Below are 139,484 nucleotides of genomic sequence, written 5' to 3'. Positions count from 1 at the left end.
TGAGATTGCGCCACTGCACTCCAGTCTGGGCAACAGAGTGAGACTTCGTCTTAAAAACAAAAACCAAAAACCAATAATAGCTGCTATTGACTGGTGCTAGCCAGACCTGGCCGGGCCCTAGGCTGTGTGTTTTACAGGCATTCTCTCTTATGCTAACCCTGTTTACAGAGTGGGAAATGGAGGTCTAGAGAGGCTAAGTCAGTTTCTCCAGTTCTTACAGCCAGGAAGGGTGGAGCAGGGAATGGAGTGTAGGCCACACCAGCCCCGGCGACTCACCTTTGGTTCTGCTGAAGCTTTTCGGTTCTAATGTACCAACCACGGAAATTGCCTGCAGGTTGGGGAGCAAAGGGTTAGAACACGCCAACACTGGAGGACCCTCCCCATCTTCAGCAACCCAGCCCTCCAAGCACTTACCCAGAGTCTCCAGGGGTCGCTGGGTGGGACCAGTAGGGGGTGCTGGCTCATAAATGTTGATGCCTGAAATGGACAGGTGAGTGGAGCCTCTGGGCAGCCCCTCCACCTTCCACTGCCTCATCCCTCCCTACCCGCAAGGCTACACACTGGAAGGGCAGGAATCTGTGCCAGGTCAGGGAAGCCCGGCAGGGATGAGTGAGTCAGGGCTCCGGGGAGAGGGCGATGCCGGGGGGTAAGCGGGGTGTGGTGAGACAGAGACAGAGGGACAGAGAGAAGAATCCAGAGAAACAGACAGCCCAAGAGTTTGAAACCAGCCCAGGCTGGCCAACATGGCAAAACCCTGACTCTACTGAAAATACAAAAATTACCCAGGCATGGTGGTGCATGCCTGTAATCCCAGCTACTCGGGAGACTGAGGCAGGAGAATTGCTTGAGCCTGGGAGGCAGAGGTTGCAGTGAGCCGAGATTGCACCACTGCACTCCAGCCTGGGCGACAGCAAGACTCCGTCTCAAGAGACAGAAACATAGGCAGAGGGGGAGAGAGAGAGGAAGAGAGAAAGAGAGAGAGAGAGGTGTGAGGGAGAGGTGTGAGAGAGGTAGGTGAGAGACACGACAGAGAGACAGGGGCAAAACGGAGAGGCACAATGACAGAAAAGGAGACAGAGGGATGCAGAGAAATGCAGAGACAGTGAGAGACAAAGAGCCAGAGAGATAAGGAAACAGAGAGGAAAAGAGGAAGAGACAGACGGTCAGGGTGGTGCCTCCCGGCTGCTCGGGGCCCTGCGCACCTTCGGGATTGGGCGAGCGCAGCAGGTTGCGGTAGAGCGGCCGCCGTAGCAGGAGCAGCTTCCAGGTGAGGCGAGGGGGCAGCTCCAGGCCCCCGCTCAGCGGTCCCCACTCCTCCAGCAGCAGCTGCCGGGCGTGAACTTCGGACGGCTGCTCCGGCTCGGGGAGCTCGGGGGCCTCCGGGGCCGCGGGCGATGGCAGCGACGGCGGTGAGGGCAGTGGTGGGGGCGACGGCGGCGGTGACGGCGACCGTGGCGAGGGAGGCAGCTCCTGCGGGCTCGCGGGCCCATCGGCTTCCATCCCGCCACCGAGCGCGTGTCCCTCACGCACCTCCTCCATCCCTCGAGGCTGCACGACTGTCCCTGTTTCGCAGGGCTGGGGTTAACTGGGAGCGGGAAGGGGCAGGGCACCCCGGCTGGCATTTAAGAGAGGGGCGTGTCGGGGGAGGATCTTGTCCCTCGGACCCTCCTCCCTCAGACCCAGGAGTCCAGGTCCCCAGCCCCTCCTCCCTCAGACCCAGGAGTCCAGGTCCCCAGCCCCTCCTCCCTCAGACCCAGGAGTCCAGGCTCCCAGCCCCTCCTCCCTCAGACCCAGGAGTCCAGGCTCCCAGCCCCTCCTCCCTCAGACCCAGGAGTCCAGGTCTCCAGCCCCTCCTCCCTCAGACCCAGGAGTCCAGGCTCCCAGCCCCTCCTCCCTCAGACCCAGGAGTCCAGGTCTCCAGCCCCTCCTCCCTCAGACCCAGGAGTCCAGGCTCCCAGCCCCTCCTCCCTCAGACCCAGGAGTCCAGGTCCAGCCCCTCCTCCCTCAGACCCAGGAGTCCAGGCTCCCAGTCCCTCCTCCCTCAGACCCAGGAGTCCAGGTCCCCAGCCCCTCCTCCCTCAGACCCAGGAGTCCAGGCCCCCAGCCCCTCCTCCCTCAGACCCAGGAGTCCAGGCTCCCAGCCCCTCCTCCCTCAGACCCAGGAGTCCAGGTCTCCAGCCCCTCCTCCCTCAGACCCAGGAGTCCAGGCTCCCAGCCCCTCTTCCCTCAGACCCAGGAGTCCAGGTCCCCAGCCCCTCCTCCCTCAGACCCAGGAGTCCAGGCCCCCAGCCCCTCCTCCCTCAGACCCAGGAGTCCAGATCCCCAGCCTCTCCTCCCTCAGACCCAGGAGTCCAGATCCCCAGCCCCTCCTCCCTCAGACCCAGGAGTCCAGGTCTCCAGCCCCTCCTCCCTCAGACCCAGGAGTCCAGGTCTCCAGCCCCTCCTCCCTCAGACCCAGGAGTCCAGGTCCCCAGCCCCTCCTCCCTCAGACCCAGGGGTCGGGTTCCCCAGTCCCTCCCCCTTCAGACCCAGGAGTCCAGGCACCAGCCCCTCTTCCCTCAGACCCAGGGGTCCAGATCCCCAGCCCCTCCTCCTTCAGACCCAGGGGTCCAGATCCCCAGCCCCTCCTCCTTCAGACCCAGGGGTCTAGGTCTCCAATTCCTCTTCCCTCAGACCCTGGAGTCCAGGCACCAGACCCTCCTCCCTCAGACCCAGGAGTCCAGGCACCAGCCCCCTTCTTAGGTCCCCAGACTTCCTGCCCCAATTTTCCCAGGGCCAGCTGAGGACCCAGCGTGGGCCTGACAGAGCATGTGACAAATGCGCTAATGCCAGGGCTCCGGACTGTCTAATGGGGCCCGTGCACCTCATTAAGATCTAGCATGGCAGGATTAAGAGGCTAATTAACGAAGACGCCCCCTCCTCCCCCTTCCCACTCTGCAGAGGGGGAGCGGATGGATGAGCTGGGGTGCAAAGGGGAGGTCCTGCCTCTGCCACTTCCTTCTCTGTCCTTACCTGGGACACCCCCTTGGGGCCCTGACATGTTCTGTCCAGAAAACCAAGGTGGGGAGAGCAGAGAGACACCCAAAACCAGAGATGAGGAGCCTCAGAGATGGGGGACCCCAGGGAGGAACAAAGATGGCAGCAAGAGGGAAGCAGTGATCCCAACTGGGGGTTCTGGGGGCCTGCACCCCTGCTTGGGACTGGGGTGGGTGGCTGCAGAAGCCTCCTCCATCAGAGGTCACGAGGAGGTGGGAGCAAGGGATGGGGCTCAGGTGGGGACAGGAGGTCAGGTGTGGAGGAAGTGGGGTGGCAGAGGAACCTGTAGAGCCAGATGCCCACAGGCATTTCCTGCCCATGGCCACATCCCTCTACCTGGCCCAGGTAAGCTCAGCACTGAGCTGATGATCAGTATCATTCACCAGTGAGCGCTTTCTTTCTCTTTCTTTCTCTTTTTCTTTCTTTCTTTCTCTTTCTTTCTCTCTTCTTTCTCCTTCCTTCCTTCCTTCCTTCCTTTCTTTCTTTCTTTCTTTCTTTCTTTCTTTTTCTTTATTTCTTTCTTTCCCTCCCTCCCTCCCTCCCTCCTTCCCTCCCTCCCTCCCTCCCTCCCTTCCTTCCTTTCTTCCTTCCTTTTTCTTTCTTCCTTTTTTTTGTTTTTGAAATGGAGTCTCACTCTGTCACCCAGGCTGGAGTGCAGTGGTGTGATCTCAGCTCACTGCAACTGCCACCTCCCAGGTTCAAGTGATTCTCCTGCCTCAGCCTCCCGAGTAGCTGGGATTACAGGCGCCCGCCACCACGCCCAGCTAATTTTGTATTTTTAGTAGAGACGGGGGGTTCACTCTGTTGGTCAGACTGGTTTCAAACTCCTGACCTCAAGTGATCCACCTGCCTCAGCCTCCCAAAGTGCTGGGATTACTTGCGTGAGCCACCGAACGGTGAGCGCTTTCTACTGAGTGCTTCTAAGTTCATTTCATTCTCCTACAAAGACAAGACAAGATGGGTGCTACTATGATCGGCATTTTATAGGTAAAGGAAAAGTAACAGCAAACGTGTGTGTGCAGCTGTGTGCTGGCAGATGTCCTCTGGGACAGGTCTTTCCACTACAACCACCCTGTGAGGGATGCTATCATTATTCCCATTTTACAGATGAGGAAACAGAGGCCGCCTTCCCAGGCCGGGTGCCATAGAGTCCCAGATAACTCCACATGCTTCCACAGGCACTTCCTGCCCCACGTGCTCAGACACTCACAGACACTTGGGGGGTGGGAGACATAAGTCATGCCCCAGTGATGATGATCATGTAATTGAGGCTGCCCGCATGCCAGGCATTGCACTAAGTCCATTATGTGCAATGGACTTAGGTAATTAATTAGGCAATTAATTCAGTCTCCACATCCACCCTAGGAAGCAGACATGACTAGGAAGTCATGCCCATTTTGTGATGAAGAAACAAGGCACAGAGAGGTCTAGTAACTCACCCAAGGTTGCACAGCTGGTATACAACGAGTTAGACAGACTGGCATACAGAAGCTTAGAGAACATACACAGAGACACAGATTCAAATTGTCCCCAAGGGCTGGGTGAGGTAGCTCACATCTGTAATCTAACAGTTTGGGAGGCCGAGGCGGGAGGATCACTTGAGCCCACGAGTTTGAAACCAGCTGGGGCAGCATGGAAAGACCCCATCTCTACCAAAAAATTAATAAATTATCTTGGTGTGGTGGAACACACTTGTGGTCCCAGCTACTTGGGAGGCTGAGGTGGGAGGATCGCTTGAGCCCAAGAGCTCAAAGTTGCAGTGAGCTGAGATCGAGACACTGCATTCTAGCCTGGGTGACAGAATGAGACCCTGTCTCAAAGAAACAAAAAACAAAAACAGGCCACGCGCAGTGGCTCACACCTGTAATCTTAGCACTTTGGGAGGCTGAGGCAGGTGGATCACTTGAGGTCAGGAGTTCAAGACCAGCCTGGCCAACATGGTGAAACCCCGTCTCTACTAAAAAAAAAAAAAAAAAAAAAAATTAGCCAGGTGCAGTGGCAGGCGCCTGTAGTCCCAGCTACTTGGGAGGCTGAGGCAGGAGAATTGCTTGAACCCGGGAGGCAGAGGTTGCAGTGAGCTGAGATCGTGATACTGTACTCCAGTCTGGGCAACAGAGCAAGACTCCATCTCAAAAACAAACAAACAAAAAAACAAACAAAAAAAAATCGCCCCTGGGAAGAAACAGTCTCACACAGAAGCAAGCAGGAGATGATGATTACATTTATTGAGTCTTGGACTCTTTGAACCTCACAACCCAGCAGAGGTGGGAACTGGTAATTGTATCTCTACTGACAGATCAGGGAACTGAGGCAACAGAGGTGAAGTGACTGCCCTGGAAAGTTGGGAATTAACCAGTACCTGGGGGTGGGGAAAAACCAGGGGAGGGAGCAGATCAACAAATACTGCACCTGGAAGTTCCCCAGCAGATTCCCAGGCAAACACTGGCAGAGCCCACTACACTCGCACAACCAGACACTCCCCCAACCACCACATGCACACAAACCCACGCCCTCGTCCTGGCTGCCCGCCCACCCTGCCTGAGAACCATCATTGCCATGGGGGAGGAGGAGGAGAAGGAGGGGTATCTGGTGAGTGGAGTCAGAGCTGTGCTCAGGTCAGACACCAAGGCGGGGAGTTGCTGGGAGCTGGAGGCAACTAAGGCAGAAGGGCAGCCAGGAGTCTGTAGAGTGGCTGGATGCAGTAGCTTGTGCCTGTAATCCCAGCACTTTGGGAAGCCAAGGTAGGCAGATCACTTGAGCCTAGGAGTTGGTTACCAGCCTGGGCAACATGGTGAGACTGCATTAGCCGGGGTGGTGGCACATGCCTGTAGTCCCAGCTACTTGGGAAACTGAGGCAGGAGGAGTGTTTGAGCCCGGGAGGTAGAAGTCATAGTGATCTGAGATGGCGCTGTCACTGCACTGCAGCCTGGGTGATGCAGCGAGACCCTATCTCAAAAAACAATAATAATACGCCAGGCTTGGTGGCTCACACCTGTAATCCCAGAACTTTTGGGAGGCTGAGGCAGGCAGATCACTTGAGGTCAGGAGTTTGAGACCAGCCTGGCCAACATGGTGAAACCCCATCTCTACTAAAAATACAAAAAAATTAACCAGGCGTGGTGGTGCATGCCTGTAATCCCAGCTACTGAGGAGAATCACTTGAACTGGGGAGGTGGAGGTTGCAGTGAACCAACATGGCACCATTGCACTCCAGCCTGGGCAACAGAGCGAGACTGTCTCAAAAAAAAAAAAAAAAAAAAAAAAAAAAAAAGCCGGGCGCGGTGGCTCAAGCCTGTAATCCCAGCACTTTGGGAGGCCGAGGCGGGTGAATCACGAGGTCAGGAGATCGAGACTATCCTGGCTAACATGGTGAAACCCCGTCTCTACTAAAAATACAAAAAACTAGCCGGGCGTGGTGGCGGGCGCCTGTAGTCTCAGCTACTTGGGAGGCTGAGGCGGGAGAATGGCGTGAACCTGGGAGGCGGAGCTTGCAGTGAGCCGAGATCACGCCACTGCACTCCAGCCTGGGAGACACAGCGAGACTCCGTCTCCAAAAAAAAAAAAAAAAAAGAAAAAAAGAATTGAAAAAATAATAATAAATAAAAATAAAGAAAACTGGAGTCTACAGAGATTGACATCCCTTCCTGCCTACCCCTAGCCTGGCTGTGGTTTTCACATGATCTTCTTTCTGGGTGCCTTGCCCACATCTGTTCCACACACACCGATACACATGACAGCCACAGGGGTTGGACTAAAGCCTGAAATGCGTCACTCCCCCACTTAAGCCCTCCATGACTCCCCAGTGCCCTCAGGAGAAAATTCCAGCTCTTTGGCCAGCATCCAAGGTCCTGGGTTACTGGTCTCTGCCTCCAGGACCTGTTCTCTTGCATCTTAGGGCTTTTGTGGTTCCCAAACTCAGCGGTTCCTAAACTTTAGGGCAGGTCCTATCAGATTCACCCAAGGAGCCTCTGAAAAATGCGTGTTTCCAAGGAGTCTGCTTCAGTCATTGTGATGGGCCCCAGAATCCATGAGAAACCCTTTTACTCCAATCCGAGGGATCCAGGGCCACAGCGGGGCCCTGCAAAGCCAGGTGCATTGTTATTATTATTTTTTGAGACAGGATCTTTCTCTGTTGCCCAGGCCGGAGTGCAGTGATGCTGATCACAGCTCACTGCAGCCTCGGCATTCCGAAGTGCTGGAATGACACGCGTGAACCACACTGCACAGGGCCTCCAAGTGCATTCTAACAGTGAGTCCCAAACTTCCCCCTCTCTCCACCAGGGGGGCGGTAAATGTCCTAATATGGGGGCTCAGCCCCTCACACGGTATTTCCCAAATACGGCAAGACCTGGGTGACCAACACAGGCCCTCTTCCCCAAAGCCAGGTCTCGTGTATCATGAATTGCAGAAAGCACGAGCAGTGGTGTGACCACTTAGGAAAAGGATTGAACAATTTTTTTTCTTTTTTTTTTTTCCTTTTTTTTTAAGATGGAGTCTCACTCTGTCACCCAGGCTGGCGTGCAGTGGCGTGATCTTGGCTCACTGCAACTTCCGCCTCCCGGGTTCAAGCGATTCTCTTGCCTCAGCCTCCTGAGTAGCTGAGATTACAGGTGTGCGCCGCCACATCCAGCTAATTTTTTTTTGTATTTTTAGTAGAGAGGGGGTTTCACCGTGTTAGCCAGGATGGTCTCGAACTCCTGACCTTGTGATCCACCTGCCTCGGCCTCCCAAAGTGTTGGGATTACAGGCATGAGCCCCCCTGCTCTGCCAACAATTTCTTATGAAACCAAACACACTCACACCCTACGACCCGGTGACCCTGCTCTGAAGTATTTAGCCGAGAGAAATGAAACATCATCCACACAGAGACCTGGTCATGGTACTTTTTCATAATAGCTGCAAGCTGAGGGGGACCTACGTGCCCAGCAATGGGTAGGTGCATAAGCAAACCGGAATGACCACAATGGAGCACCCCTCACTCAACAAAGAGAGGAGTGACCTATTTTTTATTTTTTTATTTTATTTTTTTTGAGACGGGGTCTGGCTCTGTCTCCCAGGCTGAAGTCCAGGGGCACAATCTAGGCTCACTGCAACCTCCATCTCCTGGGCTCAAGCGATCCTCCTGCTTCAGCCTCCCAAGTAGCTGGGACCACAGACACACACCACCAAGCCCAACTAATTTGTGTATTTTTTGGGTAGAGACAGGGGTCTCCTCATGTTGCCCAGGCTGGCCTCGAACTCCTGAGCTCAAGCAATCCTCCCTCCTCGGCCTACCAAAGTGTTAGATTACAGGTGTGAGCCACCACACCTGGCCCAGGGAAGATCTATGGGTACACACAAAACACCAATGACTCTCAAACACATTTTGATGAATGAAAGAAGCCAGGCAATACAACGATACATTTTATTTATTTATTTATTTTACAATTTTTAAATTTTTTGTAGTGATGGGGGTCTCACTGTGTTCCCATGCTGGTCTCACACTCCCCGGCTCAAGAGATACTCCTGCCTCGACTTCCCAAAGTGCTGGGATTATAGGTGTGAGCCACTAGGCCTGGCCAGCGATAGATTTTAGAGCATAAAGAAAAAAGAAAGCCGGGTGCAGTGGCTCACGCCTGTAATCCCAACACTCTGGGAGGCCGAGGAGGGTGGATCACCTGAGCTCAGGAGTTTGAGACCAGTCAGGCCAACATGGTGAAACCCCGTCTCTACTAACAATACAAAAATTAGCCGGGCGTTGGTGCACGCCTGTAATCTCAGCCACCCGGGAGCTGAGGCACGAGAAGCACTTGAACTTGGGAGGCGGAGGTTTCTGTGAGCCTAAATTGCGCCACTGTACTCCAGTCTGGGCAACAGAGTGAAACTCTGATTCGAAGTAAATAAATGAATAAAAGAAAAATAAAGAAAAACGAAAGAAAGAAGCGAGACATAAAAGTACCGACTATGTGATTCCAGTTACATAAAGTTCTGGAAAAAGCAAAACTAATCTAGAATCAAAGATAGCAGGTCTGTAATTTCAGGAGGCTGGTGGGGCTTAACTGCAAAAAGGCGCAAGAGTGAATGCTGTGGGCTGATGAGACAGTTCCATTTTAATTGCAGTTGTCATTATATGGGTGTATACATTTGTCAAAACTCAGCAAACTGTAGAGTTAAAATGGGCGTATTTTATTGTATGTAAATTATACCTCAGTAAGAAACAAAACAAAAACAGTATGGCAATTCTCTCTATGTTGCTGATAAAGAAATATCTACAAGGCAGTTATTAAGTAGAAAAGCAAGATATAGCCAGGCGCGGTGGCTCACGCCTGTAATCCCAGCACTTTGGGAGGCCGAGGTGGGCGGATCATGAGGTCAGGAGATCGAGACCATCCCTGCTAACACGGTGAAACCCGTATCTACTAAAAATACAAAAAATTAGCCGGGCATGGTGGTGGGCGCCTGTAGTCCTAGCTACTCAGGAGGCTGAGGCAGGAGAATGGCGTGAACCTGGGAGGAGGAGCTTGCAGTGAGCGGAGATCGCACCACTGCACTGCAGACTGGGCGACAGAGCGAGACTCTGTCTCAAAAAAAAAAAAAAAAAGAAAAGAAAAGCAAGATATGGAACAGTGGGTCTTATGCTTCAAAATGGATGCTGAAGAAGAAGAAAATACATATATATATATATATATACACACACATATATATATATATACACACACATAAAAAATGAGGATTTGTCAGATCTCTTCCAGAAGGAGACTCTGGGGGTGAGATCTGGTGGTGGCTGAGACAGGCAAGGGGGGGGCAATGACTTTGTACTCTATGTCCTTTGAACCTTTTGGATTTGGTATCACTTACGTGTATTACTTCTTTTAAGTATTACACTTCCCCCCCGGCCCCGAGTTGGAGTCTTGCTCCGTCTCCCAGACTGGAGTGCAGTGGAGTGACCTTGGCTCACTGCAACCTCCACCTCTCGGGTTTGAGTGATTCTCCATCTCAGCCTCCCAAGTAGCTGGGATTACAGGCACCTGTCACCACACCCAGCTAATTTTTGTATTTTTAGTAGAGATGGGGTTTCACCATGTTGGCCAGGCTGGTCTCAAACTCCTGACCTCAAGCGATCTGCTCACCTCAGCCTACCAAAGTGCTGAGATTACAGGCATAAGCCACCGCACCCAGCCTAAGTATTACACTTTTAAGTGTAATTTTTTTTTTTTTTTTAGATGGCGTCTTGCTCTGTTGCCCAGGCTGGAGTGCAGTGGTGCAATCTCGGCTCACTACAACCTCCGCCTCTTAAGTTCAAGCCATTCTCCTGCCTCAGCCTCCCCAGTAACTGGGATTAGGATTACAGGCATGCGACACCACATCCAGATAATTTATTATGTATTTTTACTAGAGACGAGGTTTCACCATGTTGCCCAGGCTGGTCTCAACTCCTGATCTCAGGTGATCCACCTGCCGTGGCCTCCCAAAGTGCTGGGATTACAGGCATTAGGCACTGCACCCCGCCTAAGTGTAATTTTTTTTTTTTTTTTTTTTTTTGAGACAGGGTTTCTCTCTGTCACCTAGGCTGGAGTGCAGTGGCTCCATCATAGCTCACTGTAACCTCAACCTCCTGGGCTCAAGTGATTCTCCCACCTCAGGCTGGGATCACTGGCACACACCACCATGCCCAGTTAATTTTTAAATGTTTTGTAGAGATGGGGGTCTCGCTATGCTGCCCAGGCTGGTAAAAAGTATAATTTTTATAACGCAAACAATGGCCGGAGCCTCTCATTCCCCTTCCTACAACCTGTTCTTTCAACAGATGTTTATGAGATGCTTTCAGTGGTCAAGCCCTATGCACTGGGGTGTAATGTGGTGAAAGAACAGATGCCATTCCTGTCACAGGGCTTGCAGCCTTGTAGGGAAAGGGATGTCAATCAGTTACAAGTCAACAAGTAACTAGTTAATTGACAAACAGCACTAAGTGCCTTGAAGGTGAAGAATGGGCTGTCAGGGCAGAGAAGAGCAGGTAGAAGCCTTGCCTAGTTGGGGTGGTCAGGGAGGGCTTCTCGGAGGAGGTGATATTTGAGCAGAGACCTGAAGAAGGGGAAGGAACTGGCTGCACAAAGGCCTGGGAGAGGAGCATTCTGGGAGAGGAAACGGTCAGTGCAAAGGCCTTGAGGTGGGACGGAGCTTGGTGGGTTGGGGAATTGCAGGGAGGCCAGTGTGGGGTGAAGGGAATGAAGGGGAGATGAGGTCAGACAGAGAATGAGGCAGCTCTTTGAGGGGGTTCTTGGGAAATCAAGTACTCCATGCATATATGTGAAGAACGAGGTATCCACAGGGGCGATGCCAGGACAACTGGATGTACGGGCTGGAGTTGAGAGAGGGGTCGGGGCTGAGATGAAAATCTGGGAAGTATCACCTTGTCGATAACCAGGGAACTGGATGAAATAAAAACCAGCCGATGGCCTGGCGCCATGGCTCACACCTGTAATCCTGGCACTTTGGGAGGGTGAGGCAGGTGGATCACTGGAGGTCAGGAGTTCAAGACCAGCCTGGCCAACATGGCGAAACCCCGTTTCTACCAAAAACACAAAAATTAGCCAGGTGTGGTGGTGCGTGCCTGTAATACCAGCTACTCAGGAGGCTGAGGCAGGAGAATCGTTTGAGTCTGTGAGGCAGGGGTTGCAGTGAGCTGAGACTGCACTACTGCACTCCAGCCTGGGTGACAGAGTGAGACTCCGTCTCAACAAAACAAAACAAAACAAAAAAAAACAGCCTGGCTCAGTGCCTGCAATTACAGCACTTTCGGAGGCTGAGGTGGGAGGATGGCTTGAGCTCAGGAGTTTGAGACCAGCCTGGGCAACACAGCAAAATCCCTGTCTCTACCAAAAAAAAATTGCCAGGCATGGTGGGACGTGCCTGTGGTTCCACCTACTTGGGAGGCTGAGGTGGGAGGATCGCTTGAACCTGGGAGGTCGAGGCTACAGTGAGCCAAGATCGCGCCACTGCACTCCAGCCTGGGTGACAGAGACTGTCTCAACAAAACAAAATGAAACAAGTCATCTTGTCATAAGGCACACGCCCTTCTTGCTTTTTCCTGCCTAACAAGATGGCTTGATGATTGTTCTCTACTGGTACAAAGAAAGAGAGCTGGGCCGTCCCCAGGCCAGGAAAATTCCCCTCCCCTGCTATTCCCTATCACACCCCGTTGGTCCTTTCTTGCATTCAGCATGCTTTGTAAACACATCTGCGCCTGTGGCTGTGTTCACTGGGTCACAATCTCTCACCCTGCCCGAATGTCATCCTCACCAGGGCAGGGCCTTGGGCAGGTCTGTTTGTCCCCAGCTCAGGGCTGACATGACGTTGCTCTGCTTGCTGGGCAGGGAGGGCAGGAAGGCCCAGCTGGGCGGCAGGAGGAAGAGGCTCTGACCCAGCCGAGGCACCGCTTCCAACCTGCCCGAGCCTAGCTCCCACCACACCTGCTGCAAAACCCGTCACCCCCAGGAGTCAGCGTGTCCCGTGGCCAAGCCTGCTGGTAGAGGGGAAGGGCAGGGGTCCTGGAGGGTGGGCACCTGGGGCTGGGGTAGCAGATCCTGGGCTCTGCATCAGGGCTGTGGAGGGTCGGAAAGCGCAGCCAGGTTGGGAGGGGGCAGGGGTAGGAGAAAGGTGAGCTGGGGTGGGTGCTGCCTGCCCCAGATACAAATCAGAGGTGTGTGAGGTGGAGGGGCAGTGAGCCCGCTTCACCCTGCAGGGGGCGACAGAGAGGCAGGACTGAGGTTGGGTGGGAGGAGGGAAGAGTGTGGACAGGGAGAGGCAGAGAGAGCAAAAAGATACACAAAGAGCCAGAAAACAGGAAGAGAGGGCCCCTGGAATCCCAACACTTTGGGAGGCCAAGACGGGAGGATCACTTGAGCTCAAGAGTTCCAGAAAGGCCTGGGCAACATGGTGAAACCCCATCTCTACAAGAAATTAAAAAATTGGCCAGGCACGGTGTCTCACACCTGTAATCCCAGCACTTTGAGAGGCTGAGGCCGATGGATCACGAGGTCAGGAGATCAAGACCATCCTGGCTAACATGGTGAAACCCCGTCTCTAGTAAAAATACAAAAAATTAGCCGGGCATGGTAGCAGGTGCCTGTAGTCCCAGCTACTTGGGAGGCTGAGGCAGGAGAATGGCATGAACCTGGGAGGCGGAGCTTGCAGTGAGCTGAGATCGTGCCACTGCACTCCAGCCTGGGCGACAGAGCGAGACTCCGTCTCAAAAAAATAAATAAAAATAAAATAAAATAAAAAAATTAATCAGGCATGGTGGCGCACACCGGTAATCCCAGCTACTTGAGAGGCTGAGGTGGAAGAATCACTTGAGCCCAGGAGGCGGAAGTTGCAGTGAGCTGAGATTGTGCCACTGCACTCCAGCCTGGGCGACAGTGAGTGAGACCTTGTCTCAAAATAAAATAAAAAACAAAATAAAATAAAAAACACCAAACAACTCCAAGCCCCCTAAATGTCCAGTGACAGTGGCTGTTCCCATGATTCATGGTTCCTCTGTTCAGTGGAATATTACACAGCCACTAACAGGATCAAAATTGCTTTTTACGTACCAGCAGGGAATAACCACCAAGATACATTGTTAAGTAGGAAAAAGTAAGGGGCAAAGGGATGTGTCCATTATACCAACATTCAGCTTTTTTTTTTTTTTTAGACAGAGTCTTGCTCTGTTGCCCAGGCTGGAGTGCAATGGCGCAATCTTGGCTCACTGCAAGCTCCGCCTCCTGGGTTCAAGTGATTCTCCTCCTCAGCCTCCCAAGTAGCTGGGATTACAGGCACAAGCCACCATGCCCGGCTAATTTTTGTACTTTTAGTAGAGACGGGGTTTTATCATGTTGGTCAGGCTGGTCTTGAACTCCTGACTCCAGGTGATTCACCTGCCTCAGCCTCCCAAAATGCTGGGAGTATAGGCGTGAGCCACCATGCCTGGCCCATTATGCTAACATCTGTATGAAGGAAAATACACATCTGTATATGCATGTAAGTATTTCCTGGTACATGCAGACATTTCTGGAAGGAAGCACAAGAAACTTGTTATCAGTGGCTGCCTCTGAGGAGCGGAACTGAGAGGCTGGGGATGGGGAGGGAAGTAAGGTGGGAGGGAGGCTGATTTTCCCATTTATTCCCTTTGGGATCTTTTAAATTTTGTACCATGGGCTTGGGCCACCTGTTCAAATAATGAAAAAGACTAAGCAGAAGAATGAAAGAGAGAGAGACAAAGGAAGGCAGAGATAAAGATGCAGGAAGAGGCTGGGTGCGGTGGCTCACGCCTGTAATCCCACCACTTTGGAGGCTGAGGCGGGCAGATCACTTGAGGTCAGGAGTTCGAAACCAGCCTGGCCAACATGATGAAACCTCGTCTCTACTAAAAATACAAAAATTAGCCAGGCATGGTGGCTCGTGCCTGTAATCCCAGCTACTCAGGAGGCTGAGGCAGGAGAATTGCTTGAACCCAGGAGGCAGAGGTTGCGGTGAGCCAAGGTCTTGCCACTGCACTCCAGCCTGGGTGACAGAGCGAGACTCCCATTTGAAAGGAAGGAAGGGAGGGAGGGAGGTCCAGGGAGAGGAGGGAACAGAGAATTCACTTTCATATAATCCAGCAGTCCCCAAGCGTGGCTCTGAGCTACCCCCATGTCCCCCAAGCGCAGTCCAGGACCCTGCTTACTGCCCCATCTCATCTCCTAGTCAACACCTCTCCACCCCAAGTCTCCTCGGATCACACCAGGGCAACAGCCTCCCTTTCGGAGTCTGCGGCTTGGGACCTGCCCTCCTTCCATGACCAGCCACCTGGAAAGACACAGGCCCTTTTCTGTTCATAACTGTGGTCCCATGAGTCGGGTAGTGAAGGCAGCCTTGACCCACTTCTCAGTGTGGCATGGTGAGGATGTGCAGGAATTCCCAGGCCCGATGCCAGGATTCTAATCCTGCCTCTATCGCTTTCTGGCTCTGTGACCTCAGGCTGACATCTTTGTTCCTGTCTCTCATCTGTCAAACAGGCCAAGGAAGGTGCAGTAGTTCCGCAGAAGGCGGCTACGAGGGTCGTGTTTCCCGGGTTGTGATCACAAATTCCCAATGCGGTGGCTTGAAATAGCACACATGTATTCTCTCAGTTCTGTGTTGTTGTTTTTTTGTTTTTTTTTTTTTTTTTGAGAACGAGTCTTGCTCTGTTACCCCAGGCTGGAGTGCAGTGGCGCGATCTCAGCTCACTGCAATCTCTGCCTCCCAGGTTCAAGCGATTCTCCTGCCTCAGCCTCCTGAGTAGCTGGGATTACAGGTGCCCACAACCACGCCCGGCTAATTTTTGTGTTTTTAGTAGGGGCGGGTTTTCACCATGTTGGCCAGGCTGGTTTCGAACTCCTGGCCTCAAGTGATCCACCTGCATTGGCCTCCCAAAGTGCTGGGATTACAGGCGTGAGCCTCCATGCCTGACCGTATTCTCTCAGTTCTGGAAGCCGAAGTCTGAATTGCAAGTGTGGACAGGGCTGTCCTCCCTCTGAAGCCTTCAGAATGCTTCCTGGCCCCTTCTGGCTTCTCCTGGAAGGCCCCTGGCGTTCCTGACTCCAGGCTGCATCAATACTCTAACCCGTGATGGGCTGCTTCTCCGTGTGCCCCAAACCTCCCTCTGCATTTCTCTAAGGGACACTTTTCAGCAGATTAGGGCCCACCCAGATACACCAGGGTGACCTCATTTCCAGATCCTTAACTCAGGACACATCTGCAGAGACCCTTTTTCCAAAAAAGGCCACACTCACAGATTCTCCATGGACCTATCTTTTCTGGGGGTGGGGGTAACCTTTTTTTTTTTGTGGAGGGGGAACATTTTCCTTGGGGGGGCGGTAACCACTACAGGGGTTAAATGGGGCAAAACTAGGAGCTCAGCGAAGCCCCTGAACACAGCCAGACTTTGATCAATGTTTTTTTGTCTGAGATGGAGTTTCGCTCTTGTTGCCCAGGCTGGAGTGCAATGGCATGATCTCGGCTCACTGCAATCTTCACCTCCCGGGTTCAAGTGATTCTCCTGCCTCAGCCTCCTGAGTCGCTGGGATTACAAGCACCCGTCACCACGCCTGGCTAATTTTTGTATTTTAAGTAGAGACGGGGTTTCACCACATTGGCCAGGCTGGTCTGGAACTCCTGAACTCAGGTGATCCACCCACCTTGGCCTCCCAAAGTGCTGGGATTAGAGGCGTGAGCCACCGCGCCTGGCCCATTCTCCCATTCTCAATCCTGGCTGCATGTTAGGATCACCTGGGTAATTTTTATCTTAAACACCTGTGACCAGGCCCCAAGCCACACAAAAGGGAGTTCCCTTTTGCTTAGAGAACCAAGCCTCAGTGTGGCCTTCAAGGCCTTCATTTCTCCCAAGATCTGTGGTTCATTCATTCGTCGCCCGTTTCCTTCCCCAGTGGCAGCCATGCTAATATGCAAATGAGTCTCCTAATTTGGTCTTGCAAAATGAGGACCACTGTTTTATGTCCATACTTTACAATGTATACACCCAGCCTTGTATTATAAATCTTATTATTGTTTTTCTTACCTGCTGGCTGCACAGGAATTTTGGGGGTGCACTCCTGCTGTTTAGCCACCCACCACCCTAGGGTGGATATGCCGCCGCCTCCAGCCCCCACCCCACAAATAATGCTGCAGTGAACGTCCTCGTTGACTCTCCCTCAGGTCCAGAGAGTTTCTTTGGGAAGTCACCCAGGTATGACTATTGGAATCATTGGGAGATACATATACGCAACACTTGACTAAGCCGCATCTGTTTTTATCAGACTCATGGTGTAAAATGCCATGGCACAGTTTGAATGTGCACGTCTCTGATGACTAATGACTCTGAGCGGCTACATACACCCTTACTGGCCTTTGAGTTCTTTCTTCTCTAAATTGCCTGTTCATATCCTTTGCCCATTGTCCTGTTATGGCTGGTCTCTTTTTCTTGTTAAGAAGATATCTTAAGTGTTAGACTTTGCAAATATTTTCCCCCATTCTGATACCTGTCTATTACAAATGAAAATTATTATTATTTTTTGAGGTGGAATTTTGCTCTTGTTGCCCAGGCTGGAGTGCAGTGGCGCGATCTCATCTCACTGCAATCTCTGACTCCTGGGTTCAAGCGATTCTCCTGCCTCAGCCTCCCAAATAGCTGGGATTACAGGCACCCACCACACACCCAGTTAATTTTTTTGTATTTTTAGTAGAGATGGGGTTTCACTATGGTGCCCAGGCTGGTCTTGAACTCCTGACCTCAGGTGATCCGCCCGCCTCAGCCTCACAAAGTGCTGGGATTACAGGTGTAAACCACCGTGCCTGGCTTTTTTTTTTTTGAGACAGAAACTCACTCTGTCATCCAGGCTGGAGTGCAGTGATGCGATCTCGGCCCACTGAAACCTCCGCCTCCTGGGTTCAAGTGATTCTCATGCCTCAGCCTCCCGAGTAGCTGGGATTACAGGCACCCACCACCATGTCCGGCTAATTTTTGTATTTTTAGTAGAGACAGGGTCTCGCTTTGTTGCCCAGGCTGGTCTCAAACTCCTGACCTCAAGTGATCTGTCTGCCTTGGCCCCCCCCAGTGCTGGGATTACAGGCACGAGCCACCGACCGCACCCGGCCCCCAGCATGCTTATTAAATCTCCTTGTCGTATATGAAGCTCCTGTACACACCTGGGTCTGCCTCTGGGTTCTCTGTGCTGTCACTAAATCAGAATTACCAGGGTGAAGCCCAGCAAATCTAATGAACAACAAGGGTGGAGAATCCTGACTGCATGGTAATAGAATTTGTGTCAGACACACACACAAACACTACATTTCCCAACCTCCCTTGCCTCTGGGTGTGGCTGCGTGACTAAGCTCTGGCCAATGAAGCAATGGCAAAACCTCTGGGTCAGTCCTTCAAGAGGAGTGCCCTCCTCTCTCTGTGCCCCCTTCAGAGCATAAGGAATCCTCTAATACCACATGGGAGAGGCAGGTGTCCCAGGAGGAAGGAAAAAGATGGAAGGACCGACTCGGAGTCCCACAGAAGTAGGCCTTTTACATGGAAGAGCAGTCGTGGATGGCAGGGGTTCCCAAACGTGAGCGGGCACCAGCATCCCCCGGAAGGTGTGTTAAATACAGATCACTGGGCCTCACCAGCATCTGATGCACCTGGGGTGGCGCACACGGATTTATTTGCGTGTCTAGTAAGTTCCCAGTGATGCTGCTGGTCTGGGAACCACACTGTGAGAACAGCTGGTCTGACCTGGCTGCATCGTTTATTTTGGGTCTCTGTAGACGCACCTCCAGTTCTAGGTGGACAAATCCATCCCCGTGCCCCTCCTGGGCCTCCGGGTCTGACCCTCACCCATGGCACCTGTCCAGCCGAGTGTCATTCATTCCCGTGGAGCGCCTCAGCTGGTCAATTAAATGTGGGCAGAGGGACTCCTCTGGCGCCACCTTGTCCTAAGCGCTCCCCTGTTCTGCTCCAGGCGGACGCCTGAAACATGCATCTGTAGACCCCCTGGGCCAGTGGGGTCGGGAAGGGTCTGCCGGTAGGAGGCTCCTGGGTGAGAGTCCAGGGCAGGAAGCTGGACGAAGCCACTCTGCTCTGGCCGGGCAGAGGCGAGAGTGACCACCTGGGATTTGGGGAATGCCATCGGCCCCTTCTGTTCCTCCAGCCACACAGATGGCAGCAGCCTCCTGTCTTTAATGATCGCTGGGCACCTGGCCCTCTGTGGCTCCTCCAGCCTTCTCAAAGCTTTGTCATGATCCAACCACCTTTACCACATCCCGCCATGTGAAACAAGTCTGGCTGGGGTCTGTTTACCCGACTGGCTCCCGCAGGAGGAAGCCACGTGGGGAGGAACGGGACCTCGGGCAGCTTTCACCCTGCGCCACCCAAAGCTGTGCCTTCAAACTGCAGTTGAGTGGGCCGGGCGTGGTGGCTCACGCCTGTAATCCCAGCACTTTGGAGGGCCAAGGAGGGAGGATCGCTTGAGGCCAGGAGTTCGAAACCAGCCTAGGCAACTTAGTAACATGTCTCTCAAACCACCCCCCCAAACCAAGCCAAACAAAAAGAAACAAACCTGCAGTGAGTGACTGAAGGCACCAAAACCAGCAGTCACCGGGGGTCACAGATGTGACTGGGTACAGGAGCTCCCGTCTCTGAGCCTGTGGTTTCTTCAGCAGGAGCGTGGGCAGCTCCTAGAGCTAGCTGTTCTCAGTGCCTGTGGGGTCGCCGAGCACCCTGGCTGAGCCTTGTGTTTCTGAGATGCTCTGTTCTTCTCAGTCCTTATCTGGGTCTGGAACTACAGTCACAGCGGCCTCCTGAACTGCTATTCTCTTTTCTGGAACAACTTGTTCACGAGGTAGAAGGAATTACCTGCTCTTTCAAAGTCTGGTAAATCTCATTTGAGGCCAGGCACAGTGGCTCACGCCTGTAATCCCAGCACTTTGGGAGGCCAAGGCGGGTGGATCACTTGAGGCCAGGAGTTCGAAACCAGCCTGGCTAAGATGGCAAAACCCAGTCTCTACTAAAAATACAAAAAATTAGCCGGGCGCGGTGGCAGGAGCCTGTAATCCCAGCTACTCAAGAGGCTGAGGCAGGAGAATCGCTTGAACCCAGGAGGCAGAGGTTGCAGCCGGGGCGACAGAGTGAGACTCTGTCTCAAAAAAAAAAAAAAAATCTCATTTGAAAGCGCATTCGAGCCCGAAGTGTTTTATTTATTCTGGAGTGTGTGTGCAGTGAGGAGACAGTTATTTTGGTCTTGTTTTCTATTTCTTCTTTTGCCAATGTTAGCATTTTTTTTTTTTTTTTTTTTTCCAGAAAGGCATCCACCTCACCTAAGCCTCACCTAAGCCTCCAACACACTGCAAAGAGCACAGCTGCTTGCACCACTGGGTTTCACTCTGTGATGACCCATCTAGGCTGTGTTTGCACTTGGCACAGGCCCTGCCACACACAGAGTGCCCTGATTCTTGGGGTCAGGACCTGTGGAGGGCGGGAGGCGTGCACTAACCTGGAATCTCTGCCCTGGCCACTCACTTCCCAAGAGGACCAGGCTGAGATCTCTGGTGCTGATGACGCCTGGCTGGCTTTGGGGATGGAGGCTCACTCCTGGCTCTCCCCCTGCCCCACTGCCTCCCTGGGTGCCGGGGAGGATGCAGAAAGTGGAGCCCAACAGGGCCTGAGGCACGAAGTGCCAGAATGCAGCAGCAGTAGGGATGGCGGCATGGCCACCTCCATGCCAGTCAGATGCCCCCCAGCGTGGGCTCAGCTCCGGGCTCCCGCGTGGAGGGACGCACTTCACAGGGGGTCTCTCCAAAGCCAGCAGCTCCAGGCCAGTCGGCCTTAGTCAGTCTTCCAAAAGTCCATCTGCCCACTGACCAATCTGCCAAATGGCCTTAAATTTACCAACATCGGGTTAGCTCCTACCCACCAAACATGCTCAAGATAAACAGCCTTTAAAAGCTTCCAGGAAATTGCAGATTTGGCAAACTGGGATCAGTCTGCACAGGGACCGTGGCAAACTGGCTGCTTCCAGGGGTGGGGACAACCCTGTCCCATTCTGGGGACTGGCGGGTTCGGGGGGCTTACTGGCTGCTTTGAGCTGAACTCCCCACTCCCCACCCCACCCTTGCCCTGCCCTGGCTGGAACCGTGGTTTGCTCCCAGATCCAGACCCTCTCCCTGCAAATTCCCACCCAAGACAGTCGGGCAGGGCCCCCAAACACACCACACACACAAAACAAGACAATGTTTTAATTGTAAAACTAACTCGAGGCAGGGGTCGGGGGGCCGGGGCTGCACTGACCGGGCAGGAACCTGGGTCTCCAGGCAGTGGTTCTGCCCGCGCCACCCCGCAGGACAGGGACCATCTGTCCCCCAATAGGGGCAGGGGCTAGAGTGTTATAAAACGACAATATAAATAGACTTCTAGAAAAGAGGAGGCTGTCCAGGTGCAGTAGTCATTTGCTGCAGGGGCTGGAGAGGGTGGGGGGCCCTGACCCTGTCTTCCCATCCAGCCACAGAAAGGGGGTGCAGGGCTACGGGAAAAGGCCACTCTTCGGACATTCATGATCGACCCCCACAATGGCTCAGGGGGAGAGGGGGCTGGGTGTCAGGCAAGGCGCCAGATACCCCGTTGCAGGCTGGAGGACGGGGTGGCTGGATCTTTGCACACACGCACATGCACACTCGCACGCGTGCACACTCACACACACGTTCACCTCTCTTAGTGTTCTCTCCACCCCCAGCAACCCCCACTGCAGACTTCCAGTGATGGGAGGGCCGCTGTCCTCCTGGAGACAAGAACACGGGGGAGGGCCTGTCCCAGAGGGTGAGGGTCCTGGGAGCCTCACTTGCTCCCACGAGTCCCTGTGTTTTTCTAAAAGTCACGAGATCAAAACCGGAGTTCAGTAGTAGGGTCCCATCTACCCCCGGCAAGGAGGGCGGTGCCACATGGAGCATCTCCCGGGCTGGGAGGAGTGGGAGGCCTGGCCCCCTACTGGCCTCGGTGGGGCGGGGGTGACCCGGGGGGCTCTTTGGTCAAGGGGAAGGGCGCTGGGTCTCATCTGGTGCGGTTCTGGCGCATGAGGGGCACGATGCTGGCGGGCGGCCCCGCCTTGGCCAGGAATGGGTGCTTCAGCAGCTCAGCTGCTGTGGCCCGATGGGCAGGGTCCCGCACCAGCAGGCGGTCCAGGAAGCCCTTCAGGGATGGTGACACCTGTCGAGGAGGAGCGGAGGGTCAGGGGGTGAGGGCCTCACTGATGGTGTGCTGTGGGGCCGCAGTTTCCGCCTCTGCCAAGTCGGCTGGCGGCACGTACTGTGCAGGAAGGAAGCCGGCAGAGGTCATGGGTGTCTAGAGCTTGGGGTGTAGACGGGACAGGGACAGTGATGGTGCCCGCGATGGCGCTTACTGTGTGGCCCCAGAGGAAGCGACAAACTCTGGGGGCTCATGTACTCCCTATTTCCATGGCTTAGCAAGGAGCTGGAAGCAACTGGGCCCCAGAGGTGCCCCTTTCTCTCCTGGCGAGTCCTCCACTAGGAAGGTCCCGGCCCCGTCCTCCACTTCTAAATGTGCGAATCTCTCTAGGGCCGCCGGGCAGAGCCCAGGGCAACAGTGAGGGTGCAGGGGGCCTGGGGCTCTGCTGCCTCTGTCGCCCAGGCCCCACAGACGGGGTCTGCACAGACACATGAGGCCTGGGGGTGCGGGGCCCAGCACACAGTAAGCACCATCCCAGGCGCCATCACCGTCCCCATCCCGTCTACACCTCCTGCTCCGGCTGGTGCAGTTTCCCGGCCAGGGAGGGGTCTACCTTGTGCAGGTTCTTCAGTCGGGGCGGCAGGTTGTCCCGAATCATCTTCATGGCTTTGAGGGGTGGCTCGTTGAAGTAGGGGGGCTCTCCGTCCACCATCTCAATCACCATTATCCCCAGTGACCAGATGTCCACCTGGGGCAGGGGAAGGGACAGCAGGCCTGAGCTGTTGGGGGATGGTGGGTCCTGGGGAGGCCTCAGGGAGGGACCGCCCGAACGCTGTCTCTGCCTCTGGCTCCTGGAGTCCTTGGCCCAGAACTCCCTCTTGGACACCCAGCCAGCAGTCCATGTGCCAGGGAGCCCCTGAAGAGAGCTGCCCACCCCGCACCCACCCCTCTTCTTTCTGTCAACTGCCCCCAGGTCCCCTCCCTCCCTCAGTCCAGGTGGCATCCAGTGGTGGTTCAGGACCCAGGTAGCCTCATCACCACAGTGGAGACACAGTGATTGGTTCAGAAACAGGCACAGGACCCAGCCTGGGTCAATTAGAGCCAACCTGGGGACTTTACCCAAAACACCCAAGGAAAGAGGGGAGCCCGCAGGCAGGAGACACTTCCCAGAGCTGCCGGGGCCAGCTCTGCTCCCACAAGGGGAAAGCCAGCCTGTGAAGACAACGCTCAGAAATCAGAGCCAAGGCCGGGCGAGGTGGCTCACACCTGTAATCTCAGCACTTTGGGAGGCCAAGGTGGGCAGATCACCTGAGGTCAGGAGTTCGAGACCAGCCTGGTCAACATTGTGAAACCTCATCTCTACTAATACAAAAATTAGCTGGGCATGGTGGCCGGCACCTGTAATCCCAGCTTCTCAGGAGGCTGAGGCAGGAGAATCGCTTGAAGCCGGGAGGCGGAGGTTGCAGTGAGCTGAGATTGCGCCACTGCACTCCAGCCTGTGCGACAGAGTAAGACGCCATTTCAAATAAACAAACAAAAAAAGAATGAATGAATACATGTATGCCTGCAGTACCTCCTCATCCAGAGCACCATTCCTGGCAATCACTCCCAGACTGGGCCCCACCTCCCGCCAGCGCTGCAGCTGGAAAATGGCAGTGTATGCTGTCCACAGCGGGACAGCCTAACCACCCTGGGGCTCACCTCTGGCCCGTAGGGAAGGCGGGAGATGAGCTCTGGGGCCATCCAGTAGGGCGTGCCGACCAGCGACTTCCTTCGGGGCACTTCCTTGCTCACCTGGGCACAGAACCCGAAGTCTGACAGCTTCACCTGGGGCGGGCAGAGGCAGTGGGGTCAGAGGAGCTGGCACTACAGGAAGGCGAGCAGGGGGGTCCACCTGCCTCATTCCTTGGCTTCAGACACGATGTGCCGCCCAGAGGACAGAGCTGGTGTCCAGAGCCAGACCAACAGGAAGCTCCACCACCTCCTGGTGGGGGCCCTGGGGCGAGTCACCTCCCCCAGGATCCCCTCATTTCCCTTCCTGACAGCCTCTGGGGCTTTTGGGGGCACTGGCCTGAGTACTGCAGATAGCAGAGGCCGGGCTGGAGCTGGGAACAGGGGTGGCCCAAAAAGCCTGTGCCCTGGGGCCCTGCTGCCCTCCAGCAAGTCTTTAGTTCGGTTGGAGAGGAAGGCAGCCCCGCACTGGGGCCCGTGAGGGGACACAGCCTGCCTTTGCCACAACCAGGCCCCTCACACCTCAGGAACTGTGGGCCCCTGTCCGACTTCTCAGGATCTCTATGGGTCTTCCTGCCTCCAGAAAACATCCCCACAACCGTGTGTGGACAATCTCGGGTGGCCCACAGATGTCGCCAAAACACATCTGTAGACATCCGGAGGTTTTCACAGACCGTCAGCGACACAGCGCTCTCTGCCTCTGCCTGGACTGACTGGTGGGGCTTAATCTTCCCTGGGGGAAGGGACGGAGTCATCCACTTCTGCAAGCATTTCATTCAAGTCAAGGGCCCCCTCTCCCAGAAAATCATGTCCACCCGGCGTTATAATTGCCACGGCCTCAGATTCGGAACCTCAGTCCAAAGTATGGAAGACAGGGCTGGGGTCCACGGCCCGCCCCGGGTGCTGGGCAGGGAGCGGCTTTTCAGTGGAGGGAGAAGCCTGTGGTGGGGGCTGCACTGTCTGCCCAGATCCCTGCCCCTGGGCCCAGCGTCCTGTGCTGATGGCACAGCCTCCGCCAGCCTCTGCCCTCCCACTGCATACAGTCCCCACCGAGCTGGAGCCTGACTCTGTGCTGCTCCACGACGGAGAGAGAACTTCCCGGCTCCTCAAGACACAGACCTGGGGGTCGGAGCTCACCTACCCTCAAAGGGCATGGGGAGAGGCGGGGAAGCCCCGCAGCCGGAACCCCACCACCCCTGCACCCCGCCGCCCGTCCCCTCACCCTGCCGTCATGGGTCAGCAGGATCGAGTCGCTCTTGATGTCCCGGTGGATGACGCCCTGGGCGTGGAGCACCGACAAGGCCTGCAGCACTGCCAGGCACACGGCCGCGATCTGCTCCTCGTTCATCCTGTGGGGTGGGGTGGGGGTGAGCAGCCGGGTGGACAGCACCCCGGGGGCCGAGGGGGATGCAGCCCTGCCTTGGGATGGGAGGACTCTGAGACCACTCGGCCCCACTCTGGAACGGGAGGAATGGAAGACAAGGCCCTATCCCGAAGGCCCGAAGCACAGCTGGTTTGGAGATGTGGCCCCACCCCAAGCGGTCTGGAGGGGACTTGGTTGTGTCACAGGAGGAGTCTGAGGCCCCCGCAGTACCTGGTGTGGGTGACGATGTCGGTGAGGGCGCCTCCTTCCAGGAACTCCATGACCACCCAGAGCTCGTCCCCCACCAGGTAGCTGTTGTACATCTCCACCACATTCTCGTGCTGGTAGTCCCTCATGATCACCACCTGTGCAGGGGCTGCATCAGTGGTGGGGGGGAGGCGGGAGGGCTGCCAGCCCTGCCTCAGACCCAGCCAGCGCCACCCCCGTGGTTCCTCCTGCAGTTCCACATCGAGCTTGTGCTCACTGGGGTCACCTGGACTGCCCTCCCCTACTGCCACAGCCACGTGGGCCTCAGAGCCAGCTTGAAGCCCATGCCTCCCTTACAGGGGTGCACCCCCCTGGGCACACGCTCGTCTCAGGTCAGTCCTGGGCTGGTGCTAGTGGGGAAGTGGGAAGACAGCGTTCAAGCACAGAGCTGAGACCCAGACAAGCAGGTATGGGGCAAGGATGAGAGAAGAGGCGTGCATCTGGGGGTGGAGGAGGAACTTAGGCGAGGAGCTCCTGGTGCAGCCAGGCGCTGTGGTGCGCAATGGGGCCAAGAGGGGCCTCACACACCCGGCAAAGGGGCCTGGGCTTCCTATTGTCAGGGCACTGAAGGGTGCTACCAGGGTCTCTAAGGAGGGATGGGGATGGGGTGGCCTGAACGTGAAACATCCTCTTGGTCGTTGTGTGGGCTGTGCTGAGGGGATGCCCAGGAGCTGAGGCCGGGGCGGGGCACAGGGAACCCAGAAGGGGCAGGTCTGGAGGACACTGTAGTCTGGAGCCCGGGTGGGCTTCAGTGGGTGCAAAGGGCCTGGAAGACACGGGGTGAGGGGTCAGTGGGCCGAGGAACCCTGGGTCTGGGGCTCAGGGACAGAGATGTGGGTGAGGGTGCTGCGAAGACAGAGGCAGGGACCCAGCTGGGGCGGAGGAGATGGCCTGGGGAGGGAGAGGAGTGAGGGGAGGAGAGGAGGCTGGCCCAGCACGGAGGAGTGCAGGGAGAGGAGGGATGGCAGGGCGGGAGGACCGGCAGGGTGGCAGGGCGGCAGGGTGGCAGGGCAGCAGTGCCCGCACCTCGTTGAAGAGCAGCTCGCGCCTCTGCTGCTTGCGCAGGTCCATCTTCTTGACGGCCACAAGCTTGCCCGAGCTGCGCACGGTGGCGATGCACACAATGCCCGTGGAGCCCTCGCCAATCTTGATGAAGTTGTCCAGGTAGGAGCGGGGGTCACCTGGGTCCACCACCAGCTGCAGGGCAGCCCGGAACTGCTCATGGGATACTCGCTGCGGCTCCCGCTGTGGCGAGCGGGGGCCAGGGGGCCCGGGCACGGCAGGGGCGGCAGGGGCAGCAGGGGCGGCTGGGGCGGCTGGGGTGTGGGCTGGAGGGGCCAGCTGGGGCTCCGAGGCGTGGGGGCCCAGCACTCCAGGGCTGGGGGCACCTCGGGCTCGGGTGGGAGGCCGGGAGGAGGAGGAGGAGGACTGGAGGACGGCCAGGCCCCCCGCTGATGGCCCGTTGGGGGCCACGTCATGAGGCTCCCCCTGAAACAGAAGAGAGAGGCAGCTGTCAGTGATGGGTTTCAGGGGCCAACTCTGCTCCCTAAGCAGGAGAGAGACCCAGCGATGGGACAGACACATGGGTGGTCAGGATGAGATGCATGGTGGCAGGGTGGGGCTGGAAGGTGGGGACGGAGGAGCAACGGGCAGGGGACAGCGGGGCCCTGGGGCGGGGGATGGGTTACCTGGGCACCCCGGGATGGGTGGTCCGTGTCAGCCCTCGGGTAGGTGTTAAAGGGCCGGCCAGCTGCCAATTTCGCCCCACTGGCCAGACCAGCAGGCTGGGGGGTGCCGACGTCAGGCCCGGAGAGGGGGCGTTTGTCCCGGGAGGGCTCCTGGGGCCCCCCTGAGCCCTCCCTGGAAGACTTGGGCCTCTTCTCTGGCCCCACCCGTCGCCTGTCACCACTGCCGCCACCCGCCTCGCTGTGACTGGCGATCCGGCCTTGGCTGCCTGCCTTCCCCGGGCCCCCTCTGGCCGTGGTGGCCGGCTCCTCCGGCATCCCATTTTCCTGGCGGGCACGGGCGGGCGGCGGCGGGCTGTCTCTCCGCAGGGAGTTGGAGCGTGTCACCGACATGTTCTCAAACTCATCCAGCAGCAGCGTGAGTGCCCCATCCTTGGCACCTTTGCTGCCCCGCACGATGGTCTGGGGTCCCAGTCAATGGTGGGTGGGGGCCCAGCAAGGAGTGGGGCACACAGGACGTGCATCCGACACGCGGGGACGGGACAGCACGACACACACAGAGACAAGACGGAGACGCAATGAAGAGATGCCATGGAGTGACAATGGCATGGGTGGTACGGCCCCTCCCCTCCCTGGGGACGCGGCTGCAGAGACCGGAGGAGTGATCCCCATGGCCAGGCTGCTGCCCCCTGGGCTGGGTGGGACCCTGGGGAGGCACCCTTTGTTCTTCTCCTGTTCCCCACACTGGCAGAATAGTCCTGCCCTGTGGGGTTGGGGGAGGGAGGGCAGAAGCCAACCCATCCCCATCCCATAATCGGCCCCGAGGACTGCAAATGACAGGGAGCTGGGGCCTGGCCTGGCCTGGCACTTCCTCCCCTGTGGGCGCCAGTGCTCCTTAGCCCCAAAACCACACTCTGCTCCCATGAACAACAAGGGGTGGGGGACAGGGAGGGTCAGAAAGGCCTGGTCCCAAAGTACAGGGCAAGGGGGTCCCAGGAGCCGGGTGGCAAATACAAACGCAGGTGGGGACCAGGCAGAGCGTCCAGTGCGTCCCAAGTCACCCTGTCCCCACCCTCCGTGGTCTGAGTCGTGTCCTGCAGGGCCCCTCTGTCCCCGCCCCATTTCCAGGCACACGGGTGTCTCCCCACCACACCCCCGCCCAGGGCCTCTGCTGGCTGCTCTCTCTGCCCGGAACATCAGCTCTCAGGGTCACCGTGGCTCCCTCCCTCCACTCCTTCAGGTCTTCACTCAAAACTCAGCTTCTCAATGAGGCTTCCGCTGGCCACCCATCATCTAAAATGCCAGCCCCTGCCCTGCCTGCATTCTACCCAGAGCGCCTGACAGCAGCTGATATAGGGCACACAGGCATCTGTCTGCTCCCGGCTCTGCCCAGTGCAGGCTCTGGGCAGGGATGGTTTTTTCCTGTCTGCTTCAGGTCCTGCTACATCTCAGCACCTAGACCAGCATCTGGCACACAGCAGGGGCTCCGTGAACTTTTGCTAAACCGCGGAGTCAGTGAGGCGGCTGTGCAGAGGCCACGGTGAGCTGAGAACGTGGGCCCTGCTGACAGGGACCCTGCCCGGGGTTCAGATATCCTCCAGCCGGAGGCCTGCCTCTAATGTGCAGAAAACACTGACGCCACAAACCCGTGGTCTGCCGCTGCCCTGCCTCTCCTGGCCGTGGCTGTCTGCCTGAAGCCGGGCCTTGCCCAGGGGCCCCAGGAAAGCAAGGTGGACACTAGGCCAGTCTTTGCTTTTAGAACCGGGAATTGAGGCTAGGAGCGGTGGCTCACGCCTATAATCCCAGCACCTGGAGACCAAGGATCACCTGAGGTCAGGAGTTTGAGACGAGCCTGGCCAACATGGCGAAAACCCATCTCTACAGAAAAGACAAAAACTAGCTGGGCATGGTGGTGGGCAGCTGTAATCCCAGCTACTTGGGAGGAAAATCACTTGAGGCAGGAAAGTCACTTGAACCCAGGAGGTGGAGGTTGCAGCTAGCCAAGATGGCGCCATTGCACTCCAGCCGGGGAGACAGCAGGAATGTGTCTCAAAAAAAAAACAACAAAAACAAAAACAAAGAAACAAACAAAAAAACACAGGGGGTTGAGAGGGCCCTGGAAGGCCTGAGGTCCAGACAAGGGCAGCAAACACAAGCGCCCATGGGGCCCCAGGACAGTGCCGGCCACGAGGCCCTGTGTGTGAATTCAGGTGTCCTGCCTCCTGGTGGGACCGCCACAGGCAGGCCTCACATCTGGCGAGCCAGGCAGGAGCTGGGTTTTTGGAGACACCTTGATGTGGGTCAAAGCCTACATGCAACTGGCCACAGAGCCAGGCAGGGCGTGGAGCTGAGGCGGGTTGGGTGTGGCCTGCGGCCCAGAAGAGCCAGTACCCGGCCTGCAGAGGCCACTGCCACTCGGCTCCAGCTGGTCTGTCACCAGATGCCAGAAACGGCCTCGGAAGTGGTCTGTCACTTTTTCAGTGGTGGCAAAGAAGTCAAAGCATTCAAAAGCGTCCTGTGTGGGCCACATGGAACCCTCAGTGGGCCACCACACTGAGCTGCACTTGTGTCTACGGCCAACTTGTGGGCCCTTGGGGCTCCTCCCCGCCAGGCCGGGCTGGGCACCCGGAAGGGTGAGTCCCCAGGCACACCCATCTCCACCCGCTGGAAGCAAACCTGGCCGAGCTCCCCCTGGCCTGCGGCCCCTCCCGGTCCCCACTGACCACGGGAGAGAGTCCAGGCTCCAAGGCTGGCTTCTGAGGCTCAGCAGGGGCTCAGGCCAGGCCAGCCTCGTGCAAGGCCACACCCAGACACCGGCTCCACAACTCTCACCATTTCACATGGAGGCAGGAGAGGGGGTAAGGGCATGGGCCTTGGAAACAGACATTGGTTCAAATCCCAATCTTGCCATTTTGCTCTAGATGGCAGGAAAAAAAAACCCAAAATCAAAAAGCCTGTGTTTCACAGGCGTGATTTCCCCCACTAAAGCCCGGCTTCCCCAGCGCCTGCTGGAACTCCTCCTCCTCCTCCTCAGCTCTGGGCTCCGCCTTGCTGTCCCCTCCTCCCAGAAGCTCGCCTGGAGCCCTGGTCTGGGTCAGGTGCCTCCTCCGGGCTTCCCCATCCAAGCCCTGACCACTCGGGGCTGTCACCCTCTGGGAATGGGTCTGTCTCCCACTGCCACGAGCTCTGGAAAGGCTCAAGAATGTGATGGGAGTGTGGTCTGGGGCACAGCAGCATGGCCCCCGGGGTAGGGGTGGCCGGGAGACAGCAGAGCTTGGAGGCTGGTGTGGGGGCTGCCAGATGGGCCATGGGGGCTCAGGTTGGGGTGGCATGGGTTCTCAGAACTTGGAGCCAGTGGGTGGAGGGTGAAAGGCCAGCGCTGGGCCCAGGATCAGGGTTGAAGGCTGGGGTGTGTCTGTTTCCATGTCAGTGAGGAGGTGTCAGTCATAGGGTCGAGTGTGGGGTTGAGGGCTGGGGTCACTCAGGGGTGGGGGTGGGCTGGGGGAGGTAGTGGTGGCTGCCGCATACCTTGGGGGCCCCGGGCTGGATGGAGGTGATGCAGGCGGGGTCGATGAGGGGCTTTGGCCGGCGAGCCGACTCCTCGATCAGGCTCTGCCACTGGCGGGGCAGCCCCGTGAACTTCTGCTCATGCTGGTCGAAGCCCGTGTGCACGCGGTGCTCGAAGTTGGACGGCGCGGAGATCTCCACCCGCTTCTTCCTCTTCCCAAACATGATTCCGGGCGGCTCGGTGCGGCCTGCGGGAGGGAATCGTGGTGGGTGGGTGAGAGCCTGCCTGTGTCTCTTCCTCCTCTGCCCCTGCCCTGTCCCTTCCAATCTCATCTTCCACCGGAACCAACAGGAGGCAGGTGCCTCCTTCGGGGTCTCCCTGCTCAGCCCCTGCCCCCATCTGTGTGGCACACGCAGCCAGAGGGCACCCGTGAGCACCTGAGCCGCCATGTCCCTCTGCTCAGAACTTTCCTGCCGCTATGTCTCCCGCGGGCCCACAAGCCCCCATCACCTCTCTGTTCTCACCCCCTGGATATCTCAGGGCCTTTGCACAGGCTGGCCCCCCTGCCAGGAGCTCACTTCCAGTGTCCGCACGGGCTCCCCGTCTCCTCCTTCAGTTCTCAGAGCAGCAGTGACTCTTTCCCTGACCACCCCAAGGCAAGCAGCCTCGTGTCCCGCCGTCCCCGCTCTACATCACCGTCACAGCCCAGAAATCCTGTCTGTTGTTCCGTCTTAGGTTGCCGAGGGCAGCATCCACACCACTCGCTAGAATGTCAGTGCTGCCTTCTGGCCAGGTCTCATCTGCCCCGCTTCCCCACATCCCCCGCTATGCCTGGTACACGGTGTGTACTCAATGGACGGTCACTGCTGGCCTGGCCACAGCCACCGCCGCTGGTCCAGCCCTGAGTCTGGGCTGGGGACGCACACACCGTTGGATATTGACTCAGCACAGGGTTACTGAGCCCCTGGGGTAAGAGGGCACCCAGGTAGCCTTGCCACGACACTCCCCTATCTTCAGGATCTGTGGTCTTCAGTCCGGCCCTTGCCATAGTACCAAGCACAGAGCAAACGCTCGACCAAAGCCACTTTAAAAAACAAAGGGGCTGAGGCGGAGACATGCTGATGGCGGCATCTCATAGACAGCCCGGAGAAAGATGGGAAGAGGAGCCAGGCGGCCAGAGTTTGACTCTCCACCACATGCTGCCGTGACCTTGGGCAAGTGACAACCTCTGTGTGCCGTGGATGAACCCCCACAGGGCTGCTGCGAGGGGCCATGGGTGACTGGGAGCCAAGAGCTTGGTGCAGGGCTGGGCAAACGCGGGGGGCCTGTCGGTGGGGGCCACTGTGATGGCCGGGGCGGCTCCCACAGTGTCTCTGGGAGGAGGGGCCCAATTCCTGCTCCCCCGGAAGGCCCCACCCCAGCTGTCCCAGGCCTGGGCCCTGGAGTTGCACACACCTGGTCTGATGCTGGTGGGACAGAAGTGCCCTCAGGCGGGTGACCACTCCTCTAGAGGCTTCGGGTTACTCATCTGTAAAATGAGAGGAATGCATCCGTTCACTCATTCTCTCATTCACTCATTCACTCATTCACTGAGGAATAACTCAGCAATGGGCCTCCTCTGCGGCCACCGCAGCGGCCCGGACAGCCTCTGACCTCATGGGAAGTTCGTGTGGGGCAGACAGACCTGTCCCCGCGCAGCAGCAGCCCAGGTGCAGGGCTGGGGGACGGGAGCACGGGACCCAGCCTGGAAGGACAGTGGGGTGGGCAGTAGGGAGGCTTCCCGGAAGAGGGGAACAGTTGAGACCAGAGGACGGGGGGACACACAGGTGGAGTTTCTCTTCTGTCTTGTTCCCAGCTGGCTCCCCAGAGCCTGGCACAGTGCGCAGCCCAGAGAGTCCTGTGGTCCTAGTGAGAGGACAGAGGATCCGCAGATGCATGCGGCCCCTCCACACCTGCTTCTCCGCCCAGCTCAGGCTGCCTTCATGGGAGCAGCCAGGAAAGGTGAGGCCCTGGCCAGAGCTAGGACCATCGATGGGAGCCAGCCAGGGGAACCGGTTTGGCAGCGGGAACCCCGTGGGAGGCGGGTGGGGACCCGGCAGTCAACCTGTCTCAACTGGTCCCAAGAGGCCAGCGGGTGGTCAGAGCCGGCCTGGCCAAGGCTCCTAGGGTTGGCCCAGTTTCCCTGCTTGCCCTGGGGCCCAGGATGCAGGGCGGGCAGGGGGCCTCCTTTGTGTCTGCCCAGCCCCTTCTCCGAGCCCAATGCTGGTGCCCTGAGTGCTGCCCAGCCCTCCCTCGTGGCCTTCCAGCCCGGCCCATCCCTGGTGGCCCTGACCTACTCTCTCGCTGCTTTCTAGGCCCAGTTCCTAGGGTCATCCACATACCCCAACAGTCCCCATCTCCCCACTCTGCCTGCTGTCACTCCAGAGCTGTGTCCCATGTCCTCTGGCTTCTCTATCCTCCCAGATGTCCCTCCACCCCCTTTGGCCCCATGCCCAGCCCGTGACTCTTCATCGTGAACCTGTCACCCCGCCCATCCCGCTCCCTCCCCACTGCGGGGCACTAGGCTGTTCCCACAGTCACAGGAACAGGATCAGCCATGTGACCCTCACTAAGCCCAGAGGGCGGAGAGCAGGGCAGACCCGGAGGTGGCGGACGCCTGGGGACAGGGCAGGAGAAGCCTGGAAGGCCGGCAGCTGACCCAGCTAGCAGCACGGGGTCTGGGGTATGTCCTCCGAAGCCTGGCCTCCTGCCCTCCCACCCATAAACCCCCAAGGGAAGGGGGCAGGGGGCACGCCTCCGGATATTTGCCTGGGGCCACCCCTTTCCTCTGGGCACTGCAAAGAGGGCAGGACAAACAGAGGAACTGAACATGTTTATAATGACTAGGCAGGGGCCCCACCCTGGGCCCTCCTGGGCAGCTCCAAGCCCTGCTGGCTTCCCCAGCAGGCGCTCCCTTCCCAACATAAGCTCCTGATCTCGCGGGGGCCACAGAGGCCGTGCCAGGCCTGGGAAGAGGGAGAAGAGCTAGGCAGAAAGGCTGGGCTTGCCCAGGTGCAGGGAAGGAAGGGTGGGGGCTGGGCTCCCGGGCCAGCTCCGAGCTTGGCAGTCAGGCTGCCCAGGGCTCCAAACCCCAGCAGGGCTGCTATGACCTGCCCTGTGTGACTTCACTTTCTGTGTCTGTGAATTGGGGATCTAACCCAACCTGGGGACCTCAATATGTGGTCCCGAGTGAGCAACTCAGCCATGCTGTGCCTCAGTTTCCTCCTCTGTTCAAAGATGGCGATGACAGTAGCTGCTTCCTGGAGTATTTATTTATTTTTTTTTTAAATGGAGTCTCGCTCTGTTGCCCAGGCTGGAGTGCAGTGGCGTGATCTCAGCTCACTGCAACCTCTGCCTCCCGGGTTCACGCAATTCTCCTGCCTCAGCCTCCCGAGTAGCTGAGATTAACAGTTGCCTGCCAGCACGCCCAGCTAATTTTTGTACTTTTAGTAGAGATGGGGTTTCACCATGTTGGCCAGGCTGGTCTCGAACTCCTGACGTCTAGTGATCTGCCCTCCTCGGCATCCCAAAGTGCTGGGATTACAGGGGTGAGCCCCCGCGCCTGGCCTTACTGGAGTTTTTACAAGGAATTACGGAGAACACAGAGCACGGAGGGCCTGGCCCAGAGACAGCGGTTGGGATCAGAGCCAAGGCAAATCACACACAATAAGTGCCGGTCACCATTCCAGTAGCAGCCAGTACTTACGGAGTAGCTACTGTGTACCAGCCCTCTTCCAGGCACTTTACCTGGGTCCCACATCTGGCCCTGGAGGGAGGGGCCATTATAAGCCCCAGATTACAAACAGGGAAAACAAGGCACAGAGGGGGACCTCATTAACCCAAGTGACCCAGCTAGGGTGGCAGAGTGGACACCAGACTCCAGGCCTGTCTGCAGAGATTCACGGGTTCCGGCCCTGCTGTGTCTAATCCCGCTCCATCCTCACAAGCATCCTCATCCCAATTCACAAATGGGGAAACTGAGGCCCAGAGAAGGGAAGGCCCTTGTCCAGGGCATGGACAGGAGAAGCAGCCAGTGAGAAGCAGCCAGGATTTGAACCTGGGCGGTTGTATGTGGAAGGCACTGAAGGCTGGGCTCTTACCTGCCTGTCCTGCTGCCCTGGAGGACTGAGGTGACGCTGTTGGTTTTATTATTATATTATTATTATTATTACCATCATCCTCTCAAGGCTGGTCCTGGCCTCCCCTCTCCCTCCCTCCCTCCCCATTCTTTCTGTCTACACCCAGACCTTGCCTTTCCTCTCCTGGCCGAGTCTCTGCTGAGGGTCCCTCCCTCCTGTGTGACCCGTCCTGAACACCACAGGCAGTGGGAGGAAGCACAAAGTGGGCCCCCAGGCCCCCGCCTCCTCCATGGCTGTTCACCAGCCTTTCCCATGGGCCTTTGCAGCAGGAAAGATGCTTAAAACCAACCCTTCCCACCAAGTGTGGCCTGAGGCTCAGCTCGGTACTCCCACCACCACACGGGACCCATGGCCAGAAGAGGCTGAAGCTGAGCTCACAGGCACCCCCAGCCGCGGTGGTAAAATCTCTCACTAAACTCACCAAGCAGAGCTGGGCCTGGAAGCCAGTCCTGCCCACTCCAGAGTCCACAGCCTTAAACCCTTCGCTGGCCCCCAAAATGCCTCCTTGTGGCCTGAGAGTCCCCACAGGGCATGCCCATCACCACACTGCCCTCCTCTCCTCCCAAGCACCCCTGTACTCACTGTGCCCTGGCCACACAGGTCCCCCTGCTGTTCCTCAAATCCTAGACACGGTCCCACCTCAGCGCCTTTGCATGGGTGAGTGCCCCACCTGGAACTCTCCTCTCACTGCCCTCCCTCCTCCCCTGACTTCCCAGGCCCGCCTGTGCTCACAAGCCCTGCTCCTGTCCTGTCACCCTCTACGCCCATCTCTGCTGCTTTATCTTTCCTTAGGGCTCTTACCACATATACGGGGGGTGTGTGTGTGTGTGTGTAATTATTTTTTTTTTTTTTAGACAGAGTTTCACTCTTGTTGCCCAGGCTGGAGTGCAATGGCATGATCTTGGCTCACTGCAACCTCCGCCTAGTGGGTTCATATGATTCTCCTGCCTCAGCCTCCCGAGAAGCTGGGATTACAAGCGTCCACCACCACACCCAGCTAATTTTTGTATTCTTAGTAGAGATGGGGTTTCACCATGTTGGCCAGGCTGGTCTTGAACTCCTCACCTCAGGTGATCCACCTGCCTCAGCCTCCCAAAGTGTTGGGATTACAGGCGTGAGCCACTGGGCCCAGCCGTGTGTGTAATTCTTTAGCGTCTGCCTCTCCCCTAGAATGTGTCAGCTCCACAGGGCAGGGACGGTCCTCTGTCTTGCCCTCTCACAGCCCAGGGCAGTACACGGTAGGGACTCCGTGGAATGACTGTCCCTGCCCACTGCACTATTCCCCTGCTCAGAGGCCTTGGACAAGGTCCGGCAGCACCTGGAAAATCTTTCAGATAAGCAGCTGGGACCTGGGGGCAGTAGCCCCAGAGCAGCAGGGAGATGCAGCCTTCTGCCCCAGCCAGGGCACAGACGCCTCTGAAGTCCAGTATTCGATCGCAAAAATGCAGGCATACTTTGTATCCTACTCTAAAACGTTTATTTCCAGTTTTAAAAAATCTTTTGAATTCTTTAACACGTGGGACAGGCAGCGTTGACCTGGCCGAGCAGACGCTTCCGATTTTCCAGTCACCCCCTGCATCCTCTGACCTTTTATGGCAGGAAAAGGGTACCACCACCCCCATTCTCCCCTACAAGGTTAATTGGCCCAAATGGAAAAGCAAGATCCACCGTGCGACAAAGCTGTCGGTGTGAGCAGGTGCACGTGCAAAACCCCTTACCTCCTGCCCCGCCCCCTCCAGGCTCTGCTCAAAGCTGCTGCCGCCGGAAGGGAGGGGGCTGACCCGGGGCAGAGCAGGGGAGGTGGCCAGGACCACAGGCATCCTTTCATCATCACTAAAATGAAACCCGAATCAGGAAGGGGACCCACAGGGGTCACTGCCTCCAGCCTGCACTCAGGCTTCTACCATGGGTCGCACTCACCACCCTGCCACAATCTTCACCTACCAGCTCTGGGAAGACCCCTCCCTGCCTCAGTTTACCCCCTACCTTCTGGGGATGTGCTCTGATGGCAGAGGCGCTGGGAGTCTGGCTTGCTGTCCCAGCACAGCAGGCTCCTTGCTGTCCCGAGTCCCCCACGCCATTCCTGCCTCCAAACCTTGGCTCAGCTCTTGCCCCCATCCTGCACAGCCCCCGACCCTCCTCTATCCATCTCTCTCCTCAGGCTTCCCACACTGAGCCTCGCTCCTCCAAGGAGTCCTCAGGTTTGGGACTGACACATCCCAGGGTCCTCCTTAGCAAACACCTACTCCACCCACAAGCGACCCCATCGCACCCACCCACGCGTCGACCCATGCACCTGTCCGTATCTACTGAAGGCTGACTCTGCTGGGCCTGGGGCCCACAGCAGTGCACCCAACAGTCAGAAACATCCCTGTCCTTGCAGCACTCACATTCTAGAAGGAAGGAGGCAGTCAATGTATGAGATAAATCAGAAAAGTATCTACTAAGTCCAGTGAGAAATGCTGAGATAGAAAATAACGCAGCAATCAGAAAGGAGCTGAGGGGAGGGGAGGCTGGAATTCTCAATAAAGTGGTCAAGGCTGGGCACGGTGGTTCACGCCTGTAACCCCAGCACTTTGGGAGGCCAAGGAGGGAGGATCACTTGAGCCCAGGAATTCAAGACCAGCTTGGGCAACCTAGTGAGACCCTGTCTCTACCCCAAAAAATAAAAAATAAATTAAAAATTAGCTGGGCGTGGTGGTGTGCGCCTGTGGTCCCAGCTACTGGGGAGGCTGAGGCGGGAGAATCATCTGAGCCTGGGAGGTCAAGGCTGCAGTGAGTGATCATGCCACTGCACTCCAGCCTAGGTGACAGGGCAAGACCTTGTCTCAAAAACAAGAATAACAGGCTGGGCGTAGTGGCTTATGCCTGTAATCCCAGCACTTTTTGGAGGCCAAGGCAGGTGGATCACTTGAGGTCAGAAGTTGGAGACCAGCCTGGCCAATATGGTGATATCCTGTCTGCACTCAAAATACAAAAAATTAGCCGGGCGTGGTGGCAGGTGCCTGTAGTCCCAGCTACTTGGGAGGCTGAGGCAGCAGAACTGCTTGAACCTGGGAGGTGGAGGTTGCAGTGAGCCGAGATTGCGCCGCTGCACTCCAGCCTGGGCGAGAGAGTGAGACTCCATCTCAAATAATAGTAGTAATAATAATAATAAAATAAAGTGGTCAGGCAGGCCTTGCCGAGAAGGGGACACGTGAGCAGGGACCTGCGTGAGGAGGGCAGAGGGAGCCATTTGGGGCCCTGGAGGAAGGGCAGCCAGGGTGGTGGGAATTTGCTTGACATGGTCAAGGGGCAGCAAGGAGGCCGTGGGGCTGGAGCAGGGTGGGCGAGGGGGTGAGTGGACGGACAGGCCAAGGAGGTAATGGGGCAGATCGTGTGGGGCTTTGGGGGCCACAGGGAGGGCCCAGTCCTTCCCTGAGTGAGATGGAGTTGCAGGGGTCTCTGAGCCCAGGAGGGCCACTGCCTGACTCAGGAGTTCACAGGCTCCCACTGGCTGGGAACAGTCTGTGGGGGCAGAATGGAAAGGGGGACCAGGGAGGAGGAAGCTGTGATGGTCCAGTGGAAATCAAGAGGACAGGACCCCGTGGGGACTGCAGAGGGAGCAGCATGAGCAGGTTCCAGGCACGCTATAAAGGTGGAGGTGGCAGGACTGGTCAAAGGCTGCAGCATGAGCTCACAGGCAGGCGCTCGGTCTGCTCTGGCTCCATGTGGCACCCCCAGCACCTGGCCCAGAGCCTGGTCAGCCGGGGTCCATTCCCTCCAGGGCCCTCAGTGTTGCCTCACACGTTACAGCTGTTTGCCGGTCTGTGGCCGTCGTCCTCGCTAAGTCAGTGGCTCATGTGGACAGGTACCATGTTTTGGTTCACAATGGCTGCATCTCAGTGCCTAGAGCAGGGCGTGGACTCACGGGGCCCCCTTCGTGGCTGTGGACTCGCCCAGGCCATGCCAGGCACGCAGACCAGGCCACATGGAGCCCTCTAAACAGTTCTGGGTGCTGGGTGGGGAGTCCTCTTCCTTCCTGTTCCTCACACCAGGAAACTGAGGCCCAGAGGGGGAAGTCACTGCCCAGGGCTATCCAGTGCCAGGTCACAAAAGCAGCCACTCTGTCCCACAGAGAAGGCAAGTCAACATCCCCCAGCCTCCTGTTCCCCGGTGGCCCCGGCTCCAGCCAAGGCCTCCACTCTAGAGAAAGGACCCTGGAGGTTTACGGGACAAAAACAGGGAGGGACAATGTCCCTGACAATGACCAGACCAAAACCAGAAAAGCCACCTTGGTTAGAAGGGAATCTGAAGACATTACACCAACGCACACACAGTTCTACACGGCTTCCCACTTTGGCTCAAACACTGACTCAACACGGCCCTTGACTAGGAGGGCCCTGCCAACCTCGCAAACTTCATTTCCTCCCCTCGCTTCTCTCCAGCCGCGCTGGCCACCTCCGTGTATGTCTTGGACTCATCACAGCTGTTCCAGCCTCCGGGCCTCTGCACCTAGCTTCCCTCTGCCAGAACTGCACTGCTCAGCCTTTCTTGATATTCAGGTCTTAGCGCAAATAAAACCTCCTCCGAGAGGCTGCCCCGACCCCCTAACAAAATGTGCACCCCGCTTTTTATGTCTCTGTGGCACCACCCCCTGGCATCCTACACCTACTGACTGGTGGTGCCCCCAGCGGAATGTCAGCCCCCTGAGGGCAGGGCCCTCTCTGTCTGTCTGGTTCTTGCTGGCATCTAGAGTAGTGGCTGGAACACAGTAGGTGCTCGAGACGTATCTGTGGAACAAATGAGTGATGCCATTACTGAAGTAATGAGCCTGGTCCCTGAGGAGGTGCAGGGCACAGGGATCGCAGGGCACGGGGATGGGGCCGAGGCAGACACAAGTCCCTGGGCCTCGTTCACTCACTGCCTGGAAGTCTGGCCTTGATGCCTGGGGAGAAAGTGGGTCTTCAGAGACTGAATCTGGCTGTTCTGCAAGTAAGCTGGTGTGTGTCCCAACACCACAAAACGTCCCCCCGCTGTGAGCACCCAGGCCCTCCCCACTGCAGGGGGCCCACCCAGCCACATGGCCTAGGCTGGGAATCTTGGGAAGTGACAGAGTATCCTGGCAAGAGCCAAATCACATGGGGGATGCCTCTGGAAATCCATGAGTCCCCACAATGGGTAAAAGCCTGTGAAGATGCAGATCGGGGTCGGGGGGCCTCTGGATTCAGCAGCATCTGTGGAGGGTGGAGGAGGCAGCCCTGCTCTCCTTTGTTCCTCCAGGTACAGCACAGCACTGCCCCTGCCCCCAGGCCTCTGCACGGACTGTGCCCTTAGCCTGGGTCCTGAAGAGTCCCCTGACCCCTCAACCTTCACCTTGTTATCTCTTCCTCTTCCTTCAAACTGCAGGTCCACGGCCAGGCACGGTGGCTCATGCCTGTAATCCCAGCACTTTGGGAGGCTGAGGCAGGTGGATCACCTGATGTCAGGAGTTCAAGACCAGCCTGGCCAACATGGCAAAACCCCATCCCTACTAAAAATACAAAAATTAGCCGGGTGTGGTGGCATGTGCCTGTAGTCCCAGCTGCTTGGGAGGCTGAGGCACGAGAATCACTTGAACCCAGGAGGCAGAGGTTACAGTGAGCCAAGATCACGCCATTGCCCTCCAGCCTGGGTGACGGAGTGAGACTCCATCTAAAAAAAACACTGCATGTCCCGTGCCTTCCCCTTGACAGCATCTGTCACAGCTGTAATTTTACGTTTGTCTCTATGGTCCTTACTTAGTATGTCTCCTGCAATGAACGGACAGTGTGCCATGAGGACAGGGCCTGTCTGTCCTGGCCACTGCTTTGTCCTCAGCACAGGCCTGGCGCAGTACAGGGGCTCAGCAGGCAGCTGGTAGTTAAGAGCCGACTGCCCAGTCCCAGGTACTGGCTCTATGACTCTAAGCTGTGTGCCCCTGGACAAGTTACTCAACCTCTCTGGGCCTCAGTGTTCTCATCTGCAAACTGGGGGTAGTGATAGTCTCTACATCCCGGGAATGATGAACAAGCGAATAAGACAACGCGTGTAAAACATTTACAACAGTGACTGGTGCCGAGTGGGGCCTCACTGCAGGCTCGATGCTGTTATCAGTACTGCCAATCTTGCTGCTGCTGATGAATGAATGAATGAACAAATAAACTACAGAGGATGCCGGGCATGGTCCCTTCTGCAAATATGCTAGCCTTACTTTCTCCAGGGTTGGGCGGGGGAAGCCTGACGGACTGTTACTGTCTGATAACAGGTCTGCCTCTTCCACTGGACTGGGAGACCCAGGAGGGCAGGGCCTGGGGCCCCATCTTAGCCACCCTGTGTCCCCAGGCTTGCCCAGCACAAGGTAAGGTACAGCAAAAAGAGTGTGGCTGAATGAAGAGATGATGCTTCCTTTATCCAGCCAGGCCCAGGCTGGAGCTCAGAGCCCCAGTGATGCCAGGGCTGGCAGTCTCAGGCCAAGCCCCCCTGCCCCGAATCTGGCCCAGCACAAAAAGGCACAGACATAAAGGGCACTGCTGGTGCCCTTCACCCCTCAGAGGTACCCAGGGTAGGGATGGACACCACAACAGAGAGTGTGCAGGAGCCCATACAGCCTGGGAAATCGGAGCAGAGTCATTTATTCCTCCCCTGAGGCTGGGCAGGGGGAAGGGGGCGATGTGGCAGGAAAGAGGCTCTGCCCCTCTCAGGCCCCAGCACCCAAGCCCTCTCACTGTCCACTTCCCCTGCTGTGCAACACACAAGGCTGCGCACAGACACCAGGAGACACACATGGCCTCTCCTCACAGACCCAACACACAGCAACGAGCGAAGCCATCCCACAACCCATGCATGCTCACACATGCACGCTCACACACATGCGCACACACGCACGCACACACATGCATGCTCACAAACATGCACACACAAGCACGTTCACACACGCACACTCACACGTGCACACACACGCACCCACATGCATGCTCACAAACATGCACACACATGCATGCTCACACACGCACACTCACAAATGCATGGTCACATACATGCACACATGCACACTCACACGCATGCATACACACACACGATCCCTAGACACAGATGCATGTGAGGACACACCAGAGTGTGCAGGACATCTGCAGCTGACACTATACAGAGCCAAGCCCTAAGACCATCACACAGACATGCAGATACACACCCAGCCACACAAACCACAGGCCTCCAGCCACATGCACTGGTCACATGGAAAGCTCCCTGGCCATTCTTCTCCAATATTTATCTTAGGGGAAAAAAAGAAAACTTCCCGGCTAGCCGGCAACAGCAGCAATCCACCCTCAACCCACAACATCCCGAGCACCCGGCGGCGGCCCGTACAGGAGCATGGGCTTAGGAGGCTGGTGACCAGGGGTCAGTGCTGTGCTTGCCGCGGGGCAGAGGAAAAGGACATTTACCAAGAGCCTCTGTTCCTGTCTCTAGAATATGGGGCGCCAGCAGAGCGTGCCCCAGAGGGAGCTTCTGAGGCTTCAGTGGGAGAAGGTGGGGGAGCGGCTCTTAAAGCCAGCCTGGCTCAGTCAGCCCACACCTGGGCCCCAGAAGAGCCATGGATGGACCGTGGACTTTCACACACGCTGCGAAGACTCGTGCACCCAGAGATGCAGACACTCCCAGAGACCCACACACAGAAACACAGGGACATGTGTGTACACGCACAACGCCGCAGACACTCCATGACTTCGAGGGAAAGCCATGCCGCACCCCAAGACGCACACACACATAGGAATAACCCCCAAGATACAAAGCTACACCAGGGGGCCCCCCAACCCCAAAACCACACACAGCAGGCAAGGAGACCTCCATGGACCCAGGCGCACCCAGTCACCTCCAGGGTCACCCAGAGTAAGTGAGGCACAGTCTCACAGAAACTTCTGCCCCCATGCAAGCCAGACCCCAGGAGTGAGCTCGCACAGAGAGGCTCAGGGACCTACGCTCAGCCGCCTGCAAGTCCCCAGCAGACAGGCACCTGCCGTCACGCACACGTTTAAACACGGTGACCCCGCCCCAACCCCAGAAAGGTGCAGCCTTCGCACATGCTCACACTGGCTCCAGTGGCCAGACAGCAGACCCTCCTTCCCCCGCAGCCAGCCTAGCCCTCCCCTCTCCCCTCCCTCCCGAGGCCTGGCCAGCTCACCTCCACCACGATCCTTCCCACTTCCTAGGCCACCCTCAATGGGGCGGGCCTGTGGAAAAACAGGCTTCCAGCTGGAAAGCAGAGTAGATCCAGGGCTCCCCAGGCCCTCGACGTGGGCACCCACTGAGGAGGGCTGGCTGGGCTCTACGCTCCAGCCTCCAGGGCAGCGGTGGTGACGCGGCCAGGCTGGCCAGGAGTTGAGCCTCGGCTGTGGCTTCCACCCACGGAGGGCGGGAGGGAGGCGGGGCTGAGCCTGGAGCTGGGGTGGGTGGGCCTGGGCCACGTGGCCCATAGCTGCCTGGATAGACGGCAGGGCTGGGCGGGGACCCCAACCACAGCCTTTGCTTCGGCAGGGTCAGCCTCCCACCCACAGGCACACCCCGCCTTGCCCCCCCATGCCAGTCTAGGTGCCAGGGGCTGGAAGGGGTGACTACACAGCAAGGCTGAGTGCCTGCAAGCGGCTGGCCAGGCAGCTAAGGGGCAGCCAGGTTTGAAACAAGGGACCGGGGTATGTACATGGGGGCGGCTGGGGAGTGACAGGGGCTGCTAGGTACAGGATAGAGCCCCGGGGAGAGGGGTGGGTGGACTCTCTGATATGGAGGCAGAACTGGAGAGCTGGAACTTGCTTCTCCTCCACCCTGACCAGGCTGGGATTCTAGCAAGTGCCCAGCATGGGCTGGAGGAAAGGGCCACTCTGCACCCCCCACCCATGAGGAGGAATCTGAGACAGCCTGACGGGGGGAGGGGCGAGGTCAGGGGAGACCACGGTGAAGCCCCCATATCGCCATCCCAAGGTGTGAGAATGGGGCTGGGAGGCGTGGATGGCAGGAAAGGGAGGAGGGAGAGGAGGCCGGGAGGTGGAACGCCATGCTGGCGCCGCCTCACCAGGATGAAACTAACCTTGCTGAAAATAGGCAGCTCAACATGACAAGGCCTTATTCTGGGCCAGGCCCTGCTCTTGGCATAGGCGTGGGCTCAGGGCTTTGCCTCACTGCTGCCCTAAATGGGACAGGTCCTTCCGTAGGCCCCTTTCACCATGGAGGAAACTGAGGCCCGGAGAGGCAGAATGACTTGACGCCTGGGGGAGGTCAGGCACTGGGCCTCCCAGGCTGGGTGTCTGTCCTGGTGTCTGCGCCCTTAACCAGCTGCTCCGAGTATGAGGCTGGTGTGATCAGAACCCCTGTTCAGGAACAGAAGAAAAAGACGCTCCGCCGCACTCCTCCCTCCCCTTCAAATCCCACCTCCCGTGCAAAGGCTGGCCCGAGACCGAGCTCGCAGGTATAACTGTTTCTACTGTGAACACTGTCTGTTCCCCTCCACCCCAGCAGGCTGCGGAGGGCTGCCTGGTTCATCCCTTCTCACCCTCTGGCCCCACCTGAGGCACCTGCTCCTCCGAGAAGCCCTTCCTGCCACCCCAGGCTGGGTCAGGTATCCTCCGGGCTCCAGCCCTGCGCACTCCGCCCTGCACCTCCCCATGCCAGCCCTGACCACCCAGGCTGTGGCTGTCTGCAGCCTACCCGCCTCTGATTCATTCACTGAGCTCCAGGCACATACCAGGCACGCCTGTGGGAGGCCCTGAGACTTCAGCACCGAACAAAGTCCACAAAACTTCCTGCCCGGAGGAGCTGACATCCTAAGGGGGCTCCATCAGGGACTCCAGTCCGGTAGGCGGTAGGGACCAAGGTTGCTGGGTGCCCGGGCCCTGGATGGGTACCCAGGCCACGGTGAATCCAGGGACAACAGTGAGCAAGTGCCCGGGCACACGGCAGACAGAAGCCCCTGGGTTCTTCCCACTGCCCTGCTCTGCACACCCCTGCCCCCGCAGCCAACTCCTCCAGGGCAGATGTTATCTCCACACAGAGAACGTGGGCTGGGAGCCCAGCGCTAGCTCTCGGGGCCTGGAACTCCCACCGCCACCTCCATCCACCCCCTGCCCACAGTGAGGAGGAAGTCCAAGGAGGGGCTGGGCCGGGCTCTGGACCACAGCAGGGCAGGTCTGGGGGTCCCAGAAGTCCCAGATCTCAGGCCACTGCCTCCCCGTGGGGTGGGGGTGGGGCATCTGTGGAGTAACCACCCGGAGAGGAGGAGCCAGGTGGGGCAGCTCTGCAAACCAGACGGGCAGGTTTGGGCTCTGGCGGGGGAGTGGGTGGGGACTGGACAGCTCTGGACAGCCGCAGGAAACGAGGTCTCCAGGGGACGGAGAGGGAGCTGCACTGGGCGATTCTCAGTGATTCCCACTTTACCACACTTATGCTTATCTACCCCTTTTCCTTTTCCTTCTCTCTGTCTTGATAATACAGGCACACGGTTCAAAAGCCAAAAGGCACCAAAGGGTAAACTGTGACAGGATGTCCTCCTCCCACCCTGGCCCAGCTCAGCCCTGGAGGCAACCCCTACTAAACTTCGGGTTGTTTTTTTTTTTTTTCCTTTCTGAGAGATCCTACGTGTGTGTACGGGTACACACGATTACCCACTTTTTAAAAAACAACAGAAATGGCAGCCACACGACACACAATATTCTGTACTTTGCTCTTCTCGAAAACATTCCGTGGCTCTCCCACGCTGCTGGCACTTGGGAGGAGCTTAGCAGCATCCAGCGGAAGCGGGGACACACGCTCGACCTAGCAAGAGCTCTCCTGGATACACACTCCAGCTAACGCAGGCCCATGGGGCAGGAAGCACACGCAAGAAGGGACTGGAAACAAGACAAATGCTCGTTCCCAGGAGGTGGCGAATGAAGGGTGACCTACTGGCTCCATGGCACTGCACACGACAGGGAGAATGAATGAATGACTACAGCTACATGTGGATGAGCATCAAAGAAGAGGCCACATAAAAGAGGCAAAAACATCGAACGGTACTCCGTCCTCGGACCAAGGTTCAAAACCAGGCAAAAGGAAACTGCTTCAGGCTGCATACAGAGGTGGCAAACGGAGAGGAAAGCAAGCACATGAGGGCCTCAAAAGTCAGGAGAGTTGGACTGGGCGCAGTAGATCATGCCTGTAAACCCAGCACTCTGGGAGGCCGAGGCGGGAGGATTACTTGAGGCCAGGAGTTCGAGACCAGCCTGGCCAACATTATGAAACCCGCTCTCTACGTTTTTAGAGAATTAAAATTAAGGCCAGGTGGGGTGGGTCACACCTGTAATCCCTGCACTTTGAGAGGCCAAGGTGAGCAGATCACCTGGGGTCAGGAGATTAAGACCAGCCTGACCAACGTGGTGAAATCCCATCTCTACTAAAAATACCAAAATTGGTAGGGTGTGGTGGTGGGCACCTGTAATCCCTGCTACTTGGGAGGCTGAGGCAGGAGAATCACTTGAACCTGGGAGGCGGAGGTTGCAGTGAGCCGAGATGACGCCACTGCACTCCAGCCTGGGCGACAGAGACTCTGTTTCAAAAAAATAAAACAACAACAACAAAACACAAAAAATTAGCCGGGTGTGGTGGCACATGCCTGTAATTCCAGCTACTCGGGAGGCTGAGGTATGAGAATTGCTTGAACCCAGAAGGTGGAGGTTGCAGTGAGCTGAGATTGTGCCACTGCACTTCAGCCTGGGTGATGGACTCTGTCTCAAAAAAAAATTAAAATTATAAAGAGTGGATGCTTCTGCAGGAAGGGAGAGACTGGGAGGGGTAGGGGGAGGCTGGCACCATCTGTTTCTTCACCTGGAGGGGTGACTACATAGATTTTTCCCTTTATAGTAATCAGTTTTATAAAACATAAACATTTACATTTTATGCAGTTTTCACTGCGTATCCTAACAATTTGTAATTATGATTTTAAAGAAAAATATTTATATATTTACACAATTACACCCTGGTAGCTGAGGGAGCCGGGGGTACCACATCCAGGGATGCTCGTCCCTCAGTCGGCCCTCCATAACCGCGGAGGGAAAAGATGGCCCTCCACAGTAAATTTTCAGACCTTGGTTGGTTGGATGAATGGGTGGGTACAGAACCCGTGATCCTGAGGGTCCATGATACCGAGGGCCGACTATATACAAGGTAGTTCCCCTTACCTGCGGGGCGTATGTTTCAAGACCCCCAATGGGTGCCCAAAACTGTAGATAACACCGACCCCGACTGCCATCAGTTGGAACACGTTTCTGTTCCTGTTTTCTACTCCCCAAATGTAATGCCTTTTCCATCTTAACCGAACACTTATGCCCTGTGGCTGTAACTTTTGCAGTTTGAGGTGTGACAGTAAACCTAGCCACAAATTCTTTCCCTTCTTCACAATTTCATGGATGGAAGGCTCGTTCTTACTGTAGAGTTTAGTAATCTTAGCATACAATGTTTTTTCTTTTCCTTATTAGGTTAAATACATTCCCCATTTTCACTTAAAGGAAGCACTTTACAGCTTCTCTTTGGCATATCCAAATTGCCAGCATCACTACTCTTGCACTTTGGGGACGATGTTAAGTACAGTAAGGGTTACCCGAACATAAGCACTGTGGTACCACAACAGAAGATGCGATAACCGGGAGAGCTACGGAGTAGTCACAGATGGGTAGCACATACACCATGGATATGTGGAATAAGAAAGGTGATTCATGTTCCAGGCAGAACGGAGTGGGATGGCTCCAGATTTCATCCTGAGGCTGTGCGGTGGCTCCTGCCTGTAATCTCAGCACTTTGGGAGACGGTAGCAGGAGGATCGTTTGAGCCCAGGAGTTTGAGACCAGCTGAGCAATATAGGGAAACCTCGTCTCCACAAAAAAAAAAAAAAAAAAAAAATCACAACTCAGCATGGCGTGCAATTTAAAATGCATAAGCTGTTGGGCCGGCGCAGTGGCTCACGCCTGTAATCCCAGCACTTTGGGAGGCCGAAGCAGACGGATTCTTTGAAGTCAGGAGTTCCAGACCAGCCTGGCCAACACGGTGAAACCCCATCTTTACTAAAAATACAAAAATTAGCTAGGCGTGGTGGTGCATGCCTGTAATCCCAGCTACTCGGGAGGCTGAGGTGGGAAGAATCGCTTGAAACCAGGAGGCGGAGGTTGCAGTGAACTGAGATGGTGCCACTGCACTCTGGCCTGGGTGACAGAGTGAGAGTCCGTCTCAAAAAAAATAAATAAAACGAATGAATTGGTTATTTCTGGAATTTTCCATGTACTTTTGGGCCATGGTTGGTGGCGGGTAACTGAAACCACAGACACACTGCATAGATATGTGTGTCTTGGTGACCTTTCCCTGCCTTGATCTTGGCAGAGCGCCGCCTTGCTGCTTTGGCAGCTGTGTGGAAGGACTGCGAGGTCTGGAGCCCGTCCCCATGGGGCCAGCGTGGTGGTTTCCTGTCTTTTGCTCTTATAAATGGTGCAGTAGCGCTCATTGCGTGCGGCTCTCATTTCACAGGTGTGCAAGTTTGTCTGTGGGTAAATGCCCAGCAAAGCTCACCACTGCCAAGTGGCCCTGCGTGAGGCCTGTCCCCCACTCACAGCCCCCCGGTGGTGCCAGGGCCTATCCCCTCGGCCTTGCAGCACGGGGCGGGGCCAGTCTCTCTGATCTCTGCTGATATGTGAGATCTGGTCCCCCTCAGCCTAGTTTTCATTTGTATTTTTCTACTTAGTAGGGTTGAGTATCTTTCACATTTATAAAAGCCATTAGAATGTCCCCTTCCGCTAAGTGTCTATTCAAAGCCCTTGCCTTTTTCTGCTAGGTCAGGGAGACCTTTGTAAATCTAATCTGATTGTATCCTCTCCTGCTAAAAACCTACTCAGGCCTGCAGAGCTAAAGCCGTCTCCTCACCAGGGTCACGCCCACCTCTCTGTCCTCATTTTTGCACACTTTCCGCCCCCAATCACCTGCTACAGCCACACGCAACCTCCTTCCCACGTTCATGGACTCCACCAACAGAAATCCAATGCGCGTCTATCACGTGCCGCCTGCGCGGGGGCAGAAGCGCAGTGTGGGCCCTACCCCATCAGGCTTAGAGTCAAGCACCACACACAAAAAATGTTGAAGTCCAGCTGACACACCCTGGCTGGAGGGAAAGGTGGGCAGCAGGCCTGAAGGGGGACAGACGGTGTGGTGGAGGAAGGCCTGAAGGGGGACGGACGGTGTGGTGGAGGCAGATCGTGAGAGAGCAAGGGGAGACAAGGTGGGTGCCAAGGACAGGCCTGGGTTTTTGTATTTTTTAAATTTTTATTTATTTATTTTTTTAGAGACAAGGTCTCACTACGTTGTCCATGCTGGTCTTGAACTCCTGAGCTCAAGCCACCTGCCTACCTCAGCCTCCCCCAGTGCTGGAATTACAGATGGGAGCCACTCTACCTGGTCCCGGCCTGGGTTTTGCAGATGTAACTTTGGCTGCCCTGTGAAGGATGGGATCAAGGGGCCTGAGTGGGTGTGAGGATGAGTAACAAGGAGGCAGCGCTCTCTGGGCAACTGATGAGGCAGCCAGGACAGCAGCGGTGGAGAGAGAGGGTCAGATCTGGGCTATGTCTACCAAGAAAAGGCAATGCTCGCTGACGACTCAGAAACTGGGGCTGAGGAGGAGGTAGTGTCAAGGATGACTCCGAACCTGGGCCCAACACAGTGCCATCTTCTACACGGGGAACCCTAGAGGAGCTCCAAAATGCCAGGTTCCAGAGCTCTTTTTTCAAGAGCTCCATCTTGAAAAAGAAAAAAAAAAAAAAGAGAGAGAGAAAGCCAAAGGAATCCCTCTCCCCACACTTAAGGCCTGCTGCAGCGAGTAACCCAGATGGGGTGGGACGGTCACCGCAACAGAGCAGCAGAACAGGACAGAGAACCCAGAAATAGACCCACACCAACATACCCAGCTGGTTTCAAAAATGTATTTGTATGATGGTAAAATATACAGCATATTTATCATTGTTAACCATCTGTAAGTATACAATTCAGTGGCATTAAATACATCCACCAAGTTGTATAACCACCACCACCATCTACATCCAAACATGTTTATCATTCCAACAACAACTATGTACCCATTAAACAACAGCTGCCCGTTTCCCTCAACCCTGATAACCTCTCTTCTACTTTCTTTCTCTCTATATATACATAAACATATATTTTATTATTCATTTATTTATTTAAAGACACACTCTCTCTTTGTCGTCGGGACTGGAGTGCAACGGGGTGATCTCAGCTCACTGCAACCTCCACCTCCCAGGTTCAAGACATTCTCGTGCCTCAGCCTCCCAAGTAGCTGGGATTACAGGCGCCCACCACCACGCTTGGCTAATTTTTGTATTTTTAGTAGAGACGGGGTTTCACCATGTAGGCCAGGCTGGTCTTGAACTCCTGACCTCAGGTGATCCGCCTGCCTCAGCCTCCCAAAGTGCTGGGATTACAGGTGTTAGCCACCAAGCCTGGCCCTATATATACATTTCTTTTAAAAGAGACCGGGTCTCACTATGTTGTCTAGGCTGGACTCAACCTCCTGGGCTCAGGGGATCCTCCTGTCCCCAGAATAGCTGGGACTCTACGCATGCTTTCTGTCTCTTTGTATTTGCCTACTCTAGGTCCCTCACAAGTGGAATCATAGAGGATTTCTCCTTCTGTGTCTGGCTGATTTCACTAAGCATAATGTTTTCAAGACCATCCATGTGACAGCTTCTACTCAAAATTTCATTCCTTTTTATGGCTGAATAATATTCCATGATGTATACCATCTTTTGTTCCTCCATTCATCCACTGATGGACATGGGGCTGTGTCTACCTTTTGGCTCTTGTGAATAAGGCTGGGATGAGCCTGGGTGTACAAATATCTGTTCGAGTCTCGGCTTTCAATTCTTTTGGACGTACAGCTGGGAGGAGAATTGCTGGCTCATGAGGTAATTCTATGTCGAACAGCAGCAGCACCATTTTACATTCTCACAAGCAATGCATGGGGCTCCAATTTCCCCACATCCTCCCAACACTTGTTATTTTTGTTTTTTTGACAGCAGCCATCCTGGTAGGTGTGATGTAGTATCTCATCGTGGTAACTGATTCTTGTGAAAGAAGCCTAAGCAATTCAACAGAGGAAAGACAGCATTTTCAACAAATGCTGCTGGAACAACAGGACATCCATATGCCAAAGGGAAAAAAAAGAACTTTAATCCAAAACTTATACTTTGCACAAAAATTAACTCATAATGGATCACAGACTTAAATGTAAAACTATGAAACTTTTATGGGAAAAAAAAAAAAAAAGCAGGCCGGGTGTGGTGGCTCACGCCTGTAATCCCAGCACTTTGGGAGGCCAAGGCGGGCGGATCACGACGTCAGGAGTTCAAGACCAGCTTGGCCAATATGGTGAAATCCTGTGCCTACTAAAAATACAAAAATTAGCCAGGCGTGGTGGTGGGCGCCTTTAGTCCTAGCTACTTGGGAGGCTGAGGCAGAAGAATCGCTTGAATCCAGGAGGCAGAGGCTGCAGTGAGCCTACTCCAGCATGGGCAACAGAGCAAGACTCTCTCTCAAAAAAAGAAAAAAGAAAATTCTTTGGTACCTAAGACAGGGCACAGGGTTCTGAGACTTGACAGCAAATGCGCAATCCATAAAAGAAAAAAGTTAATACAAAACTAAAAACTTTTGCTCTGCAAAAGTCCATATGAAAAGTATTAAAAGACATGCTACAAACTAGGGGAGAATATTTGCAAACCACATATCTGACAAAAGACTAGTATGTAGAATAAAGATCTTGCCAGGTACCGTGGCTTATGCCTGTAATCCCAGCACTTTGGGAGGCCAAGGCGGGTGGATCACTTGAGGTCAGGAGTTCAAGACCAGCCTGGCCAACATGGTGAAACCCCATCTCTACTAAACATACAAAAATTAGCTGGGGCGTGGTGGCACATGCCTGTAATCCCAGCTACTCGGGAGGCTGAGGCAGAAAAATCACTTGAACCTGGGAGGCGGAGGCCGCAGTGAACCGAGATGGCGCCACTGTACTCCAGAGTAAGACTGTCTCAATTAAAAAAAAAAAGAGAATAGATAAAGATCTCATATGAGAACCTGGTCGGGCTAAGAAAAAAGAGAACAACGGTGAAAACTCAAAACTCAACAGCCAAAAAAAAAAAAAAAACAACCAAAAACAAATAATCCAATAAGAAAATGAGCAGAAGCCATGCGAAACCTTTCACGCGAAGAGGATACACAGATGGCAGGGCAGCACAGGAAAAGCTAATCAACATCATCACCGTTAGAGAAATGCAAATTAAAGCCACAATGAGTTATCACTGCACACTTATTAGAAGAGCTAAAATAAAAAATAGTGACAACACCAAATGCTGGTGAGGATGCGGGGAACCTGCCGCTGGTGATATAACATGGTACAGCCACTCTAGAAAACGGTTTGATGGTTTCCTTAAAACATGGAACCACCACACTGCCCAGCAATTGTACCTCTGAGTATTGGTCCCAGAAAAACAAAAATTGACATTCACACGAAACCCTGTTTGTCAAGGTTTATAGAGGCTTTGTTTGTAACAGCCAAAAAATTACAAAAACCCAAATGTCCTCCAACAGGAAACTGTTAAACAGTGGGGCATCCAGACCATGGAATACTACTCAGTAGTCACTATCACACAGCAATCTGGATGCACCCCCAGAGAATCATGCTGAGGGGATAAAGTCAATGCAAAAAGGGTACATACTGGGTGGCTCCACTTACATAACATTCTTGAATTGACAAAATCATAACAATGGGGGAACAGACAGATGAGCGGTTGCCAGAAGTTAGGGATGGGTAGGAGAAGGGTGTAGCTATGAGAAGGTATTATGAGGGATCCTTGTGATTGAACAGATGCTCTGTATCTGAACGGTATGAATGTCAATCGACACTCTGGTATCTGGTACTACAGTCTTGCAGGGTGTTACCATTGAGGAAAACTGGGTAAAGGTATGCCAGACCTCTTCTCTGTATTCTTTCTTTCTTCCCTCCCTTCCTCCTTCCTCCCTCCCTCCCTCCCTCCCCCCTCCCTCCCTCCCTCTCCCGCTCTCTCTCTCTCCTTTCGTAACAGAGCCTAACTCTGTCACCCAGGCTGCAGTGCAGTGGTGCCATTAACAGCTCAGAGCAGCTTCAACCTTCCGGGCTCAAGTGATCCACCTCGGCCTCCCAAGTAGCTGGGACTCCAGCTGCACAGCATCACAGCCAGATAAGTCTTTCTGTTTTGGGAAAAGGTGGTGTCTCCCCATGTTGCCCAGGCTGGTGTTGAACTCCTAGGTGCAAACGATCCTCCCGCCTTGGCCTCCCAAAATGGGGTGGAATTATAGGTGTGAGCCACCGCGCCGGGCCACTGAGTTACTTCTTACAACTGTAGGAGAATCTACAATGATCTCAGAATTTAGTTTTCTTAAAAATAATAATGGTTTATTTAAAATGCCAGATCCTTTCCCATCTTTTAGCCTTTGAACATGCTATCTGCTCTCCTTGGGACAATGTTCCACAAACTAACCCTGCTCCTCCTTCAGGCCTCAGCTCAAAAGTCTCCTCCTCCAGGAGGCCTTCCTTGATTTCCTAGGCTGGAGCCAGGGCCTCCCACAGTCCTCTGGGTCTTCTCCCATCACAGCTGTCACACTCTGGCCTGTGCTTTCCAAGGTCACTTTGGTTTGTCACTGCCTAGTACCATGTCTGTCTCCCTCACTGTATTATAAGCTCCATGAAGGCAGGACCTCAGCCTGACAGGGTGGTGGCTGACCGGGCTGGACTCAGAGGAGGGAAAAAGTGACTGCCAACAAAAATGAGTGAATGAATGGCAAGCATGACAAAGATACTAACAGCTAAAGCTCATTAAGAGGTTTCCACACGCTAGCTTCTACGAGTGCTTTGCATGGATGAAGTAACCCTTACACAATTCCATTTTACAAATGGGGAACTGAGGCCAACAGAGGCGGGAGGGGCAGGGGTCAACACATGCCCAAGGCCATCCAGCTAAAAGTGGCAGAGCTGGGTGGCAAACCCAGGCCAGTTAGATACAGAGCCTTTGATAGTAATCTCCCTGCCAGAGGGCCTCCCCAAGAAAGGCTGTGTGAGCCTGGCTAACAGGGCGGGTGAGGGTGGGGAGTGGGCGGGGGCTGGGGGAGGGCAGTAGGGAAGAGAAGAGACCCACCCTCCTGTCCCCAGCTGCTGATCCATGCCCTCCTCCAGAGAAGGCCCCACCGTGGTGCACACAGGCCCCGGGCAGCACCAGCACCCCATTATACCTTACATAAGCTCAGGGAGGGCCCCTTCATATCACGGCTGTAACTGAGTCCCATGTGGTGCCCCAGGAAGCCAACGGCGCTCTGCCACTTCCACTGGAGGGGCCGCTTCACATCCAGGTGGAGCAGGGGGCCGCGGGCCTGAGTGAGAGGAGCCCAGAGCGTCCTCCTGGGCCCCCCCCCAGGACAGAGCTGCTTCCCTCTGGCCATGGGTGGGGGTGCCCTGACCCCCGCTGGGAACCATTCCTCCTGGCACAGAGCTACATTACTCCACCCAGAGAAATCTTAAGAACAAAATATTGAGAGAGTTGCAGCCAAGTGCCGCCGGCCTCGTACCATTTGGACGCAGTTTAAAATCCTGCAGAACACTGCTGGACACTGTTTAGGGAAGCAGACGCAGGGCCAGCGAGGCCTGGGGCCCCGGGGGAGGCACCTGGGGGCTGCACCCACAGCAAGCATTTCATCTTTTAGCTGCAGGCGGGCCTGAGGGTGGTCAGCAGGTGATTCTCTATTCTCTCGGGGGTGTCTGAAATCTTTCACAATACACCAAAAAAGAGGTAACAATGAAAAGAAAGGGAGGAGAATGTTTTTGTTAGTACTGGGAAGGGCAGGTGGAGGAGGGGGCTTTCAGGGAGCTGGTGATGCCTGTCTTTTTGATCTGGGTGGTAGTTTCATGGCTGTTTGCTTTATAATTATTCATTAAACTGAACATGGAGGTTTTACGCACTTTTCTGTACACATCAGATTTTACACCACCATGCAGGAAAAACCGGGAGAGTGATCCTGACAATTGTAAGCTTTCTCTGCATTTGCGTGTGTCTGCAAACAGTCTCTCTCCTCATTCCTTTACCGTCTCTCTCTTTACCAAGAGCACGAGTGCGCACACACACGCACACGCACACGCACACGCACACGCACACTTCCCAAAGCCGTAACTTCCACCATAACCACAGCAGCATCCTCCGGCCCCTTGTAACTCCTGGCCTGTTTCCTGCAAGGAAGACAAAGGCCGGGAAGCAGCTGGCCCTGGAGCCCTCAGACTCAGGCCACAACAGCCAGGTCTCTCCACATGCCAGGCACTCTCAATCCGGCTCCAATCCCAGCCCTCAGGAAGCCCTTCTGGCCTCCGGAACAAACCCAGATCAACAAGTCCCTGCCCTGGGGCACCACAGCTGGTCACCCAGAGTGGAAGGGGTTATTACTAAAGATTGGGTCAAGCATCCCCTTGGCAGGGACGGCTTCTGGCTGGTTCGTCGGTGCCCTGTGCTGGAAACAGGACAGCAGAGAGACCACTACAAAGTTACGTGCAGGCTCCATCCTGGTGCAAAACCAGGCTGCAAGGAGGGTGCTGTTCACACCCTATTTTGCAGAGGAGGAGAGTGAAGCTCAGAGAGAAGACGTGCCAGCCCTCAGTCACATGGCAAGTGTATCAGATCTAGGATTCCATGGCAGGTCTGACCTGGACCAAAGTCCACTCACTTAACCACATCTATCTATCTATCTATCTATCTATCTATCTATCTATCTATCTATCTATCTACCTATCTATCTATCTTATCCTATCTATTTAATCAATCTATCTAATCTATCTTATTCTATCTAATCAATCTATCTAATCTATCTTATCCCATCTATCTATCCATCCATCCATCCATCCATCCATCCATCCATCCATCCATCCATCCATCCATCTATCTATCTATCTAGAGATAGGGTTTTGCTCTGTCACCCAGGCTAGAGAGTAGTGGTGCAATCATAGCTCACTGCAGCCTCCAACTCCTGGGCTCAAGCAATCCTCCCACCTCAGTCTCCTGAGTAGCTGGGACCACAGGCACATGCCACCACGCCCTTTTAAATTTTAAATAATTTTTAAATTATTTTAAAACAATAATTTAAAAAACGTTTTGTAGAGCGGAGGTCTCACTATAGCCCAGGCTGGTCTCAAACTCCTGGGTTCAAGTGATCTGCCCACCTCAGCCACCCAGAGTGCTGGGATGTGAGCCACTGCGCCCAGCCATGTTCCTTATTTTATTCATTCACGCACTCAACAATTTTTTTTTTTTTTTATTTTTTTGAGACAGAGTCTTGCTCTGTCTCCCAGGCTGGAGTGCAGTGGTACGATCTTGGCTCACCACAACCTCTGCCTCCCGGGTTCAAGCAGTTCTCCTTCCTCAGACTCCCAAGTAGCTGGGATTACAGGCGCCCGCCACTACGCCTGGCTAATTTTTGTATTTTTAGTGGAGATGGGTTTCACCATGTTGGCCAGGCTCGTCTCGAACTCCTGACCTCAGATGATCCGCTCGCCTTTGCCTCCCAAAGTGCTAGGATTACAGGAGTGAGCCACCGCGCCCAAACCTTTTTTTTTTAATGCTTCTACCCAATGAACAACGAGTCCTTAATACACCCTCAGCAGGTGCCAGGCACTGTTCTAGGCACTGAGGACACAGCAGTGAATAAGACAAGAGTCCTTGCCCTCCTGGGGTTGACATTCTAGTGGGAACACAACATGCAGGTAAACAAGTGGGAGAAGGGACAGAGAATGACAAGGTGCTCTTTCAGACAGCACAGTCGGGGAGGTCTCTAAGCGGGTGGCGTCTGAGCAAAGACGGGATACAGGTGAGGAAGCCACGCGGAGTACCCGGGAACAGCACTGAGGGTGGAGGGCACAGTCAGTGCGGAGGCCCCCGGGACTGGAATCCAAGTGGCTGGAAGGGAGTGGGGAATGGAGCAGCTGAGGTCAAGGAGGTTTATATTAAAATGCGGAAGCGGAAGGGCAGCTCCCGGAGGCCCAGTCACCACAGCCCAAGGCATGTACAGCCACCATCAGGCTGTCGAGAAGGAAGCAGGTGGAAAGGCCGGGAAAGCCACTCAGGGTGACACAGGCGGCCAAGGGTAGAGCTAGGGTGGGAGACCACTCTGCCCTGAAGGTGTAAGCACCATGCAATGCAGAAGGGCTTGCCAGGGTGGGTGGGAGCAGCTCTCAGCTGGGGGCCTGCGGCCCTAGCAAAGCAGGAACCGGAGGCCCACATGTTAATGCCACTGGTTTACTTGAAGCCAGGGCACCCAGCCCATTGCTCCCAGGCGGTGGGGGCAGGGAGAGGGGCGACCCAGGCCTCTGACCTTTGGTCCCTCTTGCCCTACTTCTGCTGGATCTGGGTACCAGCCTTACTAGGAGTGACTTCAGAGTGGTTTTCTCAACCTAATCGCTTTTTTTTTAAAAAATGTAACTTTTACTTTAAAAGTGAACTTGACAGTCATGCACACATTTAAGTAATTCTGATGCTCATCCAAGCACCACCTAAGAAAGCGTGCTTGTCAGAAGAAACCGAACCCGCATCAGATCGAGCCTCTAGACCTAAGTCCTAACTTACAGGAAGCACTGAGACAGAGAACACGTGCAGTGACACCACAGGGATGTATCAGCTGGCTCCACACTGCGAAACTCCAGGACAAATGGCCTGGGTCGCCCGTAGAAAAACTACCAAAACAAGCATGCCAAAGAGCTGATGCCAGGATCTGAGCGTGGCGGCGCACACCTGTGGTCCCGGCTACTCAGGAGACTGAGGCGGGAGGATCGCTGCAGCCGGGGAGGTCAAGGCTGCACGTGAGCTCTGATCGCTCCACTGCACTTCAGCCTGGGTGACAGAGGGAACAAAACAAAACAAAAAAAAGAGGCCTATCAACCGGATGCAAAGTGTAGACATTGTCTAGACCTAAATCAAACAAATAGGCCGGGCGCCATGGCTCACGCCTATAATCCCAGCACTTTGGGAGGCCAAGGCAGACGGATCACTTGAGGTCAGGAGTTCGAGACCAGCCTAGCTAACATAGGGAAACTCTGTCTCTACTAAAAAATACAAAAATTAGCCAGGCATAGTGGCGAGTTCCTGTAATCCCAGCTACTCCAGAGGCCGAGGCAGGAGAATTGCTTGAACCTGGGAGGCGGAAGCTGCAGTGAGCCGAGATCATGCCACTGCACTCCAGCCTGGAAGACAGAGTGAGAGTCCATCTCAAACAATAACAGAACAAATGAAAAAGGATTACGGCAGGGTACAGTGGCTCACGCCTGCAATCCCAGCACTTCGGGAGGCCGAGATGGGTGTATCTCCTGAGGTCAGGAATTCAAGACCAGCCTGGTCAATATGGTGAAACCCCATCTCTACTAAAAATACAAAAATTAGCCAGGCATGGTGGCACATGCCTGTAATCCCAGCTACTCGGGAGGCTGAGGCAGGAGAATCACTTGAACCCAGGAGGCAGAGGTTGCAGTGAGCCAAGATCGTACCACTGCACTCCAGCCTGGGTGACAGAGTGAGACTCTGTCTCAAAAAAAAAGAAAAAGAGAAAAGAAAAAGGATTATAAGATAACTGGGGAAGTATGAGGAAACTGAGGCAGGTTTGTTTTTAGAAAAGTGTAGAATATTTCTGGCTATATGACGTTTGGGATTTGCTCTGAAATAATCAGGGAGGTGAGGAGTGCAGGCACAGGTGACAAGGCCTGGTCACAGCTGCTACCTGCTGAGCTGCTGACAGGGACCCCAGGAGGGCATGAGACCATTAACTTCTGAGTATGTGTGAACATTCCCATGATACAAAGGTGGTCAACATTTTACCAAAGGAAATGTGACCTCACCGTAATGGCAAAGAATTAGGGATCACTCACCATGTGAATCCTAACTGCTAAATCCAAGCACGTATCCTGCCTCTCTAATAAGTGTAATGGTAATAAGAGTACTAGTAACCAGAATGGCATAATGACAGTGGCCCTGTTCTGAGCATCACACACAGCGGACTCACTTCATCCTCCCAGCAACCCTGGGAGGCAGCAGGAATCATTATCCTCCTGCTCCAGATGTGGGAACTCAGAAACATCTGAGGCTCAGGGCCTCGCCCAAAGTCAGAGGATGCTGTGCTGGGGCAGGGAGAGGCTGGAGGTGGAGCTGGACTCCTGAGCCCTTCCCTGGAGAGGGGTAGAGGGAGAGGAGGCAAGGCGAGCCCTCAGGCCTCAGTGAGTGGGGATATACAGGACCACTGGCTATCATTCCCCCCAATTCCCATCAAATAATAAAGGCTCTTGCAATGTAATATTCGCCTTTTTAGCACAAACCTTTGCTGCAATTAAACTACTGACTGGCAGGCAGTCCTACCCACAGGAGCTGAATTGTTAACTGGCAGTAGAGGACTTCCGGGACCGCAGAGGCGGCTGGTGTCACAGGACATGTCAGAGTCAACCCGTGGGGACAGTCCTCCCTACAAGCTTGCAGAGCCGGGCCTAGCCCCCCTCTGAGTGTCAGTCAGATGGCATGTTGCCCCCAGCCCCAGACTCCAGGTGTCAGGAGCTGTAAGGGAGGCCAGTGCGGTGACATCAGCATCCTTCCCCTCAGAAGGATGTCCTGGGCCTGCAGAACCCATCTCCCCTCTGTGGCTTCAGTCAGATCCTGCCTCAAAACAGAGAAATCGGGGAAGTTTCCACCGGGGAGGAGGGAAGCTGAAATGCAGGGGGAGAGGGGGAGGAGGGAGATAAGAGGCAGAGAAACAGGGAGAGAGACAGAGGTGACATGGAGAGGGCCCAGACAGACGTCTGGACAGACCAGAAATGGGAAGATAAGACAGTGACAGAAGCCGCACCGCCAAGCTTGAGGCCTTCTCTGGGCCTCAGTTGCCTTGTCTGGAACACAGGAACCACAGTCACATGTGCCCGTAGCGTGCCGTGACTTAACCCCTCCATTTCAGAAGCCTAGAAAAGCACCCAAAACATGCCAAAAGCTAAAACACGTTTGCTGCCACTTGTGCAGGCCGGCAGCTCTCACCCCAGCTCAGAAGCATGTCCGAGTCGCCAGGGGAGCATTAAAAAACCCCAAGACCCAGGTCCCACAGCTGGAGAGTCAGCTTCAAATGGTCTGGCTTGGACCCCTGCAGTGACCCCCCCACCCCAGGTGACCCTAAGGTGCAGCCAAAGGGTGAGGAGGAGATTGGGGAGTGAGCAGGAGGGCAGATCCAGCCCTGAGACCTGGACGGGGGAGGGTGTAAAGAGAGACCGAGACAGACTGATGCAGTGGGGGGAAGGCAGTACCCGGAAGGCCCTCTCTGGTTCACCCTCCCCCACCTAGGGCCATCAGGAGTCTGGGGCCTGCAGAGGAATGCAAGGAATGAAGCCAGGCCTGGCACGGCCATCTCCAGAGTCCCCTCCTCCTTCGCAAACTCCCAGGAGGCGTTCCTGGTCCAGGCGCCTCCAAGCCGTCACTCAGTCCTCCCCGCCTGAACAGCCCTTCCCAGCCCCCTCCTTGGAGTCCAGGTCCCGAACCCTTTATCCCACTGGGTATCCAGACACTGGCTCAGCTCAGGCATCCCCCTCAGTGCACTTCTCAGCGTCTGCAGGAGGAGCAGCGGATGAGCAACCGTGACCCCGAGAGCTGGCAAGGGGCCGCGAGGCTGATCAGCAGCTCTGGCAGGAGGGAGGCCTGAGGAGGCTTCCCAGAGGTGCTGACCTTTAAGCAAAGACCCACAGAATAAATGAAGTCAGAGCACTCTACAAAGGCCAGCAAGGCTGGGGTGCTGCAGGAAAGCGGGGAGGGGCGGGCCCTGCCAAAGCTGCTGTGGGGAACGATGTGAATCAGGGGAGGAATCGGCTGCAATCTCCATCACACGTGCTGCCCTCCACCTGTCACAGCACAAAGGAGGATGCAGAACCCCCCACTGACCCACTGGAGGGTGCTGGGGTATCCCCATATCCTGCCACCCCACAGAGTATCCCCACTTCCTGCCACGCTGTGGGGAGACCCCAGCTGAACTGCTTCCCGCATCCCAGAGCCTATTCCCTAATAATTAAACCGTAAGCTGATTAGTCAAGGCAAACCTTTAATTAGCCCTTGAAATCATTCAGGAAAATTACAGCCTCCTTTCTGGGCGCCCTGCCCACCCTCCACCAGGGTCCAGGGGCGGTGCCAGGGAAGATGCAGAGAATGGGGGAAGTGGCCTCCTCCACCGCCATGAGGTCCTCAGCCAGCAAGGCTGAACCTAGGCTTCGAGGCATCTTGTGGGAATGGAGGGCACAGACTCCCTGCCACATCATGAACTACCCTGGGAAAAACCCCACAAGAGGCGGCCAAGGCCTTGGCTGGAAAAGTGTGAATGAGAAGACAAACAAATGGAGAGACATACCACGTTCGTGGATTGGGAGACTCAGCGTCAGGTGTGTGCGCACGAGCACACGTACATACACTGACGATGTACTTGTCTAATATGTAAAGGGAATTACAAAAAGTCAAGAATGGGCTGGACGCAGTGGCTCATGCCTGTAATCCCAGCACTTTGGGAGGCTGAGGCAGGCAGCTGGCTTGAGCTCAGGAGTTTGAGACCAGCCTGGGCAACATGGTGAAATCCCATCTCTACAAAAATACAAAAAAAAAAAAAAAGTTTCAGAACAGGATGGCCAACATGGTGAAACCCCATCTCTACTAAAAATAAAAAATAAAAAAATAGCCTGGTGTGGTGGCGTGCACCTGCAGTCCCAGCTACTGAGGCTGAGGCAAGAGAATTGCTTGAACCCGGGAGGCAGAGGCTGCAGTGAGCCAATCTTGCACCACTGCACTCCAGCCTGGGTGACAGAGCAAGACCCTGTCTCAAAAAAAAAAAAAAAAGTCAAGAAGGGCTAAGACGCCAGGCATAGTGGCTGACGCCTGTAATCCCAGCACTTTGGGAGGCTGAGGCAGGCGGATCACAAGGTCAGGAGATCGAGACCATCCTGGCTGACACAGTGAAACCCCGTCTCTACTAAAAATACAAAAAATTAGCCGGGTGTGGTGGCGCATAACTGTAGTCTCAGCTACTAGGGAGGCTGAGGCAGGAGAATCGCTTGAACCCGGTAGGCAGAGGTTGCAGTGAGCCGAGATCGTGCCACTGCACTCCAGCCTGGGCGACAGAGCGAGACTCTGTCTCAAACAAAACAAAAAAAAAAAAGTAGGGGGAGAAAGTGACCTGAACTGGCCCTTCCTTCGCAGGAGTCTGGAAGAACAAATTAAAAGCTGCCCCACCTGACTGGCGACCAGAAAAACGCACATCAGACCACAGAGGATGCCACCAGATCTGTTCTAGTTTGCAAAATGGGCGAAGGACTTAGCATTGGTGCCCCCCTCACCTACGAATCTGTGAAATGGGTCACATGGGTGCGGCCACATCCTGGGATTTCAGGGAGGCCCAGGCAGCAGCTTGGGAGCACTGGCCAGGGCACAGGGCCGGGACGCAGAAACCCTCCATTCGTCTTCCCTATTCATCACCCTGAAGAGCTTCCCGGATCCGGAATAAGGACTCCCCGGGCCCAAGCTTGGTCACACCAGACCCTCTCCTGCCTCCAAGCAGGGGTGCCCCAGATGGCTCCAAAGGCCTGGCTCCAAATGGGTGGCAACTGGGTCTGTTTATCCACCACCACATCCCTGGAGGCCACACGAGCCAGCACTCCACCAAATTTGTTGGAAAAAAATAAACAATCACATTTGTATTTATGTGTCAGGCACCAGAATAAGTGTGTTAGGAGCAGAACTTCAGGGACGTCCAGGAACACCGGAAGCAGCCCCCTTCTAGAGAGGAAGACGCTGAGGCAGAGACAGGCCCAGGCAGCTGTCAAGACTGGAATCCAGACGAACCCGAGAACCAACCTACCGTCTTCCTTCAATTCCTCAAAGGCCCCCTGCACTCCCCCGCCCGGAGACCTCTGCACTGGCAGCTGCTTCAGCCTCCTCCCTTAGCTGAGGCCAAGTTCATCCTTCAAGTGACATTTCCTCCTCAGGAAAACCTGCTTGGTGTGCCCCACCCAGGGCGGGTCCCCATTACACGCTCTGGCAGCCCAGCTTACTACAGTTCAGTCAGTCAGTCGGTCAACCAGCATTTACTTTACGGAGAGACCACCACACCCGATCCTTGAGAACACAGCAAGGGGCAGGGCAAGGCCCCGTGGTTCTACCCCTGCCCCCATGCCCTGAGGCTACGATATGCCAGGAGGCGAAATAAACCAACAGACCCACATGTCATCATGTAAGTAACCATCGTGAGTGTAACCGGGGGAAGGTGCTAGAGGGAGGGTGGCAGGGGCTGCTCCTGGAGACCCATGGTCAGGGAAGAAACATCTCCCCAAGAGGGCCACCGTCGGGCTGCCTGAATGGAGGGAAGGAGGGTGCTGCCTGCCCAGGGGGCAGCAAGAACAAAGGCCCCGGGGTAGGACCCGCCTGGAATGTTCCAGGAATGGCAGCAAGAGAGGAGGGAAGCGGAAGCGGGGCAGGCAGGAAGGTGGCCGGGTGGCCTGGGACCTTGCAAGCTTCTCTCCTGGGAGAGGAGGAGCCAGGGGAGGGCTCCTGCCAGGTGCGCACAGCTCCCTCTGGCTGTGTGGGGATAACTGTGGGGACAGTGGGGGAGGAGGGAGCAGGGAGCACGCCTCAATGGTCCAGGAGGGAGATGAGGGTGGCTTGAACTAGGTGGTGACAAGGAAGGGGGTGGCGACGAATGGGGATGACGAGAAAGGGGGGTAACGAAGAAGAGGGGGTGACGAGGAAGGAGGGTGATGAGGAAGGGGGATGACGAGGAATGGGGCGACAAGGAAGGGGCTAACGAGGAAGGGGGTAATGAAGAAGGGGGTGATAAGGGGGGTGATGAGGAAGAGGGGGTGATGAGGAAGAGGGGGTGATGAGGAAGGGGGTGATGAGGAAGAAGGGGTGATAAGGGGGGTGACGAGGAAGGGGGGTGACGAGGAAGGGGGGTGACGAGGAAGGGGGGCCCGCAGCGCCAGGTTATGTTCTCAGGTGGAGTGACAGGCTCTCCAGACACTTTGGATGTGGGGGTGGCAGGGGCAAGAGAGGAGTCAGGATGACACCACATTTGGAGAAGCCTGTTCCTGAAATAAGATGAAGGATGGGGGTTCCTGTTCCCAAAAATGGGGTCACTGTGGGAAGATGGGGGCTGGGAGCCTCCAGTCCGGCCTATCTTTCTGTCGCTCTTCAGTGAGGTCTGTATTCCTGCTGGACTGAGCTCAGGGAGGGCTGCCTGCTGTTTGGGTTCACCCTTGGGTCGCTGGGCCCCAGCACAAAGCTGGTCAAAGAATATGCACGTGGGTGGGGCGCAGTGGCTCATGCCTGTAATCCCAGCACTTTGGGAGGCTGAGGCGGGAGGATCACTTGAGGTTAAGAGTTTGAGACCCACCTGGCCAACATGGTAAAACCCCGTATCTACTGAAAATACAAAATTAGCCAGGCGTGGTGGCCCACACCTGTAAATCCTAGCTACTTGAGGGGTTGAGGGAAGAGAATTGCTTGGATCTGGGAGGTGGAGGTTGCAGTGAGCCGAGATCGCGCTGCTGAACTCCAGCCTTGGTGACACAGCAAGGCTCCGTCTCAAAAAAAACAAAAAGCAGCAGCACTTGACTCCTGTCCACAGAATGGGCGAGTCGGAACAGACAGGAGCAGCACGGGGAGGAGAAAATAACACGAGGGGCTCAGTCCGATGATAACCAGTGGTGTTAGTTTTGCAGAAAAGAATAAAAGTGTTCCAAGGTCAACTAAAAAGTCCAACAGTACCAAACGTTGGCAAGGAGGTGGAGCAACTAAGATCCTCAGTCACCACTGCCAGGAGGATACACAGATATGACCACCTTGGGAGGCTGTGCGGCAGCATCTGCTAAATCCGAAGCTACCCTACCCTCTGCCCTGGGCTATGCACTCCCGGGTACATTCCCTGAAGAAACGCACGCACTGGCACCCCAGGAGATGCTACAAAGAGATGGCTCACACCAGCGCAGCGGGAGATGGAGAAACAGAAGATTATATGGGGCTGGGCGCGGTGGCTCACGCCTGTAATCCCAACACTTTGGGAAGCTGAGGCGGGTGGATCACCTGAGGTCAGGAGTTCAAGACTAGCCCGGCCAACATGGTGAAACCCCATCTCTAATAAAAATTAAAAAAAAAAAAATTAGCCAGGCATAGTGGTGTACGCCCGTAATCCCAGTTACTCGGGAGGCTGAGGCAGGGGAATTGCTTGAACCCAGGAGGCGGAGAATGCAGTCAGCCAAGACTGCGCCACTGTACTCCAGCCTGGGCGACAGAGCGAGACTCTGCATCAAACAAAAAAAAAAAACAGAATATTATACGGCAACAAAGATGAATGACTACAGATACACTCAGCACACAGATGGATCTCACAGACCTAAGGGCGAAAGCAAGCACAGACAAGGACATACTGGAAGATTCCATTTATGTCGAGTTCAAAAGCAGGCAAGATAACATTCTGTAATTCAAGGATGCACACCTCATGGTAAAAGCTATCAGGAAAAGCAAGGACACAGTGACCCCCAAGGTCAGGAGAGCGCTCATGACTGTGGTCGTGATGGACAGGGGTATGGAGGGGCGGCTTCTGGGAGGTTGTGTGGTCTTTACCGAAGTGGTGGGGAAGTGTTGTTCGCTTTGTAATTCTTTGGTAAACTTACCTTTGCATTTCAAGCACTTTTCTGTGGGCAAATTATAATTGACAATTATTAAAGATTTTTTAAAAGCAGTGGAGTTAGAAGCACTGTGTAGTCAAATAACGTGAGGCCAGGCTGCAGTGGAAGATTTGTGGGGAAGGGACGACAGAACTATGGAGACCCCTGTGGGTGGCAGGGAAGGAGGGTTCCTCGGGAGAGAGGGACACGGGCCTCCTGTGGGGAGGGAAGGGAGGGGTCTTCCCCTGGGGACGGGTCTGTGGAGGTGCCAGTGGCCCGCAGGGTCCTACTTTCTCCCCACGCCCAGTGCTGACTGGGGGCTGTGGCCGCAGCGAGGGAGGGAAGGGAAGGAGAGGGGGGCTGGCACCCCACTCAGCCCAGGAAGGCCGGCCGCCTTCTGCCTCTGGGAGTAAAGTGTGGGAGTGGCAAAACCCGGCTGGGAACCGCTGCACAATGCTGCTTTATCAGGAGTTCCCAGGACAGGGCCAGGTGGTGGGTGGCAGGAGCAGGGAGGGCCCGGGAGGGGAGCTCTCTAGGTGAGGACCCCGCCCACCCGGTGCTCTCATCCCTCAAGGGGCGGGCTCGAAAGCTCCTGGGCAGCCTGCCTCTAATGGAGACAGCAGAAGAGGGGTGGGGGAAGGAGGGAGAGCTTTGCCCCGGGTGGCAGGCGAGGCGGCCACAGTGATTAGGAGCCAGGCCTCCAGCATCCAAATCCCAGCTCCACTTGCTCTGTGACCCGGGGCAGGTCTCCCAGGCTCTCAGTCTCCTCCCTAGAAAATGGAGATGGTAAGAACACGTGTGTCTTGGAGCTGATGGGAGGGTCCAGTAGGTTAGTTCACAGAAAGCACTCAAACAAGTGCCTGCTCATATTAACAACACAGCTATTGTGACATAGCTATAATATTAATACAGCTATTAGTAATGCAGCTAAACAGTCTTTGAGCACTTACTATATGTTTTGCCTGCCGAGTATACATTTATATCCTCAAAACAACCCTAAGAGTAGATACCATTAGCACCCTCATTTTACAGAGGAGGACACCTGGGCACAGAGAGGCGGTGTGACTTGTCTGGGGTCACACAGCTAGTAAGAGACAAAGCTGGCTCTGGAGGCCAAGCCCTTGACCTCTGCTGTGTCAGACGGGTTAGGAGCTCCAGAACAGAGCCAAGGGTTTGACTGCCACATCTGCCACATATTTGCTGTGGGACTGCTGGCCTGTGCCTCAGTTTCCCCTTCCCAGAGAAAGTAAAATTATCAGGAATAGAGAGCTCCGAGAAAAGGAAGCTCAAGATGGCTTTCAATAACACAAAGCTGTCCCACTTTGCTCTGATTAAAATCAGAACCACAACGGGACTGTTTGTCACCTATCTGACTGGCAAAGGTGAGAGTGTCAGGTGACACCCATCTATTCCAGCAGGGGAGTGAGGAAACCCCGGCGCCATCAGACACTGAGGGGTGGGAGTGTGAGCCGGACAACCTCCCCATCAGGGTGAAACACTACCGGCAAAGCTAACCGGGTGCCTGTGTCACACCACGAGGCCACGAGCTCAGACTCCCATCTAGAGACGTGCGCACAGTCACACTCAGGCGGGTGCAGCCCTGTTCACGGCACAGAAGGACGGGAACGGCCTGACGGCCATCAGTACACAATGGCTGTGCTGTCTGTGGGGGCGCGCGTGTGCATGGGACGCTCGAGGCGGCACTCTGTGTCCTGACAGCGAGCCTCGGAGTGGGAAACGCAAAGCACAGGACAGAATATAAACATGGGAAGTCCGCTCCATCTGAGTAAAAACAAAAGGGAGGGGCAGGCACTTGGGGGAACAAATATTCCAAGAAAGAAAGAAAAGAAACCGGGGGTGATGATGCTATCTCTGGGAAGGGCCTGGCAGGCGGGTGGGAAAGAGACTTGCTCGTCCCTGTACATCCTTTTGTGCTGTGTGCAGTTTTTCAGTGATTATTTAGGGGAATAGGTAATGCATGCACATGGAGCAAAAACGTGCTTTCTGAAAATTAAAACACAGGAAAAGAGAAATGAGGTTAATAACACCTCCTCCTCAGGGTCTCTGGGAACAGCTGCACGACCATGCTCACAGACTCACAGCACACGCGTGCCTGGCACACGGAGTGGGGCCCCGGGGGGCTGGGGTTATTACAGCTCACTACCAGATGAGAACCCAGAGGGCGACAGTGTGCAGGGGGTGCCTGGCATGCGGACCTAGGGCCCCGGGGGGGCTGGCGTTATTAGAGTTCACTGTGGGATGAGAACCCAGAGGGGGACAGGGTGCAAGGGACGGAAACCGTCAAAAGCACCAAGTTCAACATTTACCAAATGCTTACTGCGTGTTGAGCATCGGGCTAAGCACGAGGCATACACAAGATCTCCCGTCCTCCCACAGCCCTGAGAGGTGGCCACCAATACCCCCTGTAACAGGTGAGGAATTGGAGGCCCAGGGAAGTTCTGTCTCTTACCCAGGGGCTCCCAGCCAGTGGGAAAGGCTAAGGGATGTGTGTGGATTGGGCAGTTCCGGCAGGGAAGTTCCCACTGGCCCTAGGGAAGGCAGCAGATGGCCTCCCAGCCTGGGGAGGGTCAGGGCAGGACCAGAGGGCCCCAGGAGACAGGCTTCAGTGAGCAGTGGCTTCCGTCGCATCCGCCAGAGCTGGCTCCCCTGGGATGGGAGAGTGTTCCCCTTCTCACCCTCTTTGGCCCCCCCAACCTTCCTGTGGGCCAAGGAATGTGGCAGACGAGAAGCCTTGGCCCCCGATGGGTGACTACGCGGGAAGGGTCCCACCTTCCTGGCCGTGACTTGGAAGGAGGCTGCTTCCTGCTGGCAGCATGTGAGGGGCTGGGCTCGGTGATGGGAGAAACAGCTGCTGGGGACACCCCTGACCGGTGTCTGGCCAGGAAGTCTGGCTCGCCTGAGCCAGTGGAACGAGGAGATGCAAAGGGAGGCCCGGAGGGAGGTAGGGACCCAGCGCCCAGAAACTACCAGGTTGAACAGGTCCCCATGGAGCTTCTGTCAACAAAGGAGCCTGGGTAAGAACCAACTGGACAGGTATCAAGCCCGTCTCGTCCAAGCCAGTTCCAAATCACAGAAGGGCAGCCCCAGTAAGCAGTGACACTGAAGCCCCAAGGCCTGGGGTTCAGTCCTACCTCTGCTACTGCCTGCTGTGTGACCTTCAGCAAGCCCTGTACCTCTCTGGGCCTCCTTTCTCATCTCTAGAGTGAGGATGATACTAGCACCTACTTCACAGGTTGCTGTGAAGATGAGTAAGGTAACACGGGTAAAGCGCTGATGACCTCGGCTGGCACGAGGACGCTCCTCCATCGCTGTCCCCTCGTCCTCTCCACCCTCTTCTGCTTGGACTGTCACAGTAGCCTCCCCACAGTCTCCCTGTTGCCATCCCCCCGCGATCCGTCCCCCACACAGCAGCCCGAGCAATCTTTATAAAAGGAAAACCAGATGTCGCTAAAGCCTCTGATGACTTCCCATTATGCACAGAATGGAATCCACATACCCCACCGGGCTCTGCCAGGCCCTGCTGTATCCGACACAGCCTCCAAGCCTCTGACCCCACCCCCCGCTCAGCCACACTGGCTTTTCTTTTGCTTTTTTATTTATTTCTGTTGTATTTTATGTATTTCTTTAACTGCTCTTTGCAGAGCAAGGCTACCACGCAGTCAGGGTGCACAGGGTACCCTACACTGGCCTATCTGATGATCTTCGACCATCCCGAGGTCATTCCGACCTCAGGGCCTTGGCACTTCTGTACCCACGACCTGTCACATTCTTTCTACCTCCTTCCAGCCTCGCTTATATTTTCTCATCAGTCAGATGTCATCTTATCCAGAAAGCCCTCCTCGATTCCCCACGCTGGGTCACATGCCTCCTCCGGCTTCCTCCGGCCCCTGCGCCTCCATTCCAGTCCCAATCCCTCTCTGTGCCCCTCTCCACCATCCGGCCCCACCCCCTCTGCCTGGATCCCCCCCAATCCCACCCCGACCTCTCTGCCTGGGTGCCCCACCATCCCGCCCAGACCCCTCTGCCTGGGCCCCACCATCCCGCCCGGACCCCTCTGCCTGGGTCCCACCATCCCGCCCGGACCCCTCTGCCTGGGCCCCACCATCCCGCCCGGACCCCTCTGCCTGGGCCCCACCATCCCGCCCGGACCCCTCTGCCTGGGTCCCACCATCCCGCCCGGACCCCTCTGCCTGGGCCCCACCATCCCGCCCGGACCCCTCTGCCTGGGTCCCACCATCCCGCCCGGACCCCTCTGCCTGGGCCCCACCATCTTGCCCTGACCCCTCTGCCTGGGCCCCACCATCCCGCCCGGACCCCTCGCCTAGGCCTCTCCTTCATGGCCCTGGCCTCTCTGGGCTGTCACTGCCTGGGGACAGCAGGTCTGCCTCCTTCACTGTACTATAATCTACAAGGGTAGAGCTGGGCTGTGTTGGTTACCACTGGGATCAACAATCAGATACACAGAAAGAATGTAACAACGCCTCACCAGCCTCCAACTTCCACCTCCGTCCTCCCTGCCTCCCTACTGAGAGGTTCAAGTCAGTATAGTTCTCTCTCCCAGCTGTCACCCCTGGCACCTGCCCCTAAAGGGCAGTTGGGGCAAAGTTGCAGTCACCGTCCTGGATGCCCAAGGGTGTAAAGGTGAAAGCCCTCCCAGCCTGCCTTCTCCTCTGGGTGTAGGGACTCAGTGGGGACCAGGTCCCAGCTAAGCCAGTTGCGTGAACCATCTCCCCATGTTTCCAACCAGACTGGTGGGTGGGTGGGTCCATAAACCTCCCATCTCACGGCCGAGGAAATCATTTCAGCGAGGGCCACAAAGCTGTCCAAAGCAGGACTTGGAATGAAGGGAGCCTCGGAGCCTGCTGGGGAGGACAGTGGTCCAGCCACTGGGGGCGCGACTTGGCAACCGCCAGGAAAGTGGGGAGCTCTGGCTTTTCCGCTGCTAGGCATATGCCGGACAGACTCTGGCCATGGTCTACAGGAACACGGGTTCCAGAAGGCCCATCATCACACTGTTACGGCCCCAACAGGAGATCACCTCAGTGGCCATCAATAGGTGAAGAGCCAACTCCTGTGTGACACCATCACAAAAAGAAATACCAACAGGAAAAACAAATGGCCTGTCCTAGACCAACACACATCCCCATGGAGAGAGATCCAAACTCCAATGCTCAGCTCAAAGCGGGGTGCAGGGGTGCACGCCTGTAATCCCAGCTACTCCAGAGGCTGAGGCAGGAGGATCACTTGAGCCCAGGAGTTAGAGGCCAGTCTAGGCAACATAGCAAGACCCCATCTCAAATATACCTATAATGTTGAACAAAAACAGCAAGTTGCAGAAAGCCATGTTTATGGTGACACCATTTATCTGAACAGTGAAACAACGGTGGTCAGCCCCTGCTGGCCGTAAGAACTGTCCAGGGAGCTTCCAAAAGCCTGAGGCCAGCCCCAGCCCAGACCAAGTAAGTTGGAACCAGAATTTCCATGGCAGGCCTGGGCCAAAGCATCTTTTCAAAGCTCTCCAGGGGGTTCCAATGTGCAGCCAGGGGCAAGAGCTGTTGCTCTACCGGTGGTGAATACATCCAAGGGCAGTAAAAGTGTGAAAGGCAGAAGAGGAATGGTGACTGCCATGCCCAGGACAGCGGCTGCCCCTGGAAGGGAGGGAGGAAGCCGGGGAGGAGGAGACTCTTGGCCTCTAACTGCATCACGGTGTGTTCTGTCCCAGGCCAGACACTGGCTGGATGTATGAGTGTTTCATTATACTGAAAGCCCTGCTTTTTCCCCTACCTGAACGTATGTTGAAGGAATAAAAGTGGCAAATAAGAAATCATTTGTCCAAGGTCCCACGGCTGGTAAATGAGCGAGGGACCTGAATATGGGTCTCCAATGCCCAAACCCTATCCTTCTTTATCTTTTTGGCACTTTATCTGTGCCAAACCCTGAGACGCTGAGTGAGCTGGCACCGCAAGGCTGGGAGGCTGGGCCAGCCTCAGAGGGCTGCCTGGCAGCATGCCGGCTCCCCAACCCTGCCAGAGCCAGGTGGGGATGGGGTGGCTGCCAGAGAAAGCCAGGAGGCAAGTGGAGCAAGGGCCTCCACCGTCTCTGAGGCCCTCCCCAGGCAGCAGTCGGGTGGCAGCAGCAGCAGCAGCAGCAAGACTAATGCTTACACAGCAATTACTACATGCGGGGCCTTGGGCCAAGGCTCTCTAGCCCACATCCTCACGGCAATTCTATGAGGCAGCGCTAACGCTATGCCCATTTTGCAGAAGTGGAAACGGAGGTCCTCACACGCTCTGTGAGTGATGGAGCAGGGTGTGTACCAGGCATCCCTGGCCCAGCACTGCTTTCTGAACCACACTCCATCACGGCCTCACGCAGCTCCACACACACAGGTACTCCTCAGCCCTCCCCTGCTCCCACCGTCCCTCCCAGGCTGAGCACCCTCAGGGTCTCGCCCTGAACCTGCACAGGCTACGTGTTGCCCCAGATCCCCAACTCTGCACCCGAGTCCTGACCTCCACTCATGCCAGGGCCTCTGCACACACTGCTCCTCCTGCCTGGTGAGCCCATTCCCAGCCCTCCTCCCCATCCTTCAGAGCCTTCCCAGGGGAAAGGGACTCAGGCTTCAGCCCAGGGTAGGGGCACTCTCCCGGCTCCCTGAAGACGCCCTTGCAAGCCACACCACCGTTTGTAGAGACGTAGCCTCGTGTCACTGGCTTGGGGGCTGGTTCCACTGTGCTCCAACCAGGGGACTGAGTGCCCTCTGAGGCTAGGGGCTCTGCGGGTCTCGTCCGCTGCCACACTCCAGCACCCAGCATACTGCCCAACAGTCAACCCCCAGCAATGTCGCATCCTCTGCAGGCCAGGCAGGGCTTCGTGGGGACCGAGGCAAGGAACCCCACAGAGCAATTCCACCACGCACCCTAATAATTAAGGTAAGGAGGGAGGGAACGGCTGGGCAGATGAGAGAACAAGAGCCTGCAGAAAGTGCGAGCCAGGGTGGTCCCGGGCCAGCTGAGAGTGAGCGACCTGTCAGTGAGAGAGGGCAGGGTGGGGAAAGGATTCCCAGCAGAAGGAACAGGAAGGTCAAAGATCGGGTGGCAGGCATGGGCCTGGGCTGGGGAGAAATGGGCAGAGCCTTAGGAAGTAAGGTGGGCGTGACTGAGGACCACAGCGAGAGCTTAGGGTTTTAAGAACAGTGAACACCCAGCTCTGCCCGCGGTACCACCCAGGGACACCCTCCCCAGTTAGAAGCCCATCCGACTCCCTCACTGGGACTCCAGACCACCCACAAACACTCCACTCCCATAGGCCCACGGGAATCTGCCCTGCCAGATCACCCCTTCCAAGGAAACCAAGCTGACAATCCCATAGGCCCAGGGAGTGGCCCAGCCCTGCCCAGCCCCCTGCTTCCAGGAGAGACCTAATGGCCAGCACCGGACAATGTGGCGACCAGCAGCAGGAGCCCTGGCATCACCCAGGCCCAGCTTCGATTAACTCTGCCTTCAGCAGAAACTTCTGAGCCTCACTTTTCCCGTCTGTAAAATAGGTTCATGTTGAGCAGTCACTTCACAAGATTGCAGCAGGGGTGAAATACGACCAGGCACACAGGGCGTGGAGCACAGTGTGAGCCCTCATTAAACATTAACCGACATTATGATGATTTGAGAGGCGGTCGGCCAGAGCAGGGCTCTGGGCCAGAACCCCAGAGTTAGAATCCCAGCGCACAACTTACGCATCGGGTGACCTTGGGCAAATCACTTAACCACTTAACCTCTTAATACCAGGTTAAGACCCCCTAAGACTGTGGTGAGGACTGAATCAGCTAATACAAGTAAAGCGTTAAAAAAAGGGTCTAGCCCATAGTAAGTGCTTCATGAGTGTTTGCCATTATTATTTGTGGGAGAGTTCCCCCTTCTCCTGCCACCAGGAAGCATCTCCGACCCCGCCCCTGGATGCCCCGCCCCCCCGTCCCCTGCAATACGCCCTCCTTGGGTTTTAATTTTTGACTCTGGGAAACAGCTGCCCCGCTGTCAGATTCTCACCTTTGCACCTTCTAGGCACGCCCCAGCTTTGAACCCCTAAAAGACGCCCCCGAACCTAAAACTCATTCATCTGCTCCGCTGGGGGCAGCTTTAAACCTCCAACCTGGGGCCCCTGGGGCTGAGGCCTCTGACCCTTGTAGAGGCAGCCTCACCTCAAATTATTAACTTGGACCCCATCTTTTTTGAGACTCGCCCAGATCCCCTCGAACGCGCCCCTACTTCGAATTTCAAACTTTGCACTCCCCTTCGCCACGCCCCCTTCGCTGGTTTGACCTCCGACCTCCACTACAACTCCCTCCAGACTGCGTTAACCCCCGACCCCTCGGACGCGACCCTTCCCTCCACCAGTGAACTTTGACCCCAGCGGCCCCGCCCCCCTCCTCGCGGAAACGCCGTCTCTCCGCCAGCGCCCGGCCCACTGCAAGCCCCTGGCCGAACCCCTTATCCTACCGGCTCGGCGCCGCAGTCGCTCGCGGCCTAGCTGCTCGGCCTGGAACTCCGCGCCCTCGCGCCTCCCTCAGCTCGCTTGCGCCGCCGCCACCGCGGATACTGCCGCCGCCATGTTGAATCCCCAACGAACATCCGGGGTTTTCCCCGCTCACCGCCCACCAGTCCCCATAGCAACGAGGCTGACCGGGCAGTGGGCAGGATCAGCGCGGGGGCGGAGTCGGGCGCCTCTCAGGGCCCGCTCCAGCCTCCGATTAGTGCAGAGCGTCCAATCGGAAACCTTCGTGCAGAAAATGCCAAGCGGGGATTGGAAATTTTGGAAAAGGTGCGGGAAGGCTGGCTCCCAGCCCACTGAAGTCCTTAAAGGGGAAATGACTGTTTTCGTGTGATACCGATTTTCTAACTTCCCCCCAGAAGGAGTTTAGGGGCTGGGAGAGAGTAATGAGTTAATAATGGGCAGAAACAGTTCTTAAGCACTTACTAGGAGCCAGGCACCTGGACAAGTGCTTTACTTGCATTTTCTCGCTGCATATACAACCCTGTGGTATAATATCATTAATATCCGTTTTACAGATAAAGAAACTGAGATTCAGAGGGTGAAATAGCTGGCAGAAAGAAGGTAATGAGTTTTGAACGCTGGTCTGTCTGAGCCCGGTAACCTAATACTGTTTGATCTTAAATTTTAAAATACGTTTTTACAAAGTAATTAGTCAAAATATTAGAAACAAACACCAGACATCTTCTTTTTAAAATTTATTTTATTTTATTTGTACTTATTTATTTATCTTGAAACGGAGTTGCCCTCTTGTTGCCCAGTCTGGAGTGCAATAGCTCGATCTCAGCTCACTGCAACTTCTGCCTCCCGGGTTCGAGAGATTCTCCTGCCTCAGCCTCCTGAGTAGCTGGAATTACAGGCGCCCACCACCACGCCCGGATAATTTTTTGTATTTTTAGTAGAGAGAGCGTTTCACCATGTTGGCCCGGCTGGTCTCGAACTCTTGACCTCAGATGATCCACCCGCCTTGGCCTCCCAGAGTGCTGGGATTATAGGCATGAGCCACCGCACCGGCCTTTTTCTTTCATTTTTAGAGAGGGTTTTTCCGTGTTGGCCAGGCTGGTCTCGAACTCCTGGGCTCAAGCTATACTCCCGCCTTGACCTCCCAAAGTGCTGGGATTGCAGGTGTGAGCAAAGGCGCCCCGCCAGACAGCTCTCCTCCTGGATCTTAGTCACTGGACTCTAGCCTTCATGCTGTTCCTGAACTCTGTCAGGTGCGCTCTCACCTCAGTCTTTGCATTGGCTGTTCCTCTGTCGGTTACATACTCTTCCCCCAGGTATCCTTATCTCTCCCTTCCTCCCTTTTTTCAGGGCTTTACACAGATGTCACTTTCTCTGTGAAATAATTCCCTCGCCCACCCTAAGGAAAGCAGCAAACATCCCTCTCATATACTACCAAACCCTGTCTGCTTTTTTCTTATTTCTCGTTGCTAATTGTAGTTATTGCCTGTTGGTGGTCTCCTCTGCTGGAATGTCAGCCCCATGACAACACGGATTTCTGTCTTTGTTCACTGCTGCATTCCCAGCGCCCTGGCACCGTTGACATGTAGATGCTCAGTAAACATTGGTGGAAGGGATGTTTGAATGAGTGGTAATTCCACCCCTTCAGAGATATCAGAGATACTCTTAAATGTTTGGTGCTTCTCCTCTGCCCCAGAACAGCCACATAGTAGGCATTTAATTAATTTCTATTAATGTCTGTGGCAATAATGAATGAATGATTGAACGATGAGTTAATGAATGAATGATTGAATGAGTTAATTTTTCTTTATGTTTACCTACCCTTTTTCTTTTTATTTGTTCATTCTTTTTTTTTTTTCTCTCTCTCTCTCTCTTTTTTTTTTTTTTTTTTTTTAGGTAGGTGTTTTATTCTGTCATTTAGGCGGGGTTGCAGTCTGAAACTCCTGGGCTCAAGTGATCCTTCCACCCCAGCCTCTCAAGTAGCTGGGACTACAGGCATATGCCACCACACTGGCTAATTTATTTTCCCCCTCCTCTCCCGGTCCTTCCCCTCCCCTTCCCGTCCCTCCCCTCCCCTTCCCTTCCCTTCCCTTCCCTTCTTTCAGAATCAGAATCTCACTTTGTCACCCAGGCTGGAGTGCAGTAGCATGATCTTGGCTCACTGCAACCTCCGCCTCTGGGGTTCAAGCAACTCCTGGGTGCCTGCCACCATGCCCGGCTAATTTTTGTATTTTTAGTAGAGATGGGGCTTTCCCATGTTGACCAGAATGGTCTCGAACTCCTGACCTCAAGTGATCTGTCCACCTTGGCCTCCCAAAGTGTTGGATTACAGGCATGAGCCACTGCATCCGGCTTGGCTAATTTCCTTAATTTTTAGTAGAGACAGGATCTCGTTGTGTTGCCCAGGCTGGTCTTGAACTCCTGGCCTCAAACAGTCCTCTCACCTTGGCCTCCCAAAGTGTTGGGATTGCAGGTGTGAGCCACCATGCCTGACCCCTTTTCTCTTTTAACAGAATTGGACATATACATTTGTAAAGAATGTTGTGTCTTTTATTTAATTTATTTTATTTTATTTTTTTTTTTTGAGGCAGAGTTTTGCTCTCCTTGCCCAGGCTGGAGTACAATGGCATGATCTCAGCTCACCACAACCTCCGCCTCTCAGGTACAAGCGATTCTCCCTCCTCAGCCTCCCGAGTAGCTGAGATTACAGGCATGTGCCACCACGTCCAGCTAATTTTGTATTTTCAGTAGAGACGGGGGTTTCTCCATGTTGGTCAGCCTGGTCTCGAACTCCTGACCTCAGGTGATCCTCCCCCCTCGGCCTCCCAGAGTGCTGGAATTTCATGTGTGAGCCACCGCGCCCGGCCTAGAATGTTGTGTCTTTTAAAACACAAGATTGTAAATATCACCAGTGTCTTTCCATGTCATTAAATATTCTTCAAGAAGATTAGTTTTAATGACTGCGTAAGATGCCATCCTATCAATGAACTTGAATTTGTTTAATCACTGTCCTTTTGAACATCTATGCTGTAGTACCTTGCCATTATAAATAACCATCCTCCCTGTCACGCAACATCCAAGCAGCTAAATATTTGTGCCCGTCTCTAATTATTTCCTTGTGCCTGTCTCTAATTATTGTTCCTACTGCAAATGAAACTTCTGGGTCAAGGAGAAGGTCTATTGAGAAGGTCTTCTCAATATCTTTAAGAATTAAGAATAGTAACTGGCTGGGTGCGGTGGCTCCCGCCTGGAATCCCAGCATTTTGGGAGACCGAGGCAGGCAGATCACTTGAGGTCAGGATTTCGAGATCAGCCTGGCCAACCTGGTGAAACCCCCGTCTCTACTAAAAATACAAAAATTAGCTGGATGTGGTGGCACACGTCTGTAATCCCAGCTACTCAGGAGGCTGAGGCAGGAGAATCACTTGAACTTGGGAGTCAGAGGGTACAGTGAGCCAAGGCGGCAGAGGTGGCATCACTGCACTCCAACCTGGGCGACAGAGTGAGTGAGACTCTCTCAAAAAAAAAAATGATAACAGTTCCCATGTTTCAAGCATTTCTGTGCATGAGGAGGCATGGTGCTAAGCCCTGTAATTGTAACAACTAAAGCTGTGAATATTCATCCCTTTTCCAGAGGAGGAAACTGAGGCTTAGAGGAGTAACTTCACTTGCTCAAACTCAAGGACCAAGGGGGCAAACCCAGCTTTGACTCACGGGCACTGTTCTCATTGACTGCCCTCTGCTGCCTCCTCATGGCCTGGGACACACATTGCCAAATTGTGCTATAGGGATCCAACTCACACTCCCAGCAGCCTTCAGAGAAAACGTGCCCTTTAAAGAATCCTTGTCAGCACTGGGTGCGGGGCGCAGTGGCTCACGCCTGTAATCCCAGCACTTTGGGAGGCCGAGGCGGCCGGATCACGAGGTCAAGAGATAGAGACCATCCTGGTCAACTTGGTGAAACCCCGTCTCTACTAAAAATACAAAAATTAGCTAGGCTTGGTGGCGGGCGTCTGTAATCCCAGCTACTCAGGAGCCTGAGGCAGGAGAATTGCTGGAACCCGGAGGTGGAGGTTGCAGTGAGCCAAGATTGCACCACTGCACTCCAGCCTGGCGACAGAGCAAGATCGCATCTCAAAAAAAAAAAAAGAAAGAAGAAGAAGAAGAATCATTGTCAGCATTAAACATTCTTGTTTTTGTACTCTTTTGAAATGCTTGTGTCTTGCAGAATCATTAAAAACAAACAAACAAACAAACAAACAAAAAAAAACAAGACCAGGAGCTGAGATGACAACATCTTGTTTTGGTCATAGTGACAGGAGGAGGGGCAGGTGAAGCCTTTACCTCTTTAACGCCCTGCACAAACTTCAGAGCTTTAGGTTCTAGAACTCATTTTTGGGGAAGTCCCCTTGTAACTTAGTTGGGGATTGCAGTCAGTAGTCAGACTCCTGGAACAATCCCAGGGACAGATCCACCCCAAGGGCTTACTCAGGGTGAGCAATCAGGCCCTGCTACTCCAGGACCCTGGAAGAGGAAAATCAGACTCCAAAAAGCCCCCCTACAGAAGGCTTCCCAGTGGGGGTGTTGAGGAGGTGACCTTGAGGAATGGAAAAAGGCGAGGAGGGTGAAGAGGATTTGGCTTCATAAAAATGATACATTTCAGTACATCAAGGAAAAAGATACATTGCAACGTATGGATGGCAAGCAAAGTTTTCTGTCCTTCATATGTAAAGAGCATCTGCAGATCAATAACAGAAAAAGGTGAACATACAACAGAAAAAAATAGGCAAAGGACCTAAAATAAATAAATAAATAACACAGACAGTGAATACAAAAAATTGAATTGGTGAACAAATAATGAAATAAGTATTAAACTGAGATTTGCTTTTGGTCTCTCAGAAAAATGTTTTTAAATATATATTATATAATTAGTGTTGATGAGAGTATATGCTATCAGCACTCTAATACCCCACTGTGGACTGGATCTGGGCAGCTTTTTGGTGATATCTTTCAAGAGACTGGGTGACAGAGTGATACCCTGTCTCAAAAAAAAAATTATTTTTCAATAGAATTATGTTAAAAATGTTTTTAAAATGCAGTAGAATAAAATTTGGATTTTAGTTAATAATATATCAATATTGGTTTATCAATTTTAACAAACAACCATACTAATATAAGTTTTTGGTTTTTTTTTTTTTTTTGAGACAGAGTCTCGCTCTGTCCAACCAGGCTGCAGTGCAGTGGCGCAATCTCGGCTCACTGCAACCTCTGCCTCCCAGATTCAAGCAATTCTTCTGCTTTAGCCTGCAGAGTAGCGGGGATTAAAGGCGCACACCACCATGCCTGGTTAATTTCTTTTTGTATTTTTAGTAGAGATGGGGTTTTACCATGTTGGCCAGGCTGCTCCCGAACTTGTAACTTCAGGTGATCTGCCCTCCTCAGCCTCCCAAAGTGCTGGGATTACAGGAGTGAGCCACCGCGCCTGGCCTACATTCTATTTTATTTTATTATTATTATTTTTTTATTTAGCTAGCTAGCTAGCAAGGACGGGGAGAGTGTCTCACTTTGTTGTCCAAGCTGGTCTTGAACTCCTGGCCTCAAGCGATCCTCCTGCCTTGGCCTCCCAAAGTGCTGAGATTTCAGCCCTCTTTTTAAAAATTAACAGATAAGCCAGGCGCGGTGGCTCAAGCCTGTAATCCCAGCACTTTGGGAGGCCGAGACGGGCGGATCACGAGGTCAGGAGATCGAGACCATCCTGGCTAACCCGGTGAAACCCCGTCTCTACTAAAAAATACAAAAAAAAAAAAAACTAGCCAGGCGAGGCAGCGGGCGCCTGTAGTCCCAGCTACTCGGGAGGCTGAGGCAGGAGAATGGCGTGAACCCGGGAGGCGGGGCTTGCAGTGAGCTGAGATCCGGCCACTGCACTCCAGCCTGGGCGACAGAGTGAGACTCCGTCTCAAAAAAAAAAAAAAAAAAAAAAAAAAAAATTAACAGATAAAAGTGTATGTATTTAACGTGTACAACACGATGTTTGAAGTATATATACATTTTGGGATGACTAACTCTAGCTAATTAACATATGCATTACCTCATGTAACTATCATTTTTGTGTCTGCTTTATCCTTTTTTGCATGGTTTGAGTTTATATATTTTTAGCAATGAGTGTGTTGCTTTCTCACCTGAAATAAAATAAAACTATTACCATTTTTAAAATTTGCTGAAAAGCAGCACCGAAGATCCGGAGGGAGGAAGGGGCTAGGAGGAAAGACTCCTGTCCTAGGAGGGAACCCATGTAACAGAAACCCCTGCAAAAAACCTCCAAGAGCATCCTGTCTCTTTGGCTGTGTGTGTGGGATCCGGGAGAAACTGAGTTTCCTCCTCGACTTTTTGCCCGCTCCACAGGCTCTGTCCTCATCTCCCTCCATGTCCCCCTTGCTCAATCTTAGGGTGGCCAAATTTAGCCAATAAAAATATAAAATGCAGGCCGGGCATGGTGGCTCACGCCTGGAATCCCAGCACTTTGGGAGGCAGTAGGATCACCTGAGCCCAGGAGTTCAAGACCAGCCTGGGAAACATAGCGAGACCCCCCCCCACCCTTGCCCCCCAACCGCTGTCTCTACAAGAAAAAGAAAAAAGAAAAAAGAAAATTAGCCGGGCATGGTGGCACTCACCTGTGGTCCCAGTTACTTGGGAGGCTGAGGGAGGATGATTGCTTGAGCCCTGGACGTTGAGGCTGCAGTGAGCTGTAATTGCACTACTGCACTCCAGCCTGGGCAACAGAGCAAGATCCTGTCTCAAAAAATAAAATAAAAATAGGCCAGGTGCAGTGGGTCACGCCTGAAATTCCAGCATTTTGGAAGACTGAGGCGGGTGTATTACCTGAGGTCAGGAGTTCAAGACCAGCCTGGCCAACATGGTGAATCCCCGTCTCTACTAAAAATACAAAAATTAGCCAGGTGTGGTGGTGGGCGTCTGTAATCCCAGCTACTCAGGAGCCTGAGGCAGGAGAATCGCTGGAACCCGGGAGGTAGAGGTTGCAGTCAGCCAAAATTTTGCCACTGCACTCCAGCCTGGACAACAAGAGCCAAACACTCCATCTCAAAAAATAAGAATAAATGAAGAACTCATTCAGGTGCTGGGAGGGTGGTGCGCCCCAACTCCATGGGGACAGAAGCTGCTATGCTCACCCTATGTATCTCTTCATTTAAATATCCTTAGTCGTAAGCCTTAAATGTAACTGTTTCCCTGAGTTCTGTGAGCTGCTCTAGCAAATAAATTGAACCCCAAGAGGGGGTTGTGGAGACCCTAACTTGAAGCTGGCCAGTCAGAAGTTCCCCGGAGACCCAGACATGTGACTCGGGGGAAGGAGGGAGCAGTCTGTGGGCCTGAGCCCTCAGCCTGTGGGATCTGAGGCCATCTTTGGGTAGATGGTGTCAGAATTGAGTTGGAGGACACCCAGCCGGTGTCTGCTGCTTGGTCTGTGGAGGTACCCGCCCCCTGCATTTGATCACGTTCTTTGTTGATGACTGTTGTTGTGGTGTTTTGTTTTGTTGTTTGAGACAGAGTCTTGCTTTGTTGCCCAGGCTGGAGTACAGTGGCATGATCTCGGCTCACTGCAACCTCCGCTTCCCGGGTTCAAGTGATTCTCCTGCCTCAGCCTCCCGAGTACGTGGGATTACAGGTGCCCGCCACCACGTCTGGCTAATTTTTGTATTTTTAGTAGAGAGGGGTTTCACCACGTTGGCCAGGCTGGTCTCCAACTCCTGGCCTCAAGTGATCTGCCTGCCTCGGCCTCCCAAAGTTCTGGGATTACAGGCATGAGCCACCGCGCGACTGGCCGTTGTGGTGTGAGAGCAGAGAAAAAACAGTTTCAAAGGTTTTCCCTTCATAGGGGGTGCATGTTTCTTTCATGGTTCTCAGTTGCCGTCAACAGAAACCACTTCTGGCTGATTTGAGCAACAAAGGAGTGTAATAAATAAATACTTATTGATGAATGAATCCAGAGCCCCACGGATCCCCCAGTTTTCCCATGGGCTCTCCCCGTGGCCCTGCTTCCTTTTTTGGGACCACCCGCTACCTCCCAACCCCAGCCTGCAGTGCAGGCATCTGTGTAGCCTTTGAAAGCCTTGTGACTGGGGACGTGGTGGCTTACACCTGTAATCCCAGCACTTTGGGAGGTCAAGGCTGGCTGATTGCTTGAGCCCAGGAGTTGGAAGCCAGCCTGGGCACCATAACAAGACCCAATCTCTACAAAAAATACAAAAATTAGCTCGGTATGGTGGCACGTCTAGTAGTTCCAGATACTCAGGAGGCTGAGGTGGGAGGATCGTTTGAGCCTGGGGAGGTCAAGGCTGCAGTGAGTCATGATTGTGCCACTGCACTCCAACCTGGACGACACAGTGAGACCCTGTCTCAGAAAAAAAAAAAAAAAAGACGCCGGGTGCGGTGGCTCAAGCCTGTAATCCCAGCACTTTGGGAGGCCGAGACGGGTGGATCACGAGGTCAGGAGATCGAGACCATCCTGGCTAACCCGGTGAAACCCCGTCTCTAATAAAAAATACAAAAAACTAGCCAGGTGAGGTGGCGGGCGCCTGTAGTCCCAGCTACTCGGGAGGCTGAGGCAGGAGAATGGCGTGAACCCAGGAGGCGGAGCTTGCAGTGAGCTGAGATCCGGCCACTGCACTCCAGCCTGGGCGACAGAGCGAGACTCCGTCTCAAAAAAATAATAATAATAAAAATTAAAAAATAAAAAACATAAAAAGACCTTGCTCAGCTTCATCTCTCAGAAGCTTCAGGGTCTCCGGCCCTGCAACCTGCAATTTCCTGTGCACATCACACAGGGCAAGTGTTGCAATCAGTCCTGCATGCCTGTCTGCTGCACACCCAGCCCCGGGAAGCTCCTAAGGGCTGAGCCTTTATCTGAGTCACCTAAGTCACTGTCATTCCTACTGATAAGCATCCCTCAGTGCCAGGCCCTGTGCTAAGCATTTTACCTTTATTTCTCATGCCTTCCTTCTTCCGTGCAAACCACATTTATTGAGCACCTACTGTATACCAGGGACCAAGGTAACAGTGGGGGACAGAACTGGCAGAAAACAAACAAACAAACAAAAAAAACCTGTGGTCTAGGGAACTCACATTCTGTTGGGGGAGAAAAGGAACAAATAATTAAACATGTCTATATAGTGGGGTCACAAGATGTAAATGCCTTTTTTTTTTTTTTTTTTGAGATGGAGTCTTGCTCTGTCACCCAGGTTGGAGTGCAGTGGTGCTGTCTTGGCTCACTGCAACCTCTGCCTCCCAGGTTCAAACGATTCTCCTGTCTCCTGAGTAGCTGGGATTACAGGTGTGCATGACCACACCTGGCTAATTTTGTATTTTTACTAGAGACGGGGTTTCACCATGTTGGCCAGCCTGATGACCTCTGGTTGGTCTTGAACTCCTGACCTCAGGTGACCTGCCCACCTTGGCCTCCCAAAGTGCTGGGATTATAGGCGTGGAACCATCGCACCCAGCCCTCAGAGTCTTGAAGGAATATAAAGCAGGGAAGGGAGATGGGAGGTATGTGGAGGGTAAAGCTGTTTTATTTTATTATTAATTATTAATTTTTTAAGAATTAATTTATATTTATTTATTTATTTATTTATTTATTTGAGACAGGATCTCACTTTGTCATCCAGGCTGGTGTGCAATGGCGCGATCTTGGCTCATTGCAGCCTCAACTTCCTGGATTCCAGCGATTTTCCCACGTCAGCCTCCTGAGTGGCTGGACCACAAGTGCACGCCACCACACCCAGCTAATTGTAGTTTTGCTAGAGATGGGATTTCGCCATGTTGGCCAGGCTGGTCTCAAACTCCTGAGTTCAAATGATCCTCCCACCTCGGCCTCCCAAAGTGCTGGGGTTACGGGTATAAGCCACAGTGCCCAGTCTTAGGTTTTAATTTTTGTTCGGTCCATAGTAAGTGTGTGTATTTATGGGGTATGTGAGATATTTTGACACAGGCATGCAACGTGAAGTAATCACATCATGGAGAATGGGGTTTCCATTCCCTCAAGCATTTATCCTTTGTGTTACAACCCAATCACACTCTTTGAGTTATTTAAAACTGTGCAATTATTATTGAGAATAGTCACCTTGTTGGGTGATCAAATAGTGGGTCTTATTCATTCTATTTTTTTTTTTTTAAACCCATTAACAAAACCAAGGCTGGGCACGGTGGCTCACGCCTGTATTCCCAGCACTTTGGAATGCCGAGGCAGGTGGATCACTTGAGGTCAGGAGTTCGAGATCAGCCTGGCCAACATGGTGAAACCCTGTCTCTGCTAAAAATATAAAAATTAGTCAGGTGTGGTGGTGGGTGCCTATAATCCCAGATACTCAGAAGGCTGAGGCAGGAGAATTGCTTGAACCCAGGAGGCAGAGGTTGCAGTGAGCCGGTATCTCGCCACTGCATTCCAGCCTGGGCGAAACAGCAAGACTCCATCTCAAAAACCAAAAAGAGAGACAAAAAAAGCCCATCCCCTGCAGCCCCCCAGCACCCTGCCCAGCCTCTGGCCACCATCCTTCTACTCGCTGTGTCTGTGAGATCAATTGTTTCGACTTTTAGCTCCCACAAGCGAGTGAGAACATGCGAGGTTTGTCTTTCTGTGCCTGGCTTATTTCACTGAACTCGATGACCTTGGGTTAGGTGGAGCTATTTTAAACAAGAGGGTCAGAGAGGGTGGCACTGAGTAAGGACCTGAGGGAGGGGAGAAAGGGAGTCATACAGATCCCTGGGGGAACCGTGTCCCCGGCAGAGGGACCTGCCAGTGCAAAAGTGGGCAGTGAGTCCAACGCAGAGGCCAGTGTGGCTGCAGCAGAGTGGGCGAGGGGGGTGATTGAAGGGGATGAGGACAGAGGGGTGACAGGGTAAAATCGTCTGGTGCCTTGTGGACCTGAGACGGAACCATGGGAGATCTGTGAGCCGGGGCGGATGTGATCTGATGCAGGTGTTCACAGGTGCCTTTGGTTGTGTGTGGGGAACAGACTCCAGGGACAAGGAGGGAGCAGGGAATCCAAGGAGTCTGTAGGAAATGAGTGTAGACAGGACCAGGGTGGGAGCTTTGGGGTGGCAAAAGTGTAGAGAGTCTAGATTGACCCAGGCATGGTGGTTCACGCCTGTAATTCTAGCACTTTGAGAGACCAGGGCAGGCGGATCACCTGAGGTCAGGAGTCCGAGATCAGCCTGACCAACACAGTAAAACCCCGTCTTTACTAAAAATACAAAAATTAGCCAGGAGTTGAGGCAGAAGAATGGCATGAACCCGGGAGGCGGAGCTTGCAGTGAGCCAAGATTGCACCACTGCACTCCAGCCTGGGTGACAGAGCGAGACTCCGTCTCAAAAAAAAAAAAAAAAATTAGCCAGGAGTGATGGCACGCTCCTGTAATCCCAGCTACTTGGGAGGCTGAGTCAGGAGAAGTGCTTGAACCTGGAAGGCAGAGGTTGCAGTGAGCTCACACCACTGCACTCCAGCCTGAGCAACAAGAGTGAAACTCCTTGTCAAAAAAAAAAAGGAGTTTAGATCCATTTCGAAGGCAAGGCAAACAGGATTTTCTAGACACTTAGATGTGGAGCATGAGAAAAAGAGGAATCAAGATAGATCCCAAGGCTTTCAATCTCATTTAACCCCAAGGCAGCCTCACAGAATATTATCATTCTTGGGTTACAGATGAAGAAACAGATTCAGAGAGGGTTGCCGACTTGCCCATGGTCACACAGGAATTGGCAGAGCTGGGATTTGAACCAGTTTCTGTTTGACACCAGTGTCCAACCTCTGCCCTCTGTGGAGGTTGCCACCTCCCGGCATGTCCATAGCCTCACCCAGCCCGGGACAGGGCATGCCAGGCCCACACAGGGCACCAGTTCAGTCAGTGGCCACAGCACTCCATGACTGTCCAGCTTGTGACCTCACGGTCTTGGCCCGGCCCGCCACGGGATTCTCTCACTGCTCATCACCTGTGTTGAGTAAACTGTGTTTCCCTGGCTGCCTGCGAGCTCCCAGAGGGCATGACTGTAGCCGATTCATCACTGTCCCTGGCATTGCCTGGCCGGAGCCTGGCATGTAGTGGCCTTCATTAAGGCAATCAATATTTATTAAGCATCTATCTTGTGCTGGGCAATGCTGGGATGCAGCTCTGGGCCCCGTCCTTCTGAGGTTGAAGTCCAGTGGGGGAGTCAGAGAGACCTATCTCCAGACAGTGATGGCCTAGAATGGGCAGGACTGGAACTGCAGGGGAGCCCAGAGTCCCCAGCCCAGCCTGAGTAGGGGCCTGGGAGGATTTGGCAGAGGTGTCGAACTCAGGGTCACCACCCTCACAGACTTAGCCTTGTGGGTGTAGACAGCCAATGAACAAGTTAACCAATCAAGGAGAGAATTACAGATGGAAGTAAAATGGGGAAGGGGCAGGCAGCAACAGAGGATATTTTTGCTGGGGTCGGCAGAGAAGGCCTCTGAGGAGGGGACACCGAGGTTGAGACCTGAGGTTGAGAAGGTGCCAGCCTGGGATGAGCTGGGGAGAGGGCACACAGGGGGCAGACAGCCAGCACCCAGGCCCCGCAGTGAGAAAGAGCTGGCTGTGTTCCAGGAACGGCTAGGAGTCCTGCATGCCTTGGGCCAAGTGAGGGGTGGGTGGGAGGGAATAAAATCTGCGGAGGCAGAAACCACGCCCGTGATGGGGGAATAGATAGATCTCAGGTCATCCGGCAGGGCTGGGAGCCCGCAGGTCCCAGGGCAGCCGTCAGCCCTGGGGCCTTTACCTGTGATTCGTGGAGTCCGACCACTTCCTTCACCTGCTCAGAGCCTCCTCTGGCTCCACCCAAAGTCCTCACCATGGCCTGTAAGGCCCCGTAAAAGCCGTCCCCACCATTGCCCTATCCTCAAGCTCGGTCTCCCTCTCACTTCTCCCTGCTCCAGCCACAGTGGCCTCCTCGTGGACACTCCAACAGGGCACGCACGTTTCCTTGTTTTATTTTTCTCTTTTTAAAACTTTTTTATTTACATATATTTTTTGAGACAGGGTCTTGCTCTGTTGCCCAGGCTGGGGTGCAGTGGCGCAATCGTGGCTCACTGCAGCCTCAACCTCCTGGGCTCAAGCCATCCTCCCACCTCAGCCTTCTGGGCAGCTGGGACTCCAGGCACACACCACCACGCCCAGCTAATTTTCGTATTTTTGGTAGAGACAGGGTTTCGCCGTGTCAGCCAGGCTGGTCTCAAACTCCTGGGCTCGAGTGATCCGCCCGCCTCAGCCTCCCAAAGTGCTGGGACTACAGATGTGAGTTACTGTACCCGGCCAGCCAGGCACATTTCTGTCTCAGGGCCTTTGCACTGGCTATTCCTCTGCCTGGAACGCTCTTTCCCCAGATGTCTGCCCACTTGGCTCCCTCCCCACCTCCTTCGGATCAAATGTTGCCCTCTCAGTGAGATCCCCCTGAAAACTGCAACCACTCCTTCACTGTCCCTGCATTTTCTATGCACAAATCGCCATTTAACCAACTCATTTATCGCGGTTTTTGTCCAACTCTCTGGTTAGGGTGTCAGCTCTGTGAGGGCTGTCTTGTAAATGGCTGTCTTGTAAATGGCTGTCTCTCCAGCTCTGAGAACAGAGCCTGGCACATGGTAGATGCTGGATAAATTATGATTCAATAAATAAAAGACAGGAAAGAAAGGAAGGAAAGGGGGCACGAACTGGCAAGTCTGTGGGCTCTCGCGGTTCATCATCTGTCCTAGCTGGGAGGCAAGAGTGTTAACACGTCTCCTCTTCCCGGATAAGACGGTGCCAGGCTGGGAAACTGAGGCACGAAGGGACTCTCCGTAGCAGTCCTGGAGCAGTGAAGCGGGAGCCAGGCTTCAGACCAACTCTCAATGCCGCGCTCAGAAGAAAAAGTCCCCGACACCACCTGCTGGTGAGTAGTATCATGACAGTTGTGGCCACCTTGCTGACGGAAGGCTGGTGATGCCCTTGCCCAGTGGGCAGGACAGGAGGCAGCCCAGGGGTATCCCCGGAAGATGCGCAGAGTCCATGGAGCCACGGCTTAAGCCCCTTGATGCCTGAAGCCCTGTGGGCACCTCGCCCGATCAGAGCTATGCAGGAGGGCGGTGCCCTGCCAGCAGAGACCTGCTCTGTGTCACTCTGTGCCTGCACACCTGCCCTCCCTCCACAGCCAGCCAGGACTCCCACCTCTCCAGGAGGGAACAGCTGCCCCAGCTCCATAGGGCTGCATGCACCCTACATGGGGCCTCTGGAGGGCAGGGGAGTCAGGGCCCACCCAAATCCCCACCCAGGCCTGGGCAGTCTCTGGTCACAGCAGCCAAGGCAGCAAAACGTAGGCTTCTGGAGGAGAGCTGCCCCCATCCCTAGAGATACATCCTCCGGCCAAACAGGGGTCTCACCACCCAGACATCATCTACGATCTTCCCATCCTGTGAGGGACAAAAACAGGGACAGTAGTTAGAGCTGAAAGCTTGAACTCTGGGGCCAGATGGCCTGGGTTCCAATCCCCTCTTTGCCCTCTGATGGGCTGTACAACCCCGAGCAAGTGGCTAGACCTCTCTGGGCCTCAGTTTTCCTCATGTGAAAAGTGGTGGGGAGAGTAACAGTACCCACATCATAGATGTTGTGGGAGTTAAATGAGATAGTATGTGTAAACAGAGCCCAGCATATGGAAAGGGCTATGTAAGTGGAGGCTATTCTTAGAGCACAAACTCTGGAGTGAGACAGACCTTACTTTATATTTCAGCACATCCACTCTTTCCCTCTCTCTCTCTTTTTTTTTTTTTTTTTTTTGAGACAGAGTCTTGCGGTGTCACCCAGGCTGGAGTGCAGTGGCACGATCTTGATTCACTGCCAAACCTCTGCTTCCCAGGTTCAAGCCATTCTCCTGCCCCAGCCTCCCGACCAGCTGGGATTACAGGCACGCACCACTACGCCTGGCTAATTTTTGTATTTTTTACTAGAGACAAGGTTTCACCATGTTGGCCAGGCTGGTCTTGAACTCCTGACCTCAAGTGATCCACCTGCCTCAGCCTCCTAAAGTGCTGGGATTACAGGCATCAGCCACTGCGCCTGGCCAGCACATCCATCCTCTACGTGGCCTTAAGCATGTGGCTGGAATCTCTGAGCATATGCGATGCACAAAGTAATAGATGCCCAGAGTCATGGCAAGAACCGAGTGAGATCATGCACACAAAGTCTGCGCCCGGTGCATCCGCCACTTGATAAATGGTAGCTATGGGATCCCAGCTCGGCTGTCCTCCAGCTGTGTGACCCTGGGAAAATTACTTTCCCTCTCTGAGCCTCAGTTCCCTCACCTATAAAATGAGAGGAAATCCACTCCTATGAGATTGTTTTGGTGTATAAAGTGCTACTGGAGCCGGATGCGGTGGCTCACACCTGTAATCCCAGCACTTTGGAAGGCCGAGGCGGGCGGATCACCTAAGGTCAGGAGTTCAAGACCAGCCTGGCTAACATGGCGAAACCCTGTCTCTACTAAAAATACAAAAAATTAGCCAGGTGTGGTGGCATGTGCCTGTAATCCCAGCTACTCGGGAGGCTGAGGCAGGAGAACTGCTTGAACCTGGGAGGTGGAAGTTGCAGCGAGCTTAGATTGCACCACTGCACTCTAGCCTGTGCAACAGAGTGAGACTCTGTCTCAAAAATAAATTAATTAATTAATTAAATTAAATGCTACTAAATACAGAGCATCTAGGCAGTGCCTGGTATGCAGTAGGTGCTCAATAAATCATAAATATTATCATTTTTTAAAAACTACAATGGCAAAAATAAAGAAAGGTGAGCCATTATTATTTGGGTCCACCTAACCTTCAGCCAGCCCTACCACATACCCATCTTATTATTTCCCCCCACCTGTGTGCCACCCTGCCATCTTTATCTTCCCCTGCCTCACAATGGGAAACACCTACAAAATTTACCAAGTTCTGCACTATTCTAAGCATTTTATATATAATAAGTCCTTCAACCCCCACGTAGTCCTGTGAGGTGGAAACTATGATCATCCCCTCTCACAGACGGGAAAACTGAGGCTCAAAGAAGTTAGATAAGTGGGCCCAGCATGGTGGCTCATGCCTGTAATCCCAGGACTTTGGGAGGCCGAGGTGGGCAGATCACTTGATGTCAGGAGTTCGAGACCATTCTGGCCAACATGGTGAAACCCCGTCTCTACTAAAAATATGAAAAATTAGCCAGGTGTGGTGTTGGGCACCTGTGATCCCAGCTATCTGGGAGGCTAAGGTAGGAGAATTTCCTGAACCTGGGAGGTGGAGGTTGCAGGGAGCAGAGATCGCGCCACTACACTCCAGCCTGGGCGACAGAGCGAGACTCCGTCTCAAAAAAAAAAAAGTTAGATGAGTGGCTCAAGGTCATTCAGCTGGTAAGTAGCAGGAGCAGGTTTCTAGTTCTACAGTCCACATTTGTTTGTTTTTTTGTTTTGAGTTAGGGTCTCACTGTGTTGCCCAGGCTGGAGTACAGAGGCGAGATCATAGCTCACTGCAAACTCTAACTCCTAGGCTCAAGTGATCCTCTGCCTCAGCCTCCCAAGTAGTTGGGACTACAGACTTCTGCCACCACACTTGGCTAATTTTCGTTTTTGTTTTTTTTTTCCCAAGATAGAGTCTCATTCTGTCTCCCAAGCTGGAGTGCAGTGGCGCCATCTCGGCTCACCGCAACCTCCGCCTCCCAGATTTAAGTGATTCTCCTGCCTCAGCCTCCCATGTAGCTAGGATTACAGGCACCTGCCACCACGGGGAGCTAATTTTTGTATTTTTAGTAGAGACAGGGTTTCACCATGTTGGTCAGGCTGGTCTCTAACTCCTGACCTCAAGTGATCTGTCTGCCTCGGCCTCCCAAAGTGCTAGGATTTCAGGTGTGAACCAGCACACCTGGCCTAATTTTTGTATTTTTTGTAGAGACTAGGTCTCACCATGTTACCCAGGCTGGTCTTGAACTCCTGGACTCAAGCAATCCTCGTGCCTTAGCCCCACCAACTTGCAGGTATTGCAGGCATGAGCCACTGTGCCCGGCCGAGTCCATGTTTTTAACAACTCATTTGCCTGGCAGGGCCTGGCTGTGCAGTCAGATGAGTCGGGCCTGCCCCTCACTGACCTGGTCGTCCGACACCTGCTGGATGTGGATGTGGGTCCCGTTGAGGATGTGCAGCCGGGTGTACCCGTACTCCTTCACACGCACGGCACTCCAGGGCCTCGGGAAGACAGCAAAGGGCGTCAGCCGCTCCTCACAACCCTGGGAAGGGAGAACTGGTCAGACCCAGGGCAGGTGTAGGACCCGCAGGGAAGCAGAAATGACCTGCCAGCCCAGGACCCTGCTGCCCTCAAGGAAGACAGTTCAGACTTGGCCATAGAGACCAGGCCCGGTGGCTCACGCCTATAATCCCAGCACTTTGGGAGGCCAAGAACGACAGATCAATTGAGGTTGGGAGTCAGAGACCTGCCTGGCCAACATGGTGAAACCCTGTCTCTACTAAAAATACAAAAATTAGCCCGGTGTAGTGGCAGACGACTATAGTCCCATCTAGTTGGGAAGCTGAGGCAGGACAATTGCTTGAACCCGGGAGGCGGAGGTTGCAGTGAGCCAAGATCATGCCACTGCACTCCAGCCTGGGCAACAGAGTGAGACTGTCTCAAACAAAAACAAAAACAAAAAGACTTGGCCACAATAATGCTTTGCAATTGAACATTTTGTCCTGGGCAGGCTTCCCTACTCCAGGTCTCTGACTTCTAGAAAACTACACAGCTGTGTAAGACTCTGCCCACTATAGCATTACAGTGAAAGCTCTGAACCGGAAGCCATCCCAACACCCATCAGGGAGTCAGTTAAATACATTATAGCATAGCCATCACAAAGCAGGGAAGCGGGGTGAGACAGAAAGATGGCCAAGATGTGTGTGAAGGGGAAAAAGCAATTCGAAGAACAGAGAAATCACTGGATCTGAAGCCTGGCTGCACAGTAGACCCTCCAAGAAAGCTTTTTAAAACACCAACGCCTGGGGAAACAGAATGCTCGTGCTTGCCGCAGAAAAGCCAGGCTTGAGGAGCAGAGAGGATGCCAGAGCGAGGAAAATCACTATTTTGCACCCAGCATTGTAATACCAGATTGAAGCAAGGATCATGAATGGATGATAAAACTAAGCAGGGAAAGTTTGAGGCATAACAGGACGTTTGCATAGTCTCAAAGTATCTCTCCAGGAGATGCTTGTTAATTACATAGGAAAAAAGAGAGTCACTTTATGGTGGAGAGGGCTGGCAGACACCTCCCTAACCAAGTGATCAAAGTGAGTATCATCAGTAATGAGACCCATCCATACCACACTTTCAGCTGAGAAATCAGAGGCTCAAAGAGGTTAAAAAGGCCGGGCGCGGTGGCTCAAGCCTGTAATCCCAGCACTTTGGGAGGCCGAGACGGGCGGATCACGAGGTCAGGAGATCGAGACCATCCTGGCTAACACGGTGAAACCCCGTCTCTACTAAAAAATACAAAAAACTAGCCGGGCGCGGTGGCGGGCGCCTGTAGTCCCAACTACTCGGGAGGCTGAGGCAGGAGAATGGCGTGAACCCGGGAGTCGGAGCTTGCAGTGAGCTGAGATCCGGCCACTGCACTCCAGCCTGGGCGGCACAGCGAGACTCCGTCTCAAAAAAAAAAAAAAAAAAAAAAGAGGTTAAAAAGACATCGTGCAACCAGGTGCGGTGGCTCATGCCTGTAATCCCAGCACTTTGGGAGGCCGAGGCGGGCAGATCATGAGGTCAGGAGTTCAAGACCAGCCTGGCCAACATGGTGAAACCCTATCTCTACTAAAAATACAATAATTAGCCGGGTGTGGTGGCACAGGCCTGTAGTCCCAGCTACTCAGGAGGCTGAGGCGGGAGAATCACTTGAACCCAGGAGGCGGAGGTTGCAGTGAGCAGAGATCACGTCAATTGCACTCCAGCCTGGGCAACAAGAGTGAAACTCCATCTTAAAAAAAAAAAAAAAAAAGTGGTTAAATGTTCATATTTAGGAAATCTTGGTGAAGTGGATATGGAAAGTCTTTGTATTGTTAGTGCAACTTTACTGTTGGTCTGAAATAATTTCAATTTTTTTTTAAATTTTTTATTTTTGAGACAGAGTTGCACTCTTGTCACCCAGGCTGGAGTACAATGGCGTGATCTTGGCTCACTGCAACCTCTGCCTTCTGGGTTCAAGCGATTCTCCTGCTTCAGCCTCCTGAGTAGCTGGGATTACAGGTGCCCGCCACCACGCCCAGCTAATTTTTTGGTTTTAGTAGAGACAGGGTTTCGCCATGTTGGGCAGGCTGGTCTCAAACTCCTGACCTCAGGTGATCCGCCCGCCTCAGCTTCCCAAAGTGTTGGGATTACAGGCGTGAGCCACCGCGCCCGGCCTCAAATTTTTTAATTAAAGAAAAAAACCAATTTGTGCTGATAAAATCAGAATAGCAGTCACCCATGGGCAGAGCCTGACTGCCAAGGGCCGTGAGAAGCCATCTGGTGCTGACAGCATTCTATTTTGTGCTCCACGTGGCAGCTACTCTGGGAGATCAATGCCAGGGATTCTGGTATTTTGACCAGGGTCAGGACCAAGCATTGCAGTTTTAAAAGCTCCCTAGGTAATTCTGATGTGCACCAAGTTTGAGAACCACTGGGGCATGACCCACAATCTAAGTGGTTTTTGTTTTTGTTTTTTAAAGTAAGCAATACAGTAACATGTCTCTATCTAAACAATTACTCATTTGTATATGCAGAGAACATTATAAAATGCCTCAAGAGAGTCAGCAGCTGAGAGTGGGGCAATGTGCGGTGTGAGTGGCTGCTGTTCACCTCCTGCTCTCTGTAACTGTTTGAATTTTTATTACAAGTGATTGTTACTTTTATATATATACATATATATATATAAAATAATAATAATTGGTTTTGTCATGTTGCCCAGGCTGGTCTCAAACTCCTAGACTCAAGCGATCCACCCATCTCAGCCTCCCAAAGTGCTGGGATTACAGGCGTGAGCCACCGCACCCTGCCTCACTTTGCTCTTAATCATTTATAAGCAGCAGCTTTGGAAGGCCAAGCGGGGGAATTGCTTAAGCCCAGGAATTCGAGATCAGCCTGGGCAACATAGTGAGACTGTCTCTATTAAAAACATTTTTGTTTTTGAGATGGGGTCTCGCTCTGTCCCCAGGCTAGAGTGCAGTAGCACAATCTCAGCTCACTGCAGCTTCAACTTCTCGGGCTCAAACAATCCTCCCACTTTGGCCTCCCAAGTAGCTGGGACTACAGGTGTGCACCGCCAAGCATGGCTAAATTTTGTATTTTTTTTTAATAGAGACGGGGTTTCACCATGTTGCCCAGACTGGTCTCGAATTCCTGACCTCAAGCAACCTGCCCGCCTCGGCCCCGCAAAGTGTTGGGATTACAGGCATGAGCCACTGTGTGTGGCCAAACTTTTTTAAATTAAATTAAAAAATTAAAAACTAAGCCTCGCTCCATGGAGAAGGGGTAGATTCCAAGCCTGAGCAGAAAAAACAAGGATGATCCTTGTTTTTTCTATTCCAAGGATGATCCTATTCCAAGGATGATCTTGGAATATTTTGAAGTGCCAGAGAATAAGGAGGGGACGAGTGGAAAGGAGACAGGAGCCCACTGATGGCCGCAGCCGGCACAACCTAAACATCCAGATAAATAACAGTCGTGTTGGATAATAACCCGCAGAGTAAAATAAATTACCCATGAGTTCACACAGACATAAATAAACAATTAACCAACTAAACAAATGTGGCAGAAGACACAAGTCAGCCTTGCAGGAGGATCTCAATTAATAAATCTTGGAAGAGTGAGGGCGACAGAAAATCCCCATTAGAACGGCACAGTAAGACTGGGCGCAGTGGCTCTCGCCTGTAATCCCAGCACTTTGGGAAGCCAAGGTGGGCCGATCACCTGAGGTCAGGAGTTCGAGACCAGCCTCGCCAACGTGGTGAAACCACATCTCTACTAAAAATACAAAACTTAACCGGGCATGGGGGTGGGCATTTATAATCCCAAGTACTCGAGAGGCTGAGGCAGGACAATGGCTTGATCCCGGGACGTGGAGGTTGCAGTGAGCCGAGATCGCGCCACTGCGCTCCAACCTGGGCAACAAGAGTGAAACTCCGTCTCAAAAAAGGAAGGAAAGAAGGAAGGAAGGAAGGAAGGGAGGGAGGGAGGGAGGGAGGGAGAGAGGGAGGAAAGGTTCTCATTAGAACAGTTTAGTAATAACTGTTGCAGGCAGGGTCCGCTAATGGGTTCTAAAATAAGAGGGTGAAAGTTTGAGGAGAAACGGGACATTTGGGCCAAGCACACCTGTAATCCTAGCACTTCGGGAGGCCGAGGCAGGCAGATCACTTGAGGTCAGGAGTTTGAGACCAGCCTGGCCAACATGGTGAAATCCCATCTCTACCAAAAGTACAAAAATTAGCCAGAAATCTCTTGAACCAGGAGGCGGAGTTTGCAGTGAGCTGAGATCATGCCACTGCACTCCGGCCTGGACAACAGAGCGAGACTCCGTCTCAAAAAAAAAAAAAAAAAAAAGATAGTTGTTTTGTTTTGTTTTGTTTTGTTTTGTTTGTTTAGAGACGGGATCTGGCTTTGTCACCTCGGCTACAGTACAGTACAGTGATCATAACTCACTGTAGTATCTTCCTGTCTGTGCTCTGTTCCTGGATCTATCCAATGGGCATGCTGCTAGGAGTTTCTGACCTTAGGGCTGAGGGTTAAGTGATATCCACTGTATAAAGCACCCAGCACTCAGGCTGGAACGAAGTCAGCCCTCCATGGATAGGAAGAGAGAGAGAAGGCAAAGGCACCCGTCCCCCTGCTCACGGCAGATCCTGTGATGATGTGGACAGGTCCTCGCGGGTTCGTGTAGGGCATCTCTCCGCTGCCGTTAAATACCTGGGGAAGGGAACAACGTTGGGTGGCAGGCAGTCACACGAGGCCATTCTGGGGACATCTGACTGTCCTGACCCCAGCTGCGTGGGCGCCCAGCCCTCCACGTGCCTCACCTGGTAGTTGTAAATTGGCCACAGTCGTTCATACGAGTGCTCATGAGCCCACAGCTGCAGATCCACTCCTGAGACAGAGCAAGCGGGGATCAGACCTCTGAATCGGGCAGAGGTGGGGTGTGGGGCATGGGTCCCAAGGGTTGCTCACCGTATTTGTAGAAAAGATCCTCCAAACCATACAGCTTGCCTTGGAGGCCTTTGCGGACCTGGGCAGGGTGAATGAGTGGGTGAGGGTGACGCAGACCGACGCGCACCTGGCTCTCGGCACCTCCCCACCGTCTCCCAGGGAGGGGCCTCACCTTGCTTTCATGTCGTGTGCAGTCGTCCAGATCTGCGTTGGAGCAGTACATGGGCCGGTGCCCCATGGTGATGATCCACGGCCGGGCTGCCCGGTTCTTATTGGCTTTCTAGGGAGAAGGGCCCAGGGTGAGGGGCTAGGAGTGGGGGGTGGAGGGGGAGGTGGGGCCGGCCAGGGGACTACAGGGGGCCTCCACCCAGGTTACCTGGAGGTCGCTCTCCAGCCAGCGAAACTGCCTCTGTACCAGGTGGCGGCCGTAATGGAGAAAGAAATAGACCTCGGTGGAGAAGGAGATGATGTGGGCGGGACCCAGATCCCAGCTGGAGGAGTCAAAGGGCAGGGGTCAGGGACCGGGGCTCCTCTGCATCTCCCATCTTTCAGGGGAGAGGGCCAGTCCCCCGGCACCTGCACATTACCTGTACCACAGGCCCTCATTATCCCCCGGCATGCTGAAGCGAGCCTTGTAGTTAGAGAAGTTGCTAGAATAAAGGAAGTACAAGGGATAGAGGTGAGGGACTGAATATCATAGCCCTACTCCTATACCCTGCCACTGTCGGGCCCTGAGTCTGGCTTCCAGCCCACCCCCATCTCCTCTTGCTACAATTGAAATGTTGCAGCATGAGAGACTCAAGGGAGACACTAAGAAGAACGAGACCGTTTCCATTGATCCAGCCCTTGCCCACCGCCACAGCCCTCGGTCCTCACTAGCGTTCTTCATGGTTCCCGGGGCATGTCATGTACGGCAGGCTGGCAGCCACGGGTTCAATGAGCCGCATAAACCTATCCCCGACGCGGGCATTGTCCTGATCCATGTTGTAGGCAAAGTCTCCTGGGGGAGAAGTGGAAGGAGGGTGAGGACCCAGGCCCAGCTCTGCTTTCATTGGAATTGAGAGAGCCAGGTTAGTCCCAGCACTTTAGGGGGCCAAGGCAGGAGTATCACTTGAGCCTAGGAATTCAAAACCAGCCTCCCAAAGTGCTGGAATCACAGGTGTGAGCCACTGTGCCTGGCCAAGATGGTTTTTGTTTGTTTGTTTTTGTTTTCTTTGTTTGTTTGTTTTTTTTTTTTGTGAGACGGAGTCTCCCTCTGCTGCCCAGACTGGTGTGCAGTGGTGCCATCTTGGCTCACTGCAACCTCTGCCTCCCAGGTTCAAGTGATTCTCCTGCCTCAGCCTCCCAAGTAACTGAGATTACAGACACATGCCACCACACCTGGCTAATTTTTGTAGTTTTAGTAGAGATGGAGTTTCACCATGTTGGCCAGGCTGGTCTCGAACTCCTGACCTCAAGTGATCCACCTACCTTGGCCTCTCAAAGTGCTGGAATTACAGGCATGAGCCACCGCGCCCGGCCCAACATTAGTATTATTATTATTCCTATTTCAGATGGGGAAACTGAGGACCCAGGTCACACAGCTGGCTAGTGAAGATATAGAAATAAAACCTAGGGAGCCTGATTCCAGCGCCTGCACTTTGAAACATGCAATCCCCAATCCCCATTACCCATCTCATTCTCTTCCCCCTCTTAAATAACAGCAGCAATAATAATAAAAACAGCACAAGGACACCGAAGTGCACCTGCACCCTGCCAGGCAACGCGAACTCACGTAGTCATCATAACAGTCCTGCGAACTCGGAACCAGCTTTCTCTCTAATCAAAATACACGGGGGAAAAACCCCTGCTCCTGGCAAGAGTGCCAGAGTTGGGATATTAACCAAGGCAGGCTGGTTGGCCACAGACACCATCTCCGTAGCCAGTCTCATCCCCTGTCCCTTCAGAGACACACTGGCCCCAGCCCTGTCCCCTCCACGGTCCTGGCACCGCCCCCCACCCGCGCTCCCCACACCATCCCTCCACGTGCGCGCTGACCACCATCCTTCCGCTCGCCCCTGCGGATGCCTCACCCACATGGAGAACGGCGTCGTACATGCCCTGCTGGGTGTCCCTGCGCAGCCGCGGTAAGGCCTTAGGGTTGTCAGCCCCCAGGTCCCCAAACACAGCCAGGCGGGGACTCCAGTGGGCCCCATTCTTGAGGGCCCTGAAGCGGAACCGACGGCTCCAGCCTTGCGCACTGCCACAGCGATAAACTGAAGGGAGAGGAAAATGTCGCAGTCAGCTGGGCCGCCCCAGGACGCTCCCTCCAACCCCATCCTTCCCCAACTGGTGGAGGGGAGGAGATGGGGGGACTGGTTGGGGCTGGCCCATGCCCCTTCGATCTGCCTTCCCCACACCTTCCGTTTTCATCCTGGGGTCTCATACAATAGGCTTGCAGATAGGCAGAGGAGTTACCAGCCCGGCCTGAGCCACCGGCCAGTGGTAGCTTCTAGTCTGTATCCCACTCCTCTTCCCTTTCCCCCTCAAGGGCCCAACCTGGGGGCCCTCTCACCATACTGAACCCCTGGCAGCAGCTTGCGAAGCGTGACTCGGTGTATGTAGAGCTTCCGCCGGAGAATGCCCCCGTCCACAAAGGGGACGAAGGTGCCTTGGGCACGGAGGGGCAGAGGCCCCGACGGCTGCAACCCGAATTGCACTTCAGAGCGGGTTGGGACCCATGTGGTCCAGGTTACAGTCATGGAGCCTGGCTCACCTGGGGAGAAAGGGACAGAGGATAGACCAGGAGTGAGGCCTGGGCAGGGTGGTAGGGATGTGCAGAAAAAGTGAGGGGCTTGACCACTGATGACAGTTAGTAGTTAAGGAGACAGGTTCTGGAACTGCCCAAGTTCAATCCCAGCTCTGCCATTTATTCTTCTTCTTTTTTTTTTTTTTTTTGAGTCGGGGTCTCACTCTGCTGCCCAGGCTGGAGTACAGTGGTGCCATCTCAGCTTACTGCAACCTGTGCCGCCTCCCAGGTTCAAGCGATTCTCCTGCCTCAGCCTCCCGAGTAGCTAGGATTACAAGCATGTGCCACCATGCCTAGCTAATTTTTGCATTTTTAGTAGAGATGTAGTTTTGCCATGTTGGCCAGACTGGTCTTGAACTCCTGACCTCAGGTGATCCACCCACCTTCGCCTCCCAAAGTTCTGGGATTACAGGCATGATCCAGCTCTGCCATTTCTAAGCTGAGCTTCCCTGGGTCACATCACTTCACCTCTCTGAGCCTCAGTTTTCCTGTCTGTAAAATGGAAAAATAATAGTTTCTGCGCTATATGGTTGTTATGAGGCTTAGATGAATAAATATAAGTAAAGCAAATGAAATAGTGCCTAGTACACTTAGGGTTATATGGGGGAACGAGTATTATTATTAATATCATTATTTACTGTGTGCAGGTCTTGTACCAACTATTGTACACACATGATGTCATTTAAAGGTTGCCAGCTTGGGTGTCTGGAGGCCACAGGTGATCTAAAGGGAGACAAGGGCCACCTGTAAGTGAGCAAGGAGTTACAGAGCATGTAGCCAACTGTAGACCCTGCCCTATCTCAAAGGGGCAGCCATCACTCAGATCTGGCGATAGCCACCAAGCAAGCAGGAAACGGGCCCAGTACTAGCAAAGCTATTGACTTTTCTTTTTTCTCGGAGATAGGGTCTCACTATGTTGCCCAGGCTGGAGGTGCAGTGGTGCCATCTTTGCTTACTGCAGCCTTGGCCTCCTGGGCTCAAGCTATCCTCCTGCCTCAGCCTCCCAAGAAGCTGGGACCACAGGCACATGCCACCATGCCCAGTTAATTTTTTTTTTTTTTTTTTGAGGAGGAGTCTTGCTCTGTTGCCCAGGCTGGAGTGTGATGGCGCAATCTCGGCTCACTGCAACCTCCGTGAGATGGTTTGGCTTTGTGTCCCCGCCCAAATCTCATCTTGAATTGTACTCCCATAATTCCTATGTGTTGTGGGAGGGACCAGTGGGAGATTGTTTGAGTCAAGGGGGCAGTTTTCCCCATACTGCTCTCATGGTAGTGAATAAGTCTCACGAGATCTGATGAGTTTATCAGGGGTTTCCACTTTTACTTCTTCCTCATTTTCTCTTGCCACAGCCATGTAAGAAATGCTTTTCACCAGCTGGGTGTATTGGCTCATGCCTGTAAACCCAGCACTTTGGGAGGCCGAGGCGGGCGGATCACGAGGTCAGGAGATCGAGACCATTCTGGCCAACATGGTGAAACCCCATCTCTATTGAAAATACAAAAATTGGCTGGGCATGGTGGCGTGCACCTGTAGTCCCAGCTATTTGGGAGACTGAGGCAGGAGAATTGCTTGAACCAGGGAGACAGAGGTTGCTGTGAGCCAAGATCACGCCACTGCATTCCAGCTTAGCAACAAAGCAAGATTCTGTCTCAAAAAAAAAAAGAAAAAAGAAATGCCTTTCACCTCTGCCATGATTCTGAGGCCTCCCCAGCCATGTGGAACTGTAAGTCCAATTAAACCTCTTTTTCTTCCCAGTCTCAGGTATGTCTTTATCAACAGCATGAAAACTACTCCTGAAATCTAGGTGGAGGTTCCCAAACCCCAATTCTTGACTTCTGCGCACCTGCAGGCTCAAAACCACGTGGAAGCTGCCAAGGCTTGGGGCTTGCACCCTCTGAAGCCACGGCCCGAGCTCTATGTTGGCCCCTGACAGCCACAGCTGGAGTGGCTAGGATGCAGGACACCAAGTCCCTAGACTGCACACAGCACAGGGACCCTGGGCCCTGCCCATGAAACCATTTTTTCCTCCTAGACCTCTGGGTCTGTGATGACAGGGGCTGCCACAAAGGTCTCTGACATGCCCTGGAGATATTTTCCCCACTGTCTTGGGGATTAACATTGAGCTCCTCATTACTTATGCAAATATCTGCAGCCAGTTTGAATTTCTCCTCAGAAAATGGGATTTTATTTTCTATCCCATCATCAGGCTGCAAATTTTCTGAACTTTCATGCTCTCCTTCCCTTTTAGAATTGAATGCCTTTAATAGCACATGTTGAATGCTTTGCTGCTTAGAAACTTCTTCCACCAGATACCCTAAATCATCTCTCTCAAGTTCAAAGTTCCAATAATCTCTAGGGCAGGGGCAAAATGCCACCAGTTTCTTTGCTAAAAGCTAACAAGAGTCACCTTTGCTCCAGTTCCCAACATGTTCCTCATCTCCACCTGAGAGCACCTCTGCCTGGATTTCATTGTCCATATCATCATCAGTATTTTTGTCAAAGTCATTCAACCGAGTCTCTAGGAAGTTCCAAATTTTCCCACATTTTCCTCTCTCCTTCTGAGCCCTCTAAACTGTTCCGACCTCTGTCTGTTACCCAGTTCCAAAGTTGCTTTCACATTTTCAGGTATCTTTTCAGCAACACCCCACTCTACTGGTACCAACTTATTATATTAGTCCATTTTCATGCTGCTGATAAAGACATACCCTTACATGGCGGTGGCAAGAGAAAATGAGGAAGAAGCAGAAGCGGAAACCCCTGATAAAACCATCAGTCTCAGGCCGGGCGCGGTGGCTCAAGCCTGTAACCTTAGTAGTTTGGGAGGCTGAGACGGGCGGATCACGAGGTCAGGAGATCAAGACCAACCTGGCTAACATGGTGAAACCCCATCTCTACTAAAAAAATACAAAAAATTAGCTGGCCATGGTGGCGGGCGCCTGTAGTCCCAGCTACTCAGGAGGCTGAGGAGGAGAATGGCGTAAACCCGGGAGGCGGAGCTTGCAGTGAGCTGAGATCCAGCCACTGCACTCCAGCCTGGGCGACAGAGGGAGACTCCGTCTCAAAAAAAAAAAAAAAAGCCATCAGTCTCATGAGACTTATTCACTACCACGAGAACAGTAAGGGGGAAACTGCCCCCATGATTCAACTGATCTCCCTTCAGGTCCCTCTCACAACATGTGGGAATTATGGGTGTACAATTCAAGATGAGATTTTGGTGGGACACAGAGCCAAACCGTATCATTCTGTCCCTGGCCCCTCCAAATTTCATACCCTCATATTTCAAAATCAATCATGCCTTCCCAACAGTCCCCCAAAAGCATTACCCAAAAATCCACAGTCCAAAGTCTCATGTGAGACAAGTCAAGACCCTTTCAACTATGAGCCTGTAAAATGAAAAGCAAGCTAGTTACTTCCTAGATACAATGGGGATACAGGTATTGGGTAAACACAACCATTCCTAATGGGAGAAATTGGCCAAAACAAAGAGGTTAAAGGGCCCATGCGAGTCCAAAATCCAGCAGGGCAGTCAAATTTTAAAGCTCCAAAACGATTTCATTTGACTCCAGGCCTCACATGCAGGTCATGCTGGTGCAAGAGGTGGGTTCCCATTGCCTTGTGCAGCTCTGCCCCTGGGGCTTTGCAGGGTACAGCCTCCCTCCTGGCTGCTTTCACAGGCTGGCATTGAGTGTCTGCAGCTTTTCTAGGAGCACAGTGTAAGCTGTCGGTGGATCTACCATTCTGGGGTCTGGAGGACGGTGGCCCTCTTTTCACAGCTCCACTAGGTGGTGCCCCAGTAGGGACTCTGTGTGGGGGTTCCAGCCCCACATTTGAAGTGATTCTCTTGCCTCAGCCTCCTGAGTAACTGGGATTACAGGTGCATGCCACCACGCCTGGCTAATTTTTGTATTTTTAGTAGAGACAGGGTTTCACCATGTTGGCCAGGCTGGTCTTGAACTCCTGACCTCATGATCCGCCCACCTCAGCCTCCCAAAGTGCTGGGATTACAGGCATGAGCCACCACGCCCAGCCTAGAACACATCTCTACACGGTGGTTTTTATATCCCAGGAGCATATATAGATAGATATGAAAATCCAGATTTTGAAGTGATAGCTTCAAATTCTTAAATGTTAGCACCCAAGTCAAGGTTTTAAAAATACCGTGTGGTGTAGTGTAATGTTAAGAGTTCTTCCTCCAGTCATACAAAAATGCATGTGCTCAGGGTTATTTATGGCAGTACTCTTTGTAATTGCAAAATACGGGAAACAACCTAAATGCCCATATTTAGGAGAGTGACTGAATAACATCCACACAATGGTGTAAAAAAGAATGAGGACAAGCTCCAAGAATTGCTATGAAATGTTTCCAGGACATATTGTTATACCAAAATAAGCAAAGTGCATAAGAGTATAGTTAGCTGCCCTTAATGTAAGGGGGTATAAGAAAATATGGAGGTGTCTCTGCTCATTTGTACAAAAGAAATACACCAGGTACTAAAGGATACACCAGGTACTAAAGAGATGAATTACTTACAGGGGATGGGTGGAAAATGAGGTAGAAAAAAAGAGGAGGCCAGACGTGTATTCCCAGCACGTTGGAAGGCCGAGGTGGCTAGATCACTTTGAGGCCAGGAGTTTGAGACCAGCCTGGCCAACACGGTGAAACTCCGTCTCTACTAAAAATGCAAAAATTAGCTGGGCGTGGTGGCTCACACTTGCAATCCCAGCACTTTGGGAGGTTCAGGCAGGTAAATCACTTAAGGTCAGGAGTTCGAGACCAGCCTGGCAACCTGGTCTCTACTAAAAATATAAAAATTAGCCGGGCATGGTGGTGCATGCCTGTAATCCCAGCTACTCAGGAGGCTGAGGCAGAAGAATGACTTGAACCCAGGAGGCAGAGGTTGCAGTGAGCCGAGATTGTGCCACTCAGTGCACTCCTGGGTGACAGAGCAAGACCCGTCTCAAAAAAAAAAAAAAAGAGAAAGAATGGGGGCTGGGGAAGGAGGGGAAGGAAGGAAGGAAGGAAGGAAGGAAGGAAGGAAGGAAGGAAGGAAGGAAGGAAGGAAGGAAGGAAAAGAGAAAGAAAGGAAGGGAGAGAGAGAAAGGAAGGAAGGAAAAAGAAGAGAGAAAGAAAAGAAAGAAAGAAGAAAGAAAAGAAGGAAAGAAAGAAAGAAAGAAAGAGAAAGAAAGAAAGAAAGAAAAGAAAGAAAAAAAGCGGGGGGGGCAGGCTCAGTGGCTCACACCTGTAATCCCAGCACTTTGGGAGGCCAAGGCAGGTGGATCACTTGAGGTCAGAAGTTCGAGACCAGCCTGGCCAATATGGCGAAACCCCATCTCTACTAAAAATACAAAAATTAGCCGGGTTTGGTGGCACACGCCTGTAGTCCCAGCTACTCAGGAGGCTGAGACAGGAGAATTGCTTGAACCCGGGAGGCGGAGGCTGCAGCGAGCTGAGATCATACCACTGCACTCCAGCCTGGCAAGACAGAGCAAGGCTCTGTCTCAAATAAATAAATAAATAAATAAATAAATAAATAAATAAATGAAAGGGGGAATGGGAACAGAGGAACAGAGTAGTAGGGATGAAGAAACAGAGACACTTATCTGAGTCAGGCTTTTCATATAAGTTTGACTCCTGAAACTGTAGTCGTGTTTCACGTTTCCCTCACACACCCACAAAATAAACAAAACTATCAGGATATGGGGGGAACCCAATGTGGAATAGAGACACTAATAAGTGGACCTAACCAGATAAAAAAATGAATAACATAACCATGTGGAAAGGGGTAAGGAAGAAAAACAACTGCAAGAAACAGTGTCCTAAGTGGGTATTATTATAAGGCAAAAGACGAAAAGGACTGTGCATAAAGGCTGTCAACTTGGCATTGAGTGCTTCTCACAGGCATACCCGTAAATGATTCTGAAACTGATATATATATATATTTATACCAAGTTTCACACTTGTTGCCAAGGCTGGAGTGCAATAGCACGATTTTGGCTCACTGCAACCTCTGCCTCCTGAGTTGAAGTGATTCTCCTGCCTCAGCCCCCCAAGTATCTGGGATTACAGGCACGCACCACCATGCCCAGCTAATTTTTGTATTTTTAGTAGAGATGGGGTTTTACAGCGTTGGCCAGGCTGGTCTTGACTCCTGACCTCAGGTGATCCATCCACCTCGGCCTCTCAAAGTGCTGAGATTACAGGCGTGAGTCACCACACCCAGCTGTAACTGCTTTATGTATACACTAGGATTGAACAAATAAATATATTGTAGACAGTAAGAGTCAAGTTTCTGAGTGTTAGAGAAAGAAGTTACAAATAAGGAAAGATGAGGCTAAAATAAACCCATGATCCTGGGCTGAAATCAGGGATATCAGTAAGATCTCATGGTAATTTTTTTTTTTTGAGTTGGAGTCTCGCTCTGTTGCCCAGGCTGGAGGGCAGTGGTGCGATCTTGGTTCACTTGAACCCACCTCCCGGGTTCAAGTGATTCTCCTGCCCCAGCCTCCTGAGTGGCTGGGATTACAGATACATGCCACCATGCCTAGCTAATTTTTTGTATTTTTGGTAGAGATGGGGTTTCACTATGTTGGCCAGGCTGGTCTCAAACGCCTGACCTCAAGTGATCCACCTGCCTCGGCCTCCCAAAGTGCTGAGTCACCGTGGCCGGCCAGGTAATTAATTTTATACAGATTTGGTCGGGCGCAGTGGCTCACGCTTGTAATCCCAGCACTTTGGGAGGCCGAGAGGGGCGGATCACGAGGTCAAGAGATCGAGACCATCCTGGCAAACACGGTGAAACCCCGTCTCTACTAAAAATACAAAAAAAATTAGCCGGGCGTGGTGGCAGACGCCTGTAGTCCCAGCTTCTGGGGAGGCTGAGGCAGGAGAATGGCGTGAACCCAGGAGGCAGAGCTTGCAGTGAGCCGAGATTGCGCCACTGCACTTCAGCCTGGGCAACAGAGCAAGACTCCGTCTCAAAAAAAAAAAAAAAATTTATACGGATTCAAACATAGATGTGTGAACATGAAGCTTTGTGTACATGCATGTATTGCCTCGCTGTGTTTGTTGAGAGGAACTAGAAGCTATGACATCTCAGTGGCAATGAGCACACCTAGTGCCCAGATATTAGTTTCTAAATACCCATTCTCCAATAAAAAGGAACTGGAGGGCTGGGTGCAGTGGTTCACGCCTGTAATCCCAGTACTTTGGGAGGCTGAGCAGGTCGATCACAAGGTCAGGAGTTCGAGACCAGCCAGACTGACATGGTGAAACTCCATCTCTACTAAAAATACAAAAATCAGGTGGGCTTGGTGGTGCACGCCTGTAGTCCCAGCTACTCGGGAGGCTGAGGCAGGAGAATCCCTTGAACCCGGGAGGCAGAGGTTGCTGTGAGCCGAGATCACGCCACTGTACTCCAGCCTGGGTGACAAGAGTGAAATTCCATCTCAAAAAAAAAAAAAAGAAACTGGAACTCGTTGTGGGAAATAGGTGCTTCCAAGGATGGAACAGGAAATATACAAGAGGAGCCTGGAATTATTTGTGGTGTCATCAAGTGAGGAAGTACTCAGAAATGATGGAGGCTTGTTGTAACAACACAGAACCCAATCTGAAGGAATTCTGAGAGACCAAATCTGGGACAATCATAACATCAGATTTTTCACCCATGGAATAAAATGGATATCCATGAGTCCATGATATAAATAAATCATTGAATAAATTAATGAAGGGATCAGGAAGGGATAGCTTTTTCTTAAAATAAAATTTCAATTAGATGGAAGGAGCTACTATATTGAATAGGAACAATAGACCAAAAAAAAAAAAAAAAAAATAGAAGTGTGGAGGCTGGGTACAGTAGCTCACATCTATAATCCCTACACTTTGGGAGGCTGAGGCAGGTGGATTGCTTGAGCCCAGGAGTTCCAGACCAGCCTGGGCAACATGGTGAAACCCTGTCTCTACAAAAATGCAAAAATTGCCAGGCATGGTGGTGCATCCCTGTAGTCCCAGCTACTCAGGAGGCAGAGGTGAGAAGGTCACTTGAGCCCGGGAGGTAAGGGTTGCAATGAGCTGAGATTGTGCCACTGCACTCCAGCCTGGGTGACAGAGCAAGACTCTGTCTCAAAATAAATAAATAAACAAATAAATAAATAAATTAGAAGTTATTAGCCGGGCGCAGTGGCTCACGCCTGTAATTCTAACACTTTGGGAGGATGAGGTAGGCAGATTGCCTGAGCTCAGGAGTTCGAGACCAGCCTGGGCAACACAGTGAAATCCCGTCTCTTCTAAAATGCAAAAACTTGTCCAGGCGTGGTGGCGTGCACCTGTAATCCCCACTACATGAGAGGTTGAGGCAAGAGAATTGCTTGAACCTGGGAGGTGGAGATTACAGTGAGCCGAGATCACGCCACTGCACTCTAGCCTGGGCAACAGAGCAAGACTCCGTCTCAAAAACAAAACAAAACAAAAGTTATAAAATTTAAAAGGAAAAAAAAAAAAGGAGGGAATTAGAAAATTAGAAAATCACCATTAGGCAAACACCACATTGATAATTGTTGCCAATAATATCCACTGATGGATGCTAAAATTAGTGAGCAAACATTGAGGAGAAATGGGATTTGCATTGTCTTGAGCCATCTCCCTCAAGATATTTATTAACTACAAAGAGAAGAATAATTACTTTATAGAGGAGAAACCCAGCAGGCACCTCCTTAATGAAACAATCTGGGTCAACATCAGTAAGTCACAACAATAAGTCATAGCCACATCTTGATCCTTCATATCATGCACCAAGAAGGGCACAACATCACGTCTATGATAGTCTTGCCAAAAATACATAACTTAATTCCAGTCATGAGAAAGTATCAGACAAACCCCAAACGAGAGATACTGTATGAAATAGCTGATCAGTACTCAGTAATACCAAGATCATGAAAGACAAGGGAAGACTGAGAAACTAATGGATGGGAGGAGACTAGGGAGGCACAACCGCTAAATGCAGTGTGAGACCCCGGATCAGATTCTGGAAGGGGCAATGGACATTAGAAGAAAAACGGGTGAAATTCAAATGAGATCTGTAGTTTAGTTAACAGTATTGTACCAATCTTGATTTCTTGGTTTTAATCATTGTACCATGGTTACATAAAATGTTAACATCAGGGGAAACCGAGTGAGGGGAGACAGGAACTCTGTAATATTTTTGGAACGTTTCTGCTAAATCTAAAAGTGGTACAAAATTAAAGAGTTTTAAAATAGGCCGGGCACAGTGGCTCATGCCTGTAATCCCAGCACTTTGGGAGGCTGAGGTGGGTGAATCATTTGAGGCCAGGAGTTCAAGATCAGCCTGCCCAACATAGCGAAACCCCGTCTCTACTGAAAAATACAAAAATTAGGGGCCGGGTGCAGTGGTTTATGCCTGTAATCCCACTGCTTTGGGAGGCTAAGGTGGACGGATCACTTGAGGTCAGGAGTTCAAGACCAGCCTGGGCAACACGGTGAAACCCCTGTCTCTATTAAAATACAAAAATTAGCCGGGCTTAGTGGCATGCACTTGTAGTCCCATCTATTTGAGAGGCTGAGGCAGGAGAATCGCTTGAACCTGGGAGGTGGAGGTTGTAGTGAGCCAAGATCGCACCACTGCACTCTAGCCTGGGCAGCAGAGTGAGACTCCAACTCAAAAACCAAAAAAATACAAAATACAAAAGTACAAAAATCAGCCAGGCATGGTGATACGCGCTGGTAGTCCCAGCTACTTGGGAGGCTGAGGCAGGAGAATCCCTTGAACGTGAGAGGCAGAGGTTGCAGTGAGCCAAGACTGCACCACTGCACTCCAGCCTGGGCGACAGAGTGAGACTCTGTCTCAAAACAAACAAACCCACAAAGATCGTGGGCTCCTGAACCAGCCTGCCAGCATTCAGATTCCCAGGCTATGTGAACTGGGGTCAGACTCTTCCCCTGCTATGGGTCTCAGTTTTACTCTCTTGTCAAACGGGAGTAGCAATGGTACCTACAGCTTAAGGTGGATACCAGGTTAAACGAGTTATCCATCTAGAGCACTTATAAGCATGTACTTGCCATTGTTATTGTGTAGGATGAAAAAGGACAGCCATGATCTCACTGGATTGCCACGGCAGCACTATGAGATGGGTTTTTACTGCCTTTCCCATTTTTACAGAGGCCTCCAGGCAAAATGCTTTGTCCAAGGTCACTAGACCGGCAAATGCCAAGCCGGTTCATTCATGTGGTTTCTGATTCCACATTGCAACTAACCTTTAAGAAACTCTTTCTCTCCTGGGCATGGTAGCTCACCCCTGTCTTCCCAGCACTTTGGGATGCTGAGGTGGGAGAATCACTTGAGCCCAGGAGTTTGAGACTAGCCTGGACAACACGGTGAGACCTTATCTCTATAAAAAATAAAAAGAATTAGCCAGGCATGGTAGTGCACGTCTGCACTACTCCAGCTACTCAGGAGGCTGAGTCAGGAGGAGCACATGTGTCCAGAAGTTAGAGGTTGCAGTAAGCTATGATTGCGCCATTGCATTCCAGTGTGGGTGACAGAGTGAGATCCTATCTAAAAAAAAAAAGAAGAAACTATCTTCTTTGAAGACGTAAAAGACATGAAAAACAAGGAAAGATAAGGAATAACTGAGGAACTGTCACAGATAGAAAAGAGTAGGACTAGAGCCTGGCACGGTGGCTCACGCCTGTAATCCCAGCACTTTGGGAGGCTGAGGTGAGTGGATCACCTGAGGTCGGGAGTTCAAGGCCAACCAGGCCAACATGGTGAAACCCCATCTCTACTAAAAATATAAAAATTAGCCGGGCATGGTGGTGTGTGTGCCTGTAATCCCAGATACTTGGGAGGCTGAGGCAGGAGAATCACTTGAACCCAGGAGGCAGAGCTTGCAGTGAGCCAAGATCATGCCATTGCACTCCAGCCTGGCCAATACAGTGAGGCTCCATCTCAAAAAAAAAAAAAAAAAATTAGCTGGGCATGGTGTCATGCCCCTGTGGTCCCAGCTATTTGAGAGACTGAGGTGGGAGGATCGCTTGAGTCTGAAAGTCGAGGCTGCAGTGAACCATGTTTGTGCTACTGCACTCCAGGGCCAAACCCTGACAAAGCCAAACCCTGTGTCAAAAAACAAACAAACAACTGTTCTCCCTGTTTCAACCACGTGTCTGTGCAAGAACAGATTTTCTTCACAGGCAAAATCCAAAACAACAAATCACAACAGACTAAAATGAAAACAGATCTGAGGAGAATCCAGGTGTCAGTTACCAAACCAGATACTAAAGAGATTTTAGGCCAGGCGCAGTGGCTCATGCCTATAATCCCAGCACTTTGGGAGGCCGAGACCAGAGGATTGCTTGAGCTTAGGGGTTCAAGACCAGCCTGGGCAACATGGTGAAATTCCATCTCTATAAAAAATACAAAAGCTAGCCAGGTATGGTGGTGGGTGCCTGTAATCTCAGCTACTCGGGAGGCTGAAGTGGGAGAATCGCTTGAACCCTGCAGGGCGGAGGCTGCAGTGAGTGAAGATTGTGCCACTACACTCCAACCTGGGTGACAGAGTGGGACCCTGTCTCAAAAGAGTAAAAAATAAAAGATTTTTAAAAGATGCAAGCAATGTCACTCTCCTCACTCAATTTCTTCTCTTGCAAAATACAGTTTTTTCATTAAAAATATCATTTACATTAATACAGAAGATATTTGTTATTGTTAATTTTAAATGACAATAAAAAATTTTAAATGCCTCAGTTTTAATACCTCATTTAGAAAATATTGTTCCATCCTGGCTAACCCGGTGAAACCCCGTCTCTACTAAAAAATACAAAAAATTAGCCGGGCGAGGTGGCGGGCGCCTGTAGTCCCAGCTACTCGGGAGGCTGAGGCAGGAGAATGGTGTGAACCTGGGAGGCGGAGCTTGCAGTGAGCTGAGATCCGGCCACTGCACTCCAGTCTGGGCGACAGAGCGAGACTCCATCTAAAAAAAAAAAAAAATATTGCTAGCTATAGTGCACATAAGCTAAAGTTCTTTGAAGTTCTCCGTAAGTTTTAGCAGTGTAAAACAGTTCTGAGATTAACAGTGTAAAACAAATAGTCCTGAGATTTAAAGTGTATGGAAATTGCTGCTACATACCAAGCTCGGTTCTGTCCCACCAACCCTTTTTTTTTTGAGACAGGGTCTTACTCTGTCACCCAGGTTGGAGTGTAGTGGCATGATCTTGGCTCACTGCAACCTTTGCCTCCTGGGCTCAAGTGACCCTCTTGCCTCAGCTCCCCAAGTAGCTGAGACTACAGGCGTGAGCCACCATGCACAGCTAATTTTTTTATTTTTTAAATTTTTTTGTAGAGATGGGGTTTCACCATGTTACCTAGGCTGGTCTTGAACCCCTGAGGTCAAGTGATCCACCCACCTCAGCATCCCAAAGTGCTGGGATTACAGGCATGCACCATCATGCCCAGCCTCCACCACATTTTTTTTTTTTTTAAGACAGGATTCTCTCTGTTGCCCAGGCTGGAGTGTAGTGGCCAATCATGGCTCACTGCAGCCTTGAACTCCTGGGCTCAAGCGATCCTCCCACCTCAGTCTCCCAAGTAGCTGGGACTACAGGTGCTTGCCACCACACATGACTAAGATTTTTTTCTTTTTTCCTAAGAGGCAGAGGTCTCACTATGTTTCCTAGGCTGGTCCCAAACTCGTGACCTCAAGTGATTCTCCTGCCTCAGCCTCCCAAACTGCTAAGGCTACAGGTGTGAGCCCCCACACCCAGCCTCAGTTCTGCCTCTTTACAGGTAGCAACTCATTTACACCTCACCATGAGGTTGCACTAATATCACCCCATTATCCAGATGAGGAGGCTGAGGCCAGAGAGGTTAAGCCACTTGCCCAAGATCAGGCAGCAGGTACATAGCAAAGATGGGATTCTAACCCATTTGGGCTGGGTGCCGAGGGTCCAGAGTCCAAGCTCTTGCCCTGACAGTGGAAGGATCCTAATCAAAGATTGGGAGGCAGCCATCCTGGTGGGGAAGAGGAGAGGAGGGATGGAGAAGGGGCTGGGTAATCCAGCTCTGTTATCACTCATCCACTGGTTCCTTCCAAAACTGGCTCTGAGGCCTACTGTGCACAAACGAACAAATGTGCCAGGTCCCAGAAGCGCAACAGAGATGCAATGAACAAAGACAGCAGCAGCCCCCTTAGGAGAGCAGGAGAGCACTCACTGCGGGCTGGGCACCGTGATCATTCCGCACACTTCCAGGTGTACCACGGCCTGTACTTCCCATTCCACAGAGGCAGATGACAGAGGCTCGGGAGAAATGAGCCACCTGCTTAGGGGCTCACGGTGGGGATTCCTGAACCCTCAAACAATGAAGCACCGCTGGGCCTCGCTGGGAGAGGCGTAGAAAGGGGTCAGGGACACTTACCTGGGTAAGACAGATGGACTTGCTCTGGGGCAGCGCTGGGGGCCCCTGGGGACCCCTGGACTCCCAAGGAGAATAGCAGGAGTAGAGAGCAACAGGACCAGTAGCCAGGAAGGGGGTGCATGGTGGTGGGGTGGTGACCGCAGACAGGGGAAAAGTGGAGGGACTGAGGAGGTCACCTCCCCACAGGTACAGCAGGAAGGGCTGGGAGGTTGGGGAATGGAGGATGATCTGGCAGTCCTCTGGGGGACAGAGGCAGGAGGGCAGGGAGGTCTCCTTCAAGACGGGTGGTTATCCAGATGCTGGAGAGAAACCAAAAATAAGAATGGCTAAGGAGCAGCAGCAGAGCTCTCTGAGCCTCACTCACAGTGTGCCAACCGCTTGACATAGATGAACTCACAGAAGCCTCATGACATTGCTATGAGGTGGTGTCTGTGAGCATCGTCATCCCCATATCACAGATGAGGAAACTGGGCAGCTGAGTGATTCAACTGCACAGCTAGGATGCGATAGAGCCAGGATTTGAACCCAGGAGGGCCTGATTCCGGAGCCTTGCTCCTAACCAGAGCTCACTCTCAGTGCTGGGGGCCTGGGAGTGGGGTGGAGGCTGTGTAGGAGGTTGCATTCGGCAGCCCCATCCCCAGCTCTCCATCCTGCTGTTAGAAACCCCAGTTCTCCTACCTACTCCCGAGATTCCAAGTATTCCTGCCTGCTCCCGGGATCTCGCCTCTCTACTCCATCCTTAGCCTTCCATTTTGCTCCTAGTGACCCCAATCCTCCCACCCCCAGATCCTTTAAGTCCATCCTGGCCAGAGCGGCCGCATCCTTTCTCCCCATCCCCAGCGTCCCTGCCCTTCCACCATCTGTTCCCACCCGCCTTCTCCCCAGCGCTTCCCCGCCTGCTCCAGCTCTGTCTCCAGCTGCCAGGCTGGAGCCGGGTCGGGACCATCCGGGAGCGGGGGTGCCCTCCCGGACCCCGGCTCACCCTCGGGGGCGCCAGCTTGCCCGCACGCGCCTCTCCAGCCACCAGCGCCGCCCCGGTATTTATGAGTTCGTGGGTGCCGAGGCCTCTCGCCGCCTACAGCCGTCCCAGCCCCGGAAGAGCCGGTCGCCTCGGGGTGACAGCCTCCCTAGACAGCCAGGGCCCCGGGTCCCACAGGTCCTGCCGGTCCTGGGCGCCCCACACCCACCCGCCCACCGCCCCCCCCAGGGCGTGGCGCGGGAAGGGGGACCCAGGAAGGCTGGGTGCGTTTCGGCCGCCACCTCCGCGCCGGCCACCAGGTGAGCGCCCGGCAGGTAAGCCTGCGCTCATCCTTCAGGCGCCCACTTTTCAGCTGGGGGGCCCCCAGGGCACGGACACCGGCCCCTACCCTGGCCCTGCCCCATCCCCAGGTACCCAGATGTGCAGGTACGGGGGGATCCCCAACCTTTCCAGCCTTGCTGCATCTTCCTCGCAATTCCTTCCGGCTTCCTTCCTCTCCATGCTGAGCCCACTGACTCCTCCTCAGAAGCCCGGGACAACCCGAAAACAAAACTAGAATCCCGGAATTGCAGTGGGTTTTCTGAGCTGTTCGACCTAGGTGAGTTACTCAACCTCGCTGGACCTCGGGTTTTTTCACCTGTGAAAAGGAGGTGATGATCGTATATACCCTGTGGGCTGTTGTGAGGAGTAAACGAGTTGCTGCATGAAATTTCATGCTGATAACAGGGCCCGGCCCAGAGTAAGGGTTGGATAAGAATCAGCTGTTCTTTTTATCGTATTAATGCATGAACTCCAGAAACTGACGTCTAGGGAACAAGTTAGGGTTCTCCCCTGTAAACTTTTGCAAACTGTTTGAATGTGAGGAGTGGCTGCCACAAAAGGACAAGCAGGAAAGATCTGGGGGGCCCGAATTTCCAGTCGTTTCCCCTCCCTGAACGCAGATACAATGACCCGCCACTACTGGGCTTTGTAAATTCAGAGCATATAGGCTTCTACTGATGGTGGACACCAATTTCAGAAATTGGCACTAGGAGTGTGGGAAAATCAAAATGAGCCCTTTGACTGTTTGAGTTTTTTTTTTTTCTTCCCACTCCCAGAGTCTCCATTACAGCCTAAAATATAACGAAAGTAGCTCTCATAGCCAAACTTGAATACCTGCCACTCCTGTGGCCCCCAATTATAACCTCCCCTTATTCTTAGTTCTTCCAGAATGGGAGGTTCCTAAGCTTTTTTGTCCTAAAGATGCCTATGGCAAGCTGGTCAAGCCCTTCTCAGAATCATATTGTTACATGTATAAAATAAATACACAGAAATACAAAGGAAACCAGTGTTATTGTGATATAAGGTGTAGGGGTGTGTGTGTGTGTGTGTGTGTGTGTGTGTGTGTGTGGTTTTTGTTTTGAGACAGAGTCTCGCTCAGTTGCCCAGGCTGGAGTGCAGTGACACGATCTCGGCTCACTATAACCTCTGCCTCCCGGGTTCAAGCGATTTTCCAGCCTCGGCCTTCCAAGTAGCTGGGACTACAGGCATGAAACACCGTGCCTGGCTGAAAACGACAAGTTTTAAAAACACACGAATATACATGCATATATTTCTATTAGCCATCAGAGTGATGACATTATCACAGGTCAGGTAGTCACTGGAGAATGAAAAGGACAAACATCTTAGTATAATTATGAAAATACTTTTGACCTCACTAACCCCCTGAGAAAGGTCTTGGGGACCCACAGGTGTCCCCAGACCCATTTTGAGAACTGCTAGATTAAAGCGTAGTAAAAGGAGAGGTAAAAAAAATTTCCCCTATCCTTCACATAGCTCCTGAATTCCCAACCACCAGCCCAGGTGAAAAAAACCCACTGGAATTGCCTCTGGTTGGACCCTGACTGGCAGATGAGGGCTTATAGCTCAGGTATAAGCTTGTGGTGGGGAACGGAGCATTGACTCTGGGGCTAGATGGCCTGCTTATAAATGGATCTTCAGCATTGACTAACTTAGACAAGTGATTTAACCGCAAGGTGCCTCAGTTTCCCCATCTGTGAAATGGGAACAATAGTAGCGCCTTATAGGGTTGTTGCAAGGATTAAATAATAAACCCCTTAGAACAGTGCCTAGCACAGAGCAAGTGCCCCCATACAATCTTCTAATTATCATTATCATAATTATCATTATAATAATTAGAAGATTATTATCAATAATCTTCTAATTATTACCAAGACATCTAGTCTGCCCAGTTAGTAAGACAGAGTTTTAATAAGCCTAGTTTTCTAAGTCACTTTACTCTGTCCCCCAGGCTGTAGTGCAGTGGCGCGATCTCGGCTCACAACAACCTCTGCCTCCCAAGCTCAAGTGATTCTTATGCCTCAGCCTCCTGCGTAGCTGGGATTATAGGTGTGTGCCATCACGCCCGGCTAATTTTTGTTTTTTCTTTTTTTAATTTTTAATTTTTATTTTTTATTTTTTTTTGGAGACAGAGTCTCACGCTGTCGCCCAGGCTGGAGTGCAGTGGCGCAATCTCAGCTCGCTGCAAGCTCCTCCTCCCAGGTTGTTGCCATTCTCCTGCCTCAGCCTCCTGTGTAGCTGGGACTACAGGTGCCCGCCACCACGCCTGGCTAATTTTTTGTATTTTTAGTAGAGACAGGGTTTCACCGTGTTAGGCAGGATGGTCTCGATCTCCTGACCTCGTGATCTGCCCAGAGATGGGTTTTCATCGTGTTAGGCAGGGTGGTCTCGATCTCCTGACCTCATGATCTGCCCGCCTCGGCCTCCCAAAGTGCTGGGATTACAGGCGTGAGCCACTGCACCCGGCCTTGTATTTTTAGTAGAGATGGAGTTTCGCTGTGTTGGCCAGGCTGGTCTTGAACTCCTGGACTCAAGTGATCTCCACATCTCGGCCTCCCAAAGTGCTGGGATTACAAGTGTTAGCCGCCGTGCCCCGTCAGTTTAAACCTTTTAAATTGTGAAATGTGATATACATGCAGAAAAGTACATGAGATATAAATGTCCCACTGAATCAATAGGACAAAGTGAACACACCTATGTAACCACCAATCAGGTGGAAGAAAAATAATCTTACCGGCTTCCCCCAAGCCCCCTCCTGCTTCCTCTCCAGCATAGCCTTCTTCCTTCCCGGGAAGGAATCCACTTAACTTTTACCTGACTTTAGTTTCCCCACCTGAGTATGCCTCCCTATATACAGTGGTTTCATTTTGCCTATTTTTGCACATGGCGTAACTAGAAATATACAGGATTAACTCTTTCACTCAACTTTATGATAGGGAAATTTATCTGAGTTGGGCGTATAATTGCAACCCATTTTCATTCTCATTGCCAAGTAGCCTCCATTGTGTGAATGCACCCCAATTTATGTATCAATGGTGGAGTTTTGTTTTTGTTTTTGTTTTTTGAGACGGCGTTTCATTCTTGTTGCCCAGGCTGGAGCGCAATGGGGTGATCTCGGCTTACTGCAACCTCTGCCTCCCAGGTTAAAGCGATTCTCCTGCCTCAGCCTCCTGAGTAGCTGAGATTACAGGCATGCGCCACCACACCCAGCTAATTTTGTATTTTTAGTAGAGACAGGGTTTCACCATGTTGACCAGGCTGGTTTCGAACTCTCGATCTCAGGTGATCCGCCTGCCTTGGCCTCCCAAAGTGCTGAGATTACAGTTGTGAGCCACCGCGCCCAGCCTTCAGTGATTTATTTATCAATTTGTTTATCAGTTGGTTTATCTATCAAAACCAATTGTCAATGGAAATTTGAGTTACTTCCTTTTTTTTTTTTTTTTGGCTTTTGCAAATAGTGCTGCGATCAACATTCTAGTACATATTTTGTTAAACATATATATACATTTCTCTTGGATGTAAACCAGGAGTATAAGATGGCTGGATCATAAGGTGTCTATATATTTATGTTTGGTAGATACAGCCAAAGAGGTTTCCAAAGTGATCATAATAATTTCTTCTCCTCTCACCAGCCACGTTAGAACATTTCCATTGTTCCACATCGCTGCCAACACCTAAAACCAATAAAGCATTGTCAAGTGCTTTATTTTTAGTCATTCTTGTGGGTGTGTAGTGGTAACTCATTGTAGTTTTAATTTGCATTTGTCTGCTGAGTAATGAAATTGAACATCTCTTCATTTGCATATCGGTCTTTTGGATATCCTTTTTGTGATGTGCTTGTTCAAGTGTCTTGTCCGGTTTTCTATTGGGTTGTCCATTTTTATTGGTTTATTTACTTTTATTTTATTTTTTTAGAGATAGGGTCTTGCTCTGTCACCTAGGCTATAGTGCAGTGGCATCATCATAGCTTACTGCAGCCTCTACCTCCCTGGCTCAAGCAGTCCTCTCACCTCAGCCTCCCAGTAGCTGGGACCACAGGCATGCACCACCACCATGCCTGGCTAATTTTGTTTATTTCTATTTCTATTTTTATTTATTTATTTATTTGAGACAGAGTCTCACTCTGTTGCCCAGGCTGGAGTGCGATGGCATAATCTCGGCTCACTGCAACCTCTGCCTCCCGGGTTCAGGCGATTCTCCTGCCTCAGCCTCCTGAGTAGCTGGGATTACAGGCACCCGCCACCACACCTGGCTAATTTTTGTATTTTTAGTAGCAACGGGGTTTCACCATGTTGGCCAGGCTGGTCTCGAACCCCTGACCTCAGGTGATCCACCTGCCTCGACCTCCCAAAGTGCTGGGATTACAGGTGCGTGCACCACGCCCAGCTAATTTTGTTAATTTTTTTGTAGGGACCAGGTCTTGCCATATTCCCCAGGCTGATCTTGAACTCCTGGACTCAAGCGATCCTCCCGCTTTGACCTCCCAAACTGTTGGCATTACAGGTGTGAGCCACCGCACCTGGCCTCTTCTGTTACTTTCCAACAGCTTTCTCATTGGAGTTACCCTAGGTTGTCAATCTATCTGGAACTGATTTTTGTGTACGGTGTAAGTTAGGGTTTTAAATTTTATCAAAGTAATGCACCTAGCTAATAAAATAAAAATAAATGAGTCTACTTCCTTAAGGAGACTTCTTTTTAAAAAACTGTTTCTCCATTATGAAAATAGTAACATCATTGGAGACAGCTCACGCCTGTAATCCCAGCACTTTGGGAGGCCGCGGTGGGCAGATCACGAGGCCAGGAGTTTGAGACCAGCCTGGCCAACATGGTGAAACCCCATCTCTACTAAAAATACAAAAATTAGCTAGGCATGGTGGTGAGCGCCTTTAATCCTAGCTACTCGGGAGGCTGAGGCAGGAGGATCGCTTGAACCCGAGAGGCGGAGGTTGCGGTGAGCTGAGTTCACACCATTGCACTCCAGCGTGGATTTTAGCTGGGTGCGGTGGCACACACCTGCAGAGCCAGACTCTGTCTCAAAAAAAAAAACTACTAAAAATGAAAATATTCGCATCTCATTACTGAAAACTTAAAAAGAGCCACGGAGGTTTCATGGCTCAAGGAACTAACCACCTTGGGTTTCGTTCTTGTTTTTGGAGACAGGGTCTCACTTTGTCACCCAGGCTGGAGTGCATTGGTGCAATCATGCAATCACAGCTCCCTGTGACCTCAAACTCCTGGCCTCAAGCAATCCTCCCACCTCAGCCTCCCAAAATGCTGGGATTATAGGCGTGAATCACTGCACGTAACCACAAACCTGGGTTTGAATTCTGGTTCTGCCACCTTGTGACTGGGTAACCTTGGGTGAATGTCTACTCTTGTGTTAGCCTCAGTGACCTAATATCTAAAACTGATATACAGCGCCTACTTTGCAAGTGCTTGGAAAGATACAGCAAGTAAAACATGTAACACGGGGTGGGGCTGATCAAGAAAGAGCTCCATAGATGATAGCCACAATTATTTACAAAAGATTTCATTCAATCACTCAGTGGCCATTGAGAATGCTTGGAGCATTTTTTCTTATACACAGGAATTGGGTTGAATCACAGTCATACCACAGTCTGACGTTATTTTTACTGGACTGTTCTAAACATTCTTTGATACTGGCTCATAATATTCCATTGTGTGGTTTACTTTACCCAATCTGAGAGACTGCATCCATGGAGAAAAGCCAGAGCTTTGGAGACAGACAGCTTGCGTTTAAACCCAGCTCCGACATGGAGCAGCTGTGAGCCATTTGCCTCTCTGTGCCTCAATTTCTCCATCTGCAAAATGGGGATAATAAACCATGCTGTATATTTGACGTATTTTAGAGAGTTGTGAGAATTAGATGAGTGAATGAATGGATGTAATGAACTAAGACCTGTGGTAAAAACAGCACTTGGTGTAAACCAAGTCCTTAAAAATCTTAATAGAAATATTTCAAGGTTTTAGCTGGGTGCGGTGGCACACACCTGCAGTCTTAGCTACTTGGGAGGCTGAGGCAGGAGGGTTATGTGAGCCTTGGAGTTCAAGACCAGCCTGGGCAACATAGTGAGACCCCCATCTCTAATTTATATATGTATAGTTGTATATTTTATATATATATATGCATAAAGAATAGTAAGATGTGGGCTTTTTGGGTTTGTTTTTGTTTTTGTTTTTGTTTTTTGTTTTTTGTTTTTTTTTTGAGACGGAGTCTCGCTCTGTCGCCCAGGCTGGAGTGCAGTGGCCGGATCTCAGCTCACTGCAAGCTCTGCCTCCCAGGTTTACGCCATTCTCCTGCCGTAGCCTCCTGAGCAGCTGGGACTACAGGCGCCCACCACCTCGCCTGGCTAGTTTTTTTTTTTTTGGTATTTTTTTAGTAGAGACGGGGTTTCACTGTATTAGCCAGGATGGTCTCGATCTCCTGACCTTGTGATCCGCCCATCTTGGCCTCCCAAAGTGCTAGGATTACAGGCTTGAGCCACCATGCCCGGCCTGTTTTTTGTTTTTTGAGTCAGGATCTTGCTCTGTTCCCCAGGCTGGAGTACAGTGGTGTGATCTCCACTCACTACAACCTCTACTTCTTGGGCTCAAGCAATCCTCCCACCTCAGCCTCCCGAGTAGCTGGGACTACAGGCTCACACCGCTATGCCTGGCTAATTTTTGTACTTTTTGTAGAGACAAAGACTTGCGATGTTGCCCAGGCTGGTCTCAAACTCCTAGGCTCAAGGAATCCTCCCACCTTGGCCTCCCAAAGTGCTGGGATTACAGGCGAGAACCACTGTGCCCGGCCAATAGTAAGATGTTAATGATAGAATCCAGTTGGATATATGGTGGATATATGTGTGTTCCTTGCAAAGGTCTTTCAATTTTCCCGTGCATTTGAAAATGTTCATAATAAAATTGTTGGGGAAAACGCTTGGGGACATCCACACAGTTGCTTTTGTCGACAATCACGGTGAAGCCAGAGCAGCAACTGATTCCCAAGTGATTGACACACCCTGTATGTTCATTTAATGACCCTGACAATCTTTAATGCAGACTTTAGAAATTTTACAGATGAGGACCCATTTTACAGATGAGGAAACTGAGGCTCAGCAAGGCAAAGCACCTTGTTGTGTGACCTTCAGGTCACTGACTGGGTGGGGAGCAGACAAGGTGAACTGTAGAAGGACAACTCCTTTTCAGAAGGAAGGGCGGCATGCACCTGGGGACAGGGACCTGGGCTAACAGGTCTTGGGGTCTGCCCGGGAATGATCCCCGTTATTGCAGCTTCCCTGTATGGAGTGCTTGGCTGTGTGCCAAATGCTCTGCATGAATAATCCCATTGATACTGCATGCTCCTTATTAAGCCCATTTTATAGATGGAGAAACTGAGGCTAAAGACATTGAGTAATTTACCTAAAATCACACAGCTGTTGTGTGGCAGAGAGACGCCAGGACTAGAGCCCCGGTGTGTCTGATTTCAAAGCCTGGTGTGTGATTTTTTTTTTTTTTTTTTTTTTTTTTTTTGAGACAGAGCTTCGCTCTTGTTGGCCAGGCTGGAGTTCTATGGCACAATCTCGGCTCACTGCAACCTCCGCCTCCCAGGTTCAAGCGATTCTCCTGCCTCAGCCTATGGAGTAACTGGGATTACAGGTGTGCGCCACCATGGCTGGTCAACTTTTTGTGTTTTTAGTACAGATGAGGTTTCACCGTGTTGGCCAGGCTGGTCTCAAACTCCTGACCTCAGGTGATCCACCCGCCTCAGCCTCCCAAACTACTGGGATTACAGGCGTGAGCCACCACACCTGACCGTGTGAATACTTTTAGGAGCGACTCTTCCCTGCTTAGAATATTATCCAGTGTGAAATGCTGTCAGCTCCACCTTCCAAACTATCCAGGACCTGCCCACTTTTGCAGCTCCTACCCATCCTCTCCTTCCTGGGCTGTCTCAGCAGGCCCTTCCCTGGTCTTCCTGATCCCATCCTGTCACCCTTCTCACCCCTGCAGTCTGTTCCTCACATGCAACCAGAGGGGTCCTGTGAACACCTCAGTTAGATCACGTCTCTCATCCACTCAAAGTCCTTCTGATCCTCTCACTCAGGGGAAAGCCAGAGACCTCCCCATGGCCCACGAGACCCCACGTGACCTGCCAGTCACTTCTCTTTCCTTATCCCTTACTACTTGCCCCTCACCTACACTGGTTCAGGCACGAGGCTTCTACGCTGTTTTTTGTTTTGTTTTGCTTTTTTTTTTTTTTGAAAAAAGCCCAGGCTGGAGTGCAGTGGCACAATCTGGGCTCACTGCAAGCTCCGCCTCCTGGGTTCACGCCATTCTCCTGCCTCAGCCTCCCGACTAGCTGGGACTACAGGGGCCTGCCACCACGCCCGGCTAATTTTTTGTATTTTTTAGTAGAGACAGGGTTTCACTGTGTTCACCAGGATGGTCTTGATCTCCTGACCTCGTGATCCACCCGCCTCAGCCTCCCAAAGTGCTGGGATTACAGGCGTGAGCCACCGCACCTGGCCTGTTTTGCTTTTTTGAGACAGAGTCTTGCTCTGTTGCCTAGGCTGGAGTGCAGTGGTGGGATCTCAGCTCACTGCAACCTCTGCTTCCTGGGTTCAAGCGATTCCCCTGCCTCAGCCTCCTGAGTAGCTGGGACTACAGGTGCACACCACCATGCCCGGCTAATTTTTGTATTTTTAGTAGAGGCAGGGTTTCACCATGTTGCCAAGACTGGTCTTGAACTGCTGACCTCAAGTGATCCGCCCACGCCGGCCTCCCCAAGTGCTAGGATTACAGGTGTGAGCCACTACGCTTGGCCTCTACATTGTTCTTTGAACTGTTAGTCATGTCCCCACTTCAGGGCCTTCTCATTGCCTGTTCCCTCGATCTAGAACATTCTTCCCCGGTCCCGGTACACATGTAGCCCCTTCTCTCCTACCTTCAGGCCTTACCCAGATGACACTTTCTCAGAGAGTCCTCCTCTTGACTAATACAAAATTATAATCCACCTCCACACTCTACTCCCCATCCGCCAAGCCAGGAGTCTGCAAAAGTTTTTTGGTAAAGGGCAAGATATTAAATATTTTAAGATTTGCAGGCCACATAGCCTCCATCACAGCTACTGGACTCTGTTATCACACAAAAGTACCTATAGACATTATGGAACCCAATGAGTGTGGGTGTGTTCCAGTAAAACTTTATGGAGGCCAAGCGCAGTGGCTCATGCCTGTAATCCTAGCACTTTGGTAGGCTGAGGCAGGAGGATTGCTTGAGGCCAAGAGTTCAAGACCAACATGGCCAACAGAGTAAGACCTCATCTCCAAAAACCAAACAAACTTATAGACACTGAAATTGGAAATTCATATAATTTCCTTTTCTTTTCTTTTTTGTTGAGATGGAGTTTCTTTCTTGTTGCCCAGGCTGGAATGCAATGGCGCTATCTCAGCTCACTGCAACCCTGCCTCCCGGGTTCAAGCAATTCTCCTACTTCAGCCTCCCGAGTAGCTGGGATTACAGGCGCCCACCATCACATCAGGCTAATTTTTGCATTTTTAGTAGAGACGGGGTTTCACCATGTTGGCCAAGCTGGTCTCGAACTCCTGAACTCAGGTGATCCACCCACCTCAGCCTCCCAAAGTGCTGGAATTACAGGCGTGAGCCACCACGCCTGGCCAAAATTCATATAATTTTCATATACCAGAAAATATTATTTTTATTTTGTTTTTGTTTTTCAACCATTAAAAAATGTAAAAATCAACCAGGCATGGTTGCTTATGCCTGTAATCCCAGTGCTCTGGGAAACTGAGGCAGAAGGATCACTTGAGTCTAGAAGTTTGAGACCAGCCGGGGCAATACAGCAAGACCCCATCTCTTAAAAAAATACTAAAATTAGCAGGGCGTGGTGGTGCACATATACAGTCCCAGCTACTTAGGAGGCCGAGGTGCGAGGATTATCTGAGCCCGGGAGGTTGAGGCTGTAGTGAGCCATGATCACACCACTGCACTCCAGCTTGAGTGAGAGAGGTGAGATTCTGTCTCAAAAAAAAAAATTTTTGTAAGGTTAAAACCAGGCCAGGCGTGGTGGCTCATGCCTGTAATCCCAGCACTTTGGGAGGCCAAGGCAGGTGGATCACTTGAGTTCAGGAGTTCGAGACCAGCCTGGCCAACATGGTAAAACCCTGTCTCTACTCAAAATACAAAAATTAGCTGGGCTTCGTGGTGTTTGCCTGTAATCCCAGCTATTCGGGAGGCTGAGGCAGGAGAATCGCTTGAACCTGGGAGGCGGAGGCTGCAGTGAGCTGAGATCGCACCGCTGCACTCCAGCCTGGGTGACAGGGAAAGATTTGGTCTCAAAAAAAAAAAAAAAAAAAAGTAAAAATCATTCCTAGGGTATAGGCTGTATAAAAACAAATGACAGGCTGGATTTGGCCCCCGACTGTAGTTTGCTGACCCCTGCCCTAAGCTTATCCTGGCTAATACTTGTTTTATAGCATTCATCACCTTCTAACAGACTGTAATATTTACTTGTTTATTATGTTTATCGTCTAGCATCTCCCCTGGAGCTGTCAGCCCCAGCTTCCTAGCAGCTCCAGGAAGGCAAGGATGTTGGCTGTCTGGCACATAGCAGGTGTGCGGTAAGGATTTATTAAATGATCAAATACATGGATGAATCCTAATGACTGTTGCGATCATGAACCATTCTTGCTGCCTGGCTAAGTACTGGATCCTAGAATTTGAGATTGAAAAGAGGAGGCGAGCACAGAACCATTTTCCCCTTCCTTCCTCCCTCCCTCCCACCCTTCCTCCTTTGCTTCCTTCCTTCCTTTTTTTCTTTTCTTTTTTTCCGAGTCTTACTCTGTCACCCAGGCTGGAGTGCAATGGCTCAATCTCGGCTCACTGCAACCTCTGCCTCCCGGCAGAACCATTTCCTTTCATCCCCAACTTTGAACTCCATGATTTCATCTTGACTGCGTGTGATATCACACGTCAGGGGACCTGTGAGCCACCGGAGGTGAGCAGCACGCCCAGGGCACAGCTCACCTCCCGAGAAATGCCACCCTGCTTCAGATTCCAGCAGGAAGGAAGAGTGACTCAGCCTCTCAGATGTGGAGACTTCCTGTGACAGACCCAGGACAGCCCACCCCAGGCTTCACCTCGTAATCATGGCTGTAGCCAGTTTGCTGGAGGCTCCCTGTGAACCGTGTATGATTGCATGGATTCCTCACCGCTTCACATAGTCCCATTTTCTATTACAGAAGAGGAAACTGAGGTTCAGAGGAGTGAGCTCACTTACCTGACATCACACTGCCAGTACGAAGAACAGCTGAGCCAGGTGCGGCGGCTCATGCCTGTAATCCCAGCACTTTAGGAGGCCGAGGCAGTTCGATCGCCTGAGGTCAGGAGTTCGAGACCAGCCTGGCCAACATGGTAAAACTCTGTCTCTACTAAAAATACAAAAATTACCTGGGCGTGGTGGTGGACGCCTGTGTTCCCAGCTACTCAGGAAGCTAAGGCAAGAGAATCTCTTGAGCCTAGGAGGTGGAAGTTGCAGTGAGCTGAGATTGCACCACTGCACTCCAGCCAGGCCAACACAGCAAGACTCTGTCTCAAAAAAAAATAAAAATAAAATAAAGAGTTGAGATTCATTCCCTTATGCCCTCTTGGCCTCAACCACCAGGTCCCACTGTCTCCAGTTCATCCCTCTGCCATCTCGTCCTGGATTTCAGGCCTCAAGTCCTGTGTCATCTCCCAGCATGGTTTTGTTTTGTTTTTGTCTTTTTTTCTTTTCTTTTCTTTTTTTCTTTTTTTTTTTTTTTTGAGATGGAGTTTTCCTCTTGTTGCCCAGGCTCGAGTGCAATGGCACGATCCCGGCTCACTGCAATCTCCGCCTCCTGGGTTCAAGCAATTCTCCTGCCTCAGCCTTCCGAGTAGCTGGGATTACAGGTGTGCACCATCACGCCCAGCTAATTTTGTATTTTCAGTCGAGTCGGGGTTTCTCCATGTTGGTCAGGCTGGTCTCAAAGTCCTGACCTCAGGTGATCCACCCGTCTTGGCCTCCCAAAGTGCTGGGATTACAGGCGTGAGCCACCGTGCCTGGCTATGTATTTTGTTTTTTTGTTGTTGTTATTTTTTCTTTTTTTGAGACGGCATCTCCCTCTGTCGCCTAGGCTGAAGTGCAGTGGCGCGATCTCAGCTCACTGCAACCTCCACCTCCCAGGTTCATGTGATTCTCCTGCCTCAGCCTTTCGAGTAGCTGGGACTACAAGGCGTCCGCCACCACTCCCGGCTAATTTTTTTATTTTTAGTAGAAACAGGGTTTCACAGGCCGGGCGCGGTGGCTCAAGTCTGTAATCCCAGCACTTTGGGAGGCTGAGGCGGGTGGATCACGAGGTCAGGAGATCGAGACCATCCTGGCTAACATGGTGAAACCCCGTCTCTACTAAAAATACGAAAAACTAGCCGGGCGTGGTGGCGGGCGCCTGTAGTCCCAGCTACTCGGAGGCTGAGGCAGGAGAATGGCTTGAACCCGGGAGGCGGAGCTTGCAGTGAGCCGAGATCGCACCACTGCATTCCAAGCCTGGGTGACACAGTGAGACTCCGTCTCAAAAAAAAAAAAAAAAAAAAGAAACAGGGTTTCACCGTGTTAGCCTGGATGGTCTCAATCTCTTGACCTTGTAATCTGCCTGCCTCAGCCTCCCAAAGTGCTGGGATTACAGGCATGAGCCACCGCGTCCAGCATATTTTGTTTTTTTAAGACAGGTTCTCATTCTGTTGCCCAGGCTGTAGTTCAGTGGCATGATCATAGCTCACTGCAGCCTCGAATTCCTGGACTCAAGTGATCTTCCCACTTCAGCCTCCCTAGTAGCTGGGACTGCAGGTTCACGGCACCTCGCCCAGCTGATTTTTAAATTTTTTTGTAGAGACAGAGTCTTGCTTTGCTGACCAGGCTGGTCTCAAACTCCTGGGCTGAAGTGACCCACCTGCCTTGGCCTCCCAACGTGCTGGGATTACAAGTGTGATCCACCATGTATGGCTTCTAAGCACAGCTGTATCATGGGGTGGACATGACAGTTCCATTAAATCCAGAATTGAGGCCAGGGACAGACTAAACCCTCAAACAAACATGAGCTCTTGTAAATATTGGCCCATTTATTTTTATTTTATTATTATTTTTTTGAGACAGTCTTGCTCTGTCACCCAGGCTGGAGTGCAGTGGTGTGATCTTGGCTCACTGCAACCTCTGCTTCCTGGGTTCAAGTGACTCTCCTGCCTCAGCCTTCCAAGTAGCTGGGACTACAGGCACATGACATCACACCTAGCTAATTCTTTTTTTTTTTTTTTTTTTTTAGAGACAGGGTTTTACCACATTGGCCAGGCTACTCTCAAACTCCTGACCTCAAATGATCTGCCCACCTCGGCCTCCCAAAGTGCTGGGATTACAGGCGTGAGCCACCATACCTGGCCCCAACTATTTATTTTACCATTGTTGGGTACACCATTTTCCACTGGAGTCATGTTGAGGAGTGTTGGAAGATTTTAAAGTCCTACAGGGGTGTGCTCGGGAGGCTGAGGTGAGAGGATCACGAGATCCCAGGAGGTTGCAGTGAGCTGTGATGGTGCCACTGCACTCCAGCCTGGGCAACAGAGCAAGACCCTGTCCCCCCAGAAACATTGCCTTAAAAAATATCTTATTAGTCTGGATGTAGTGGCTCACGCCTGTAATCCCAGCACTTGGGGAGGCCAAGGCGGGTGGATCGCTTGAACCCAGGAGTTTGAGACCAGCCTGGCCAACATGGCGAAACCTCGTCTCTACAAAAAATACAAAAATTAGCCCGGTGTGGTGGTGTGCACCCGTGGTCCCAGCTATTCGGGAAGCTGAGGTGGGAGGATCACTTGAGCCTGGGAGGGAGGCAGAGGTTGCAGTGAGCCAAGATCTCACCACTGCACTCTGGCCTTGGTGGAGCCTGTCTGTAAATAAATAAATAAAAACCCACTAGAGAGCAAGGCTCATCTTTCTGTATCAGGAAAGGGCAGCCTGGCCGCTGTTGTGTGAAGGATGAGCTGGGTCATATCAAGGTCAAATCTGGTGTGAGCTTCCCTGAGGGTCTACACAAACCCCTCCTCGTGAGTTCAGTGCGTGAAAACAGGAGTTGAGTCCTAGAGGGCACATGACCGACCACCAACCGGGGGATCTGTCAGGGCTGAAGCGTGGGTCACGCTGTGCATTGTGGGCAGAAGGGCGGTCAGCTCTGTGTATGCTACCTCCAGGAACACCCCAGCCCTCCACAGGCTCCCAGGCGTGGACCGAGCAGCACAGTTACTAGAAGGAAATGAGTATATCCCCGGGTCCACGGCAGGTCACGCAGGGAGAACAGGATCTCTGCCACAGTCAAGGCAAGTCACGTGTAGACAGGAATGTGGGCCGGGTGTGGTGGCTCCCAGCACTTTGGTAGGCTGAGGTGGGAGGATCTCTTGAGCCCAGGAGTTCAAGAGCAGCTTGGGTAATATAGTGAGACCCTGTCTCTAGTTAAAAAGAAAGAAAGAATGTGGTTCATGTTCAGCCAGCCATACTCTCCTCAACTTAAAAAACAAAACAAAGGCCGAGCACAGTGGCTTATGCTGCAATCTCAGCACTTTGGGAGGCCACGGGGCAAGGTGGTCAGATTGCTGGAGTTCAGGAGTTCAAGATCAGCCTGGGTGACGTGGTAAAACCCCATCTCTACAAAAAATACAAAAACTAGCTAGGTGTAGTGGTGTGCTCTTGTCATCCCAGCTATGTGAGAGGCTGAGGTGGGATGATCATTTGAGCCCAGGAGGTCAAGGCTGCAGTGAGCTGAGATCATCATACCACTGCCCTCCAGCCTGGGCAACAGAGTGAGACACTATCTCAAAAAAACAAAACACAAACAGTACAATAGCAGTTGACATGCTGGCGATGATTGCCCTCACCATGTCGGCCCTCATGAGTCACACGGTCCTATCTGGACTGGTTGCCCTCTAACCTTTTCTCTTTTATTTTTATATAATATAAATCAATAAATAATTTGTATATTATATAATTATAGAAATAATTTTATATAATAGACATAAATATTATATATTTATTTTTATACAATATTTTTACATCTATATTAGAGAAAGGGTTGCTCTCTGTCACCCAGGCTGGAGTGCAGTGGTATGATCATGGCTCACTGCAGCCTCGAGCTCCTGGGATGAAGTGATCCTCCTGCCTCGGCCTCCCCAGTAGCTGGGATCACAGGCACACACCACCATACCTGGCCTGCCCTCAGACTTTGATGCCCTGCTGCCATGCTGGGACCTCTTTTGGTGCCATCCCGAGGTGCCCCTTCACTTCTCTCCTGTGTCAGGTCCCGTGTGTCCTGGATCCCAGTGCTCCCCTTTGTCTTGGTGGTGCTCTCATTTCAGTGGAGCGCATCCTGGAGCTTTTTTTTTTTTCGTGAGACAGAATCTTGCTCTGTCGCCCAGGCTGGAGTGCAGTGGTGCAATCTCGGCTCACTGCAACCTCCGCCTCCCAGATTCAAGCGATTCTCCTGCCTCAGCTTCCCAAGTAGCTGGGATTACAGGCATGCACCACCATGCCCAGCTAATTTTTGTATTTTTAGTAGAGACAGTGTTTCACCATGTTGGTCAGGCTGGTCTCGAAATTCTGACCTCGTGATCCACCCCCCTTGGCCTCCCAAAGTGCTGGGATTACAGGCATGAGCCGTGTAATCCGTGCCTGGCCATCCTGGAGCTTCTTGAGCAAGGTCATGGGAGGTAAATGTTTGAGACTTTACACATCTGAAAATGTCTTCACCCTCCCCTCTGACTTGATTGACAGTTGACTGGTCACAGAATTCAGGGACCAAAATTCATTTCTTTCAGAATTTTAAAGGGATTGTTCTCTCATCTTCTTGTTTGCAATATTTTTCTTGGGAAGTCTGGGCTTTTTGTTGTTGTTGTTTGTTTGTTTTGTTTGTTTTTTGTTTTTGAGACAGAGATGATAGTGGCAAAGTAGAGAGTCAAGAGGCCAGTCAAGGGGTGGTGACAGAGAAGGTGGTACATGGAGGGGGAGGCATAAAAGAGGTTGATGTGAGGGGAGGAAAGGCATGGCAGGGTCCACCGGCTGTGGACCATGCCAGGCTGAGAAGTCTGGTCTTTAAAATTCTGTTTTATTTTTCTCTCTGTTTCTTTTTTTAAGAAACAGGGTCGGCCGGGCACGGTAGCTCATGCCTGTAATCCTAGCACTTTGGGAGGCCGAGGCGGGCAGATCACCTGAGGTCAGGAGTTCGAGACCAGCCTGGCCAACATGGTGAAACCCTGTCTCTACGACAAATACAAAAATTAGTCGGGCGTGATGGCAGACGCCTGTAATCCCAGCTACTCAGGAGGCTGAGGCAGGAGAATCACTTGGACCCGGGAGGCAGAGGTTGCAGTGAGCCGAGATCATGCCACTGCACTCCAGCCTGGGGGAGGAGAGCGAGACTTCATCTCAAAAAGAAAAAAGAAAAAAAAAAAGAAACAGGGTCTTTCTCTGTTGCCCAGGCTGGAATGCAATGATGCAACCATGGGTCACTACAGCCTCAAACTCCTGGCCTCAAGAGATTCTCCTGCCTCAGCCTCCCGAGTAGCTGGCATTATATGTGTGCACCACCATCCCCAGCTAATTTTTGTATTTTTAATAGAGACGGGGTTTCACCATGTTGACCAGGCTGGTCTCAAACTCCTGACCTCAGGTGATCCACCTGCTTTGGCCTCCCAAAGTGCTGGGATTACAGGTGTGAGCCACCGTGCCCGGCCCTATTTTATTATTTTATTTTTAGAGACAGGATTTCATTCTGTCACCGAGGCTGGAGTACAATGGTGATCTCAGTTCACTGCAGCCTCATCCTCCCTGGGCTCAATCCATCCTCCCACCTCAGCCTCCAGAGTGGCTGGGACTACAGGTGTGTGTCACCACACCTAGCTAATTTTTTTTTGAGACAGGGTGTCACTCTGTTACCGAGGTTGGAGTGCAGTGGTGCGAACACGGCTCACTGCAGCTTGACCTCCTGGGCTCAAGCAATCTTCCCGCCTCAGCCTCCCAAGTAGCCGGGACTCATTTTTAATTTTTTGTAGGGAGAGGGTCTCACCATGTTGACTAGGCTGGTCTGAAACTCCTGGGCTCGAGCGGTCCTCCTGCCTCAGCCTCACAACTGAGATTTCAGGCATGAGCCACTGCAGCCAGCACAGTGAATTAAATTTTAAATACAAGGTACCATTATTAAGGTTCTTTTTTTAAAAAAATTTCAAATATTTTAGAGACAGAGTCTCACTGTGTTGCCCAGCCTGGAGTTTAGTAATTTGATTATGGCTCACAGCAGGTTGAAACTCCTGGGCTGAAGTGATCCTCCTATCTCAGCCTCCCGAAGTCCTGGGATTGCAGGAGCACCACAGTGCTGGGCCAAGAATTCCATTTTCACCATGTTAATCTGGAGACGTGTGTCGGTCATTCACACGGAGATATTTAATAGGCAGTTGGATAAGGGGTCTGTAGTTCAGGCTGGGGAGATAATTATTTAAGTATTTAAGGCCATGAGACTGAATCTGAACACCCCTGGGAAGATATGAGGACCAAGGACTGAGCCCCGAGAGACAGAGAAGGAAGAAACGCTTAACCATGTCCAACGCTGCTGGTGGGCCAAAAATATGGAAAATAAGAATGGAGGCCAGGCCGGGCGCGGTGGCTCAAGCCTGTAATCCCAGCACTTTGGGAGGCCGAGGCGGGCGGATCACGAGGTCAGGAGATCGAGACCATCCTGGCTGACACGGTGAAACCCCGTCTCTACTAAAAAATACAAAAAACTAGCCGGGCGAGGTGGCGGCGCCTGTAGTCCCAGCTGCTCGGGAGGCTGAGGCAGGAGAATGGCGTGAACCCGGGAGGCGGAGCTTGCAGTGAGCTGAGATCCGGCCACTGCACTCCAGCCTGGGCGGCAGAGCGAGACTCCGTCTCAAAAAAAAAAAAAAAAAAAAAAAAAAAAGAATGGAGGCCAGGCACGGTGGTTCACGCCTGTAATCCCAACACTTTGAGAGGCTGAGGCGGGCAGATCACCTGAGGTCAGGAGTTCGAGACCAGCCTGGCCAGCATGGAGAAACCCCATCTCTGCTAAAAATACAAAATTAGCTGGGAGTGGTGGCGGGCGCCTGTAATCCCAGCTACTCAGGAGGCTGAGGCAAGAGAATCGCTTGAACCCAGGAGGCGGAAGTTGCAGTGAGGCGAGATTGTGCCATTGCACTCCAGCCTAGGTGACAAGAGTGAGACTCTGTCTCAAAAAAAAGAAAAGAAAAGAAAAGAAAATAAGAATTGAGGCTGGGCGTGGTGGCTCACGCCTATAATCCCAGCACTTTGAGAGGCCGAGGTGGGCAGATCACTTCAGGTCAGGAGTTCAAGACCAGCTGGCCAACATGGTGAAACCCCGTCTCTACTAAAAACACAAAAATTAGCCAGGTGTGGTGGCACATGCCTGTAGTCCCAGCTACTCAGGAGGCTGAGGCAACAGAATCGCTTGAACCTGGGAGGCAAAGGTTGCAGTGAGCCGAGATCACACCACTGCACTCCAGCCTGGGTGACAGAGAGGGATTTCATCTCAAATAAATAAATAAATAAATAATTGAACTTTGGATTTGGCATCATGGAAGTCACTGATGACCTTGATAAGCTGTTGGATTTGTTTTTCATGACTGCACATTATGCTTTAGGTCCCACGGCTGATACAGTCTGGGTGCTATCACCACCAATCTCATGTTGAATTGCAATTTCCAATATTGGAGGTGGAGACTGGTGGGAGGTGATTGGGGGTGAATCCTTCATGAATGGCTTAGCACCATCCCCTTGGTAGTGAGTGAGTTCTCAAGAGATCTGGTCATTTAAAAGTGTGTGACAGCTGGGCGTGGTGGCTCACACCTGTAATCCCAGCACTTTGAGAGGCCGAGGTGGGCAGATCACTTGAGGTCAGGAGTTCGAGACCAGCCTGGCCAACATGGTGAAACCCCACATCTATTAAAAGTACAAACAAATTACCCGAGCGTGGTGGTGGGTGCCTGCAATCCCAGCTACTTGGGAGGCTGAGGTATGGGAATTACTTGAACCTGGGAGGCGGAGGTTGCAGTGAGCCAAGATCTTGCCACCGCACTCCAGCTTGGGCGACAGAGCGAGACTCTGTCTCAAAAAAACAAACAAAAAAATATGTGTGTTATCGCCCCGCTTCTCTCTCTCTCTTCGCCATGTGAAGAGGTAAAGTGTCTGCTCCTGCTTCACCTTCTGCCACGAGTCAGAGCTCCCTGGGGCCTCCCCAGAAGCTGAACAGATGCTGGTGTCATGCCTCCTGAACAGCCTGCGAAACCACGAGCCAATTAAAACCTCTTTTCTCTATCAGTTATCCAGTCTCAGGTATTTCTTTACAGCAACCACAAGAATGGCCTAAAACAATGGCTGTTGTTGTTTTTCTTTTTTTTTTGAGGCAGAATTTCACTCTTGTTGCCCAGCTGGAGTGCAATGGCGTGATTTCGGCTCACTGCAACCTCCGCCTCCCGGGTTCAAGTGATTCTCCTGCCTCAGCCTCCCGAGAAGCTGGGATTACAGGCGTGCACCACCGCACCTGGCTAATTTTTGTATTTTTAGTAAAGGCGGGGTTTCACCATGTTGGCCAGGCTGGTCTCAAACTTCTGAACTCGTGATCTGCCCCCCTCGACCTCCCAAAGTTTTGGGATTACAGGCGTGAGCCACCGCGCCTGGCCTGAGGGTTATTTCAATTGTTGCCGATCTTTTGCTATTTCATACAGTATGGCAATGAAGAACCTTGTAACACACTAGTATTTTTGTACTCAATACAGGTGTATTTCTTCTAGGTGTGAATTTCTAGGTCAGAAAGTGGGTGCGTTTCTAATTCTGACAGATGTTAGAAAATGTTTACCATAGATACTGCTCCAGTATATCCTCCCACTAGCAACCTGTGCCCTTTCCCCCCAGGTCCTGCGAGTACAAGATACTGCCGATCTCTTTGTGCTTTTCCAGTTTGATTTACTAAACACTGGTATCTCAGTGTTGGTTGAATCTGCGTTTAACTTCAAGTCAGGTCTTACATCTTCTCATATACTTAAGAGCCATTTTTTCTTTTTTTTTTTTTTTTTGACAGTCTCACTCTGTCACCCAGGCTGGAGTGCAATGGTGCAATCTTGGCTCACTGCAACCTCTGCCTCCTGACTTCAAGCAATTCTCCAGTCTCAGCCACCTGAGTAGCCAGGATTACAGGCGACCACCACCATGCCTGACTAATTTTTGTATTTTAAGTGGAGATGGGGTTTCATCATGTTGGCCAGGTCTGGTCTCGAACTCCTGACCTCAAGTGATCCACTCACTTCAGCCTCCCAAAGTGCTGGGGTTACAGGCATGAGCCATGGTGCCCGGCCTTAAGAACCATTTTTATTTCCTTTTCTATGAACTATTTGTTCACATTCTCTGTGCATTTTTCTCCCCTGATGAGATTGTTCCTTTTCTTATTCATTTGTGGGAAATCTATTAAAATTAACCTTTTGCATGTGATGCAATTTGGAAGTATTTTTCCAGGTTTGTTCATGTTAATTCTGGATTGATCAAATATAGACATCATTATGAACGATGAGCATTCAGCTCTCACCCCAGCACTCTTTTTATTCCCCATCCCTGTGATTTCTGTTATTAGAACTCACTCTACCACATTTAATCCTCTTTCAAACACAAGCTTCTGACTGTTAATCTTCTCAGATAAAATCATGATGATCTAATCATATCTCAGACATTGCTGCAAAAGAAGTAAGAGATCTGTTTGAAAGTCTGGCGAGTACCATTTTAGTTTTTCCAATGTTTTTGACTACAATTCAAAATAAGACATGTACTTACATCACAACCTAGCACACATGCATATATGTATATCTATTACATAATTAAAAGTTTATATAACTTGGCCAGTTGCGGTGGCTCACACCTGTAATCCCAGGACTTTGGGAGGCCAAGGCAGGTGGATCACTTGAGGTCAGGGGTTCAACACCTGCCTGGCCAACATGGTGAAACCCCGTTTCTATTAAAAGTACAAAAAAATGTAGCTGGGTGTGGTGGCACACACCTGTAATCCCAGTTACTCGGGAGGGTGAGGTAGGAGAATCTCTTGAACCCAGGAGGCAGAGCTTGCAGTGAGCTGAGATCGTGCCACTGCACTCCAGCCTGGGTGACAGAGTGAGACTCCATCTCAAAAAAAAAAAAAAAAAGGTTTTACATAACTTATGCAAGACTCACAACGTGGGCAGTGCCAGCCTCTAATCTCTTCTGTTTTTGCTTTTGTTTTTAAATGCTAGTCTAAATCCACTTAATTGATTTCAAAGCCTTAGCAGATCTCTATCTGCTTTCTAGAACAAGCCTATGTTTTTTGTTTTCTGTTTTTTGAGACAGGGTCTTGCTCTGTTGCCCAGGCTGGAGTGCAGTGGCGAAATCTTGGCTCACTGCAACCTCCGCCTTCTGAGTTCAAGTGCTTCTTGTGTCTTAGCTTCCCAGGTAGCTGGGATTACAGGCACCCGCCACCACACCCAGTTAATTTTGGATCTTTAGTAGAGGTGGGGTTTCTCCATGTTGGCCAGGTTGGTCTTGAACTCCTGACCTCAGGTGATCCATCCACCTTGGCCTCCCAAAGTGCTGGGATTACAGACCTGAGCCACCACGCTTGGCCAAGTCTATGTTTTTAAAGTTTCTGTGCAGATATTTTAAAATTTGTTTTATTCCACTCGAGTGAGGTATAATTTACATTATAATTACAGTAAAACGCGCCCACTTTAAGTGTGCAGTTGGATGAGTTTTGACAATTGTACACCACCTCAATCAAGGCAGAGAACATTTCTATCCAGAACATTCCTTTGTGCCCTTTTGCAATCAATCCTCTTACCGCCCACCCCCCACCTCCAGGGGTAACTGCTGTTTTGATTTTTAGCATAGATTAGTGTTATAATAAATATTTTATATGCTCCTTTTACCACCCCGAAATAAAGTTTATGGATAATATAACCCACCCACGTATAAAAAAATGTTTTTAATCAAGGTAATGTCCTTACTATAATAAAGAAAGAATAAGTGGAAAATAATTTATAGTAAAAAGTTCAAAAGGCTCAGACTTAAGCTATAAAACATAATAAAGGGTTAGGGGTGTGCCAGGGGCAGAAGCTTTGCAAATGCCTTCTGGAGAGCCACAAATGAAGACACAGGTACGTTGGCTTTGTGACTCAGGCACCAAATGGTGAACAATGAACACACATCCCTGGTGACATCACAACTACCCAGTAGTTGCATTCCCGAAAAATTTTAAACTGTTTACAGGCCCGGTGCGGTGGCTCACGCCTGTAATCACAACAGTTTGGGAGGCCGAGTTGGGAGGATGGCTTGAGCCCAGGAGTTTGAGGTTACAGTGAGCCATGATCGCACCACTGCACTCCAGCCTGGTGATGGAGCGAGACCCTGTCTCTAACATCAACGACAACAAACCTGGTTATGAGTATAATGGAGTTCCAGGCAGGGCATAGGTAATTTGGTTTTTTTGTTTTGAGACAGGGTCTTGCCCTGTCACCCAGGCTGGAGTGCAGTGACATGATCATGGCTCACTGTAATCTCAAACTCCTGGGCTCAGGCAGTCCTCCCACCTTGGCCTCCCAAAGCGCTGGGATTACAGTCATGACTCACTGCATCCACCCCAGGGCACGCACCTTCCTTCCTTCCTTCCTTCCTTCCTTCCTTCCTTCCTTCCTTCCTTTCTTCTTTCCTTCCTTCCTTCCTTTCTTCCTTCCTTCCTTCCTTCCTTCCTTTCTTCTTTCTTTCTTTCCTTCCTTCTTTCTTTTCTTTTCTTTTTTTGAGACAGAGTCTCACTCTGTTGCCCAGGCTGGAGTACAGTGGCTCGATCTCAGCTCACTGCAACCTCAACCTCCGCAGTTCAAGAGATTCTCCTACCTCAGCCTCCCAAATAGCTGAGACTACAGGTCCCCGTTACCTCGTTTGGCTAATTTTTTTTTTTTTTTTTTTTTTTTTTTTAGTAGAGACAGGGTTTCACCATGTTGGCCAGGCTGGGCTTGAACTCCTGACCTCAAGCAATCCACCTGCCTCAGCCTCCCAAAGTTCTGGGATTACAGAAGTGAGCCACTGCGCCACCTGGCCTGGTCACATTTCTTTTTGTGTTTGTTTGTTTTTGAGATGGAGTCACTCTGTCACCCAGGCTAGAGTGCAGTGACGCGATCTCGGCTCACTGCAACCTCTGCCTCCTGGGTTCAAGCGATTCTCCTGCCTCAGCCTCCCGAGTAGCTGGGATTAGAGGTGCCTGCCACCACAGCTGGCTAATTTTTTGTATTTTTAGTTGAGACCCGATTTCGCTGTCTTGGCCAGGTTGGTCTTGAACTCCTGACCTCAAAAGATCTGCCCGCCTCAGCCTCCCAAAGTGCTGGGATTACAAGCATAAGCCACCATGCTGGGCCTCTCAGATATTTCTTTTTTATTTTTATTACTTTTTGTTTGTTTGAAAAGGAGTCTCGCTTTGTCGCCTAGGCTGGAGTGCAGTGGTGCAATCTTGGCTCACTACAATCTCCGCCTCCTGGGTTCACGCCATTCTCCTGCCTCAGCCTCCTGAGTAGGCACCCGCCACCACGCCCGGCTAATTTTTTGTATTTTTAGTAGAGATGGGGTTTCACTGTGTTAACCAGGATGGTCTCGATCTCCTGACCTCGTGATCTGCCCACCTCGGCCTCCCAAAGTGCTGGGATTACAAGCATAAGCCACCATGCTGGGCCTCTCTGGTATTTCTTTTTTATTTTTATTATTTTTTGTTTGTTTGTTTGAAAAGGAGTCTCAATCTGTCACCCAGGCTGGAGTGCAGTGGCGCAATCTTGGTTCACTGCAAATTCCACCTCCCAGGTTCACGCCATTCTCCTGCCTCAGCCTCCCGAGTAGCTGGGACTACAGGCGCCCGCCACCTCGCCCGGCTAGTTTTTTGTATTTTTAGTAGAGACGGGGTTTCACCGGGTTAGCCAGGATGGTCTCGATCTCCTGACCTCGGGATCTGCCCGCCTCAGCCTCCCAAAGTGCTGGGATTGCAGACGTGAGCCGCTGCGCCCGGCCCTCTCAGATATTTCTTTATAGCAATGCAGAAACAGACAAATACAGGTAGCTTGTCTGATATTACAGCTTGTAACTGGTCTGGGTCTCTCCCAGTCCGCAGCTTCACCCAAGACTCCGAACTCCGCCCATCCTCATTCTCAGCATTAAAATACACAGGTGTTTTAAAACACACAGAGATTTCCTAAAAGCCTCAGTTTATTTTCAATCACTGCAAGTGTAGCCTTTTTTATATTTTTTTAGACGGAGTTTTGCTCTTGTTGCCCAGGCTGGAGTGCAATAGCGCGATCTTGGCTCACCGCAACCTCCGCCTCCCAGGTTCAAGCGATTGTCCTGCCTTGGCCTCCCAAGTAGCTGGGATTACAGGCATGCGCTGCCATGCCCAGCTAATTTTGTATTTTTAGTGACGGGGTTTTTCCATGTTGGTCAGGCTGGTCTTGAACTCCTGACTTCAGGTGATCCGCCCTCTTCAGCCTCCCAAAGTGCTGGGATTACAGGTGTGAGCCACCGCACCCGGCCAAGTGTAGCCTTTTTAAAGACTCCCAGTGGAGAGACATTGCTGCTTGGTGACAACCCTCAGCTCTCATGTTGGCCGGCTGAGTGCCCTGCTCTGTACATTTGAAAAGAAAACCCAAGAAGGAACAGTGAGTCTCGCCCCCAGGCCAGACAAACGGGGGACCATCGCTGGGGGCAAAAATAGTGCAGGGTTTCTCTAAAACCAAGTTACCCAAACTTCAGTGGCTCACATACCACTTGAGATTTTTTTGTCCTATTCAAGGACTACTTGAACTCTCATTTACTTAATTTCTTTAAATAATGTTTAGACTTAATTCATTTTGAAGGCAACATTGTATCACCACTATAAAGATAAAACCAAAATCACTTAATCCTTTCTCAAAGAAAATAGAGACTGGGCGCAGTGGCTTACGACGCTAATCCCAGCATTTTGGGAGGTCGAGGGGAGTGGATCACCTGAGGTCTGGAGTTCAAGGCCAGCCTGGCCAACATGGTGAAACCCCGTCTCTACTAAAAATACAAAAACTTAGCTAGCATGGTGGCAGGTGCCTGTAATCCCAGTTACTCAGGAGGCTGAGGCAGGAGAATCTCTTGAACCTGGAGGCGGAGGTTGCTGTGAGCCGAGATCAAGCTATCGCACTCCAGACTGGGCAACAAGAGTGAAACTCCGTCTCCAAAAAAAAGGAAATACATACAGAGCTGGGTTGGGTGTAGTGGCTGATGCCTGTAACCCCAGCATGTTGGAAGGCCAAGGCAGGAGGCTTACTTGAAGTCAGGAGTTCAAGACCAGCCTGGGCAACATAGCAAAACCCCATTACTATGAAAAAAAATTTTTTCAATTAGCTAGGCACTGTGGTCTGCGCTTGTAGTCCCAGCTACTTGGGAAGCTGAGGTGGGAGGATCACTTGAACCCAGGAGGCCGAGGCTGCAGTGAGCCAAGACTGCACCACTGCACTCAAGCTTGGGTGACTGTGTTTCCCTATCTCTTAAAAAGAAAAAAAGAAAGCAAACACAGAGCTATTCACATAACGAATGTTTTGTGTACTACCTAAATGTGTAAAATCCCACCAGCATATTCCACTCTTTGGGAAATGCTGTTCTAAGTAGAAATTAGTGACAATTTCCAGAGAGATCTCAGCACGTTTGAACAAGCAACATCTTGGAGTCACCTGTCAATCAGACCATTGGGCTCAACTTCCCAGAGATCTGTAGCATGGGGTAGGGAAAGAGGCCTTGTTGGAGAGAATACTGGCTTAAGGGGC

General features: G+C 52.5%; 3 protein-coding genes and 5 long non-coding RNA genes across 32 annotated transcripts in view; 4 read left to right on the top strand and 4 right to left on the bottom strand.

Annotated features, from left to right (window-relative positions):
• The window catches only part of NCCRP1 (NCCRP1, F-box associated domain containing), a 4,965-nt gene extending 3,366 nt beyond the window's left edge, over window positions 1–1,599 (bottom strand). The window contains exons 1-3 of the mRNA XM_001086619.5: window positions 1,203–1,599; window positions 415–477; window positions 277–328 (exon numbers count right to left, since the gene is read on the bottom strand). Of these exons, the coding sequence (XP_001086619.3) occupies window positions 277–328; window positions 415–477; window positions 1,203–1,539 (452 nt within the window). The 5' untranslated portion in view covers window positions 1,540–1,599. The remainder of the gene's footprint in view (window positions 1–276; window positions 329–414; window positions 478–1,202) is intronic.
• Window positions 1,600–20,774: 19,175 nt separating this feature from the next.
• PAK4 (p21 (RAC1) activated kinase 4) lies at window positions 20,775–73,905 on the bottom strand. Of its 11 annotated transcripts, none has more exons than XM_077982680.1 (10): window positions 73,772–73,905; window positions 31,743–31,815; window positions 30,308–30,534; window positions 26,783–27,241; window positions 26,121–26,582; window positions 25,032–25,192; window positions 24,687–24,900; window positions 23,435–23,560; window positions 22,347–22,481; window positions 20,775–21,754 (listed from the first exon to the last, which is right to left on the bottom strand). In XM_077982680.1, the coding sequence occupies exons 3-10, from the start codon at window positions 30,509–30,511 to the stop codon at window positions 21,599–21,601; spliced, it is 1,917 nt and encodes a 638-aa protein (XP_077838806.1). In that variant the 5' UTR covers window positions 30,512–30,534; window positions 31,743–31,815; window positions 73,772–73,905; the 3' UTR covers window positions 20,775–21,598. The 11 variants fall into 11 exon arrangements, with proteins under 11 accessions (XP_077838806.1, XP_077838807.1, XP_014979379.3 ...); XM_077982681.1 differs by having other exon boundaries at window positions 24,687–24,879; XM_015123893.3 differs by having other exon boundaries at window positions 24,687–24,813; window positions 25,059–25,192.
• On the top strand, window positions 49,679–50,518 carry LOC144337491 (uncharacterized). Its single transcript, XR_013410676.1, has 2 exons — window positions 49,679–49,813; window positions 50,086–50,518. It is a non-coding gene; the product is annotated as an uncharacterized LOC144337491 (long non-coding RNA).
• On the top strand, window positions 62,462–65,332 carry LOC114674153 (uncharacterized). The gene is made up of 2 exons (XR_003725151.2): window positions 62,462–62,827; window positions 64,306–65,332. It is a non-coding gene; the product is annotated as an uncharacterized LOC114674153 (long non-coding RNA).
• A 120-nt stretch (window positions 73,906–74,025) lies between the features above and the next one.
• On the top strand, window positions 74,026–78,622 carry LOC144337489 (uncharacterized). The gene is made up of 3 exons (XR_013410674.1): window positions 74,026–74,093; window positions 74,342–74,387; window positions 77,419–78,622. It is a non-coding gene; the product is annotated as an uncharacterized LOC144337489 (long non-coding RNA).
• An 8,156-nt stretch (window positions 78,623–86,778) lies between these two features.
• Window positions 86,779–113,894, bottom strand: ACP7 (acid phosphatase 7, tartrate resistant (putative)). Of its 15 annotated transcripts, none has more exons than XM_077982698.1 (14): window positions 113,205–113,894; window positions 112,223–112,521; window positions 99,471–99,521; window positions 98,565–98,765; window positions 98,083–98,265; window positions 96,887–97,010; window positions 96,598–96,660; window positions 96,387–96,501; window positions 96,183–96,290; window positions 96,032–96,089; window positions 95,884–95,951; window positions 95,702–95,773; window positions 90,945–91,082; window positions 86,779–88,246 (listed from the first exon to the last, which is right to left on the bottom strand). In XM_077982698.1, the coding sequence occupies exons 3-14, from the start codon at window positions 99,478–99,480 to the stop codon at window positions 88,181–88,183; spliced, it is 1,206 nt and encodes a 401-aa protein (XP_077838824.1). In that variant the 5' UTR covers window positions 99,481–99,521; window positions 112,223–112,521; window positions 113,205–113,894; the 3' UTR covers window positions 86,779–88,180. The 15 variants fall into 15 exon arrangements, with proteins under 15 accessions (XP_077838824.1, XP_077838828.1, XP_077838827.1 ...); XM_077982702.1 differs by lacking the exon at window positions 99,471–99,521 and adding an exon at window positions 111,730–111,817 and having other exon boundaries at window positions 112,019–112,521; window positions 113,647–113,725; XM_077982701.1 differs by lacking the exon at window positions 99,471–99,521 and adding an exon at window positions 111,730–111,817 and having other exon boundaries at window positions 113,647–113,725.
• Window positions 113,895–121,049: 7,155 nt separating this feature from the next.
• LOC144337495 (uncharacterized) lies at window positions 121,050–123,927 on the top strand. The gene is made up of 2 exons (XR_013410680.1): window positions 121,050–121,988; window positions 123,844–123,927. It is a non-coding gene; the product is annotated as an uncharacterized LOC144337495 (long non-coding RNA).
• On the bottom strand, window positions 121,368–124,021 carry LOC144337496 (uncharacterized). The gene is made up of 2 exons (XR_013410681.1): window positions 123,868–124,021; window positions 121,368–122,037 (listed from the first exon to the last, which is right to left on the bottom strand). It is a non-coding gene; the product is annotated as an uncharacterized LOC144337496 (long non-coding RNA).
• Between the last annotated feature and the right edge of the window lie 15,463 nt (window positions 124,022–139,484).

Source organism: Macaca mulatta, chromosome 19, assembly GCF_049350105.2.
Source record: "Macaca mulatta isolate MMU2019108-1 chromosome 19, T2T-MMU8v2.0, whole genome shotgun sequence".
NCBI classification, from domain to species: domain Eukaryota; kingdom Metazoa; phylum Chordata; class Mammalia; order Primates; family Cercopithecidae; genus Macaca; species Macaca mulatta.
Note: the sequence above shows the minus strand (reverse complement) of the source record. Positions and strands in the feature narration are given on the sequence as shown.

What these genes read in the sequence shown, in the direction of transcription:
- ACP7 (XM_015123891.3), bottom strand. Translation starts at nt 112,343, where the DNA reads ATGCACCCCCTTCCTGGCTACTGGTCCTGTTGCTCTCTACTCCTGCTA. An exon ending in CGACGCCGTTCTCCATGTGG is followed by an intron (nt 97,011 to 98,082) that starts GTGAGGCATCCG and finishes CTTCTCCCCCAG; the next exon opens with GAGACTTTGCCTACAACATG. An exon ending in ACATCATCACAGGATCTGCC is followed by an intron (nt 91,083 to 95,701) that starts GTGAGCAGGGGG and finishes CTCCCTTCCCAG; the next exon opens with GGTTGTGAGGAGCGGCTGAC.
- PAK4 (XM_077982680.1), bottom strand. Translation starts at nt 30,511, where the DNA reads ATGTTTGGGAAGAGGAAGAAGCGGGTGGAGATCTCCGCGCCGTCCAAC. An exon ending in GCGAGCTGCTCTTCAACGAG is followed by an intron (nt 25,193 to 26,120) that starts GTGCGGGCACTG and finishes GCCCCTGCACAG; the next exon opens with GTGGTGATCATGAGGGACTA. An exon ending in GCCTTCCCTACGGGCCAGAG is followed by an intron (nt 22,482 to 23,434) that starts GTGAGCCCCAGG and finishes CCCCTGCCCCAG; the next exon opens with GTGGACATCTGGTCACTGGG.